General features: G+C 37.1%; 17 protein-coding genes, 2 long non-coding RNA genes and 1 other non-coding gene across 23 annotated transcripts; 10 read left to right on the forward strand and 10 right to left on the reverse strand.

The window, feature by feature from the left end:
• Positions 1-7,035: 7,035 nt before the first annotated feature.
• Positions 7,036-14,019, reverse strand: LOC145908437 (uncharacterized). Its single transcript, XM_082995717.1, has 8 exons — positions 13,505-14,019; positions 13,296-13,388; positions 12,609-12,690; positions 12,168-12,358; positions 11,740-11,800; positions 10,229-10,347; positions 9,855-9,966; positions 7,036-8,652 (listed from the first exon to the last, which is right to left on the reverse strand). Exons 1-8 carry the CDS (start codon positions 13,772-13,774, stop codon positions 8,519-8,521), a joined length of 1,062 nt encoding a protein of 353 aa, XP_082851843.1. The 5' UTR covers positions 13,775-14,019; the 3' UTR covers positions 7,036-8,518.
• A 2,521-nt stretch (positions 14,020-16,540) lies between these two features.
• LOC145909673 (alpha-(1,6)-fucosyltransferase-like) lies at positions 16,541-20,666 on the reverse strand. Its single transcript, XM_082997028.1, has 7 exons — positions 20,581-20,666; positions 20,346-20,433; positions 19,595-19,841; positions 18,964-19,147; positions 18,385-18,561; positions 17,578-17,731; positions 16,541-16,864 (listed from the first exon to the last, which is right to left on the reverse strand). Exons 1-7 carry the CDS (start codon positions 20,664-20,666, stop codon positions 16,541-16,543), a joined length of 1,260 nt encoding a protein of 419 aa, XP_082853154.1.
• A 2,162-nt stretch (positions 20,667-22,828) lies between these two features.
• LOC145909674 (alpha-(1,6)-fucosyltransferase-like) lies at positions 22,829-28,270 on the reverse strand. Its single transcript, XM_082997029.1, has 7 exons — positions 28,103-28,270; positions 27,865-27,952; positions 27,093-27,339; positions 25,164-25,419; positions 24,693-24,869; positions 23,893-24,046; positions 22,829-23,152 (listed from the first exon to the last, which is right to left on the reverse strand). The coding sequence occupies exons 1-7, from the start codon at positions 28,186-28,188 to the stop codon at positions 22,829-22,831; spliced, it is 1,332 nt and encodes a 443-aa protein (XP_082853155.1). The 5' UTR covers positions 28,189-28,270.
• Positions 28,271-30,133: 1,863 nt separating this feature from the next.
• Positions 30,134-35,137, reverse strand: LOC145909675 (alpha-(1,6)-fucosyltransferase-like). The gene is made up of 8 exons (XM_082997030.1): positions 35,069-35,137; positions 34,857-35,007; positions 34,618-34,705; positions 33,834-34,080; positions 32,824-33,079; positions 32,353-32,529; positions 31,526-31,679; positions 30,134-30,805 (listed from the first exon to the last, which is right to left on the reverse strand). Exons 2-8 carry the CDS (start codon positions 34,940-34,942, stop codon positions 30,482-30,484), a joined length of 1,332 nt encoding a protein of 443 aa, XP_082853156.1. The 5' UTR covers positions 34,943-35,007; positions 35,069-35,137; the 3' UTR covers positions 30,134-30,481.
• A 1,169-nt stretch (positions 35,138-36,306) lies between these two features.
• On the reverse strand, positions 36,307-42,212 carry LOC145908616 (alpha-(1,6)-fucosyltransferase-like). Its single transcript, XM_082995932.1, has 8 exons — positions 42,043-42,212; positions 41,858-41,892; positions 41,398-41,579; positions 40,640-40,886; positions 39,588-39,843; positions 39,081-39,257; positions 38,285-38,438; positions 36,307-37,560 (listed from the first exon to the last, which is right to left on the reverse strand). The coding sequence occupies exons 1-8, from the start codon at positions 42,126-42,128 to the stop codon at positions 37,237-37,239; spliced, it is 1,461 nt and encodes a 486-aa protein (XP_082852058.1). The 5' UTR covers positions 42,129-42,212; the 3' UTR covers positions 36,307-37,236.
• A 3,743-nt stretch (positions 42,213-45,955) lies between these two features.
• Positions 45,956-46,029, forward strand: Trnat-ggu (transfer RNA threonine (anticodon GGU)). The gene has a single exon. It is a non-coding gene; the product is annotated as a tRNA-Thr (tRNA).
• Positions 46,030-52,257: 6,228 nt separating this feature from the next.
• Positions 52,258-53,898, forward strand: LOC145909032 (uncharacterized). The gene is made up of 2 exons (XM_082996352.1): positions 52,258-52,746; positions 53,308-53,898. The coding sequence occupies exons 1-2, from the start codon at positions 52,258-52,260 to the stop codon at positions 53,896-53,898; spliced, it is 1,080 nt and encodes a 359-aa protein (XP_082852478.1).
• A 493-nt stretch (positions 53,899-54,391) lies between these two features.
• Positions 54,392-58,234, reverse strand: LOC145908624 (uncharacterized). Its single transcript, XM_082995941.1, has 10 exons — positions 58,000-58,234; positions 57,866-57,929; positions 57,640-57,797; positions 57,312-57,493; positions 56,608-56,758; positions 56,137-56,368; positions 55,644-55,807; positions 55,182-55,389; positions 54,840-54,912; positions 54,392-54,782 (listed from the first exon to the last, which is right to left on the reverse strand). The coding sequence occupies exons 1-10, from the start codon at positions 58,144-58,146 to the stop codon at positions 54,458-54,460; spliced, it is 1,704 nt and encodes a 567-aa protein (XP_082852067.1). The 5' UTR covers positions 58,147-58,234; the 3' UTR covers positions 54,392-54,457.
• A 794-nt stretch (positions 58,235-59,028) lies between these two features.
• LOC145908096 (FHF complex subunit HOOK interacting protein 2A-like) lies at positions 59,029-66,874 on the forward strand. Its single transcript, XM_082995279.1, has 14 exons — positions 59,029-59,268; positions 59,591-59,704; positions 60,157-60,293; positions 60,492-60,642; positions 60,901-61,127; positions 61,503-61,695; positions 61,876-62,079; positions 62,543-62,720; positions 63,214-63,339; positions 63,723-63,837; positions 64,005-64,144; positions 64,347-64,534; positions 65,446-65,575; positions 66,061-66,874. The coding sequence occupies exons 1-14, from the start codon at positions 59,122-59,124 to the stop codon at positions 66,228-66,230; spliced, it is 2,220 nt and encodes a 739-aa protein (XP_082851405.1). The 5' UTR covers positions 59,029-59,121; the 3' UTR covers positions 66,231-66,874.
• A 336-nt stretch (positions 66,875-67,210) lies between these two features.
• LOC145908652 (nuclear envelope integral membrane protein 1-like) lies at positions 67,211-70,573 on the reverse strand. 3 transcript variants are annotated; one of them, XM_082995972.1, is made up of 10 exons: positions 70,465-70,573; positions 70,304-70,401; positions 70,013-70,129; positions 69,675-69,816; positions 69,457-69,623; positions 69,080-69,212; positions 68,892-69,019; positions 68,632-68,741; positions 68,125-68,301; positions 67,211-67,616 (listed from the first exon to the last, which is right to left on the reverse strand). In XM_082995972.1, the coding sequence occupies exons 1-10, from the start codon at positions 70,541-70,543 to the stop codon at positions 67,445-67,447; spliced, it is 1,323 nt and encodes a 440-aa protein (XP_082852098.1). In that variant the 5' UTR covers positions 70,544-70,573; the 3' UTR covers positions 67,211-67,444. The 3 variants fall into 3 exon arrangements, with proteins under 3 accessions (XP_082852098.1, XP_082852097.1, XP_082852096.1); XM_082995971.1 differs by having other exon boundaries at positions 68,143-68,301; positions 69,457-69,816; XM_082995970.1 differs by having other exon boundaries at positions 69,457-69,816.
• A 10,092-nt stretch (positions 70,574-80,665) lies between these two features.
• Positions 80,666-83,438, reverse strand: LOC145908666 (uncharacterized). Its single transcript, XM_082995987.1, has 5 exons — positions 83,174-83,438; positions 82,729-82,892; positions 82,416-82,449; positions 82,180-82,356; positions 80,666-81,939 (listed from the first exon to the last, which is right to left on the reverse strand). Exons 1-5 carry the CDS (start codon positions 83,361-83,363, stop codon positions 81,803-81,805), a joined length of 702 nt encoding a protein of 233 aa, XP_082852113.1. The 5' UTR covers positions 83,364-83,438; the 3' UTR covers positions 80,666-81,802.
• Positions 83,439-86,703: 3,265 nt separating this feature from the next.
• On the forward strand, positions 86,704-92,729 carry LOC145908274 (uncharacterized). Of its 2 annotated transcripts, XM_082995518.1 has the most exons (12): positions 86,704-86,937; positions 87,324-87,377; positions 87,611-87,664; positions 87,942-87,995; positions 88,467-88,520; positions 89,139-89,192; positions 89,353-89,415; positions 89,756-89,865; positions 90,438-90,534; positions 90,900-90,999; positions 91,485-91,622; positions 92,115-92,729. In XM_082995518.1, the coding sequence occupies exons 1-12, from the start codon at positions 86,724-86,726 to the stop codon at positions 92,296-92,298; spliced, it is 1,176 nt and encodes a 391-aa protein (XP_082851644.1). In that variant the 5' UTR covers positions 86,704-86,723; the 3' UTR covers positions 92,299-92,729. The 2 variants fall into 2 exon arrangements, with proteins under 2 accessions (XP_082851644.1, XP_082851645.1); XM_082995519.1 differs by lacking the exon at positions 92,115-92,729 and having other exon boundaries at positions 91,146-91,606.
• A 579-nt stretch (positions 92,730-93,308) lies between these two features.
• LOC145909676 (protein unc-93 homolog A-like) lies at positions 93,309-97,346 on the forward strand. The gene is made up of 7 exons (XM_082997031.1): positions 93,309-93,490; positions 93,679-93,828; positions 93,929-94,110; positions 94,331-94,669; positions 94,924-95,088; positions 95,181-95,415; positions 96,081-97,346. Exons 1-7 carry the CDS (start codon positions 93,361-93,363, stop codon positions 96,338-96,340), a joined length of 1,461 nt encoding a protein of 486 aa, XP_082853157.1. The 5' UTR covers positions 93,309-93,360; the 3' UTR covers positions 96,341-97,346.
• Positions 97,347-100,724: 3,378 nt separating this feature from the next.
• Positions 100,725-102,140, forward strand: LOC145909678 (choline/ethanolamine transporter FLVCR2-like). Its single transcript, XM_082997032.1, has one exon. It carries the CDS (start codon positions 100,725-100,727, stop codon positions 102,138-102,140), a length of 1,416 nt encoding a protein of 471 aa, XP_082853158.1.
• A 916-nt stretch (positions 102,141-103,056) lies between these two features.
• LOC145909679 (uncharacterized) lies at positions 103,057-104,234 on the reverse strand. The gene is made up of 3 exons (XM_082997033.1): positions 104,217-104,234; positions 103,313-104,165; positions 103,057-103,112 (listed from the first exon to the last, which is right to left on the reverse strand). Exons 1-3 carry the CDS (start codon positions 104,232-104,234, stop codon positions 103,057-103,059), a joined length of 927 nt encoding a protein of 308 aa, XP_082853159.1.
• A 16,261-nt stretch (positions 104,235-120,495) lies between these two features.
• Positions 120,496-121,911, forward strand: LOC145909680 (choline/ethanolamine transporter flvcr2a-like). The gene has a single exon (XM_082997034.1). The coding sequence runs from the start codon at positions 120,496-120,498 to the stop codon at positions 121,909-121,911; it is 1,416 nt and encodes a 471-aa protein (XP_082853160.1).
• Positions 121,912-127,471: 5,560 nt separating this feature from the next.
• On the forward strand, positions 127,472-128,581 carry LOC145909681 (uncharacterized). The gene is made up of 3 exons (XM_082997037.1): positions 127,472-127,642; positions 127,803-128,273; positions 128,393-128,581. Exons 1-3 carry the CDS (start codon positions 127,472-127,474, stop codon positions 128,579-128,581), a joined length of 831 nt encoding a protein of 276 aa, XP_082853163.1.
• A 125-nt stretch (positions 128,582-128,706) lies between these two features.
• Positions 128,707-130,836, forward strand: LOC145909016 (uncharacterized). The gene is made up of 3 exons (XR_014403048.1): positions 128,707-128,884; positions 129,550-129,717; positions 129,785-130,836. It is a non-coding gene; the product is annotated as an uncharacterized LOC145909016 (long non-coding RNA).
• A 267-nt stretch (positions 130,837-131,103) lies between these two features.
• On the reverse strand, positions 131,104-131,986 carry LOC145908275 (uncharacterized). The gene is made up of 3 exons (XR_014402977.1): positions 131,924-131,986; positions 131,600-131,757; positions 131,104-131,197 (listed from the first exon to the last, which is right to left on the reverse strand). It is a non-coding gene; the product is annotated as an uncharacterized LOC145908275 (long non-coding RNA).
• Positions 131,987-134,192: 2,206 nt separating this feature from the next.
• Positions 134,193-135,608, forward strand: LOC145909682 (choline/ethanolamine transporter FLVCR2-like). The gene has a single exon (XM_082997038.1). It carries the CDS (start codon positions 134,193-134,195, stop codon positions 135,606-135,608), a length of 1,416 nt encoding a protein of 471 aa, XP_082853164.1.
• The last annotated feature ends 4,792 nt before the right edge of the window (positions 135,609-140,400 follow it).

A 140,400-nucleotide genomic window follows, 5' to 3' on the forward strand; every position in this document is an offset into this window, starting at 1 on the left:
TTTTTGATAGATTTATTGCAGCCACTCTGTGCAAAGCCAGTCCAGCCTTTTTGTTTTGAGAGGAGAGTTGGGCTTGGTTGTTACGACGCGGTCAACAACCCCTACAACACCCCAACTTTCCCTTATTGAACACAACCTTGAAATCCCAAAAACTAAATTACTCGACCTTCGAATCAAACCCTCACTGTCACTTTTGACACCCTTGAAATCTTTACACACCTATTTCACGACTGCCCATCCATCCAGCTCGTAATAACCCTGGTAAAAAACACCCTCAACGCACTTCTCCATAACTTTCTCAAACTCCCACAACCTAACTTTACTCTTCTCCCACATTTTTCTTTCCATTTAATATTATGTAAAATGTATTTTCCGTTTTTTGCCATCGTTTGTATGATTTCTGTTTCTATTGCTTTGTTTAAGTTTATGTGTGATATTCGTGGTGGCGGATTAGTTTTCTGAACAAAAAAAAAAGAAAAGAAACAGTGGCCATCTGTCTGCTGCTCACAGAATTCATATCATTGGCTCCACTTCGCTTGTATGCAAGATAAGCAAATCCTGCCAAAATTATCAAGAAGGAATTTTTTACAAATTTGCCCATCTGCTGCAAAACAGCAATTCGTCTTTATATTGCCGAATAATACCACATGTGTAGTAATAATGCCATGTGTTACGTAACAATGTCCCACGTGTTTGGTAACAATGCTTAATTTAAAAACAATCTGTTAAAATGGCGAACATGAAAGTTTTAGTTTTCTCGGTCAATTTTGCAAAAAGATTGACGATTACGTTTATTTAAAATTTTGTAAAGTCAACGCAAACTGTGATGCGATCGACGTGTTGGCCAACCCTGATATAAACCTTTACTTATCTTAGATTCACTCTTTTTGCCTCCCACTGGCCACTTCTTACCTCAACAACATCATTGTTACGTGGGAGTGTTCCGCAATCAATAATTCTCTTGAAATAATAAAGTAAAAACACTTCTAAACGCGTGTGGTTATGAAACTCTCTTATTTGACCCGACTTTATTATAAACTGTTTAAAATTACCCCAAACTACATCCACGCAACCCCCACTGATCCAAACACAAATAGCTGCTGGAGGAAATAATGTCGTTCGTACCAACACTTAAAATGGTTATTTTAAGTAAAGTCAAACCCTGATAACATGGTATATTGGTTGGTCAACACTAATACAACGAATGTAAGGAAAATATTTTTAAGTGCTTTCACCTCATGTAAGGACTGGTGAGGTTTTCAGAATAAGTGGAAAAGTTGGCCAGTTTCTCATCACTTCCGTCCCAGCAGTAAGGATAACCATCACAAAACCACGCAGCCCACACCTCCCTCCCATCATCGCAAGTGAACGCTGCACAAAACACATGAACGTAAATCGATTTAAAATCCATTCAAATCTGTAAAACTAACCAATGTATTAAATTAAATTAGAGTTTATGATTTGTAACAAAATACTTACTTTCGCCGCCTTTATACTGTGCTGAAGCAATTGTGATGAAGGAGAGCAGGATTCCAACCACCTTCAACCAATACCTGATAAAAACACAAAGAGTTTATATCTTGCAATGATATGTTTTCTAACTCAGGAAAATGACGTCATCATGTATTTTAGTGGAGTTTTACAAACTTTATGTCCAAGGAACACTGCAAGGTTATTTAAGTTAACTGTTAACCTCCAAAATTGTTTTAAAATGTCGTCACTTTTTTCTTTTTTGTCTTTTTTCTCAACCACCGGTTGCTCAAACGCTTCGAATAAATATTCGGTAGTTTTCGCAAAATCTCGACAGCTCACTAGACCATTTATATTTTTTGTAAAACAAAAGTTTAATTACCACACTATGGTTCAACCATACATCTGATATAAATACTTTAAACCACGCTTATAGTTTACTCCAGCCGATCCGTCGGGTTTCCAGAGCATACAAAGGCCCGGCAATTCCAGACAAATTGATTATTCACTTTGATTCACATGCTAGGCCGAGTTTAACCTAACTCAACAAACCATAGTCCCAGCCATGATCAGAATTTGCAGAGAAATAACAACATTAAATAGTTAAAAATGTCCGCGCTTGGTCTGACCAGGGAGAATATTTATTTTTATTATTATCGCGTAAAATGCGCCTATTTATGGTTATTCCGCGAAAAATGTGGCTATTTATTAACTTGGAGATAATTTAAATTGCTTACAAACCTTGCTCCCATTTTTGGTCTGTTGGAGCCTGCCCTGATCCGTCTTAAATCCACCCTCTGATCAACCAACGACTTCTACAAGGCCAACAACTTTATGAAATAATGTTTGTTGACATGGATTTATTCCAGCCAAACTACCCATATATACCTGTATAAGATTGAAAAGTTTGTTTGCAAACAAGCTGGTCTAAATCACAGCAAAATATCCAACTCTGCAACAAAAGTATTTGCAGACGTTTTATAAAAACGGAAATCAAAATGAGTATATTTATTTCACTGAAGAGAGAAGCCTAGTTTGTATTTAAGCAACCTTTCTACTTCCTATAGGTTTAAAACCGCACCCTATATGCGGCAATTTAAACATATCCACACATTGCCGCACTAATATATGGATTTTACGCATTCTTCCTTTATATTCTGACATTTAAAACTGACAGTTTCTAATCCACTGTCTTCCACACGTCTTAAATACATCCTGTGAAACAAACGTCATTGTGTGAAATTAAAAAATACTTTATGACAAACGTTGAAAAGGATTTCCTCGATTCATGCAGTCTACCATTGCTCTCGTTGATTTTATTTCGTTTGTTGCCAATGCAAACTATTTGACATCTATGTAGAATTCCTCCCGTTCCTGGAAAAAGAAAACGTGGATGTGTAAAATGAATATATTTATTACACTAAAACATCCCAACCGCTACAAACCTCACTCTTTATATGCTCCAGCGTCTTAATATTTAATATACCAAGACACAACAAGCATTAACTTAACGTGCGCGTACTTTATTATTCCACATGATGTTGCTCTTGTTCGGATTTAGACACTGTTGGCCAGGCTTTAACCCTTTGTCTGCCGGCCGTTTTTTTCGAATAATTAATCAACTAGATGTTTACTTGCCCTAATTTGCAACGACCAATAACTTTTTTCATAAAAACGATAGAAAAAAACTTAAAACACATGAATTGTTCAAAAATTCATACTCTATGCAATGCTTATGCTAGTTGGACAACATTTCTGCGACTTTGAGGTGATTTAACCTCGAAAGTTATTGCAGTCACAAAAAAAGGACAAAATTTACTGCTTTTATACAAATGACGATAACTCCCCAAATGTATAAAATAATAAATTAAAATAAGTTTTGTTCGAACCAGTGTGAACATAGTTACCATTGCGAACAAAAAAAGCGGGTTGCTGCATTAAAATCTGCCAACAATAGTGCTATTGTGAATACTATGGTCCAATGTCTACAATTCTTCCGAAGCTTTAGCACTAATTCTAGCTGACGATGGAAATGATAGTGATGCTTCTGGAAGCAATTTCGATCCTCAATCTGAAGCAGAATTTGATTCCACTGATGATGAGAAAGAACAGGTACAGGTGGACAAAGATAGTGGTTTGGCAATATTGTGTTTAGCCACTGATGGTGAAAAAAATGATAGGCCCACTACCAGTAAAATTGGCAGAGCCAGACCTTGCAAGAAAGCACCAGTAAAGCCTTGTGCTAAAAAAAGAAAGGTACAAGCTCAGGCTAAACCAAGCAGTTTTTCAGATAATCAATTCAATTGGATTTTAGAGCCTATTGCAAGTAGGATAGATAAAGATAAAGAAAAGTTTGCCGAGCAAGTTGGTTACAAGGCAATCAGGGACTTGTCATGTTCTCTGCCAATAACCATTTTGGAACTTTTTTTGACTCCTGATTTTTGGGAACTTCTTGTGACAGAGACCAACAGATATGCCACAGAAAGAATTGAAATATTAAGTAGAACAGGTAAACTAAAGCGTCAATCCAGGTGCCAGACATGGAAGCCAGTAACTCATGCAGAAATGAAAGTTTTTGCATGAGTTACTGGCTTCCATGTCTGGCACCTGGATTTTGCCACAAGCCAGATTATGCAGAGTACTGGAGGACAATTGGCCTAACAGCTACCTCTGAATTTACAAAATATATGTCTAGAAATAGATTTCAAAGTATCAAGTTTTTTCTTCATTTTGTTGACAACAAAAACATAAAAGAACGGGGAGAACCTGGGTATGACCGTCTTTTCAAAATTAGGCCAGTTATCGATGTCCTTGTGAAAGAAATTTAGTCAATATTATTCCCCTGGAAAAGAAATTTCATTGGATGAAATGACCATTGCATTCAAGGGCAGAAGTACACTGAAGCAGTACAATCCCAAAAAACCATCTAAGTGGGGGTATAAAGTATTTGTTGTTGCTGATGCAGTAACTGGTTATTGTATGCGCTGGAGCCTGTATATAGGTAAGACCGAGTGTCTTGATAATACTTTACCAAAAACACACATAATTGTTAAAAATCTAATGGCTCCTTTGCTTGGTAAGCACCACACTGTCTATATGGACAGCTTTTATTCTTCCCCTTTGTTATTTATGGATTTGGCTGAAAATTCCACTGGATCATGTGGAACAGTCTCTTTCAACCGCAAGAAGATGCCAGATGAATTGAAGTTGTCGAAGCTGTCTATGCGAAAGGGTGATGATCCTGTCTTTATGAGATCAGATAAGTTGTTGGCTTGTGCATGGCATGATACTAAACGTGTCACAGTGCTAAGTACAGTGCACAACTCGTCATGTGTAATAAAAAATATTCGATCAAAAACTGAAAGTGGATTTCGTGAAGTGAAAAAGCCATACTGCATAGACTGCTATAATAAATACATGGGTGGAGTGGATCTTTTGGACCAACGTGTGAAAACTTACCTCTTTCCACATCGATCAAGTAAGTGGTACAAAAGAATTTTTGATGCTTTGTTAGGTGTGTGTTTTGTCAATGCACACATAATCCACCAGTTGGTAAAACCAACATGTGACAGGATGTCACTGAAAAATTTTACACATAGTGTTGTATGTAGCCTTGTTGATTATAAAGTATCGCCAAAGTTTTGCCACTTACACAATTGCAACATTTGATAATAAAAGTTGACAAGCAACATGACTGCATTTTTTGTTCTAATAGAGTAACTAAATCAAGGAAGCTGACTATTTATCAGTGTGAACTGTGTAAAGCGTATTTGTGTGCCTTGCTTTAGGGAGTACCATCATTCTGTTCATGTGTAATTATTTTGTAATCATTTTTTTTAATTCTCTGTTTTTTTGTTATTTGTTGTTTTGGTTTTGGTTTTCATTGTCTGTGCATTTTTATGTGTTTATATGTACATGCAATGTTTTCTTGAAGCATTGCAAAAAAAAAAAAGTTTCAAAAATCTTTGTTTGTGTGACATTATGACGTCATTTGATGACGTATGCCAACATGAAGTACATCTTTGGAAAGAGGTAGCCCCAGACTACATTTTTCGTGCAGGCCATATGAAGCTATAGTGAACATATAGTTAGCCAGAACTAAAAAAATACGAGCCCAAGAAAATTTAAGATTTTTATTTGTATAAAAAAATTGGCAAAAAAAATGACAAATATCTCAAAATTTTTCAAAATGAAGGTATCCTTTTTATCATTCAGTTTAAAACTACAATCTATGACCAATCTACCAATGTAAAAATTTGAGCGAAAGGTCAAGTATAACGAAAGATATGCGCAATTGAGTTTGGTACCTCAGAAATGCATGTCCGGCCTATATTTAGGCCCATGGCAACCAAAGTTAATAAGGTACACACACGTTATCTAAGGTACGCGTACAATATGACGAATTATGACACCGATGGGCAAACCACCATAGTCGCTATCCATGCGAACAACTAGCGTGCGACGGTTGGTGGTTGTTTTTAAATTTGCAAATGCAACATGTTACAAAGTTACTTTTGAATGTCAACTGGCGCAAAAAAAGTCGCGTTGTATGATTGAAAACTGTGGAGCAACTGACGCAAAAGCGATTTTTCAAATCGCCTAAAAACACTGTTCAAAAGAAATCATGATGCGCCATGTATTTATTCGTGTAGCCCAAACAGGCAATTAAAGTCCATTAAGGTTTAATTAATGGTGCATTTCTGAAAAAAAAAACTTTTTGCAAAATGCATCTGGAATCGGTTACCATATATGTAATAAGTAATATTAAAAGGTTTATCGGAGCCTGCTGGTTAATTACATTCAATGCGCAGCCCAATATCAACTTTTACGTCGATGAGAATGCCTTCACTGGTTGTCCCACGTGCCAGAGAGAGAGAGAGATAATTTCAATTCCTTTGGGAGATGTATTTGTTCACGGTGGAAGAAAATTTGTGACCTTTCGATGACAGTAGTTATTTGTTCCAAAGTTAAAACGTCACAAAAACCCACAGGCGCATGCTTACTCGTAAATCTTTTAAAATTGAAAGCCTCGTTGCTGGTGATGTCTTACGTCACAATGCCAGGTTAAATAATGTAATTAAATAAAGCCGTATTACAGTTTGGGTGTTGCTTCTTGCTCAAAATTATTTCAAGAAAACTTTGGGATTTTGTAAAAGCTCTCGAATGCAAATAAATGTTTCATGATGTGCAATGATTGTATTTAGAAATGTTAGCCCAAACACACAACCCCTGGCCATTTCATTAACAGAAAAACGGCTTTATTTGTTTTCAAACCTACATAGGGAAATTCCCACAGGACTAATGATGACGTATAAGGATTTTCGGACGGTTAATAGTTGACCCAAAGATGATAAACTACTGTTTAAACAGGTATGTCCACCCATTTCAGCTATAAACCAGTCATTAAAATTAACGCACTTAGCGTTACATTGGAACTTTATGGGCCCATTGTCCAAATACCACAAACACTTCGTCCCAACATTTGCAGAGACTTCAACGACATCACGGTATTAAACGAAATAACATTTTTGAACGAAATTTATTCAAAAATAAGTCAGACCGCTTGCAGATGACAAGTGTGGAACACGCTGAAATGCAATAGGAACTATGACATGCGACAAAGGGGTCTTTATGACGTAACAAATGGCACACACCTCCGGTCTATGACATCACAGTGATGCAAGATACTAATTTGAATTATTCTGTGACAGAATTTCAATTACAATCGCAAGAATTACATTTTGTTTTTTGTTAGCAACGGGAGGTGTGCGCCATTTTAAAACATACACAAGAAGAAGGCTGAAGAATGCGGCACAAGAAACATGTAAACGCCACATTTGAGATGTCAGGAATTTATTTTGAGAATAGTACCTCCAAGATAATGGATAATATTGAGACAAAATTAATTCCAAAACTTCACTGTGATATTTTGTACCGGGTGAACAAGAGTTTATGGTAAATCTTTGTTGTAAAAAACAAAACATTTCAAAATAGTGCACAAAAAATAAGCAGAATCTTGTGTGAAAAGATTTTGAAGAAATCAACTTCCAAAATCAACTGATTGCTTGAACATATCATATCACAATACAAAATTTGCATCATAACTGTGTGCTTGTTTTAATTCACCTATTGTTTATATTAGTTTTTGATTTAAATGTACTGTTTATTGCAGCTGTTATCAAAAAGCAGGAATGATATTTCTGCCAATTTCAGGCATTATCAGAACACAGCGTGAAAGTGATTGTGATGTCACAGTGGCACAATATATACAGGGCGAAGTCTAAATGAAAATACTGAATGATTTAAAGTACGTGTCTTATTTTTTTTTTATGAACAAAATCAACTTGGACTGCAGATGATAATGGGGGAACTGCACTTGCACGAAACCGATATAGGGAATAATAAAACAGTGTTAATCAACTGGCAGTGAACGTAATTTCAAAATATTAAACCCAGAAAAATCTTTTGGCAGTGATGTAAATAATGGCAGTGAAAAGTTATAACATGATCAACAGCAAAATGATTGAATCCATATAAAAACACTTCAGCCGAGAAATTGGTTGTCATGGCAGTAAATCATGGAAAGCATCATCAACAAAAAGCCAATAACGGTTTAAAAAATCACGCAAGCAGCATAAAATTTAACTTGTAAAAAAGTGTCGTTAAAAATTAGTAAAATCACAAACAAAATTACTGCTCTAAATGTTGTATTATTAAGTTGTCAACAGTTTCATGGAAACATGTCACCATGGCTACATGGAAGATAAACTGTGTAATGCTTGCAGAGTTACATCAGATGTAACCCTTGCTAATTTTACAACATTTTCAAAGCAGCTGTGATGATTTTCAGGTGATTTTTAATCATTTGTAATAATTTGGCACTTTGTTGCGTAATGATTCATTTGGCACTACCCTATACAACAATCGACAAACTAAGTGAAAAACTATGAAACTCTATATAAAAAATAGACAAAGAACAGAGTTGACCACAGAGCACTTTGGTGCAGCCACGCAGCAGTTGCAGTCGATTACAGAACACTCACTCTTTTTATAGTTCGTCATGGCCTTGTTGGTTCCACTGAACGAGACCAAAAAATGAAACATCTTCTCTCATGTCGACAATCGTTTCGGGATAAGTTGCAACAATGTGCACTGTGTCATGAGCTCGAAGTTTCCTCACACCTGGAATTGAGTTGTACAAATAAGTTTGTCGAAGTTAATCGGAGGTCAATGTGACACAAATTTCTCAAAACTTTAAAGTTGTGTAAAATATTTCGGTCAGATTTTTTACTTCATTGCTTAACTTAGCAATTAAAGTAGATCCACCTTAAACTGACGAATTGAAAAAGTAACAACACATGCAGATTGCAGCCATGTTCACTATGTTTTACCATATTGAAAATGCATGTAATTAATGCCAATCCACATATACTTGTTAGTGTTTTTACACCAGGTAAATAACAAAGTCTAAAACGGAATATTTAAGTCATGGAAATATTTAACAATGGGCTAAAACAAGAAGTGTAGTGAAATCACAACATTTTTGTTGTAAGCAAGTGAAACAATGTTATTCCACTTTATCTCAGAATTAAGAAAGTAACTTATATTCTGTCAAAGAAAAGCTTTTGAAGCACAAAACGAACTTAACAGAGATTTATGGCACAACTGCCAGCATAGCACACCTAACAATTGGGACCGAGTCAAAATCAAACAAAACCGCATTTTTACGTCACGCAAATATTTGTTCTGCTGTTCCAGTCTTCAAGGCAAGGGTATGGTATGAATGGCACAATCCTAAGTTTGTGGCCCCTTTATTTGAGCACTTGGATTTTCAATATTCATGTCAAATGTCGTTCAGGGCACTTGAGGACAGCATGCTGTTCCTCATCTCTTAGTGGCCAAAAAGCTGACTTACCACATCAAATTTTATGATACAGACCATCAAAAGGGGAAACAACACAGACAAAACATTGTTAAACTAAGCAGCCACTAAAATTTTGTTTGTTTGTTGGCCAAGGTGGAACCGCATAAATTCATGATATTACTAAATCTGACAGAAATCTAAATGTTGTAACATTCAGAATAAAGATGGTAAATTGAAACATATTGAACCCTCTAGAGAATAAAGCGTTTTATTAAGGTTTGGGTGAAAGTCTTTCTTTTCCTCCGGGAATAATTGAAAACAATAACCTCGACATTACATGTATGCAAAGAACAAGTATGTGACTTTTTACCGTGTATCAATTGCGTTGAAGCAACTGCATAATGTTTCAACAGTAAATAAACTACCATAAGAATGTCCCAGCTTTAAAGTTAGCAGAAATTGGCCTAATTGTTACACAAGCTATGAATCCAATTTGATGTTATTGATTAAGGTTAATTACCTGCAGTAAAGCAAGTACTCTTTTCCTCCACTCTTTTGCATTTCAGGAAAGTTTTGCGATTAATTTTTACTTCATGGCTCAAAGAAGTCGTGGGAGATTGGTTCGTTAACAGCTACAAAATTTTGAAAGATTACAAAAAGATATCAATTTAATAAAAAAAACTTTTACGCATTAAACTGAACAAAAAACCATATGTCTAATGTTATATCGGCAAAATAAAAATATTATCGTAAATGACTAAAATAAATTTAAAATGTCCTAAATTTTTGCTGGCATTTTGGTCATTTGACAGAAATTTTTTAGTGAAAAAAAAACCCAGTTTCACACATGTTAAGAATGTTTCAGATTGTGTAAAACGGAACCAAATTCTGTACCTGACTATAGATGTAATATATTCCAGATTTCAGGACTTTTACTGTTCCATTGTGTTGGAAATATCTGAAGTCATTTACTGAGCTCCACGAAGTTCGACTCCAATGATTCAAAACTCCACCTTTTGAAAGAAATTGGACATTAAGACTAACGATAAGGTCAATCCACCATGTGAAAATGTATACTCTCCAAATACCACTTATTGCAAAAAACAAACAGTATCACAAACTTGCACAAATATTTATGCAAAATGGGTATTATCTAGTGTTGATAAAACAATAATTTGCCTCATTATTATAGGTTAACTGCAACATGGAATATCACAGGCTAGACTGGATATGTAACACAAGCCAAAAAAATTCTACATTGACCAGATTGCATTGCAATAATATGATTAATCATAATTCATAATGGCAACATTATCAAATATTAAATTTATTGGAATGCCTGTGAACATGGTAACATAGTATAAAGTAAAATTAAAAAAGAAACACTTTTATTCCACCAGAACTGGTCTCGTGGTAATTTAGTTTGGAAAGTGTAAAACGAACAGACTGGCTTAGGATGGACCAGACCCTGTTCCAGGAAAAGTTTATTTAAAGCCACTCAAACCACAGATTTAAATTGACTTTGCCGGTGGTTGTTGTCATTTTGTTTGGATTACACTGAGATTTGAGAATAATCGCCCCATTATGACACCAAATTATAGGTAATATTAAAAAGTCAAACCATCTTTTAATTAAATCCTTGTGAGAAAGTTCATGTGTTATGAGTAGATTTGAGAAAGGAATAAAACAAATGATTAAGCTGCAAGTATGGGCATCCTATATATTATTACTTAATTAATTTCAAAATGAAACATTTCATGCATTTTGATTTTGACAAAATCATTGGAAGCAAGATAGAAACAAGCGCTTTATTCAACATTGATTTTAATAACTTTTCTGTTGTAATCTTATAATCTTAACAGTGTTTTTGGTTTTTAAACTAGTTTCTTTGCTCACAAAAGCAAACATTTAGTTGGGATCTTTATTACAGTCTGTGTGATTCACAGAGCACATGTACAATGTTAATGATCAGTTTCCAAAATCTTGTTTATTAATATTCTTCCAATAATGCCATGCAACATATTTTCACTGACATTTCTACATTTACAAGCAAGCATCATTAAATACTGACTACAAAGTAACTAATGTCCACACCTAACCACAAAAAAATAATACTTTACCAACAATTTATACTAAAACAAAATGCAATGTGATACATGTAGGGGATTATATTTTAAAATTCATGCTAATTTTTTGGCATATGGTTCTTAACCAAAGGTAGGTGGAGAAAAAATCTTTAGGGTTAAATTCATAAAAATTTACTACATTTATAATAGGAGGTGCTGCAAATTGTTGGTCATTTCAAAGGGAAACCGACATGGAAAATGATTAAGAATCACTGGCCTTAGCATACGGTGACAATGAAGCCACACTTTGAAAAATATCCAACAATGGGATTCACTTACGTGTGTCTGACTGAACATTTGCAGAACCGTCGCCTTGCAAATGAATAAGAGACATCGAAACCTGACAAAGGTAATATAAATAGTTTAAATATTTGAACAGCGTGCATAAGCGCCATGACATAAAAAGTTTAGGGCAGGCAGGAAAGGTATACTTTGCTGCAGGAAGTGGTTGTAAGAAATTAAACACTTCTGAGCACATGTTATAGCGTTTTTTGACACAAAACATTCCAATTTTGTAGAACAATGGGAGGCGTTGTAGAATGTTACTTTATTCTTCGCTCATTCACAAAAAGCACATGGTACATATTGTTGCTTCATTTTCAATCAAAAATTAAGCTACTTTCCCAAAATGTTTACTTCTCAAAATTCTTTTGTCATAAAAAAAACACCTAAACAAACCTAAATTCCCCCAAAATAAACAAACTTACACTTTGCCCTGGTGGTCCAGCAACACCAGGTAGACCTGTCAAACCTTGAGGGCCGGGTGGTCCAGGCGGACCCTCGGGGCCAACCTGTCCTATTCCGGGTGGTCCGGAAGGGCCTGTTTCTCCCGGAGGACCCCTAGCACCTGGTGAACCATCTCTTCCGTCCCTACCATCTCGGCCATGTGTATGAAAGCCTAAAAAAAATCATCAACAAATTTTAATCTAAAAAAATAATAATGTAAGTTCTACGGAATGTTGTTCCATCAATTTTATTAAAACTCTATGATTTTTTTAGTAAAGAAAATTTACATACTTGCTACGTACGATTCAGTTGTTGTGCAAATAAAACACACACAATCACAAAACAACATAGTTTTTGGCTAAGTCGCTGGTTTAATAAAAAAGCAAAGCATTTTTTTCAACGGCAGTTTTATATAAAGTTACCGTCGTGAGGATGTCCATCATGTCTGCGTGGTCTGGTGAATTTTTCGTTCACGCTTGGTGTTCCAGCAAAAGGTTCTATTTCCTTCAAAACAAAAAAAACATTTTAAAAAAAAAAGGAAAAAAAATAAATGAATTCTGTTTAAATTCACCAAGAAGATGAGTACATCTAGAAAACTTGTGATTTAAATTACTGGGTTTATCACCTTGTTATACTGCAAATTACAATAGTGTTGCATATTAATACTTAGCATATTTTTTCTCTAGTAGCATTTCTTTCTGCAAGCTTTACAGGTGTGAAGGTTTATAAATTCAGGTGTGCAGCTTAAATAATACAACATGAACATACATATGTAGAATTGAACTTTGATATTTTTAAAATGATTTAGAGATGACAAAGAATAAACACTGTTGTGGAGTAATTAACTGTTTGCATCCAGTACAATACACTGTTATTTGTGTTGTTGTGACATCAATACTTTATTTATGCATATATATACCTTTTCTAACTTAATAATCTGTTCTTCTGGCAAAGATAAAACGTAACTAAAATAAAACGTAACCATTACCTTGAGGAAGCCTTGATGAATAACAGGCGAAACGTCGGTGAATAAAGTTACGTTTTATCTTTGCCAGAAGAACAGATTATTAAGTTACAATATGCCTGGCAGCAACAAAAACATTGTATACCTTTTCTGTTGGTTTTCCAACATATTTTTGTGCTAAAATATTGGAAAAAGAAGATTTGACAGTTTCTTTGCTCAAACAGGACTCCTGCAGTACCTACAAAAAATGCATAAGATAATTATTACATCTTTTTCGCACCCCCAAGAAAATTACAAAAGTAAACACTGAAGCTTTTAAGCAAAAGATGAAAACTTCTTGAAAAAAAAACTGACCTTAAACTCCGACTGAAGTTGTAATATTTCTTGTGAAAGATGGAAATACATCAAAGCACCAAAAACTACAACCATCAGACAGAAAATGATGGAAGCAGCAACAAAAACACATGACAATTTTTTGGTTATTTTCAGGCTGCTTCTACTTCTTGTTGTTGTGCTGCAGTAAGTTTTACACTTTTTTGTGCGAAGCTCACAGGCTGTGCATGGCTGCAACGCTTCAGAATCGCTCATATCAGAAATGTTGATAGTGTTGTTGTTCGACGCCATTTGACAAGTTGAATGTTTCGATTTAGAAAACCTGTCGGATTTGTGGTTAACTTCGGTGTCTTCAACTCTCAGCTGTTTTTTTCATTGTTTAAATCTCTCCAGCAAATCGACAACTTGGTTGTTACTTGTTAGGTTGAATATGGTAAACCAAGCTTTGAAACTATTGTAAGTTTTTAACAAAACAAGCAGAATCAGCACAGAAACGTGGTAGTTTCCTACTGTACAAAGTAAAACTAACAGGTACCCAAACTAACATGCAAAAAAACGTCTGTTAAAAATTCTTGAAAAAATGCTACATTCAATGATTATCTGTTTAAGTCCGTTTAAAAACAGCAATAAAACACTTGGATTGCAAAAAAGCGTGCTATAACCAACCACATAACGTCGCTGTCTTAGTTTAAGCGCTGGAGATTAAACTTAAACAAACACACCAAATCACTGCTCTGGATTCCAAAAGTACACCGAACTCGTCTCGGCAGTAACCTCTGCAAATAAATGCAGCAACACTAAATCAACGGGATATCAACCAAACAGCGAGTTCGGTTTTCGCGCGAGATGCGTTTCCTGTGATCACGTGTTCGATCAACTGGCGCGAGTTAATTGTTACGTCACGACCCTTGCAAGAAACTGGGCGCGAAAAAGGGGACAAGAAATATTTAGTCGGACATTGTTTGTTCCCCGGTCGTTGGGGCAACAATGAAACCAGTCAATGAGCAAAAAACCTTTTTTGCGTTTTCTTCACTTCGAGAGAAACTTTTTTGCAGGATTTGAGGTAAAATTGTAAACAACACTTTATCCAAAGCGTCAGAAAATCTAAATTTTTAAAAGGTCAAAAGAAAATCGTATTTCTTATACCTTTGGTTTAACTTCAAAATAAAAGTAGTTCCTTGCAATTATAAAACTGAAGCTTAAAAATTACCGCTATGTTTTTGTCCTAATATTTTTTTCTGGCAGTTTTCTTGTTGCGGATTACTTTGCCAGTAACTGAAGAACAAAGAAAGGCAAGATTGATAGCATCAAAACAAAGGCTGCCACGGCAACAATCTCTCACTTTTTTTTCGCTTTTTGGTAAAAACAAAATTCGCTTTTAGCAGGAAAATATACTAAGACTGTTTAAATGATTGGTTTTTGCTTTTGCAAAACTGGCGATGAACGTGGCATTTACTTGCAACACAAACTGTGAGCAATTAATCTTCAAAATAAAAGTTATTTCTAGAAAAATACCAGCCTACCACGAGCACGGATACGTCATTAATACCGCGATCAGTTAATATATCTCATTTAATTTCATTCAAACATTTATCTTCGGCTACGTCTAAGTTCGTGGTGGTTCTTCAACAAATGTATCCTAACTCGATAGCCTGATCAAGAGTTGAGTGTTTTGAAAACACGCTTGGACAACGAAAGTGGTGAAGTAGCGCCGTTCCATGCTTGCACGAATATGTTCCAAGGTCACATGTCCAACCGATTTTTTCTGGCTTGTGTTTAGCGTTTTTGTGGTTCAAATCCTCATATTACATACACTAGAAGTCATTTTTCAGCCACACGTTTTGACTACATGACCACACATCGCTCCTTGTAAAGTGATTTGATTTTGAGGCAATCTTATAAGCAATGAATATAACCTTTATTGGCATTTAAAGAACATTTTAAATTACCATTAACGCTCAGAATGCATCGCAATTGTCACTGAATAAATGCCACACACGAAAAAATTCTCCAGTTAAATTGGAACTCAATGTCCTTCACAATTTTTAAATTTTCCTTTTAACAATACAAATTATGTGAGCTGCATACAGATGGCCACTGTTTCGACCTGACAATGATTGTATATAGTTATCACAACGTGGAATTCTTTGCCTTTTCGTTTGGCCGTCAAGATCGTCCATATTCACACCAAGTTGCATTAATGAGACCAAACAGGTCAAAACAGTAGCCGTCTGTCTGCAGTTCACATAGTTTTCTGTAATGTTTGTATAAACCAATGCTCCACTGGATGATTTCTACTCAGTATAATATTATAATAATAATTTCTACTTAGAATAACAATAATTCCTCAGAATAATAACAAACATGTTAAAATTCTTCGTCACAATTTTATCCGAAATGTAGGTAAAAACGAAAAAAATATTTTTTGATTAATTTCTAGAACATATGTAATCAACGCTGAAAGTATAGGTAGAGTATGTCTATATGTAAACGCTTGATTTACAAAAGCAATGCTGTCAAAATTGAAATGTCAGAGATCATGCTTAGTACACAAAAGGCCCACTAAAATAATACGTCGCACACATGGACAAATTACATTGTATGACGGTCCGTTAAGTAGATATTACACAAAGTTTAGCATTCGCAACATAATTCAAACCAAATTTTTAAAATGACGCAAAATATCTTTGCTTCTTTTTGGTTTTGCGTTTGGAATTCAAACCTCGGCATCAAGAAGTTCGAGCATTTCGAAAACAGTGACGAATATATTCTGCTGTATGTTAAGCTTGCTGGAACCATTTTCGTGCAAAAAACATGAACATATGCTGTATGTTATATCGTGTACCACCAGGAGACCCCATGGTAGCACCAAGCATGTCCGGTAAAAAATATAAATGGACATTCGTGTTGAAAAGTCTTAACAGGTAAAAAGCAGCTACAAAAAGCGTTGGTTGTACATACGTAGCAATAACCTAAGCAGCAACAATACTTGATGATTTTCTAATGACGTCACAAACATTGCAATAATAGATTCTTGAATATTTGCAGTTAAAAATGTTAAATAACTCCGGAAAATCCCAAATATTCGACCGGAATCGCATACTCCCGCACTTTCGACATGGGGTAATTCCCGGTTTTTCTCGTCCTTGAATTGGTGCCGAAACATTTTTCATCGCAAATTCGCCGGGTTGGATCGATGTAAAGTAAATCGCCTACTCTCAGTTCGATGTCGTCACTTCCGGACGGTGGATCGTGATCTTCCGTCACTTCCTGGTTTCTTGGACGTTGGCCATAGTACATGTAGCCGTCGTCCATCGAATTAGCAGTGACGTCATCATAGTCTCTTTGAGCAATACTGAGAGTGTAGACCAGGCGTCCAACCTAAAACACAGATCATTTTACTTTTATTGCAATGCGAGGTTTACATAATCAGCAGTGCTTTTTCTACTTGCAAAGAATTTGTTCTTCTGGAAAATTAAACCTAGATTATTGTTTACCAACGTTCCGCCTGTTATTCAACTATTTCATGTTTTATAAGGGAAAGATTCTTTTACATATGTGGCGTTAGAAAAAGGTCGATTTCGGAAAGAAAATATTGAATGTTGATACTTTCACATAGGTCTACTATATTTCACATCCAAACTTATGAAAAATCGCCTTTACGATATTGAATGGAAGATATTTCCATCTTGTCGAATAAGATTTGCTGCCTTGTTTGGTGACATTATATAAAAAAAACAAATAAGTTCACAAATAAGACAGAGCATTGTTACATATTATTTGGCCGTTAGCATGGTATGGGGTAGAAAAGGCTTAAAATACATCTTGACTTGAGTGGCGCAAATCATGAACAACAAACTTTGAGGGATGAATATCAAAACAAGTTACGCCGTTGATTATTTTCAATATATTTTCAACTTCGATTCAAAACATGATTTCACAATTGACATAAAGTTCGTGACCACGTGGTTCCTTTCATTGCAAATCAAATCAATTATAACGGGAAATGCGAGGTGTCATAACTACATAACTCCAATCCAGAACCAGACAATGAGCATAAATCTGTGTAGGCAGTGGTAAAAGCGTTCTCTTACATTTGAGCTAAACGTGCAAACCAGATGATTTGAATCCGCAAGCAGTTTCATGTCTATCGTAATGCCGTGAAAACCGTTATAACGAACGCGGTTGCCTTTAACTGTTGCGGCTTGAGTGTGTTCTGCCACAGTCAGGAACTTGTAGTCCGGATATCTAGAGAAAGAACATTTGTTGAATTTAACAACCAAAAGCAGTATTTTCTTGCAAATCCTTGTTAAAATTTCGTCCTGGTGATTGGCCAGAGGTCAAGTGACGTTACAAGTAACTTGCTTGGGTGATGGAAAACGTCTCACCCACCATCCACTCATAATCCAACCACATCCCCGCTTGCAACGGAGCAAGAATGAATTTTCGAAAATGCGCACAAACTTTCAGGAAACCAGATATTTAAACGCCTTGATTTCACCAAATTAGACAGGGTAGTTGTAGAACATTTGCTGTCACAAAATTCGTGACTTGAAACAGCACAGTCTGGTGTTTTTAAATTGATTTGTCTCAAAAAGTAGCAAAATACAAGATTACGTGATTTTTGACTGATATCAACTGCAGTAATTATACAAGCAGCGATTTAAGTTACAGATACCGAAAGTTTAAACTTGCATTTTTGATTATTATTGAGGTAAAATGTAATGCAAATGGACGAAGCAATGCCTTTGCTTTCAACCTCAAGATTGCGCCACTTGAAAAGTTTTACTTTAAAATGAAAGTGATAAAATTTAAAAGAAATTAATATTTGAATTAAAATAGTTTGTCAATCTCAGTAATCAATTCAAAAATATTTTCTGGGATTTCAGTTTCATACTGACTTGCTTTTTGCCTCCTCCAAAACTTTTGGCGAATCTGTGGCCAAAAACACGCGCCTTGGCACTTCGCTGTGCATTTCGCTGTAGCGATCAAACCATGTGATCACGTGAGCCATATATTGTTCCAGACCAAATGATTTTGCTTCTTCATTAAGTTTGTCTCCTCTACGAACGTGAACACTGGAATGAAATACGTGAGCGTATGAGTGAAGAAAAAATAGTGAATACAGCCTATATTAAAATATGCAGAAATTATAGTATTGTTGAAATACATGCAATATTTGTAAGTGTTTCACAAGTAATAGTCAGCTGCAAGTGCATGTTACAAAATGGAGAATGAGTAAATTTTATCCCTTTTAAGGTTACGGTATTATGAACAATATACGGAAATAAGGACTATATTTGAAGGATTGCATTACTGCCTACAAGCAGTTTTCATATTTAACCATTTAACCAGGCCACGCCCGAAAGCCGCCTAAATACGAAAAAAATTAATTGAAATTTTTTTACCCAACGACTGGTTTTGTGAAGTCGATAGACTTCTTCAATCTCGCAATTTCTTCTACCAGCTAAGGTTTTAACCTCATGATGTAGGACAGGACTTGACCGATCCACCAGTAATGAGGAAATCGATGAACTTCTTGAACCACATTTTTCAACTCTGTCGGCATCGTGTAGGGAGCGTAGGAGGTAAAGGGGTCAAAAGCACCCCTGATATCAAGTCTGACCACCCTTATTTCGTGAGTGGTTTCATGAGTTCCATTACCTGAACGGAAACAATGCGGATTTTATTTTCCTCTATATTTTTCTGTTGTTACCAACGATTCGTCTGCCATCCAGCGAGACCCTAGAGCAGATGTCGGGAACCTATGGCTCGCGAGCCAGATGTGGCTCTTTAGATGACGACATCTGGCTCAAAGATGAATATAAGTTGGCATTTCTGAGCACGGTTATCAAGAACAAAAGTTTTTCTGTAATTTTCTATGGCGTAACAATCGTGTTAAGAAATGCCAGGCGTGTTTTTACGCTTATTCTTGGTGAGCGCAATAATGTAGTTTCAGGTCACTTGGTGGGGCAGTCGACCCCTAATCCAGTACTGTATTGTTGTGAAACTCACGGGAGATTGGCAGCATTGGTCGAAGAAAACCTGATGGGGATTTGTGGCCTGGATATTCTGGGTTCAAAACCAGGTGAGGTCAAAAACCAAACTCACCTTCGATGTGTGGAGAAGATTGAATTTCGTCATTGGTAATTTCGGGACAAGAATCGCTAATCGGAAGGTAGGTGGCGTCATGGAGCTCCTTCGAATACTCTGGTGTCGTCACACGAAACCTCAATGTTCGGTTCGTTCCGATCGCCAGAAACAAACAAATCCCGAGGTGGTGAAGTTGGCATGCGTTTCCTCCCCCGGCTCCAAGAGTACACAGAAGCTGACGGGCTTCAGAACACTTTTCTGGGTTCTGTGAGAATCAACAATATTTGTGGATGGAAATGTCCGCACTAGAATAAAACCACGAAACGGATTCGAATCCCCGGCAAGTCACCAGACCTCGTTAACTCGAATCCACTTAATCTGCAAACTTCAGACTCCGCTACAGAATTTTAAAATGAATTTGTTGAGAGAGTAAAAAAAAACATTTTTTTACGTAAGATCGAAGCGCAGAGAATGTGGCAATTGTTACGCAACGACGTGTGAATTTCTTCGTTAAATATACAGTTTATTTTAGTGGCTCTAAAATTTACATGCTTCGTGCTGCCCCAATACAGTAACGTCCAAGCCCCGTATCTCCCTGTTTATCAATAAATAGGAATTCTACTATCACGCAGTCAGTGCCGACGTCGTTCCTTTGTTCCCAAAATCATAAAGATAGAAAAAATGATTTTTTTCGAAAAAATAATTGCAAAAAACTCAAAAGAATGATGATGACCCATGTATACATGGTATTAAGATAATGTTTCTTTACCTGGAGTTTGTGAATTTGTTTCTGCACGATCTCTCTCAGTTGTGCCAACTTGCTTAAACTTTTTCCAAAGCTTGTGTTGGAATCAAGGCTGAAAAAAAACGCAAATTTAGTTTTTGATATTAAATATTTTTCCATGAGGTATAGCGGGTGTTCCGCAACGGACAAATGCAGTCATAACATTGTAAACGCAGTTTTTAACATGTGAACGAAATTAACGTGTTTAAATGAAACTGACCTTTGATAAAATCTTTCGAGAACCAGGACAGCAACAACAGCACTGATACAGCATATTGCAAATTTCCTTCGTCGTAAGATAGTCATTAAGCTTGAGCAGTGATTCCCAACCTACCAGCACTTGGAGGTAAAACAATTTCGACGCGTACCACCTAGTTGAATGTTACAAAGTAACCTAGGGGATGAAGTAACAAACATTTTAAAATCACTTACCATTTTTCAAATTTGAACTATATCCGTAAATTAGGGAAAGGTGCTCCCGTACCACTTGAAATGCCGTCGCGTACCAGGACTAGTGTTACGCGTACCACCGGTTGGGAAACACTGAGCTAGAGGTTACTATAGCAACATTTGCTGTGTACCAATACACGGGCGCATGCTGTTCTTATTCCTGAAAATGTATTGTAAATGCACATAAACCTCGGCAGACTAACGACTGCCAACCTTATTATGTGAAATATGTATACATAGCTGTTACACTGCTATTTTTGTTGCCAGGCATACTAATTAATCGGAATTGCTCTTCTCGCACTTAGTTTCTAAAGTGTTTATTTGAAACCAACGTTTCGTCTGCCATCCGGCGAGACTTATTCAGGGTTGATGCTTCACTGTTGACATAACCTTGAAGAAGTCTCGCCGGATGACAGACGAAACGTTGGTTTCAAATAAACACTTTAGAAACTAAGAGCCAGAAGAGCAATTCCTATTATATAGCTGTTACAGTTGGTTAAGTTTCAAAGGAGCGCGTGTATTTTTATTCCGGATTTCGTTTCTTTCCGGATTTCGATTGAAAGCATCAAAACAAAGGCTGCCACGGCAACAATCTCTCACTTTTTTTTCGCTTTTTGGTAAAAACAAAATTCGCTTTTAGCAGGAAAACATACTAAGACTGTTCAAATTATTGGTTTTTGCTTTTGCAAAACTGGCGATGAACGTGGCATTTACTTGCAACATAAACTGTGAGCAATTAATCTTACAAAATAAAAGTTATTTCTAGAAAAATACCAGCCTACCACGAGCACGGATACGTCATTAATACCGCGATCAGTTAATATATCTCATTTAATTTTATTCAAACATTTATCTTCGGCTACGTCTAAGATTGTGGTGGTTCTTCAACAAATGTAACTCGATAGCCTGATCAAGAGGTGAGTGTTTTGAAAACACGCTTGGACGACGATCTTTAAAGTGGTGAAGCAGCGCCATTCCATGCCTGCACGAATATGTTCCAAGGTCACATGCCCAACCGATTTTTTCTTGCTTGTGTTTAGCGTTTTTGTGGTACAAATCCTCATATTACATACACTAGAAGTCATTTTTCAGCCACACGTTTTGACTACATGACCACACATCGCACCTTGTAAAGTGTTTTGATTTTGAGGCAATAACCTTTATTGGCATATAAAGAATATTTTAAATTACCATTAACGCACAGAATGCATCACAATCGTCACTGAATAAATGCCACACACGAAAAAATTCTCCAGTTAAATTGGAACTCAATGTCCTTCACAATTTTTTTAAATTTTCCTTTCAACAATACAAATTATGTGAGCTGCATACAGATGGCCACTGTTTCGACCTGGCAGTGATTGTATATAGTTATCACAACGTGGAATTCTTTATTGCCTTGTCGTTTGGCAGTCCATATTAATTTCTTAATTTGTAGAACATGTGTTATCAACGCTGAAAGTATAGGTAGAGTAGGTCTGTATGTAAACGCTTGATTTACAAAAGCAATGCTGTCAAAATTGAAATGTCAGAGATCATGCTTAGTACACAAAAGGCCCACTAAAATCATACGTCGCACACAAGGACAAAGTACATTGTATGACGGTCCGTTAAGTAGATATTACACAAAGTTTGGCATTCGCAACATACTTCAAACTAAGTTTGCGTTTGGAATTCAAACCTCGGCATCAAGAAGTTCGAGCATTTCGAAAACAGTGACGAATATATTCTGCTGTATGTTAGGCTTGCTGGAACCATTTTCGTGCAAAAAACATGAACATATGCTGTATGTTATATCATGTACCACCAGGAGACCCCATGGTAGCACCAAGCTTGTCCGGTAAAAAATATAAATGGACATTCGTGTTGAAAAGTCCTAACAGGTAAAAAGCAGCTATAAAAAGCGTTGGTTGTACATAACGTAGCAATAACCTAAGCAGCAACAATACTTAATGATTTTTCTAATGACGTCACAAACATTGCAATAATAGATTCTTGAATATTTGCAGGTAAAAATGTTAAATAACTCCGGAAAATCCCAAGTATTCGACCGGAATCGCATACTCCCGCACTTTCGACATGGGGTAATTCCCGGTTTTTCTTGTCCTTGAATTGGTGCCGAAACATTTTTCATCGCAAATTCGCCGGGTTGGATCAATGTAAAGTAAATCGCCTACTCTCAGTTCGATGTCGTCACTTCCGGACGGTGGATCGTGATCTTCCGTCACTTCCTGGTTTCTTGGAAGTTGGCCGTAGTACATGTAGCCGTCGTCCATCGAATTAGCAGTGACGTCATCATAGTCTCTTTGAGCAATACTGAGAGTGTAGACCAGGCGTCCAACCTAAAACACAGATCATTTTACTTTTATCGAAATGCGAGTTTTACATAATCAGCGCTTTTTCTACTTGAAAAGAATCTGTTCTTCTGGAAAATTAAACCTAGATTTTTGTTTACCGCCGTTCCGCCTGTTATTCAACTATTTCATGTTTTATAAGGGAAAGATACTTTTACATATGTGGCGTTAGAAAAAGGTCGATTTCGGAAAGAAAATATTGAATGTTGATACTTTCACATAAGTCTACCATATTTCACATCCAAAATTGTGGCCTTTACGATATTGAATGGAAGATATTTCCATCTTGTCGAATAAGATTTGCTGCCATGTTTGGTGACATTATATATAAAAAAAACAAATAAGTTCACAAATAAGACAAAGCATTGTTACATATTATTTGGCCGTTGGCATGGTATGGGGTAGCAAGGCTTAAATGTACATCTTAACTTGAATGGCGCAAATCATGAACAACAAACTTTGAGGGATGAATATCAAAGTAAGTTACGCCGTTGATTATTTTCAATATATTTTCAACTTATCAAAACTCAAAACATGATTTCACAATTGACATAAAGTTCGTGACCACGTGGTTCCTTTCATTGCAAATCAAATCAATTATAACGGGAAATGCGAGGTGTCATAACTACATAACTCCAATTCAATACCAGACCATGAGCATAAATCTGTGTAGGCAGTGGTAGAAGATTAGCGTAGGCAGTGGTAATAGTTTAAAAGCGTTCTCTTACATTTGAGCTAAAGGTGCAAACCAAATGATTGGAATCCGCAAGCAGTTTCATGTCTATCGTAATGCCGTGAAAACCGTTATAACGAACGCGGTTGCCTTTAACCGTTGCGGCTTGAGTGTGTTCTGCCACAGTCAGGAACTTGTAGTCTGGATATCTAGAGAAAGAACATTTGTTGAATTTAACAACCAAAAGCAGTATTTTCTTGCAAATCCTTATTAAAATTTCGTCCTTGTGATTGGCCAGAGGTCAAGTGACGTTACAAGTAACTTGCTTGGGTGATGGAAACGTTTCACCCACCAATAATCCAACCACATCCCCGCTTGCAACGGAGCAAGAATGACTTTTCGAAAATGCGCACAAACTTTCAGGAAACCAGATATTTAAACGCCTTGATTTCACCAAATTGGACAGGGTAGTTGTAGAACAATTGCTGTCACAAAATTCGTGACTTGAAACAGCACAGTCTGGTGTTTTTAAATTCATTTGTTTCAAAAAATAGCAAAATACAAGATTACGTGATTTTTGACTGATATCAACTGCAGTAATTAAACAAGCAGCGATTTGAGTTACAGATACCGAAAGTTTAAACTTGCATTGTTGATTATTATGAAGGTAAAATGTAATGCAAATGGACGAAGCAATGCCTTTGCTTTCAACCTCAAGATTGCGCCACTTAAAAAGTTTTACTTTAAAATGGAAGAGCTACAATTTCAATAAAACCCTAATATTTGAAATAAAAAGTTTGTCAACCTGAGTGATCAATTAAAAAATATTTTCTGGGATTTCAGTTTCATACTGACTTGCTTTTTGCCTCCTCCAAAACTTTTGGCGAATCTGTGGCCAAAAACACGCGCCTTGGCACTTCGCTGTGCATTTCGCTGTAGCGATCAAACCATGTGATCACGTGAGCCATATATTGTTCCAGACCAAATGATTTTGCTTCTTCATTAAGTTTGTCCCCTCTACGAACGTGAACACTGGAAGGAAATACGTGAGCGTATGAATAGTGAATACAGCCCATATTAAAATATGCAGAAATTACAGTAATGTTGAAATAAATGCGATATTTGTAAGTGTTTCACAATTAATAGTCAGCTGCAAGTGCATGTTACAAAATGGAGAATGAGTAAATTTTGTCCCCTTTAAGGTTACGGTATTATGAACAGTATACGGAAATAAGGACTATGTTTGAAAGATTGCATTTCTGCCTACAAGCAGTTTCAAGCAGGCCACGCCCGAAAAACGAAAAAAATTAATTGAAATTTTTTTACCCAACGACTGGTTTTGTGAAGTCGATAGCCTTCTTCAATCTCGCAATTTCTTCTACCAGCTCAGGTTTTAACCTCATGATGTAGGACAGGACTTGACCAATCCACCAGTAATGAGGGAATCGATGAACTTCTTGAACCACATTTTTCAACTCTGTCGGCATCGTGTAGGGGGCGTAGGAGGTAAAAGGATCAAAAGCACCCCTGATATCAAGTCGAACCACCCTTATTTCGTGAGTGGTTTCATGAGTTCCGTTACCTGAACGGAAACAATGCGGATTTTATTTTCTTCTATATTTTTCTGTTGTTGCCAACGATTCGTGTCGGGAACCAATGGCTCGCGAGCCAGATATAGCTTTTTAGATGACGACATCTGGCTCACAGATAAATATAAGTTGGCATTTCTGAGCACGGTTATCAAGAATAAAAGTTTTTCTGTAATTTTCAATGACGTAACAATCGTGTTAAGAAATGCCAGGCGTTATTTTGGTCGCTTGAACTTTCATTGTTTACCGGTTATTTCGGTTTTTCTTTGCTTCGCTTGAATGTTTTTAACTTTGATACAATTTCGTTGTATTTCAAAACCTCATTGCTTTTCTTACAATTTTGCAAAAATTAGTTTGTTACAAAATGAGGGTAAATTTGTTCTTCAAAAGCTGAAAAAATTTGGTAAACAAGGCACAAGTCTTAGGATTACTAAGAAATCCAGGCAACTTAATTTGGGTAAAAGAAAAGACGAACGTTTTTTTACATCGAAAGTTAATTTTTTCATACGCTTAAAGTGCATGTGACACGGCCATGACAACTTTGCGTAAAACTAAAGGTACATCTACAACAAACATATATCTAAAGTTTCACGGTTCTACGTCAACCAGAAAATGTAGAAAACTGCACGAAAAGTAACGGCGACCAAAAATCGTAAACCTTTTGCGCTGAGGAGAAAAGGACATCACATAGGCGCTTGCGTCGAAAAAATGCATTGTTTAGATAGGAGAAGGCGCCTTTTTTTGCAGATATCGAAGAGTTTCAAACATTGGAGAATCCACAGATTACGTAACCGTAAAGGTCAGGACAGGGTTTTGCATCACACAAAAATTTGTCATTGTGACGTCACGAATCAAAGGCTTATTTGTCACTAATTAGCGGAAGACCATAGGGTATAGCAGAAACGACATAACTGTGAGTGGACAAAACGACAATGCTAAACTAACGGTTTGTCTCTGTCGTGTTTTCAAAAGTTCATGTATCACGTTAGCGATCATAAATGCTGTAACAACAAGAACACCCTGTCCCAGTAACTGTTTTATTATTACACAACTAAATAAGACATAATAGGTCGAACAGCGGCCATCTGTCTTCAGCTTAAATTAACATCGAAATCCGTTTATTGCACTTGTTCACTTTTTGTCCCCTGTTTAATGCAATATTATGCTTAAACCAGTTTTACAATGTTTTCCATTCCTACGCATAAGGCTTGCTGCCAGCACTCGCGCTCGACCGAAGCGCCTTCTATGACGTCACGCAACAATATCTCGCTTTCGCACGATTTCGTTCGCAGCGGCAAAAGTGCGAATTTGATCAGCTGTATCTCAGAAACCAGTTGTCGTATCAAGCTACTTTTTTCGCCAAAAATGTTCTAAAGTTATAAACATCTCTTAGTTTGATTATTAACATGTTTGAATTACACGTGTCATATGCACTTTAAGTTCGAAAAATATATCGTCGTTGTTTTTTCGTGTTTTTACGCTTATTCTTGGTGAGCGCAATAATGTAGTTTCAGGCCACTTGGTGGGGCAGTCGACCCATAATCCAGTACTGTATTGTTGTGAAACTCACGGGAGATTGGCAGCATTGGTCGAAGAAAACCTGATGGGGATTTGTGGCCTGGATATTCTGGGTTCAAATCCAGGTGAGGTCAAAAACCAAACTCACCTTCGATGTGTGGAGAAGATTGAATTTCGTCATTAGTAATTTCGGGACAAGAATCGCTAATCGGAAGGTAGGTGGCGTCATGGAGCTCTTTCGAATACTCTGGTGTCGTCACACGAAACCTCAATGTTCGGTTCGTTCCGATCGCCAGAAACAAACAAATCCCGAGGTGGTGAAGTTGGCATGCGTTTCCTCCTCCAGCTCCAAGAGTGCACAGAAGCTGACGAGCCTCAGAACACTTTTCTGGGTTCTGTGAGAATCAACAATGTTTGTGGATGAAAATATCCGCACTAGAATAAAACCACAAAACGGTTTCGAATCCCTGGCAAGTCACCAGACCACGTTAATTTGAGTCCACTTAATCTGCAAACTTCAGACTCCGCCACAGAATTTTAAAATGAATTTGCTGAGAGAGTAAAAAAAAAGGTAAACCAACATTTGTTGACGTAAAGATCGAAGCGCAAAGAATGTGGCAATTGTTACGCAACGACGTGTGAATTTCTTCGTTAAATATACAGTTTATTTCAGTGGTTCTAAAATTTACATTCGTGCTGCCCCCCAATACAGTAACGTCCAAGCCCCGTATCTCCCTGTTTATCTATAAATAGGAATTCTACTATCACGCAATCAGTGCCGACGTCGTTCCTTTATCAACTGAATGTTCCCAAAATCATAAAGATAGAAAAAATGATTTTTTTCGAAAAAATAATTGCAAAAAACTCAAAAGAATGATGATGACCCATGTATACATGGTATTAAGATAATGTTTCTTTACCTGGAGTTTGTGAATTTGTTTCTGCACGATCTCTCTCAGTTGTGCCAACTTGCTTAAACTTTTTCCAAAGCTTGTGTTGGAAACAAGGCTGAAAAAAAAAAACGCAAATTTAGTTTTTGATATTAAATATTTTTCCATGAGGTATAGCGGGTGTTCCGCAACGGACAAATGCAGTCATAACATTGTAAACGCAGTTTTTAACATGTGAACGAAATTAACGTGTTTATATGAAACTGACCTTTGATAAAATCTTTCGAGAACCAGGACAGCAACAACAGCACTGATACAGCATATTGCAAATTTCCTTCGTCGTAAGATAGTCATTGAGCTAGAGCAGTGATTCCCAACCTACCAACACTTGGAGGTAAAACAATTTCGACGCGTACCACCTAGTTGAATGTTACAAAGTAACCTAGGGGATGAAGTAACAAACATTTTAAAATCACTTACCATTTTTCAAATTTGAACTATATCCGTAAATTAGGGAAAGGTGCTCCCGTACCACCTGAAATGCCGTCGCGTTCCAGGACTAGTGTTACGCGTACCACCGGTTGGGAAACGCTGAGCTAGAGGTTACTATAGCAACATTTGCTGTGTACCAATACACGGGCGCATGCTGTTCTTATTCCTGAAAATGTATTGTAAATGCACATAAACCTCGGCATACTAACGACTGCCAACCTTATTATGTGAAATATGTATACATAGCTGTTACACTGCTATTTTTGTTGCCAGGCATACTAATTAATCGGAATTGCTCTTCTCGCACTTAGTTTCTAATGTGTTTATTTGAAACCAACGTTTCGTCTGCCATCCGGCGAGACTTATTCAGGGTTGATGCTTCACTGTTGACATAACCTTGAAGAAGTCTCGCCGGATGGCAGACGAAACGTTGGTTTCAAATAAACACTTTAGAAACTAAGAGCCAGAAGAGCAATTCCTATTATATAGCTGTTACAGTTGGTTAAGTTTCAAAGGAGCGCGTGTATTTTTATTCCGGATTTCGTTTCTTTCCGGATTTCGATTGAAAGCATCAAAACAAAGGCTGCCACGGCAACAATCTCTCACTTTTTTTTCGCTTTTTGGTAAAAACAAAATTCGCTTTTAGCAGGAAAACATACTAAGACTGTTCAAATTGTTGGTTTTTGCTTTTGCAAAACTGCCGATGAACGTGGCATTTACTTGCAACATAAACTGTGAGCAATTAATCTTACAAAATAAAAGTTATTTCTAGAAAAATACCAGCCTACCACGAGCACGGATACGTCATTAATACCGCGATCAGTTAATATATCTCATTTAATTTTATTCAAACATTTATCTTCGGCTACGTCTAAGTTCGTGGTGGTTCTTCAACAAATGTAACTCGATAGCCTGATCAAGAGTTGAGTGTTTTGAAAACACGCTTGGACGACGATCTTTAGATTGGTGAAGCAACGTCGTTCTATTACTGCACTACTATGTTCCAAGGTCACATGTCCAACCGATTTTTTCTGGCTTGTGTTTAGCGTTTTTGTGGTTCAAATCCTCACAATACATACAAGAAGTCATTTTTCAGCCACACGTTTTGACTACATGACCACAAATCGCACCTTGTAAAGTGATTTGAATTTGAGGCAATCTTATAAGCAATGAATATAACCTTTATTGGCATTTAAACAATATTTTAAGTTACCATTGACGCACAGAATGCATCACATTTGTCACTGAATAAATGCCACACACGAAAAATTTCTCCAGTTAAATTGGAACTCAATGTCCTTCACAATTTTTAAATCAAAACAGTAGCCGTCTGTCTGCAGTTCACATAGTTCTGTGTAATGTTTGTATAAACCAGTGCTCCACTGGATGATTTCTACTCAGTATAATAATATAATAATAATTTCTACATAGAATAACAATAATTTCTCAGAATAATAACAAACATGTTAAAATTCTTCGTCACAATTTCATCTAAAATGTAGGTGTAAACGAAAAAAAAGTTTTGATTAATTTCTAGAACTCATGTAATCAACGCTGAAAGTATAGGTAGAGTAGGTCTGTATGTAAACGCTTGATTTACAAAAGCAATACTGTCAAAATGGAAATGTCAGAGATCATGCTTAGTACACAAAAGGCCCACTAAAATCATACGTCGCACACATGGACAAATTACATTGTATGACGGTCCGTTAAGTAGATATTACACAAAGTTTGGCATTCGCAACATAATTCAAACTAAGTTTTTAAAAATGACGCAAAATATCTTTGCTCTTTTTTGGTTTTGCGTTTGGAATTCAAACCTCGGCATCAAGAAGTTCGAGCATTTCGAAAACAGTGACGAATATATTCTGCTGTATGTTAGGCTTGCTGGAACCATTTTCGTGCAAAAAACATGAACATATGCTGTATGTTATATCGTGTACCACCAGGAGACCCCATGGTAGCACCAAGCTTGTCCGGTAAAAAATATAAATGGACATTCGTGTTGAAAAGTCCTAACAGGTAAAAAGCAGCTACAAAAAGCGTTGGTTGTACATACGTAGCAATAACCTAAGCAGCAACAATACTTGATGATTTTCTAATGAAGTCACAAACATTGCAATAATGGATTCTTGAATATTTGCAGGTAAAAATGTTAAATAACTCCGGAAAATCCCAAATATTCGACCGGAATCGCATACTCCCGCACTTTCGACATGGGGTAATTCCCGGTTTTTCTCGTCCTTGAATTGGTGCCGAAACATTTTTCATCGCAAATTCGCCGGGTTGGATCGATGTAAAGTAAATCGCCTACTCTCAGTTCGATGTCGTCACTTCCGGACGGTGGATCGTGATCTTCCGTCACTTCCTGGTTTCTTGAATGTTGGCCATAGTACATGTAGCCATCGTCCATCGAACTGGCAGTGACGTCATCATAGTCTCTTTGAGCAATACTGAGAGTGAAGACCAGGCGTCCAACCTAAAACACAGATCATTTTACTTTTATTGCAATGCGAGGTTTACATAATCAGCGCTTTTTCTACTTGCAAAGAATTTGTTCTTCTGGAAAATTAAACCTAGATTATTGTTTACCAACGTTCCGCCTGTTATTCAACTATTTCATGTTTTATAAGGGAAAGATACTTTTACATATGTGGCGTTAGAAAAAGGTCGATTTCGGAAAGAAAATATTGAATGTTGATACTTTCACATAGGTCTACTATATTTCACATCCAAACTTATGAAAAATCGCCTTAACGATATTGAATGGAAGATATTTCCATCTTGTCGAATAAGATTTGCTGCCATGTTTGGTGACATTATATAAAAAAAAAAAAAATAAGTTCACAAATAAGGCAAAGCATTGTTACATATTATTTGGCCGTTAGCATGGTATGGGGTAGCAAGGCTTAAATGTACATCTTAACTTGAGTGGCGCAAATCATGAACAACAAACTTTGAGGGATGAATATCAAAGTAAGTTACGCCGTTGATTATTTTCAATGTATTTTCAACTTCGATTCAAAACATGATTTCACTATTGACATAAAGTTCGTGACCACGTGGTTCCTTTCATTGCAAATCAAATCAATTATAACGGGTAATGCGAGGAGTCATAACTACATAACTCCAATTCAATACCAGACAATGAGCATAAATCTGCGTAGGCAGTGGTAATAGTTTAAAATCGTTCTCTTACATTTGAGCTAAAGGTGCAAACCAGATGATTTGAATCCGCAAGCAGTTTCATGTCTATCGTAATGCCGTGAAAACCGTTATAACGAACGCGGTTGCCTTTAACTGTTGCGGCTTGAGTGTGTTCTGCCACAGTCAGGAACTTGTAGTCCGGATATCTAGAGAAAGAACATTTGTTGAATTTAACAACCAAAAGCAGTATTTTCTTGCAAATCCTTATTAAAATTTCGTCCTTGTGATTGGCCAGAGGTCAAGTGGCGTGACAAGTAACTTGCTTGGGTGATGGACGTCTCACCCACCATCCACCCATACTCCAACCACACCCCCGCTTGCAACGGATCAAGAATGAAAAAAAAAAAAGCGCACAAACTTTTTGTGCACTTTTCGAAAAAGCGCACAAACTTTCAGGAAACCAGATATTTAAACGCCTTGATTTCATCAAATTAGACAGGGTAGTTGTAGAACAATTGCTGTCAGAAAATTCGTGACTTGAAACAGCACAGTCTGGTGTTTTTAAATTGATTTGTCTCAAAAAATAGCAAAATACAAGATTTTGGACTGATATCAACTGCAGTAATCAAACAAGCAGCGATTTGAGTTACAGATACCGAAAGTTTAAACTTGCATTTTTGATTATTATTAAGGTAAAATGTAATGCAAATGGACGAAGCAATGCCTTTGCTTTCAACCTCAAGATTGCGCCACTTGAAAAGTTTTACTTTAAAATGAAAGTGATAAAATTTAAAAGAAATTAATATTTGAATTAAAATAGTTTGTCAATCTCAGTAATCAATTCAAAAATATTTTCTGGTATTTCAGTTTCATACTGACTTGCTTTTTGCCTCCTCCAAAACTTTTGGCGAATCTGTGGCCAAAAACACGCGCCTTGGCACTTCGCTGTGCATTTCGCTGTAGCGATCAAACCATGTGATCACGTGAGCCATATATTGTTCCAGACCAAATGATTTTGCTTCTTCATTAAGTTTGTCCCCTCTACGAACGTGAACACTGGAAGGAAATACGTGAGCGTATGAATAGTGAATACAGCCCATATTAAAATATGCAGAAATTACAGTAATGTTGAAATAAATGCGATATTTGTAAGTGTTTCACAATTAATAGTCAGCTGCAAGTGCATGTTACAAAATGGAGAATGAGTAAATTTTGTCCCTTTTAAGGTTACGGTATTATGAACAGTATACGGAAATAAGGACTATGTTTGAAAGATTGCATTTCTGCCTACAAGCAGTTTCAAGCAGGCCACGCCCGAAAAACGAAAAAAATTAATTGAAATTTTTTTACCCAACGACTGGCTTTGTGAAGTCGATAGACGTCTTCAATCTCGCAATTTCTTCTACCAGCTCAGGTTTTAACCTCATGATGTAGGACAGGACTTGACCAATCCACCAGTAATGAGGAAATCGATGAACTTCTTGAACCACATTTTTCAACTCTGTCGGCATCGTGTAGGGAGCGTAGGAGGTAAAAGGATCAAAAGCACCCCTGATATCAAGTCTGACCACCCTTATTTCGTGAGTGGTTTCATGAGTTCCGTTACCTGAACGTAAACAATGCGGATTTTATTTTCTTCTATATTTTTTTGTTGTTGCCAACGATTCGTGTCGGGAACCAATGGTTCGCGAGCCAGATATAGCTTTTTAGATGACGACATCTGGCTCACAGATAAATATAAGTTGGCATTTCTGAGCACGGTTATCAAGAATAAAAGTTTTTCTGTAATTTTCAATGACGTAACAATCGTGTTCAGAAATGCCAAGCGTTATTTTGGTCGCTTGAACTTTCATTGTTTACCGGTTATTTCGGTTTTTCTTTGCTTTGCTTGTATGTTTTTTACGTTGATACAATTTCGTTCAGGTATGTATTTCAACACCTCATTGCTTTTCTTACAATTTTGCAAAAATTAGTATGTTACAAAATGAGAGCAAATTTGTTCTTCAAAGGCTGAAAAAATTTGGTGAACAAGGCACAAGTCTTAGGTTCACTAAGAAATCCAGGCAACTTAATTTGGGTTAAAGAAAAGACGAACGTTTTTTTACATCGAAAGTTAATTTTTTCAGACGCTTAAGTTCGAAAAATATATCGTCGTTGTTTTTTCGTGTTTTTCGCTTATTTTTGGTGAGCGCAATAATGTAGTTTGAGGCCACTTGGTGGGGCAGTCGACCCCTAAGACAGTACTGTATTGTTGTGAAACTCACGGGAGATTGGCAGCATTGGTCGAAGAAAACCTGATGGGGATTTGTGGCCTGGATATTCCGGGTTCAAATCCAGGTGAGGTCAAAAACCAAACTCACCTTCGATGTGTGGAGAAGATTGAATTTCGTCATTGGTAATTTCGGGACAAGAATCGCTAATCGGAAGGTAGGTGGCGTCATGGAGCTCCTTCGAATACTCTGGTGACGTCACACGAAACCTCAATGTTCGGTTCGTTCCGATCGCCAGAAACAAACAAATCCCGAGGTGGTGAAGTTGGCATGCGTTTCCTCCCCCGGCTCCAAGAGTGCACAGAAGCTGACGAGCCTCAGAACACTTTTCTGGGTTCTGTGATAATCGACAACATTTATGGATGAAAATATCCAAACTAGAATAAAAACCACGAAACGGATTCGAGACCCCGGCTAGACACCAGACCTCGTTAATTCGAATCCACTTAATCTGCAAACTTCAGACTCCGCCACAGAACTTTAAAATGAATTTGTTAACTGTAAACCAACATTTTGTGAACGGTAAACCAACATTTGTTGACGTAAAGATTGAAGCGCAAAGAATGTGGCAATTGTTACGCAACGACGTGTGAATTTCTTCGTTAAATATACAGTTTATTTCAGTGGTTCTGAAATTTATATGCTTCGTGCTGCCCCCCAATACAGTAACGTCCAAGCCCCGTATCTCCCTGTTTATCCATAAATAGGAATTCTACTATCACGCAATCAGTGCCGACGTCGTTCCTTTATCAACTGAATGTTCCCAAAATCATAAAGATAGAAAAAATGATTTTTTTCGAAAAAATAATTGCAAAAAACTCAAAAGAATGATGATGACCCATGTATACATGGTATTAAGATAATGTTTCTTTACCTGGAGTTTGTGAATTTGTTTCTGCACGATCTCTCTCAGTTGTGCCAACTTGCTTAAACTTTTTCCAAAGCTTGTGTTGGAAACAGGGCTGAAAAAAAATAAACGCAAATTTAGTTTTTGATATTAAATAATTTTCCATGAGGTATAGCGGGTGTTCCGCAACGGACAAATGCAGTCATAACATTGTAAACGCAGTTTTTAACATGTGAACGAAATTAACGTGTTTATATGAAACTGACCTTTGATAAAATCTTTCGAGAACCAGGACAGCAACAACAGCACTGATACAGCATATTGCAAATTTCCTTCGTCGTAAGATAGTCATTAAGCTAGAGCAGTGATTCCCAACCTACCAACACTTGGAGGTAAAACAATTTCGACGCGTACCACCTAGTTGAATGTTACAAAGTAACCTAGGGGATGAAGTAACAAACATTTCAAAAACACTTACCATTTTTCAAATTTGAACTATATCCGTAAATTAGGGAAAGGTGCTCCCGTACCACCTGAAATGCCGTCGCGTACCAGGACTAGTGTTACGCGTACCACCGGTTGGGAAACGCTGAGCTAGAGGTTACTATAGCAACATTTGCTGTGTACCAATACACGGGCGCATGCTGTTCTTATACCTGAAAATGTATTGTAAATGCACATAAACCTCGGCAGACTAACGACTGCCAACCTTATTATGTGAAATATGTATACATAGCTGTTACACTGCTATTTTTGTTGCCAGGCATACTAATTAATCGGAATTGCTCTTCTCGCACTTAGTTTCTAAAGTGTTTATTTGAAGCCAACGTTTCGTCTGCCATCCGGCGAGACTTATTCAGGGTTGAAGCTTCACTGTTGACATAACCTTGAAGAAGTCTCGCCGGATGACAGACGAAACGTTGGTTTCAAATAAACACTTTAGAAACTAAGAGCCAGAAGAGCAATTCCTATTATATAGCTGTTACAGTTGGTTAAGTTTCAAAGGAGCGCGTGTATTTTTATTCCGGATTTCGTTTCTTTCCGGATTTCGATTGATAGCATCAAAACAAAGGCTGCCACGGCAACAATCTCTCACTTTTTTTTCGCTTTTTAGTAAAAACAAAATTCGCTTTTAGCAGGAAAACATACTAAGACTGTTCAAATTATTGGTTTTTGCTTTTGCAAAACTGGCGATGAACGTGGCATTTACTTGCAACATAAACTGTGAGCAATTAATCTTACAAAATAAAAGTTATTTCTAGAAAAATACCAGCCTACCACGAGCACGGATACGTCATTAATACCGCGATCAGTTAATATATCTCATTTAATTTTATTCAAACATTTATCTTCGGCTACGTCTAAGTTCGTGGTGGTTCTTCAACAAATGTAACTCGATAGCCTGATCAAGAGTTGAGTGTTTTGAAAACACGCTTGGACGACGATCTTTAGATTGGTGAAGCAACGTCGTTCTATTACTGCACTACTATGTTCCAAGGTCACATGTCCAACCGATTTTTTCTGGCTTGTGTTTAGCGTTTTTGTGGTTCAAATCCTCACAATACATACAAGAAGTCATTTTTCAGCCACACGTTTTGACTACATGACCACAAATCGCACCTTGTAAAGTGATTTGAATTTGAGGCAATCTTATAAGCAATGAATACAACCTTTATTGGCATTTAAATAATATTTTAAGTTACCATTAACGCACAGAATGCATCACATTTGTCACTGAATAAATGCCACACACGAAAAATTTCTCCAGTTAAATTGGAACTCAATGTCCTTCACAATTTTTAAATCAAAACAGTAGCCGTCTGTCTGCGGTTCACATAGTTCTGTGTAATGTTTGTATAAACCAGTGCTCCACTGGATGATTTCTACTCAGTATAATAATATAATAATAATTTCTACATAGAATAATAATAATTTCTCAGAATAATAACAAACATTTTAAAATTCTTCGTCACAATTTCATCTAAAATGTAGGTGTAAACGAAAAAAAAGTTTTGATTAATTTCTAGAACTCATGTAATCAACGCTGAAAGTATAGGTAGAGTATGTCTATATGTAAACGCTTGATTTACAAAAGCAATACTGTCAAAATGGAAATGTCAGAGATCATGCTTAGTACACAAAAGGCCCACTAAAATCATACGTCGCACACATGGACAAATTACATTGTATGACGGTCCGTTAAGTAGATATTACACAAAGTTTGGCATTCGCAACATACTTCAAACTAAGTTTTTAAAAATGACGCAAAATATCTTTGCTCTTTTTTGGTTTTGCGTTTGGAATTCAAACCTCGGCATCAAAAAGTTCGAGCATTTCGAAAACAGTGACGAATATATTCTGCTGTATGTTAGGCTTGCTGGAACCATTTTCGTGCAAAAAACATGAACACATGCTGTATGTTATATCGTGTACCACCAGGAGACCCCATGGTAGCACCAAGCTTGTCCGGTAAAAAATATAAATGGACATTCGTGTTGAAAAGTCCTAACAGGTAAAAAGCAGCTACAAAAAGCGTTGGTTGTACATACGTAGCAATAACCCAAGCAGCAACAATACTTAATGATTTTTCTAGTGAAGTCACAAACATTGCAATAATAGATTCTTGAGTATTTGCAGGTAAAAATGTTAAATAACTCCGGAAAATCCCAAATATTCGACCGGAATCGCATACTCCCGCACTTTCGACATGGGGTAATTCCCGGTTTTTCTCGTCCTTGAATTGGTGCCGAAACATTTTTCATCGCAAATTCGCCGGGTTGGATCGATGTAAAGTAAATCGCCTACTCTCAGTTCGATGTCGTCACTTCCGGACGGTGGATCGTGATCTTCCGTCACTTCCTGGTTTCTTGGACGTTGGCCATAGTACATGTAGCCGTCGTCCAACGAACTGGCAGTGACGACATCATAGTCTCTTTGAGCAATACTGAGAGTGTAGACCAGGCGTCCAACCTAAAACACAGATCATTTTACTTTTATTGCAATGCGAGGTTTACATAATCAGCAGTGCTTTTTCTACTTGCAAAGAATTTGTTCTTCTGGAAAATTAAACCTAGATTATTGTTTACCAACGTTTCGCCTGTTATTCAACTATTTCATGTTTTATAAGGGAAAGATAGTTTTACATATGTGGCGTTAGAAAAAGGTCGATTTCGGAAGGAAAATATTGAATGTTGATACTTTCACATAGGTCTACTATATTTCACATCCAAACTTATGAAAAATCGCCTTTACGATATTGAATGGAAGATATTTCCATCTTGTCGAATAAGATTTGCTGCCATGTTTGGTGACATTATATAAAAAAAAAAAAAAATAAGTTCACAAATAAGACAAAGCATTCTTACATATTATTTGGCCGTTAGCATGGTATGGGGTAGCAAGGCTTAAATATACATCTTAACTTGAGTGGCGCAAATCATGAACAACAAACTTTGAGGGATGAATATCAAAGTAAGTTGCGCCGTTGATTATTTTCAATATATTTTCAACTTCGACTCAAAACATGATTTCACTATTGACATAAAGTTCGTGACCACGTGGTTCCTTTCATTGCAAATCATATCAATTATAACGGGTAATGCGAGGAGTCATAACTACATAACTCCAATTCAATACCAGACAATGAGCATAAATCTGCGTAGGCAGTGGTAATAGTTTCAAAGCGTTCTCTTACATTTGAGCTAAAGGTGCAAACCAGATGATTTGAATCCGCAAGCAGTTTCATGTCTATCGTAATGCCGTGAAAACCGTTATAACGAACGCGGTTGCCTTTAACCGTTGCGGCTTGAGTGTGTTCTGCCACAGTCAGGAACTTGTAGTCCGGATATCTAGAGAAAGAACATTTGTTGAATTTAACAACCAAAAGCAGTATTTTCTTGCAAATCCTTATTAAAATTTCGTCCTTGTGATTGGCCAGAGGTCAAGTGGCGTGACAAGTAACTTGCTTGGGTGATGGACGTCTCACCCACCATCCACCCATACTCCAACCACATCCCCGCTTGCAACGGATCAAGAATGACTTTTCGAAAAAGCGCACAAACTTTCAGGAAACCAGATATTTAAACGCCTTGATTTCACCAAATTAGACAGGGTAGTTGTAGAACAATTGCTGTCACAAAATTAGTGACTTGAAACAGCACAGTCTGGTGTTTTTAAATTGATTTGTCTCAAAAAATAGCAAAATACAAGATTTTGGACTGATATCAACTGCAGTAATCAAACAAGCAACGATTTGAGTTACAGATACCGAAAGTTTAAAGTTGCATTGTTGATTATTATGAAGGTAAAATGTAATGCAAATGGACGAAGCAATGCCTTTGCTTTCAACCTCAAGATTGCGCCACTTGAAAGGTTTTACTTTAAAATGAAAGTGATAAAATTTAAAAGAAATTAATATTTGAATTAAAATAGTTTGTCAATCTCAGTAATCAATTCAAAAATATTTTCTGGGATTTCAGTTTCATACTGACTTGCTTTTTGCCTCCTCCAAAACTTTTGGCGAATCTGTAGCCAAAAACACGCGCCTTGGCACTTCGCTGTGCATTTCGCTGTAGCGATCAAACCATGTGATCACGTGAGCCATATATTGTTCAAGACCAAATGATTTTGCTTCTTCATTAAGTTTGTCCCCTCTACGAACGTGAACACTGGAATGAAATACGTGAGAGCATGAGTGAAGAAAAAATAGTGATTACAGCCTATTTTAAAATGTGTAGAAATTATAGTAATGTTGAAATACATGCAATATTTGTAAGTGTTTCACAATTAATAGTCAGCTGCAAGTGCATGTTACAAAATGGAGAATGAGTAAATTTTGTCCCTTTTAAGGTTACGGTATTATGAACAATATACGGAAATAAGGACTATATTTGAAGGATTGCATTTCTGCCTACAAGGAGTTTTCATATTTAACCATTTAACCAGGCCACGCCCGAAAGCCGCCTAAAAACGAAAAAAATTAATTGAAATTTTTTTACCCAACGACTGGTTTTGTGAAGTCGATAGACTTCTTCAATCTCGCAATTTCTTCTACCAGCTCAGGTTTTAACCTCATGATGTAGGACAGGACTTGACCGATCCACCAGTAATGAGGAAATCGATGAACTTCTTGAACCACATTTTTCAACTCTGTCGGCATCGTGTAGGGAGCGTAGGAGGTAAAGGGGTCAAAAGCACCCCTGATATCAAGTCTGACCACCCTTATTTCGTGAGTGGTTTCATGAGTTCCGTTACCTGAACGGAAACAATGCGGATTTTATTTTGGAGAAAACTGTTCTTTTATTTATCTGTTGTTGACAACGATTCGTCTGCCATCCAGCGAGACCGTATAGAGCGGGGGTCTGGAACCTTTGGCTCGCGAGCCAGATGTGGCTCTTTAGATGACGACATCTGGCTCACAGATAAATATGAGTTGGCATTTCTGAGCACGGTTATCAAGAATAAAAGTTTTTCTGTAATTTTCAATGGCGTAACAATCGTGTTCAGAAATGCCAAGCGTTATTTTGGTCGCTTGAACTTTCATTGTTTACCGGTTATTTCGGTTTTTCTTTGCTTTGCTTGTATGTTTTTTACTTTGATACAATTTCGTTCGGGTATGTATTTCAACACCTCATTGCTTTTCTTACAATTTTGCAAAAATTAGTATGTTACAAAATGAGAGCAAATTTGTTCTTCAAAGGCTGAAAAAATTTGGTGAACAAGGCACAAGTCTTAGGTTCACTAAGAAATCCAGGCAACTTAATTTGGGTTAAAGAAAAGACGAACGTTTTTTTACATCGAAAGTTAATTTTTTCAGACGCTTAAGTTCGAAAAATATATCGTCGTTGTTTTTTCGTGTTTTTCGCTTATTTTTGGTGAGCGCAATAATGTAGTTTGAGGCCACTTGGTGGGGCAGTCGACCCCTAAGACAGTACTGTATTGTTGTGAAACTCACGGGAGATTGGCAGCATTGGTCGAAGAAAACCTGATGGGGATTTGTGGCCTGGATATTCTGGGTTCAAATCCAGGTGAGGTCAAAAACCAAACTCACCTTCGATGTGTGGAGAAGATTGAATTTCGTCATTGGTAATTTCGGGACAAGAATCGCTAATCGGAAGGTAGGTGGCGTCATGGAGCTCCTTCGAATACTCTGGTGTCGTCACACGAAACCTCAATGTTCGGTTCGTTCCGATCGCCAGAAACAAACAAATCCCGAGGTGGTGAAGTTGGCATGCGTTTCCTCCCCCGGCTCCAAGAGTGCACAGAAGCTGACGAGCCTCAGAACACTTTTCTGGGTTCTGTGATAATCGACAACATTTATGGATGAAAATATCCAAACTAGAATAAAAACCACGAAACGGATTCGAGACCCCGGCTAGACACCAGACCTCGTTAATTCGAATCCACTTAATCTGCAAACTTCAGACTCCGCCACAGAATTTTAAAATGAATTTGTTAACGGTAAACCAACATTTTTTTACGTAAGATCGAAGCGCAAAGAATGTGGCAATTGTTACGCAACGACGTGTGAATTTCTTCGTTAAATATACAGTTTATTTCAGTGGTTCTAAAACTTACATTCGTGTTGCCCCCCAATACAGTAACGTCCAAGCCCCGTATCTCCCTGTTTATCCATAAAAAGGAATTTTACTGTCACGCAATCAGTGCCGACGTCGTTCGTTTATCAACTGAATGTTCCCAAAATCATAAAGATAGAAAAAATGATTTTTTTCGAAAAAATAATTGCAAAAAACACAAAAGAATGATGATGACCCATGTATACATGGTATTAAGATAATGTTTCTTTACCTGGAGTTTGTGAATTTGTTTCTGCACGATCTCTCTCAGTTGTGCCAACTTGCTTAAAGTTTTCTCTTTTTCTGTTGTTGTCTTTTCTACTTCCTTTACCGTTACGTTGGTAACATTACTTGGGGTGTGTGCTGACGTGTTGGCATGTGATTGGTTAAGCGCAATGCGCTTTGGGAAAGCATCTGGAATAATATAAAACAGTGTTACAGCAGCTGAATACAAGGTAATCCGGTGGACAAAATATGCAAATTCGTAAAGAAAGGGGGATTTAAATAATGCATAAACACTGTTGTTTAACAGAGAAAAGGCCAACAATTCGGAGCGCGAAGCGAAAGATAACGCTTCCAGGTGAGGTTCGAACTTGCGCTCTTAAGACTTCCTGGCCTGTGCTCCAAAAACCGAGTAAAAAGTCCGTTCAAAATAGAAATACTGTTCGATTTTTTTTTTCTAAAAAACTTACTTTTACTTTTTCCAAAGCTTGTGTTGGAAACAGGGCTAAAAAAAAAAAACGCAAATTTAGTTTTTGCTATTAAATATTTTTCCATGAGGCATAGCGGGTGTTCCGCAACGGACAAGTACAGTCATAACATTGTAAACGCAGTTTTTAACATGTGGACGAAATTAACGTGTTTATATGAAACTGACCTTTGATAAAAGCTTTCGAGAACCAGGACAGCAACAACAGCACTGATACAGCATATTGCAAATATCCTTCGTGGGAAGATAGTCATTAAGCTAGAGCAGTGATTCCCAACCTACCAACACTTGGAGGTAAAACAATTTCGACGCGTACCACCTAGTTGAATGTTACAAAGTAACCTAGGGGATGAAGTAACAAACATTTTGAGATCGCTTACCATTTTTAAAATTTGAACTATATCCGTAAATTACGGAAAGGTGCTCGCGTACCACCTGAAATGCCGTCGCGTACCACGACTAGTGGTACGCGTACCACCGGTTGGGAAACACTGAGCTAGGTTACTATAGCAATGTTGTTTACCAATACAAGGGCGCATGCTGTTCTTATACCTGAAAATGTATTGTAAATGCACATAAACCTCGTCAGACTAACGACTGCCAACCCTACATAGCCGTTACAGGTGGTTAAGTTTAAAGGAGCGCGTGTACTTTAGTTACGGATTTCGTTTCGTTGTTCAATGCCCACTTTCCGATAAACGTTCTGGCCCGAACAAGTTGCCTTACGTTGCTTATGTGTGAATACCAATTTCCTGTGTGTTTGATATTACATATCAAGTGACCCGGTGTAACAAAAATTAGTCATTCAGGCTTGTCAATATTTGTTTTGGCGTTTTGAAAAGTTATAATACAGGTCAGATCCTATACGACAGTACGCTTTGGCAAATGTCTGACTATAAGCAGTGTATAATAAGCAAAACCCACACAAATGCAAGTAACCAAATCGGGCACATAATAAACACGTTTTAATACGTTCGCACCATTTGAAACCACTATATTTTCCAAATTGAATATGTACAGTACGCAGAATGTTTTCATAATCCACCTAACGGGAGGAGTAATTGGTGACCTATTTTGTATTGAAAACTTTTGATTGACTTCACTGTTACAAAAGCACTCGCAATACAACCAAGTCTTTATATGCATTTCAACTTTAAATTACCACAACATTGATAGAAGAATTTAACAATGTTCCAATGTTTTAAATTGTTGACAAATTGTGGTTCTGACTTTGTTGCTGTATTTGCTTACTGGACACAGCCTACAATCAACTGTTATGCACTGGTGATGAACGCAGTATATGTTTCGAAACGTTTACATTACCATAATACTAAATAGCAATTTGTAGGCGCTTATTAGTTTCAAAGTCTACGCAATTAGTATAGCATATACGGTGCATGATCAAAAACCTGTCTGAGTTTTTAGTTTGCTTGGAATCCGTTTCATGTGATACACCGAATAATGTTTACCAAAAATTATTGCCAGATAGTATTACAAGAATACAACAATATCTTTGAATCTCTTTTTCCTAAAATACAGCACACAGAAAAACAGACAATAAAAACTAAAACTAATCAATCTATCTTGCATTAGCATGCAGTTAGTGCTGAACAACAGTCTGGCGCAGACACAGCAGTTGCGACTGAATACCAGTCGACGTAACAAGTCAGATATGACGGAAGCCTACGCAGCTGTGGCAACGCCAAACACCCCAGCCAAATTGGATTGCATCATTTTTCTTTTTGTTGATAAGCAATGTGGAGCCAATAATATGAACACCAGCTGCACTGATGAGACCTTTTAGGTCGAAACAGTGGCCATCTGTCTGCAGCTTATAAACAATTTTCTTTTTGTTAATAAGAGTTTTGTCAGTTATTTTTCAACCCTTTTTCCTGACAATGCGAGCCAGCATTTGCATATTTTTATCGCTTGTTGGTATTCGCCGGCCACACTATAGCACCTTATAAAATAACTTTTGTGTATTCGCAAGGATTTTATCATTACAAACCTAAAGTTGGACGAAAGTTCGTGTGTTTGCGTCACTGGTAGCCAGCTACCGCTTTGTTGCAACATTTTAAAGCGTGTGGTGTGCCTTGAGCAAGCCCTGTTCACCTACATGTCACAGTGTAAATTGCTTCCTTCAACCTTATTCAACATGCCTTGTCATGCTTGGGTGCGCAGCTTGCTGTACAACAAAAAAATAGTTTTGGAACTAAACCTACGGTTTTGTAAATCTTCAAGACAAACAATATAGTCAATGTAGCTGTTGTGAAAATCATTTCTAAACCTGTCAATCGCATTTACAATCATTCTCAACCCACAATTTGTGATAAAATTAATACTTATGTGGTCTATATTGTTTGCACTGTTTAGTAATATCCTCAAGATGGACTGAGTTCTGACATATTTACGCAGCGTGCTATGTTTTATTTCATGTCGTTGGTAACCCTGCCTTTACGTAACGAGACAATGGGCACGTCATTTAACGGCGTGGATACAAAAGTAAAAAGGGGTTACAAAAGATCAAGTTTCAGGGAAGTAGTTAAAGGCGGTACAAATAGAAACGTGCTTCTTGCAACATAGTGCTTGTTGACTATAACAACCTTTACTGGTGTAAGTACCTTGCATATACATAGCAACCTCAAAAAGAATGTAGCAAGTATTTATAGTACCGTGAATTAAACCACCAAATGTTTACTTTTGCAATTAGCCCAGCAATTGTTAACGCACGAGATCATGTGACTTGCTTGTACAATGACTTCCTGCTGGGGTAGACAATGGCGTCCCGCGACACGTGGTAACTCCAACGAATAAGAGACGATTATTGGTTATGAAATCGACTGTGTGTTGAAATATGACAATCGCACAATAAGACAACAGAATTTCGCCCATTTACATACTTACTGCGTTGGGTAACCATGAAATTGCTGCGGGTTTACAAACCAGCACAGTTCGACACGTCTTCTGGTAAATGCGTGATTAAGCTTGCAATATTGCTACCTTACATACAGTGATCTTACGCTATCGTGTGTGTAAGAGCGTGCTATAACTGCATTTTTCTTAACAACCAACACACCCTGTCCAAGGACAAACCCCACAGTAAACAATCGTGGTGTAACAAACATTCTATAGACACAACTAGCCTTGACAAGTCCGTTCTCAGACAGGACGTTTCTACATGGATCGTTGTTCTTGCTTTTTACGCTGGTCTGCATTTTCGCCGTCAATGTAAAATTTCTAAATAAATCACATGCACACTGGTTCTGGTGCCCTCCAATCTAGCCCTCCATTGCACTCTACCAGCGACACCAATTTTCTATTTTGATAATAAAATGTTATGAAACTATCAGAAGTTTCAAATTAAAGTCATCTGAATTATCAACAATATTGAAAAATTAATTTTGCCTGCACGGGCATCCTCAGTTTCTCAAGAAAAGAAAAACGCGACCATGTTTGGGCCTTCAAATAGGTATGTCAGCGTTTCCCAAACATTTCTGTATGCGGAACCCTTTCTGCACGAGAAAGGTTTTTAAAGTTAACTGGAAACGCCAAAAAAGTAACGTCCATCAAACATAAACGTGTTTTAAGTTGTATCGGTGTTATTATTATCACAGTTTGGATATATTCTCATGTACCTGTTGCCTAGAAGCAGAATGTCGCAACGGGCATACTCAAACAGTTTTTGCATGGAATATGTCTTAGAATCCTTCACTTTTTATGGAATCCACTTGGGAATCGCTGCTTTATATGCAATGCTGATGCTCCGTAATGAAACGCGTTGACGTATTTCTGTTTTATCATACACCAATCTCTTGAGAGCATAAGGTTCACAGGCTTCGCAGCCAAGGCATTGCAGCCAAGCTGGATCAGCCACTTTTCCCGACAAGTTGGAGTGATCGCCAAATATAAAGGGCCTGCGCAGTGGGGCGATCCTGCCTTGATGCTATGCGAAAGCGTGGTATTACTTCTGCGTTGTCTGATTATGGTGGTAGAGATCCTCTACGTTGTGAAGGTCGTCTGGCAAGTTGTGCGCTTGAGCACCAGTGTACCTTGACCACAATATACCCCGTGAAACCACTGAGCTCCTGTAGCTCAGTTGGTAGAGCGTTGGGCCTGGTTAGCCCAGGGTCGTGAGTTCAAACCTCACCGGGAGCTTGATTTTTCAGATCTCGCTCCGACTTGTCGGGAAAAGTGGCTGATCCAGCTTGGCTGCAATGCCTTGGCTGCGAAGCCTGTGAACCTTATGATCATAATATTAGAGCTGTGATCGCCAAATATAAAGGGCCTGCGCAGTGGGGCGATCCTGCCTTGATGCTATGCGAAAGCGTGGTATTACTTCTGCGTTGTCTCTTGAGAGCATTGTTATTCTATCAAGTCTGTCTGCGGTTTTAACACATACAGCATTCACACAATATCATTGTGACAGCCATTTGTTCTACTAAATCCGGGTAAATTCAGAAACAAACAAATAAAAATGATTCCTTGGAAGCAATAAAACCCGATGCAAACAAAAAGCAAATACCCATTGTAGCAGTCGGAAACTACTTGTGTATTATATCCCACTTCCACGAGCTTGTCTTGCGTTTCTGGGTACAACAGCCCAATATTAAGCAGCATTCTTTCAGCTGTCCCGAAAATAGTCTGCACACCAGCTGTTACCTAAGGCCCCGAACATAAATATTTAAACAGTCGGTCGATATATAGTTTGTAGAAACCACGCATGTTTCCTGACTTGGAACTTCGACGGACCGAAGGCTGCAGGCGAAGTTCATCGTAACTTGTTAAATACGTGTTACCCGTTCGCACTTCATTCTGCCTCATAACCGACTGATGGTAGAAGTTATTCGCTCAGTCACTAACATGCTTTGAACAATCGATGGATATAGTTGAACACAGTGTAGTTTTACCCGCAATAATTCAAAAAAACATCATTTCTTGTCTTTAATATGAAGACCAAACTATATTTGGCTCACAGCAACACTTATGCCTTTTACACGTATGTTTTTGACACCAAGCAATATTCAAAAGTATTCTGATATTTAAGTCTTTGTCGGTTATGAAGTTGACCGGAGATCCGATATCTCATATGTCCGACTGTTCTGTGAATAAACATTTCTGTTCGAACACAAAAGACACAAGTTTCAAAAAATCACAACCGGCGCGGCTTAATAGACCTATCAGGACACACAACCAGGTTAGCATACTCGATCCACATGTAATTCTGCATAATATAGGTGTGAACATAGCAACCACCTGGTAATTTTTTTGTTATATATTTGAATTGAACTACTGCACTAAATTATAACGTTAATATTTACACAAATCCCTATGTTACACAGGCTTATTACATGTGGGTCAAGTATGCCGACCAACCTCCATTGTAAGGCTGTGGGCTTCTACCAAACGTACAGCGACTGTAAGTTGTTTAAATTTATCGTTTTAAGGCTATTTTACAAGTCTAAAATCTACCGCTGTTGCTGACAGAACATTTACGGTTTTGTAGATGTTGAAACAGCGTTAGATCCATACTAAATAAGATATGATTGCTCGTTTTTAGTGCCGACCTAAAGTTTTAGACATATTTTGCCGAATAGGGACTTTCATTCAATTTTATGGCGCACATGATGGCAAGTATTGCTTTTAACACAGAATAAACATACACAATTTCTTCCATACTAACATCAAACCTTACTCTTGATCTGTTAGAAACACAATAACCGCAAGACATGAACAGATGCCCAGCAGCACGCATATCCCGCTAGTTCTACACAAATGCCAATCAATCACAGATGAGGCCTGGTTCCTGCATTTAAAACGTCAATCTGTCAACTGCCTAAATGCGTTTCATCGCGATTAAACCGGATAACCTTCAAGGTATGGGTGCCTGCTGTATTGTTTTATTTTGAATTCTACCCGACTTATAACATATAGGTCAGGATGTAATTTATGTTAGTTTCGTCAAATGTCAAAAGTATTCGATTCGCAAAAATATTTGACAAAACAAATTAAGATTTACTGCATGCTTTTAGTTATTCTCATTATTCAGGGTCCCCAACCATCGGGCCCTGGGGGCATTTATATAACCGTGTGCAGCTAAAAAATGGCTGCATACATAATCCACTCACCAATAACTTTGCCTATATTCTTGTATTGACACAGTAAGCCCGTTTACATGGACAGTTGAAGCGACTTTGAATCCGCTTCGCTCAATCGCTCCTCCCGTTTTTTTCGCAAGAGGAGCGACGGAGCGCTCTATCTGTTCGAAGGAGGTCAATTCGCTTATCTTTCAATCCACTTGGAGCACAGAAGAATGCGAAGGGTGGTTTTAGGTGTGCATTTTTTTAAGTTTGTCACATTGCATTAGATAAATAATAAACATTAAAAGATAAGTGCTTGACATACGTTTTGAAGTAGTTTGAGATGTAGACCGTCCACATTGCAAAATGTAATGGATTCCAGCACACTTAATCTTAGTTTATTTCTTATTTTTCTTCGATTCCATTGCAAACGGAATATGCAGTTTAAGAGAATTTCGCGTATTTTTAGATATTTGTTTATTTTACCACGTCAATACAAATTACCAAACCTCACATGTAAACACATGCATATCATGGATTGGATTGGGATGTTCCAATTCGTCTCACTTCCGACCAATCCGATTCGCTTACGGTCGCATATTTAAACAGGCTTAATGTTATGAAACATTAACGTGCTCTTAATAGAGAAAATGTCAAAAATACTACAGGAATTGTGCAGGTGCTAATATTCAATAACTTTATGCTTCAAGTGTCGAATAGTTGGGGATTTGAAACGAACCGAAAGCGAACTTGTCGTGTACCTTTAAAATTGATAATTTTGTTTTTCTGGTCGCGATAGCAAGTGTAATTACGCCGTAAACCTGTGCAATAAACTGGCGACAGCTTTGAACCGTAGGCGGTTATCGAGAAGCTGTCGGTAGTAGGTGGAGGTATTTACATATTAAAAACAATCTGAGCATACACAAGAAAACATCAAAACGGAAGGCAAAAACATTTGCGATCCAATCGCAGAGAATGAAAACTAAGGCATGTAAGCAAGTGCCCCTGGCAGAAATTTGATTGGTTGATGAGGTGATTTTGCCGCAAAGCCTAAACACACCGCGTACCTTTAGAGCAGCATTCAGTACTCATTCGACCAACGTGTGAGTATTTACATTAAATATAGAATGGTTTCAGACTTCGTTCCCTCGTTATCCACAACCATTGTCAACGCAAACGTCCTGAAGATTTTAAAACCCGTGAGTTTTGTTCCAAAGATAGATCGGTTTTAGGTTTGGTTCCAATTTCCTTCGTTGTTTAGAGGATGGTGAATTGTTAGCGGAAAAGAAAATAATTTGGGGCACGAAACAGTCAGCTTAAATGCGAATCCATGTGGAGGAAATTAAATGGGGTGGAGAAGATCTATCAATACATAAAGTCGATTCGACTCAATGACATCGTAGCCAAACTAAATCAAAGCGACATTTTCCTGACAAGTCGAAGCAAGATATTGAAATCAAGTTCCAATGAGGAACGAACTCGATTTATCCTGGCCAAATATCATGATCAGCTTTTCCTGTTGGGCGCTTGACCTAGAAGGTTTTTGCATTTTTAAACATTACAGTGCAAGGGCGAACTCTAGTGTTTAAATTCGAAGGAATAAATTCATGTTTTTACTAACGGTTTCTACAGCGACATTTCCAGCAGGGAAAATTATTTTTGTTCGTTTTTGCTCTCTTATTTCTGGTTTTCTTGTTGCTTTCTGGACCTGCGCCTCGTAACCTTACTCGATTACGTTCACTTTCTACAGATGTCGGCGGCAATTCATCCAACATACCGTTATTTACTGCATTTTGTTTTTGTTTTATATTTATTTCTGGTTAAACATGAAAACTCTGCGACGGTTTTTGAAGGTTCATGTTAAAAGTGTGGTGAAAGCTTAGAAACAAAGACGGTTTGCCTGCAGGCCCGACAATGGGTAATATATAAATTGCATACAAAATATATATCAACGACAAACAAACTTTAACCCCGCATTTACACCTTCTTCTATTCACCCATGAAAAAATGCTGAGTCCCCCTTGTGCTATTAGCTGAAGCAATGCAAAACCAATCAACGTAATCCTGCAACGTTTGTGGGGTTGGCCAATTAACTTCATCACCTTTAAGTTGGACCTTTATCGCTATAACGCCGATATATCGATTCCCGAACGACAGGCGGTGTTAGAATCGTCGCACATCGATTTCTTTTATTTCTGTGGCTGTTTATTGGAAAACCAGAACTGCGCAATTGTTCGTCTTTCATATTTTCCCCATTATTTTGTTGTGTACGGAGTCTCGAAGGTGCTTCAGATCCCAGTATCGGATCACTGTTGTAAACATATATGGGCATTCAATTACCAACTGATACAAAATATTATAAAATAATAATAAAAAATGCTTTGACAGGACACGGCAGGATTGCTTCATTGCAAATGCCCTCAATTTGAAGATCTCAGCTATCGTATATCATTCACTATAGGTTAACTGGCATCGCACAAGGGATATTGCAGGCAAGTTGGACAAAAACCATTACTGATTCATCAATATCGACGAACTTAAAATAACAAATCCACACAAGCTAAACATTTTTTGTGCTTCTCGTAAACGTGATTGTCAGATGGAAAAAAATGAACAAGAACCCATGTTTTTTCCGTCTTCTGCCACGAAGATCAATCAGCAGCAATTTTGTTGATTGACGAAACAAGCCTTTGAATTTGCCGCCTTCGCAAGGCAGAGCGAATAGATTCCAATTCCAAGCAAGCTTTGTCTTAATCCAGAGTCGCCTGGCAACATGCAAGACGTAATCCTACGTCACAGAAGACAGGTGCGTCAGCTGCAATCGTTAAAAGTGTCTTGAGTGAAATTCACGTGCCTCGGAGTGTTTATTTGAGCGTGTGAAATACAGGTTTTAGTGCAGCAGGATTACATTTGTCCAACAACAAATAAAGTGTTACTTTTCCATTGAGCTGCATGTATAAGCAATAGGTCTGAGCTGTTGGGTGTCTTTGGGGCCTCCTGTGCGTTAATTCCCTTTTCTTATTCCGAAGTAAAAATTGCAAGAAGCAGTTTTGTTATTTTGAAAGAATCTCTTGCTTCGAGTCAAAACCGAAATTCGTGACGTCACTTATTTACGTCATCTTGTAAGCACAACGTCATGCAGTGATAAAGAAACTGATCACGACTTCGTTGGCGAACTTAAACGTGCGACTAAAAGGCTTCACTACACTTGTAAGTATGTTAAGGCGGTTTGTCAACGTCACAGCCTATTTTAAATTGCCCCCCACCCTCAGAACGGGTATCGATTTAGGAATATAAAGAAAGCTTGTCGAATGTGGCGGCCTCAATGTACCAGGTGTACACAGGCATGCAAAAAAGGCAATTATTTTCTAACGCCTAATTGTCACACTGAGTATCATGAGCGCGTGCTGCTAATACTCTTTATTACTTGAAGGAGTTTTATTGTAAGGGAAGCACTTAGAAGGACAGACGCATTCCTCAGCATAGGTGCCATAGGATATTTGGGTATAAGATGAGACTTTAAGTTGTGCGAACTTTTTTCATGGCATAAATTTAATCTTTCGCTATTGTTTCATGAAAGTTGCATAAAATAGAAATAACACAAAAAAACGCTTGACTTTGCATTCGACGCCAAGAAAGGCATTTTTTTGCAATAAAATAATTGTACCGCGCATGAAATGTGATATAGACAGTCTTACCAGATACTAATTTGATTTTACTTATTTCTAAAACTTGTGTTTAATTTCCCCTAAGTAGCGTCTTACAAAATCCAAATGTGGTTATTTTAGGAAACCTGCTTATTTTGGACTGAGTTTTCGCCTACAAGCGTGCTTATTTGTTAATAAAATACAGATGATTGGTTGTGGTCAGAACGATTTCAAATCGACCACCTTAAAAAAAATGTCAACTATCCTGATCAAAAAAATAGTGAAATCCTCAAAATCGGATGACAGAGTTCTGATACAAATCCAATATTTTGGCATCAGAAAGCAGCTTGCTTATTTATTAATTCTGGTTCTAAAGTGAGACTGTTAAGTCTGTGCTTTTGTGCTGTTTTGCGTAGCTAAATTTTTAGATACGGTTTTTATAGGTTATATATGACAACAACGTGGCTTTGTACAATGTCTTACGAAGCATTATTTCCATAGTTAGACTTTTTTGGAGTTTTGGCTCTGGAGAAAACAAAAAATTATTACACCCGAACATGCTTTAGGTAAATATAAGTAACACAGACTAACCACTCAATATTTTAATTGCAGATTGAGTTTTGTTTTGATTTTGATTAAATTTTCACAAGTAAAGAAAAATGCTTCCGTCGGTCAAAATCGCAATTTTAGGCGACACTGGGACTGGAAAAACCTCATTTCTTCGTCGGTTCAAAACCAATGAATTCGATGAATTATCGTTAGACGATTGGCGAAATGCCAACGTTCAAGAAATCGTAGCCCGTAACAGGGTGACGAATTCCGTGGGCGCGTGTTTGAGTCGCACGAACCCTAAACACTTCCCAAATTTACCGACCGATTATTGGCACAAACGTAAATGCCCATCTACCCTATGTACAGTTTACATGGCAAGAGGGAAAACTAAGGATTCTTTACCGCAGTCGGAAATGGTGGATATTCGATTCCTCGATGCTCCTTCTTTTCCCCGCTTCCCTCAGAACTCCCTGCAGGAGTGGGACGAGGAGGGTGCAGTGGGGATCAGATCCGCTGACGTGTTTATCATCCTTTATGACGTCACAAAGCGAGAAACCTTCCGTTACGCGAAAACGATGAAAGAAGGGATTTTGTCGGTATGTTAGTGCTGACCTGACGTAGAATGTTAAGGTTATATTTTGTTAGTCTGATAATAGCTTTTAACAAACCAACGCACAAGAACTTGTAAAATGCCAATATTTTAAGTCATTTGCAACGCATATTCAGTAGTTTTGTTACGAAACGATGAGTATTATACGACAATGCACATTCCTTTTCGTATCATCGGCTACCGAGACCTCAAAAAAGCGCCAGGGTTACACCATCCAAAACATGTCAAGACATATTTGCGCGACACAATTTGACGCATTTTTCGTTTACCAATGTCACAAAACCCCAGTTCGCAAGAAAACCTTCATTAATTTTCTACTTAGAATACGTACTTGTAATTTGATCATATTAAGACGATAAATTTTACAATCAGTCAACTGAACGGAGTGAGACTGTTTTTAGAAAGCAATATCAAAATTAAAATCATATAAACTTCACAATTAACAAACTTATAGCACTTATGAACAATAACATATTTAACTTTGAAAACAAGGAAAAATTCATACATCCAAAGTTACCAACATTAACAAAAATATACCTGTTTTTAGTCGATCTGTCCGAACTCCTCAAACAACAGACGATCTGCGCTGAGTCGAGTCCTCAAATCTTCCACGCGCAATAGCTCCCTCAGGTGGGCAAGTTCGAGCGAACGAAGTCAACGCACGGGGTCGGGGTCGATCTCGCGTAGGATTCGCGAATGTTTTGACCGTCTGGGATCACGTGACAGTGACGTGCGGAGAGTAAGTGTCCAATCGGGTCTCGTCGGCGTCATTCCATCAATTTTTCTGCATTCCGTGGTTCCAATGGTGGAAGATCAAGATGAGTTTGCGTCGACTCATAAGAGAAAAAATCCTCCAATAATCATGATCGTTGCCAATAAATGCGATTTGCTTCCTTCCTCGTGTGGGAAATGTGCATCCATGGATCTCTGTCGCCTCCGTGCGAACAATCAAGTTGATCCCGTGAATCACGAGGTGGCGCAATTGGTTCGGAAAACGTGGAAATGTCTCTTCGTGGAATGTTCGGTAAAGAGTGGATGGAATGTGATGAATTTGATCAAAGAATCGTTGGAAAGTTGGTTGGAAGCCAAAGAACAAACTCACAGAAAGTCGCTCAGGAAATCGAGACAATCAAAATAACTCGGACAAGAACAAATTTGTGAAGCTTCGGGTTAAAATATCTGAAACATTGAAGCTTTTCTTTTTGTTTTGATTCTCAGCATTGATATCAAATATGTTCTTTTTTACAATGCTTTTGGTTAACAATACAAATGCTTTATGGACCTTAGTACTCATTCTTACTTGATTCGTGGTTGTTTTGTATCCTTTAGGTGCTTGGACTTTAAACTAAGAAGTTGACTGAATTTTTCACATTTAACTAAAACAGCAGCTGCCGTTGGATTCTTACCGGAACATTCCGCTTACTTTCAACTTAACTTGCGGCACAGAAAAGTGGGAAACACAAATTACTCATTTGTTTACAAAGTTTCATAGATTTAAAATTTTGTAATTTACTTTTGATTTACGTGAAAATTTTTGTAAACCTAAACAGGAAAACTTCAAAAACTGCATTAAAATATTAAATCAGAAGAAAATACAAAGTTGTTGCAACAAATTATATTTGGCTTGGGTTCAAAAAGCAAACTCACGAATTATTTTTAAATATTTGGAGCAAAACTATAGACGGGATTAAAAAATTCTACTTAATAAAGAAAATATCTTCAAGCAATTCCGAGTCCTCCGGATCAAACGTTGACCTGTGCATGACGTCACTCGTCCCTGATACGCGCATCGCGGTCGTGACGTCACGCGAGAGTGACGTAATAGCCTCAGTGTCATCGACTAACTGACTGAGGTCGCTTAAATTGTTCATGGTACTGTTGTGTGGACGACGAGGCGAGGAGGCAACTACGTCAATTACGTCATCAGATAGTGACGTGGTGAATGCGTGACGTGGGCGGTTGGTGAGAGAAAGGGAAGATTTGTAGGTTGTGTTGGGGTTGGACTTGCTCATCGAAGTGTATCTGGAAAATATGGTGGTTTACAATTTCATGACTTGTCGTTCCAACAACAATCTACACCTGGTTGAAGGTTCGGATTTTCTGTCGTGGAAATAACTCGACGTCTCATCTCCGTCGGTTTCTCCAAACAAACCTGCGAGTATTTCAATAACAAGGAATATCTTCTACCAATTTAACAAACGAAATATATTGGTCTTATATGGATGCCAACATATGTTTACTTTGGAAATACATGTTTTCGTGAATGTGGCAAACCTAACAGACTAAATGTACCTCAATAACGTTTTGGCGAACTACACAAAGTTATACAAGTTATTCACGCTTACACTACCTTTTCGTATATGAACGATATTTGACTATGTTGCAACTGCTACTTTTTAAACCTATTAGTTTTATACAAACCAATCGACTCTCCGGTTGGTCGAGGCTTGGTCATGTGACGCATGGAATTAGCCAATCCCTGGCCGCGTATCGGCTCCGTGTCGTAATCATGTCCGATATTGAGGTCATACGAGAGATCACGTGAGCTTGGGAACTCCCCATCGACGGAAGGAAATTTTCCTTTGTAGCGGAAATGTTTCATTCTGTCCATGTAATGTGCATGGCGGTCCTGTGGATAAAACCAAGTGTTTATATGAATAAAACACACATATAACAGTTAAAAATCATTTAAAGAGGTAGGATTCGAATACAAAAAATACAGTTTTGTAACAAGAACCACATAACTGTTATTGCATCGTCAAGAAATTTTGTGGAACTTTTTAAGATGTTGCACAGGCAGCAAAATTCCACCACTGTATTTAAATCCTATAATTTGATCATTAAAATATACAACATTTTTTGTGACAGATTGAAATATCCTGCCTTTAGCTCCCTATGTCTTCTTCGTAATTGTTCTTCTTGTTCAGCCAGAAGTTTCTGAAGGTGGAATTGCTCTTCCTCCAGCTCTTCCTTTTGTCTGAGAAGTTCATCACGGCGACCGGTTGGACTCATCGAGCGTAAACGATTTCCAAAATCAAACGCCAATTCTATGATAATATGAATGTTGTTGCTCAAAACAGAAATAACCACAAGGTTATGAAGATTTTCATGTTTTAATAAAAATTAGTCAAACACACCCACAATCATATTCAATGCATTTTTTGTAACTTTTACTAATTTACATTTGTTCTCTATTTTTGATAAAAAAATGTTTGACGATAAAATTATTGTGTTAATTTTGTTCTAATTAGGCAAATTTCTGGATAAACCGAATCTTGATCAACTGTAAGAGTAATTCTGTATTATCTCTAGTGTTAAGTTAAATAAACAAGTGTTAAGTTAAAATTGTAAAATGTTTGATTTTATTACTTTATACCTCGTGCTTGCTCATCCGTATCTGTTGTTACCGACGACTGATCATCATGTCTCATATTTTTCAAAAATTCACGAGCAAAATCATCATTTCTATTCTGATAAGCTCTTGAAATACGAGCGCCCTCATTCAATATGTTGGTTGGTTTCACTTGATCCATGGTTTGAACGGCAGCAACTTTGTATTTTTGCTGATAGTTTTTGGAGCTCGGTGATCTGGAGTTGTTAGAAGGATCCTAAGAACAATAAGTAACCTTCAACAAGAGCTTTCAAAACAATTCATGTTTATAAAATATATTAAGTGAGCTACATACTCGGCTACTGTTTTGACCTCTGACATTTTATCAGTGGTGATTATATGACGATCTTTTCACACAAAACATTGAGAAAATGGAACTCACTTAATAAATATTATAGCTGTTACGCAGCCTGCAAATGTCAAGAAATGAATTATTTTTAATACTGGACATCTTACCACTGTTTGACAATAACTTTCTCCCAAACCATTGTCATGAAGGGGAACACTTTCAGTTTCATCATCCAGTTCGCGAATAGTTATGTCCCGATGATTGACTGAATCACTTGGAGAAGTATTTTTCACATTAATATGTTGTCCTTCTGCATTTCTGAAAGATTTGATTGAAAACGTTTAAAAAAACTCTGTCAACTTTCGCACAAGACAAATATATTTCACTAAAAAAGCATTCTGAGTGTCTGTGGTCAATAACATAGGGTAAAAATCATTGCAACCATAGGGCCTGACAGGGGAGTGAAGTCAACAGAAATGATTACAAAACCACTGATAATAGCGGTATATAAAATTTGTGCAATCATTTAAAAGGATATGCTTTTAATATGAACCGTTATTTCTTTGATCTAAAGCAGTGCCTTGAAAAATACATATAATCTAAACTTCCTTTTTTTGATCAAATATGGATTAATATCATTGCACAATGTGATAAACATTTTAAGCACAACCAAAAAATGTTGTCCTTTGTCAAATAGGGTCATCATCCTGACATAATTAATCCCACAAAAACAGACAAATCATCATTTTAATCAACCGCAACAAGAAGTTCTCTATTTTGGTCTATTACAAGGAAATAGTTATGTTGAAATGACCTTAAGAAAACAATTCAAAATAACTGTAAGAATGCAATTAGAAAACAAACAACTTACGTTGGTGTTACAGCTTTTTCTGCTTTTGTAAGCAATTTATTAATATCATTACTGACTTCCTTCTGTTGTTCACTGAGTTTGCTCTGATAGAAAGCAAGAAGTTTCTGACAATCTTGGTATTGGGCCACCATCATTTTTTGCTCCTTTTCAATTCTGATTTTCTCAGCTTTAATTTGTTTTAGCTGAAATTCAAATTTATTTCTTAATTTCACTCAGCACATTTTTTTTATAAAACCATTTTTTACTGACTAAGCCCACTGGCATAATTTTTGCTAATTTCCTAATTAATTTTTTGTTTTGTGAACAAATTCTGCTGAAAATTTTTTACCTGATGTGAAAATATCTTCTTTGCTTCTCCTAATTGCTGTTGTGTTGCTTCTTTTTCCTCACTGGTTTTGGAAAGTTCTCGAATTAAGTTTGCGACCCTTTCTTTGTCTTCAGCACAAAGGTCTTTTAAAGAGGCCCGGTGGCCTTTGGTGGAAATTCCTTCAAAATGTTACAATTTTAGATTTTATGATAAAGTCCAACCACGTACATAAACAATTTGTAATCACTTTTTGAATCTTTAAGTTTTTGATCAGCAGATTTTGAAGTCATGAACTTTTTCTGTGGGGATGCCTGCACAAAAATTAACTTATAGTGATCACAATATATAAAATAGAGAATACCAATTCGCAATTTCAGTTACCGGTTTAGGGCCTTTCTTGGAATTTTTAACATCCGACGAGGGCATATTTTTGTTCCGTGTGAGACGCTCCGAAACTCCAGGAACAAATGAAACTAGTTCTTCGTTTTCTTCACCACAAGACCAAAATATCTCAACGCCTTTTGACATGGCGCAATCAAACAACAAATTATGTGAGGTTATCCGTTTTTTTTATTACGAAATAACCGACTCCTGACTTATTGCGAATCTTTAAAAATACCCGCGACTTTAAAGAGAAACGACCGTGACGAAAACAAACATTTCCTTAGACATGCTTGGATAAACATAGTTTATTTAAATTTAAAGTAAATTTTTTTTTTTTAATTTAAAAATAATTGTAAAAAATCACTTAAGGAATTATAAATAACACTAATATTAACAGAATATTTACAAAAGTAAACAAAATACTTACACGTTTTGCAAAGAACAAATTTCCTTCCAAAAGCGAGAAATTTTTCGACAGATTTAAATTTATTATATCAAAAATCACAATTAGTTTCCTCTACAGTTTTTTTTCTCTTTTGTAAGTTAAGTTTTATTGTTGTGTTTCTATTGCGTGACCTCAATTAAAACTGAAAATTACTTTTGTGACGTATTGTGAGGGCTAATGTTGACGTTTGTACTCGTGAAGTTGTTCGCAGCTGGACGTGGTTTTTTAAGCAATCAGTTAATTTAGCTTCAAGTTCTTTTCCAAGTTTCAGTTATTTTTTCTTTGCCATAAACTATTGTTGGATTATTTACTGTAAAGCTGCGCTGCGTTTATCAAAAATAATGTTGATGTTGTGTGTTAAATATAGACTGATTGATACCTTGTATTGTGGAAAAATATATTTTAGGTGGGCCTATCGCTTATATATGCTACACCTCCCAATTTGGAAGCAGAACAATATTGTTATCGTTTCATTAAAACCGCGTTACTCCGCAATCTGTATATTAGATCTATGTTATAACAGTTATATAGTTATGGTCATAATTACTCTATTACAATTTAATGTTCCTATTTGTAGCTGACAGCTTTATTGTAAGATTGTAATGTTGTGAATATGATTATGATAAAAGGATAACGCTAACATTTCTAGCAAGTCCTGGGCCAGTACTCAGTACATGAGCAAGATGTTCAACAAATTCACGACAATTCTACAGCAGGCTGTGGAGGCACTTGCACCTGATGCCCCACTGCACGAAGATTTTGTTTACCACTGGAAATCCGTCACCAATTTCTACATAGAAAATACTGACGACAAAACGCCTGTGAGTTACACAAATGCTGTTTTAAGCAGAAATGTTCAGTTCTAAATTGTTGCCAATGTACAAAGAACTACAGCATGAAGAAATGTTTTAATCCTGCATTTTAATTACTAGGTCACAAAACATGTCAAGCTAAATTGGGAAAAACACTTTAAAACTGCTTAATATTGCTGTAAAGCTGTATTATGTTTGGACATGTTTTTTCCATTAGCAGTTTTCTGAACAATCATTACTTATTTTTATCATTTACATTTGTGGATATCAATTTTAAACATCGAGAAATATTCCATTCAAAGTAAATAACATTATATTTGTCTTCCTGTAGGTAACGGATAGCAACATCCCATCACATCTGAAACAAATGTTGCATATTTTAACCCAAGAAGAAAATGAAAGAGATCCTGGTGACACAGGACCTTGTATGGAATATCTTCTACAGGTGTCGAATAATTTACAATTAAAGTTTTATTAAAGGGCACTTCTGGAGAAAAACCTTTTTGTACTTATGATGTTGTCGGTGTTCATATAATATTTAATTGTGTTCTACACCTAAGTATTAAGATATATTTTTACATTATTCTTTTTTGTTTGTGTTGTAATTTATAGTTCATAATAAGATTATTTGAGTTGATTTTCTTCATGGCATTTTGTCTTTTTTACCACAAAATAATTTGAATTAATTCTTATGGTGGCCACAGAAAGCCGTCATACAGTTGACCACATATCCTGCTTTCAAGGAAGTTTAATTTGAATTAGGATTTAACTTGGCAAAAACAGTTAACTCAAAAAACTTTCAATAAACAACATCATCTGTAAAACCACAAGCATTTTTTTGTTTATTATATTTCCTTACTATGTCAAACCCTTAAATATAAATGTGATGTTTGTCAGCATAAAATCCTGGAGACACTGCATACTCTGGGCAGAGCTGATTGTCCACCTGGGATGAAACAACAGGTTCTTGTTTTTTTCAAGAATCTGCTTGGGAAAATTAAACAACCTCTTTTGCCACATATAAATGTGCACAGGTATATTTTGTCTTTATGTCTTCCTTTCATATCATCTGTGTTGTCTTTAAATTTATATATTGCCAATAAACATGTATCTATTCTATATGTTGATTGATGTAAATATGACCTTGAAAACTTGATGGTCATGAACATGTTTTGTTGGGTGATGCATGTGTCGTCGTGACTTCTGAGACCTTGTATTGTTAATATTTCCAGACCAGTTTCACGTTTGGTGCAAGTTTGTGGGGAGGTACAAGCTGCTCCAACCGAGGTTGAAGAAATATCATTTCTATGTACCGTTTGTGCAAGACTTAAACGAGAACCGCATCTTATCAACTTTTTCCTCGGAAATGAACAAACTAAGAAGGTTTGCTGCTTTCCAATTTGTTAAGTGTGTTACAAATTTTCTTTAACTAATGAAACAATGTTTATATATGAAAAGTAATGAAAAAATACCACTAATATTGTTCCTAATTTATAAATTAGTTTCTGTTTCTGTATTAATAGCACCAACGTAAAACGTTCTGTTCAATATAAACATGAAGTCAAGTAAAAAAGAAAAAGTTTGTTTCAGTGTCTGCTATATATTATTTGTGCAATTTATCGAAAAGAAACATTTTGTTAGATAAACTCAAGCAATGCCAAAGAGCCTGAAACATCGCCTGCGACGTCATCAAAAAAGCAGGAAAGTTACGATTTAGTGGATTCTTTGCTTAACCTATCTCGGTCTGAAGACGGCCGAGTTGCAGTAAAAGCTTGTGAAGGATTATTGTTACTTGTATCAACTCCCCATGAATCAGCTGCACGCGCGACAGTTCAAGACACAGCTCTGTGTCCTCTTCTTAATACAAGGTGAAAATGAGTCATATGTTTGTTTGTGTAACGTACAAAGGTGATTTGGCTGCTCAAGTAAACTACTCGAAACAGAACGAGAGGTAACTATATTTTTGAGGTATTGAGTTTTGATAAATGTTGTGCCATTGTGATTTCAATTAAAATCAAGAAGCAAAAAGTGATAGTGACGATTCAGAATTGTGGGCGAAATATATATATCAGAATATAACTTGTTCTGTTAAGCAAATATTCCTTTTTTCTGCGAAAAGCTTTCAATACTTGCTGTGCTGTACAGAGTGTAATTTTTTTGTCCATTTTTATTATTTTTTGTTAGTTTTTATGTTTTTATCTGATTCAATACCAAGTAAAAAAACGCCCAAAATTATTTAATAGATTGACGAATCTTTTTACATCGCTTCCAACGTCCCTGGATCCAACCGACATCGACTGTGTCACCGTTAAATGGGGTCTCGACTCCCACAGTTACTCAAACAACGATGTCCGAAACTTTTCTGGCAAGCGAGCCCTGGTTTCATTTCTTTCATGGTTCGACTACTGTGACCAGTTGGTGATGGAAGCATTTAAGGTGACTTAGAATTTGTACGTTTCTGGGTTTCTAAAACGGAGAGGTTTAATGTAAGGGTATATGCCTAAAGAGAAAAAATGGGTAACAAAGGCCAAGAACTTATATGCTTTATGTCACCCGACCACCATTGAGATTGAGAACACTGGTGTTTATATACTAAGTTCAGCACTTGCGTTACAGGACTGTGGAGAATATATTGCTCAGTCCATCGCAGAAAACTTTTTTGGGAAAACCTTGCTGGCTCCTTTAATTCAAGCAGATGAACGAGCTTCATTAACAACAACAGCTGTACTGGCAAAACTTTTTTCCATGGTGCGGTCCAAAGCTTTGCTGAGAAAAATGATGAATTTTGTTGTAAGCGGAAATTCCACCCAACATAATGAGGTCTTTTGAATTTTAATTCCATCTTTTAATAGAATTTTACCATTTGATTATTAGTTTATGACATAAAATTTAAATTTTTTTTTTGATTTTGATTCTATTTAATTGTTAGTTTGCAACAAAAAAATAAACTTTACCATTTTGATTTCATCATTTAATAGAACTTTCCTGTTTGATTATTAATTTGTAACAAAAGTTTAAATTTTAACATTTTGTTGCCATGTTTTAAGCAACTGATTGTACGTTTTAGGATCTTTAAGATTTGATTTTTATAAACTAATTATCTTTATTTAAAAACAAAGTGCAACAATAAGTCATGGCTAAAAAATTAAAAACTTTCATAATAATCTTAATTTATGAACAAATTTATGGAAACCTGTATCTCCATGGTCAACATCTTGGCTTTCACATGAGACAAATTCACAAAAAGCATTTCTCATGTTAAAATGACCCTGTTTCGTGGCAGAACTCAAGTCCTCTGCTTTTGGCGAGAATTTTAGATCGCTGCGATCACTTCGTCGATGAAATATCAATTGTAACTTTGCACTTGTTTGAAGTAATGTTGTTTAAACCTGACTCAATTGCAATTGATTCACTCATTCTTGATTACTTGAAAGATCGTGGATATCATGCAAAAAACCCAGGTGGGTAAATCATATTTGTAGATTCTAAGATTTTGTGTTAACGCAATAACACCATATAAATGCAAAAAGAGTCATAATATTCATTGAGAGCTGCAGATGAAAATTTGTGTGCCTTCTAGTGTAAAACCTATTGCAGTGCCACAGTCAACAGCTGCACTGATGAGACCTTACAGGTTGAAACAGTGTGTGTACACCCTGTCTGCAGCTCTCAAACAATTAAAAATACAATTTTTGGTGTTTGGGCTGAGTTCTATCATGAATAATGTGCTTTGCACTTATCTTTCTGGTAAACATCATGTGATTTGTCTTTAATTGTCTATAATACATATTTTATCTGCAAGTTTTAATAAATGTAAGTGTTTACTAAAATTTCATGAAGTATTCTGACAAAATGCTTAATTAAATAACCAATATGTTGTGTTGTTTTGCACTTCATTTCGCCATGAACACAAACAACATGCACAACACCAATAATTATAATAAACCATGACAGGGAACGTTGTTATTCAATCAACGGAGGAATTAGAGTGGGAATTAGAACCTGGACTCGATTCGCCGGACTCTCATTCCCCTCCACCTGGATCCAACATGCAACGAGCTTCTTCCAACAGCGATCTTGGTAAGTTCTACATCCCCGTACTGTTGGATAAACTGTGCAACAAACACCCGGGTAAAAACCAACATTTGTAAATAGGATTTTTTAATAAGTTGCATTTTTTTCTATACAAAGTTTTTCAAAACAACAAATAGACAGTTCATATAATGTTCATTCATAAAATTCATCAGTTCTCGCAACTTATTGTTGTATTTGTGATCATTGTTTTAACCTCACATAGAAATGTTGCTTGCAATATCTTGCGTAATCAACAGTACTGGGAGATCAAATTGGTTTCAGGCAGCAAAATATTCCACTTGATTTAGAAATATATTAATACAATTTAAAATAGATTTCACATAGTAAATTTATTTTTGATTAAATAAAAAAATCATGTTTTCACATAGATGGAGTGGGTGAAGTCCCCAATGCGAAAATGGTTATTCAGCGTTCAGTCAACAGATTTTTGTCAGTTTTACCCGACACAGCAAAATCAACCCAAGTGAATGACGACGAATCCGGGTAAGATTCTTGAAAACTAATATTTGTAAAATCTTGGAATGCTAAAAATTTTGTTATTCTGGACTTTTTAATTTAGCAATCGTCACCCGAACGGATTTAAAAAATTCTTTAAAATGTTTTTTTTCATTAATTACAAAACTTAAAAAAAAATTTTGAAATGTTTTAAGGTATGACGGATACTTACGTGAGGCTCATCGGACGTACAAAGATATTAGTGCAACATGTCGTGAATTTGATTGGCCGAAAATACAAGACAATAAATTGCCTCCAGCTGACCGCTGCCATCCAGTGGTCACATATGAAGAAGGTGAAGATCTATTTGTTCACATGAACACAAGTCTTAACACAATTAGGGAACCTGTTTTATCAGAACACATTATTATTTTAAAGTGTAAATGAAAATTTGATCAAAACGTTAGTTTGTGTGTTCTGGCAGCTTGAGTGTTTGCAAAAATCTAAAATGTAACATAACTATTAAAAAGGTTCAATCAAAGTGTTACTTTCAACAGGTCCATTTCTCACGATGCTGTTTAACAAATTGTCGAGGGTTCTTTCCCAACCTTACGCGGTTAACCTGATTGTGACATCACTAGCATCGCGATTGTGTCTCATTCCCCATCCGATGATACAAGAACTTTTTGCCAATCCACTAACTCCCCTCAGACCGAAAGCTCGCTCAACTTATTCTGTCATACAGGTAAGTAACACATACGACTTACACTTAAATATTTACATGGTTGTAGAAAATTAAGTTTTTAAAGGGTTTTTCGTTCTTTAGAGCAGTGGTTCTTAACCCCAGGGAAATGATAAGGTTGTAGGTGGGTAACTAGTCGGCACTGAAATACACAAAAGTATTTGCAGAAAAAATGTTATGTTCTGTACAATTGCATGCATTTTATCACACGATGCGGTAAAAGTTTTAAAATTTCAATGCAAGTGGGAAATAACGATTCCATTTAAACTGAAAGTGGGAAATAAGAGAAAGGTTAAAAACCACTCACCTAAACATAAAGGTTTTCTTTTGAATTGTAGGTGTTTTATGTTCTGTTATACTTGCATTGATATACACAAATTTTATGTCGATTTATAAATTTAACAAAAAAGTTAATGTTATAATTTGTTTGTTTCGCATGAAATCTTTTTAGTTGCGTTGTAATTTTTAAATTTTAAGTGTTGTAATTTCTTTTATTCCTCCTTTAAATTTTACTTTTTTTTTAGTGTTAAATTACTAAGTTCTTTGCCATACATAAGATGTTTTCAGTTGTTGTTTAATAAACATATTTCTCTGCTTTTTTTTTGTGATACTAATGTTGTCTGTAAATATGCATTGGCGCAATGTATTCCAACAAACTAATGGGGAAAAATTAACATTTAGTTTGTTTCACTTTCTGCACTCTACTCAGTTTCAGTCTCACATGCATAACTTGTATAATTGCAAGTGCACTATTTTTGACCGACTGACAACACAAAAACTTTATTTTTGCCAGCTTTTTTATAATCATGCAAAGTCTTCAAAAAAATAACCAAAAACGCAGCTAAAACTCTGTATTATTCACTTGACTCGACAAGTTGTATTTTTTCTTGTTCAAAATTTTTTACTTTTTACAGGGTGTCGTGGAGCAAATCACTCACAGAATGGGTCATGTGACCAACTTTAAGAACAGATTATTGTTGGCTCGACGGAAACTCGCTGCCGGTGGTGGATTCAACGAAGAAGATTCTCCCGCGCATAAAACAAGTAAATAAATTGAAAAGTTTGTCGCACAAGAGGTTTTAAATTCGCTGTGAGGTCAGTTTCTTTAAGCTGAAAAAACATTTTGATCCAAAAGTTCATTTTTGCCTTGGATTGCTGCTTTACACATATACAATGTATAAATAAAATGTGTGCTTTTTTACAAGCAGTTTGCTCGAAATGGTTGGACTTGCGGGCATATTTTCCTCACTTTAATAAAACGGATTGTTGGTGATCTTGTGTGTTGCTAAAAACAGTTGTATATAAATTATTATTCGCCTTTGATTTGAAAATACTTTTTATATACTGATATTTTGCTTTCCCGACCAACTATTTATAGTGTTATCATGATAATATTATTGTTTTAATCAACATGGAGCAAATAACATGAATTATATGAGCTACATACAGAAAGTTGGTCAATACAATGTCCACCTGTCTGCAGCTCATACTATGAGCAACAGTTTAAGTCAATAATCCCATATTTTTAGATTCGAAGATGAAGAACTCACTGAATGCAGGTCCTGGCGCCGTTGCTAATAGCAACAGTGACGACCACCGAACTTTCCTGGAGGGTGCAATTGTCTTGGAGGAATTCTGTAAAGAACTGGCCGCCATAGCTTTTGTGAAGCATCATGCTTCAGCCATACACGGTTTATGATGAAGAGCCAAAAAACACATTTTATTGTTTTTAAGACACAGCGAGTAGTGGTCGCGTACTCGTTTTACCTTTTTTGAACTTTGCTTTTTGAATACCGATGATATGCGAGCTATAAGGCTTGACTGAATCAGGCAATCGTGCAATTGATTGAAAACAGCTTGAGTTTCAATTTATAACTTCCCAAGCAAAACTGCTACTTCCCTTTGTACTGCCTGTGAAAAGTTTTTGTGTTTTGCAACAGGAAGCCAGAACTAAAATTGTGTTAGGATTTAGTTGGTGAAAGTGAACAACTTTTCATCAAATGGCAATTTCTCTTCTAACTAGTCGTATGGAATTGATGTGTCCTTAGTTTTGGTGAATATTATTGATGTGGATTTTACCATCGCCCGTCTTTTGTACAGTTTCAACATTGGGGAACTATTCTTCCTAAGTTAACTTAATGCAATTAAACGTTCATGATTTCAATTCCATGTCAGGTTTTAACAATGACGTTGCAAGCCAAGTAGAATTTCTATGTCATTTCAAGATGCCGAATAAAAACACCATGACTGTAAAAACCTCAATTTAGTATCAGTTTCCCAACTCATTTGGCTACGTGTTTCCTGTCAGATTATTTTACCTCGATGGAACACCATCTCAGTAATGGAAAGTTTTATAAACTTCCTAACTGAAAGTATATTGAAAGATATATAGGTGCCTAGTTTTCATTTTTCCAGGGCGGGTATATTATGACATCATAATAGGTTACTATGACAGAATCATCTAAAAACTGTGTTGAATTTTAATGCAAGAGGCGTATTAGCCAATAAAAAAATTCCTGGTCAATTTAACTGCAAATTATTTTGTGGTAAGTGCTGTCATCAGCTCTGCCAACTGAAATTATTCAAATAACAAAGTATGCTTTTATTTTAGCTTTTCGCTGTTGGAAAGAAATGAAAATCTGCTTTTGAAAAACTTATGTCACAGACAAATGAATCAGGGAAAAAGAAAATCACAGTTTGAAACGAAACAAGTAAAACACCTAGTTTAATATCATTTCAGTTACTCCAAAAAGAATTGGGTCACAGCAAAATGCTGAGTTACCAGCACTGAGGTTTATGCGTCAAAATATAGAGAAGCTTTTTTGTATAAAAAATAGTATTTATCGTCATGGTGTCAATTTTTTGAAATCCTTATTAACAGGAAATTATTTTGGAGATCCACAAATTTTATTTTTAATCACTATCTTCGCTCATGTATTCTTCTTTCATTAAACTCATGGTAGGCAGTGAATTTCCATGGGGATCAGATTCATTCTCGCTGTCAGTCATCTGTTGCATATCCTCTTCATACATGCTCACTTCCTGGTCTTGCACATGGGGATCCCCCTCCACAAACTGGGCAAATCTGAACAAATCAAATTTTCTGTGCAACCAGGAATTAAATTTTTTCACTGATGTGTGGATGCGGTCGCTGTAAGACTGGTTCAGTTAATTGTGGCAAAATCTAGTCTTTAACCAGGCATCGTCCTAAAACCAGTTACGTTAACTCATTAAGGTAGAAATTGTTAAGATTTTTTTTATATATATTTGCGGAATTGTTGCCTGTAAAGGCGAAATAGATTTCTTAATCAACTACTTGACCTCAACATGAAACATTTTGTTTCAAACAATTCAATTACAGTCAAAGCATTGAGTTATAGAAGTGCTATTCTTGCCAAACCTCCAACACGTTTGATTTTAGATCACAGAAAAAATCTAGGTGTAAACCTTGACCATTTTTAGTTTTTTTATGGCACTGAGGTTATCCCAGGCAAGTAACCAATTAATCAGGTTTTCTTGGATACAAAAAAAAACTCACAATAACACATTTTGATCACCACCTAGTGGTGTAAGATGTTGAATTAATTTATAACCTGCCAGGTGACTCCAACCTCGAGAGAGTTTTCCATGGAGAACAATGGGGGCTGTTACAAAACCCCCGAAGTTCTTCAAGCGCTCTTTTCGTCTCTCTTTCGCCCTCCAATAAATATTCCTCCTCAGTGAGGAGTCGACGAGGTTTAGAATCAGCAAATTTACCCAAAACAATTCTCCTACATAAATGTTGTTTATTTACATTTCCATGTTCAATCCATGATTAGGCATAAATAAGATGGATGAAAGTTTATGTTATTAAAATCTCCTGGTAGCTTTATGGCCAACAAAGACATAGTAGCAGATACTTTCAACAATTTAGTAATAAATCCTAAGTCGTTTGTTTTACGAAGTTTTTCAATTACCGAATACATTCACTAAACCTGCTAATTCAAATTTAACTGAAATTTATCACAGAAATAAGGTTTTTATGGTGTTTTTTATCAATTTAATTGAACTTAAGCCACATTGGACGTAACCGACCACAATATTTCAACTTGCCCACTTACAATATTGGATTTTGTTTTAACGTTCTGGTGATCTCATGCACTTTACCAACTGTACTGAGATTTTCCAAGAGTTTTTGAGTGGAAACGCCAAATATTATTGCAAGCGAAACCTATAAAAACTTTATTATTTTAATATCAAACAGTTTTGTTTCTTTGTTTGCTAAATAGGACTACTTTAATTTAGTGTGTATATTGTTTATCCACTAGTATTTTTTTTTGCGGAAAACGTTTAATTCAAAAAAATACAAATAACTTCTTACTTTTGGCAGTTGCGTTCCGTTATAAATTAAAATTACTGAAATAATTTGAATCGTCCACTGAATAATGTTGTGAGTCCTCGGATCCTGCGCCGGTCCAAGACGATAACAAACAGCAAAACTTCCAAAACCTAACAAGCAGGAAATGTATTAAAGTAATTTAACCTTGGATGAGAAAATGTGAAACCAACCAGCAAGAAAGAGATAGGCAGCAACTACATAATAATGCTGCAACAAAATTTCCGTCAAATTTTTCCAAATGTGTGAAATAATCCAAGCACATATTGACCAGCCACCAAGTAACACAGTGTAAGTAGCTTGTTTCTGCAATATACAAAGAAATGTTTTTGACAAGTTAAATTGCTATTCAAAAGTAACCAATATTAAACAACATTTGTTCATCAAAACTACTTTGAAATGAGAATGTTTAAAACACTTTTAACTGCTCAAAATATTTTTGTGCACAACTATTTAATCCACAACATACATTTCTTCTTTAATTTTGAGCATTGATGTAAAGAATAATTAAGCACACAATATTCTGAAATAAATAATGCAAGAAACTTGCCTTTGGAAGAAGTCGGCTCAAAATAAAAACCAGCACAAGCATCGAAGCCAAAACTCCAACTCCAACCCCGGTTGAATAATAAAACATGACAGACTTTGACAATCGTCCGGAAAGATAAAATAAAATCAAACCCAAAGTAAGGCATGAACAACAAGCAATGTCGAATCCTATGACGGATTTTTTAAAAAAAAGTTGCAGATTTTGTTTGTGAATCTTACTTTTAATGTAGGTTTGAATTGTCATGACTTGTTCAATGTGTGAAGGTTCCACAACGATCACAGTGTCTTTGAATGGAGATGTGCAGTGAGTTTTTATAACTTTTTCACGACTTTTGGGCGAGAAAATCCTCTGGAAAACAACCTAAATCAACATGCTCAATTAAAAAAAATTATGTTAATGACAGAGGTGGTTATCTCAACTTTATTAGGATGAAGATATAGAAAAATATATCTTAGGATAACAACAAATGTAAAAGTTAACAGAGTGTTTTTTTTCCAAAGAAAAATTAACTATGTCACAAAAATGTTGCTCTTTTCAATAATATTATGTTACTTACAAAAGCTATTTTATACCAGTTGTCAGTTTCCACAAAATCCTCAGTACGCTGAGTTTTAATGTTGAGATTGAAATCCCCATCTAAAGAGCTCACTTGGATAAGATTGCAACCCAACATCTAAAAATAGCACATAAATAACAAAGAAAATAAAGTAGTACAAAAACAGCCATATAAGCTACATTTTTCTAATAAAAAAGCCAATAATTTGGGCATTGGTGCGTGCGAACTAACATTCACAAGGGCAACCTAATTAACACACTGGCAAACATTCAAACCATAAAAACTGCATACATAGCCGATGTTTCCTATTGCCGGCAGAACAAATCGTTTACTCGTGTTGAAATTTCTTTCATCAAATGATTTCAAAGCAACAAAATCTTCATATTTTTCTGCAGAGGAAAAATATAAATTTTCAACACAACTTCCACAAGCAAAAAGTAAATTATTCTTACCTTCTGCCAAACAGAAACTCAATAAAGGTACAAATGCGATCCAAATTAGCAATACTTCGTTAATATCAACCTTTAACATTTTGAGGCAAAGAGTTGCAGCAAAAAAACTTAAAACATGTGAGTTTTTGTCACAACAACGTTTCAACCAATCAAATGCCAGGAAACTTGTCATGCATGACAGAAGCGACGATGCAAAATAAATATAACACAACAATAATTAACATGAAATATGCACAAAATCATGCACAAAGAAGCAAAACATCAATTGATGAAAATTTTTGACAAGTTTCTCCTCAATTCACACATAATGCATATCTCAGTAATAGCATAATATGTCTTGTGGCGACAGGTCCAAAACTTCGTTGGTTAAATCAATTACCTCGGGTCCAGCGTAACGAAATCTGACAAAAAAATCATTATTCATTTCTAAAATAAAGTATGTTCGTTTTTTTGCGTTTAATTTGGTTTGCATCATACTTGCGCAAGACCAACTATGCTGAGGCTGGTGCACCCCCTGTCAATACTCCAGTATCGCTCATACTGTCGAATTGATTGCAACATTCTGAGAAGAGGTGGGGTTGGTACAGCTCACACTACTTGCTCGCGAGCTTGGGTATCACCCGGGAAATTGGTCTTGTGATGAAAATATATAAGAAGCAAACATGTCAGTTGGTAGATTCAGTTACTGAAATTTTTCTTCTGCGATACTTGGTTAATTGCATTGAAGAAACGTGATTCAAGTTAAGTTTTGAAAAGAACAGCTGCGCTTATTGTAGACTATATTACAAGATGGAGTTCGAAACAAGTATGCTTGCGTGCATTTAAGGTTTATATCTGAATGTTTAAACGTAATGTTGTTGTATTTTTTTACAGTTTTTACCCAAAATATGACAACTCTTGCAACGTGTTTGAAAACACATACATTGGAAGGTGGAGTGGAAAGCTTGGACCCAACTTTCCTCATCATTATTGCACTTTTTGTTTATATCTGCTTTCCCAAGTTTGTGAAAAGTTGAACGAAAACTTTGCTGTAAAGTTTCACAATTACGTGCACATTTCCATAGAAGTTAGTTTGCATGAAAAAGGTGTAACCAAGGTCATAAGAAAAAACAAATTCGGTGGTTCTTGCGAAGTTTTTCCATATTTGATGTTTTATTGCTCAAATTTCTTATGAAATGTTGCTTTGCGAACTTGTACAAAACATGTGGAATTGTTCAACCTCTTTACCGTCAACATAATAAGATTGACATTGCATCATAACTTTATTTGTTTTCATGCAAAATATCTTGTTTATCATCACTACTTATTGCACTTAACCCTGTTTTAGATCTGCGATTTACATGAATTGACTTTTTAACGAGCTGCTGTTTTGCAATAAAGACTAAACCCAAGTACATGTTTCAATAGACATACTTAATGCGTCATTAGTTTGGTCAGCAATACAAATGTGTGAGCAGTTGTTTTCCCTGTGACGTAGGTGATACGATGGATGTGCGTCATATTTCGCATTGAGAGAACAGTTAAAAGAACGGGGAAACACCGAAATAGAAACAGTTTTTTCAACCTTGATAGAGTAGTAACGTATATTCACGTTATTTCAACAAAAAGGGCAATTGCTGGGCTGTGTCAATGTGGTAGACAGCACACTTTACCGTTTTTGTCGTTCAAGATTAGAAAATTTGATTTATACGAATTATTGTAAAAAAAGTAGTTGCACAGAAGCAACGAATATGATTTTTGCACTGTGGCGGTAGCAATTTAACAGGCCCACATAGTCTGTAACCCAAACTATTTGATGCATGACTAGTACAATATAAAGGTCCGCGCGAGGGCCTGGGGGCGGTTATCCGCATTGACTCTTGGCGCCATGAATATCATTGTTTGGTTTGGGATTTCTTCATAACTTGCCGATCTCCAGAATGGTCTTGTACGATGCATGGTGTTTGTGTAAATAAAACATACCATCAACCTGCATAGATGCTGTCTTTTCCTGTAGGCTTAACAGTTATTTACATAAGTTTGACGTCACACAGTTGTGCGACTGCATGACCTTCTTAAATCAATCGTAATTTGCAAACCATTATGACGTCGGAACCAAACGTGCTCGAGGTGAAACCTCAGTGTAAGAATTCATGACGAAAACAATCAATAAACATAAAGTGTTCCAATTAAGTTTGCTGGGGAACATGTATAATTCCAGTATAAATGCTGAAACTCAACTACATGTTGTTAGTTGCGCAATACATCCATAGCATTTGATATGTTTGTGGACGTACAGTATGAAACCTGGGGAATTCCCAAGGAATTAAAATACCCATGTGACCCCGTCCCACAAAATCTAGAATTTTGTCTAAACATGTGAAAGTTGTTCAATCTTCAACTTTAAGTAGGTCACAAATTGAAATGATATTGAAACTATTTACTTTGTCACCAACGGCAGGAAAATATCCCAAACGTGAGTTTTTTGCAACAACGTTTCAACCAATCAAATGCCAGGAAACTCGTCACGCATGACAGATTCGCCAATGCGAAACAAATACACCACGATAATTAACATAAAAAAATGCGCAAAAATGTTCTTCGAAAACAACACAAATTGTTGGTAAATTTTGTTTTTGCAACAGAATATCACGAAATAAGCATCTCAACTTTAACAAGTCTGAAGTTGCTGCTGATTGAAATCACGTTTCATGTTGGTTGATTCATTTTACTCTCGCTCTGCATCACCTATAGTTCGGCCAATGTGGTGAAAAATATTCCAAATTACCACAGAAAATAAAATGTGCTACGGTTTTATTTGTTTCAGGATAACGTTTTTTTTATGGTTGGCACCATTCTTGCGCAAGACCAACCATGCAGGGTCTCAATTAGTCATACACAATATCCCCGCTGTCAATACTCCGGTATCACTCACGTTGTTAAATGGATTGCAACATTCTGAGAAGAGGTGGGGTTGGTACAGCTCACACTACTTGCTCGCGAGCTTGGGTATCACCCGGGAAATTGGTCTTGTGATGAAAATATATAAGAAGCAAACATGTCAGCTGGTAGGTTCAGTTACTTGAAGTTTTTCTTAATTACCTGATACCTGGTTGCATTGTAGAAACGTGATTCAAGTTAAGTTTTGAAAAGAACAGCTGCACTTATTGTAGACTATATTACAAGATGGAGTTCGAAACAAGTACGCTTGCGTGCATTTAGGATTTATATCTGAAAGTTTGGATAATATTTGTTGCATTTTTTTACAGTTTTTACCCAAAATATGACAGTTCTTGCAAAGTGTTTGAAAACACATACATTGGAAGGTGGAGTGGAAAGTTTGGACCTAACTTTCCTCATCATTATTGCACTTTTTGTTTATATCTGCTTTCCCAAGTTTGTGAAAAGTTGAACGAAAACTGGTTGTGAAGTTTCACAATTACGTGCACATTTAAACAGTAAATAGTTTGCATAAAAAAGGTGTAAACAAGGTCAAAAGGAAAAAGAAATTAGGTGGTTCTTGTGAAGTTTTTGTTAACTTGTAAAAACATTGTTCAACCTCTTTTTATCGTTAACATAATAATATTGACATTGCATCATAAATCTATGTTTATTTTCATGCAAAATATGTTGTTTATCACTACTTATTGCACTTAACCTTGTTTTAGATCTGCGATTTACATGAATTAATTTAATAACGAACTGCTGTTTTGCAATAAAGACTAAACCCAAGTACATGTTTCAATAGACCTATGTAATGCGTTATTAGTTTAGTCAGCAATACAAATGTGTGAGCAGTTGTTTTCCCAGTGACGTAGGTGATATTTACGGATGTGCGTCATATTTCGCATTGAGAGAAGAGTTAAAAGAACGGGGAAACACCGAAAAAGAAACAGATTTTCACCCTTGATTGAGTAGTAACATATAGTCACGTTGTTTCAACTAAAAGGACAATTGCTGGGCTGTGTCAATGTGGTAGACAGCACACTTTACCGATTTTGTCGTTCAAGATTAGAAAATTTTATTTGTAAGAATTATTGTCAAAAAAGTAGTTGCACAGAAGCAAAGAATATGATTTTTGCACTGTGGCTGTAGCAATTTAACAGGACCACATAGTCTGTGACCCAAAAATGCTTTATGCATGACTAGTACATCATAAAGGTCCGCGCGAGGGCCTGGGGACGGTTATCCGCGTTGACTCTTGGCGCCGTGAATATCATTGTTTGCTTTGGGATTTCTTCATAACTTGCCGCCTACAATTTTATGTGATCTCCAGAATGGTCTTGTACGATGCATGGTGTTTGTGTAAATAAAACATACCATCAGTCTGCATAGATGCTGTCTTTTGCTGTAGGCTTAACAGTTATTTACATAAGTTTGACGTCACAAAGTTGTGGGACTGCATGACCTTCTTAAATCAATCGTAATTTGCAAACAATTATGACGTGGGAACCAGACGAGCTCGAGGTAAAACCTCAGTGTAAGAATTCATGACGAAAACAATCTATAAACATTAAGTGTTCCAATTAAGTTTGCTGGGGAACATGTGTAATTCCAGTATAAATGCTGAAACTCAACTACATGTTGTTAGTTGCGCAATACATCCATAGCATTTCATGTGTTTGTGGACGTACAGTATGAAACCTGGGGAATTCCCAAGGGATTAAAACAACTATGTGACCCCGTCCCACAAAATCTAAATTTTTTGTCCAAACATATGAAAGTTGTTCACTCTTCAACTTTAAGTAGGTCACAAATTGAAATGATATTGAAACTATTTACTTTGTCACCAACGGCAGGAAAATATCCCATGCGTGAGTTTTTTGCAACAACGTTTCAACTAATCAAATGCCAGGAAACTCGTCACGCATGACAGATTCGCCAATGCGAAACAAATACACCACGATAATTAACATAAAAAAATGCGCAAAAATGTTCTTCGAAAACAACACAAATTGTTGGTAAATTTTGTTTTTGCAACAGAATATCACGAAATAAGCATCTCAACTTTAACAAGTCTGCAGTTGCTGCTGGTTGAAATCACGTTTCATGTTGGTTGATTCATTTTACTCTCGCTCTGCATCACCTATAGTTCGGCCAATGTGGTGAAAAATATTCCAAATTACCATAGCAAATAAAATGTGCTACGGTTTTATTTGTTTCAGGATAACGTTTTTTTATGGTTGGCACCATTCTTGCGCAAGACCAACCATGCAGGGTCTCAATTAGTCATACACAATATCCCCGCTGTCAATACTCTGGTATCACTCATGTTGTTAAATGGATTGCAACATTCTGAGAAGAGGTGGGGTTGGTACAGCTCACACTACTTGCTCGCGAGCTTGGGTATCACCCGGGAAATTGGTCTTGTGATGAAAATATATAAGAAGCAAACATGTCAGCTGGTAGATTCAGTTACTTGAAGTTTTTCTTAATTACCTGATACCTGGTTGCATTGTAGAAACGTGATTCAAGTTAAGTTTTGAAGACAACAGCTGCACTTATTGTAGATTATATTACAATATGAACTTCGAAACAAGTATGCTTGCGTGCATTTAAGATTTATATCTGAAAGTTTGGATAATATTTGTTGCATTTTTTTACAGTTTTTACCCAAAATATGACAGTTCTTGCAAAGTGTTTGAAAACACATACATTGGAAGGTGGAGTGGAAAGTTTGGACCTAACTTTCCTCATCATTATTGCACTTTTTGTTTATATCTGCTTTCCCAAGTTTGTGAAAAGTTGAACGAAAACTGGTTGTGAAGTTTCACAGTTACGTGCACATTTAAACAGTAAATAGTTTGCATGAAAATAGTGTAAACAAGGTCAAAAGGAAAAACATTCAAGATGGTTCTTGTAAGGTTTTTCCATATTTGATGTTTTATTGCTCAAATTTCACATCAAGTGTTGCTTTGTGAACTTGTACAAAACATGTGGAATTGTTCAACCTCTTTTTATCGTTAACATCATAATATTGTCATTGCATCATAAATCTATGTTTATTTTCATGCAAAATATGTTGTTTATCATTACTTATTGCACTTAACCTTGTTTTAAATCTGCGATTTACATAAAATTATTTAATAATGAACTACTGTTTTGCAATAAAGACTAAACCCAAGTACATGTTTCAATAGACCTATGTAATGCGTTATTCGTTTAGTCAGCAATACAAATGTGTAAGCAGTTGTTTCCCGAGTGACGTAGGTGATAAGACGGATGTGCGTCATATTTCGTATTGAGAGAACAGTTGAAAGAACGGGGAAACACCGAAATAGAAACAGTTTTTTCACCCTTGATAGAGTAGTAACGTATAGTCACGTTGTTTTAACTAAAAGGACAATTGCTGGGCTGTGTCAATGTGATAGACAGCACACTTTACCGTTTTTGTCGTTCAAGATTAGAAAATTTTATTTACACGAATTATTGTCAAAAAAGTAGTTGCACAGATGCAACGAATATGATTTTTGCACTGTGACGGTATCAATTTAACAGGACCACATAATCTGTAACCTAAAACTACTTTATACATGACTGGCACAATATAAAGGTCCGCGCGAGGGCCTGGGGGCGGTTATGCGCGTTGACTCTTGGCGCCATGAATATCATTGTTTGCCTTGGGATTTCTTCACAACTTGCCGCCAACAATTTTATGTGATCTCCAGAATGGTCTTGTACGATGCATGGTGTTTGTGTAAATAAAACATACCATCAGCCTGCATAGATGCTGTCTTTTCCTGTAGGCTTAACAGTTATTTACATAAGTTTGACGTCACACAGTTGTGCGACTGCATGACCTTTTTCAATCAATCGTAATTTGCAAACAATTATGACGTCGGAACCAGACGTGCTCAAGGTAAAACCTCAGTGTAAGAATTCATGACGAAAACAATCAATAAACATTAAGTGTTCCAATTGAGTTTGCTGGGGAACATGTATAATTCCAGTATAAATGCTGAAACTTATCTACATGTTGTTAGTTGCGCAATACATCCATAGCATTTCATATGTTTATGGACGTACAGTATGAAACCTTGGGAATTTCCAAAAGAATTAAAACAACCATGTGACCCCGTTCCACAAAATCTAGATTTTTTGTCCAAACATATGAAAGTTGTTCACTCTTCAACTTTAAGTTGGTCACAAATTGAAATGATATTGAAACTATTTACTTTGACACCAACGGCAGGAAAATATCCCAAACGTGAGTTTTTTGCAACAACGTTTCAACCAATCAAATGCCAGGAAACTCGTCACGCATGACAGATTCGCCAATGCGAAGCAAATACACCACGATAATTAACAAAAAAAGGCGCACAAAAATCTTCTTCAAAAACAAAACAAATTATTGGTAAATATTTATTTTTGCAACAGATTCAGTATCGTAACTTCAACAAGACTATAGTTGCTGCTGGTTAAAATCACGTTTCATGTTGGTTGATTCATTTTATTCTCGCTCTGCATGAAGTATAGTTCGGCCAATGTGGTGGAAATACTGGAAATTCTCACTTAATATAAAAGTGTTACGGTTTTATTTATTTCACAATTCTTGCGCAAGACCAACAAAGCAGAGGCTCAACCCATAGTCATACATAATGTCCCCGCTGTCAATACTCCGGTATCAGTAACCCTGTTTACATGGCCAAGTCGACTTGAGCATCAAGTCGACTCGTGACCGGGTCACGTGATTTTCAAATTCGACGCGCGAAAACGACGAATTTACATGGGGCTTTTAAGTCAGCTTAAGTTAAGCTGTCTCGGGCTGACAGGCTGTAAATTCAGACTCTGTACTAAATAAATTATCAATATTTCTAACCTAGGCATGCAGAGAAAAGTTATTGGCAGTTAGTTTACGTAAATGCTTGCTGCAAATTGGTCCTTGATTATGTGAGTTTACTTTTCCAGATATAATAGATGATTTAACTAGAAAGCCTGCTGCAACCCATATTTTTTTAATTTCTGATTAAACTAAAAGGCTGCATTTTCCTGGAATGTGTTCACAACAACAACATGGTAAGAGTATTCAAGTGAAAATTTCATGTTTAGTAGTATTAATTATCTCTGTCCTTCTTCACAGGATCCTTTTCAGAAGCTGTCTAATCCCGTAATCCCATGTACAATTGAGTGTCAGAAAAGACTGAATGGAATGTTTCATACCAGCCCAATGTTAATTAATTTGAAACAAATATACAGAAGATGTGATAGTTACATAATATAAACTTGTGTCAAACAGAAAAGGTTTACATAAGCCTGCTTTTGTATTTTATGGTTGATTGTTGTTCACATAATCCTTGCATAAATAAGATGCAGTAGCCTAAATATGAATAAACAACCAGTTTGCATATTATAGCACATCCAGCAGCAAATGAAAACAGTTAACACAAGTGCATTCTTCTTTCGAACAAGTGTCAGCATTCCTGCAATGCATTTGTTTCCTTCAGGTCTCCAAAATGCAACTTAGGTCCTCAAAACGAATGTTGCTTTTTTGGATCTTGATACAATTCATTTAACACTTGCGCAGTATTTATCAAAATTAACTCGAGTAAGCACATCCTTCGCGCCCCTGCAGCATAGAGCATACTCACGTAGTTGTACTAGAACTAGTTTATCACTTTTAAGGTTTATTGTAAACAGCAAACCCTCAACGCACAACCTCGTAAACAAATTACCTAATCCTAACTTCTTCGCGGCACTTGTCGCAACTGGGTTTAAGCTGACTTAATCGCTTAAGCTGTCCCGTAAACCACTCTCCGCGTTAGATCGAAGTCCGAGACGGCTTAAGACGCTTGCCTTTTTCTCTTCGCCGAAAACGAGAGAGTCGGATCGGCGAGTCAGCTTCGAAGCCGTCTTAAACCGTCATGTAAACGGGGTTACTCATGCAGTCAAATTGAGTGCAGCATTCTGAGAAGAGGTGGGGTTGGTACAGCTCACACTACTTGCTCGCGAGCTTGGGTATCACCCGGGAAATTGGTCTTGTGATGAAAATATATAAGAAGCAAACATGTCAGTTGGTAGATTCAGTTACTTGAAGGGTTTCTTAATTACCTGTTACCTGGTTGCATTGAAGAAACGTGATTCAAGTTAAGTTTTGAAGAGAACAGCTGCACTTTTTGTAGACTATATTACAAGATGGACTTCGAAACAAGTATGCTTGCGTGCATTTAAGGTTTATGTCTGAAAGTTTGAACATATTATTTGTTGTATTTTTTTACAGTTTTTGCACAAAATATGACAGCTCTTGCAAAGTGTTTGAAAACACATACATTGGAAGGTGGAGTGGAAAGTTTGGACCCAACTTTCCTCATCATTATTGCACTTTTTGTTTATATCTGCTTTCCCAAGTTTGTGAAAAGTTGAACGAAAACTTTGCTGTAAAGTTTCACAATTGCGTGCACATTTCCACAGAAGATATATTTTGCATGAAAAGGTGTAACCAAGGTCAAAAGGAAAAACAATTTAGGTGGTTCTTGTGAAGTTTTTCCATATTTGATGTTTTATTGCTCAAATTTCTTATGAAATGTTGCTTTGCGAACTTGTACAAAACACATGGAATTGTTCAACCTCTTTTTATCGTTTACATAATAAGATTGTCATTGCATTATAACCTTATATTTATTTTCATGCAAAATATCTTGTTTATCATCACTACTTATTGCACTTAACCTTGTTTTAAATCTGCGATTTACATGAATTGATTTTTTAACGAGCTGCTGTTTTTCAATAAAGACCAAACCCAAGTGAATGTTCCAATAGACAAACGAAGTGCGTTATTAGTTTAGTCAGCAATACAAATGTGTGGGCAGTTGTTTTCCCAGTGACGTAGGAGATAGTTCCGGATGTGCGTCATATTTCGCATTGAGACAATGGTTAAAAGAACGGGTAAATACCGACGGGAAAACAGTTTCTGCAACCGTGCTTGGGTCACGTCGTTTTCACCAAAAGGACAAATGAATATTCTGCACGTATTTTCTCATTATAGTTTTATAGCAAAGAACAGGGATACCCTCCTGATGGAACCACATGTTCTGCGGTACATAAAATACCTTATGTCATACCAGCAGTCGATGTATAGAGATTTTGCAAATAAACCTTGTCATCTGTTTGAACAGATGCCGTCTGTCAATAGGTCTAACAGCTCTTTACACATGTTTGACGTCACAATATTATGCAACTATGAAGTCATATAGCACAGGAATCTTGCAAACAAACGAGTGATATCTCAGTGTAATGCGCAATTTATGACGTAACAATAAATGTACACTTTGTGTTTCACATAATTTTGCTGCCAAACAGGTGTATTGAGTATAACTGTGGAAAAAACGTTTGGACGTATGAACCAAACACGACTATATATTTCTGGTTACAAAATATTTCCATAGCGTTGCGTACATTCGTGGGTACACGGTTTGGAAACCGGGGAATCCCCAGTAACTTACATAATGTTAATTGAGTCCCAGTGTATGTTGGCCTACAGCCAATCGATGGAAAGTGACATTGTGCCTAAAAAAAACACGACAATTTGTATTTTTTCGTAGAATGGGTAATTTTCAAAAAACTCCCCTCTTTAATTTTCTGTTAAGCCAGGGCTTCCTATACTAGGGGTTGCGAATTTTACGGGTCGTAAAAAGATTAACAATATATCACACAATAAATCCAACATTTAACTATGCACAGTACGCCACGTCACAAACTACGCTTCGACAACTGATGCATTGACGCAAGGGGTTACTTGTGACGTATGCATTTTCTATTCGCACAAATTTTCTTGCTTGAGTTGGAGTTAACATAAATAAACACACAAGACTCGATTAAGTCATTTAAGTCATTCGATTTCTTTTTTAACCGTAAACATTTCGAAACAAAAGCTAATAATAATTGCATTGGTGACAACCTGTGTCTTTTTGGTGAAAGTACCCGCTAGTCTACAACACTTAAAACCAAAAAAAATGTGTTTGATGAATACGTTTTGCGGCGGTTGAATTAAAAAAAAAAACAGCCAAAAATAGTTGCTGCAGTGTTGTCTCATGATTTAATTTCTTTTGTTCAAGGAATTCCTAACGCGCTTGGTGTTTGCACGGCAATATACTGCGTATATGCCAGTAGTGATGATATTTAAGGTTCATTGGCATCAAAGTCAACGCACAAAAAATGTACAAAACAATTACGACGTTACACAGTGATGTATAATCTGGTTTGTAAATCTTTTTTTGCTTTACATTGATCAGAAACAACCTCAAGGCAACATTTTTTGTCCCGAAACCCGAACTTATTCTCGCTTCAAACATAATCTACAAGGGAAGCGCTAACTTTTGAACGCAAGACGCAATGCATTATTATCCTGCAACGATAATCTGGCCTAAGCACTAGTGGTGACGTCAACCATTGAAACAGTGTAGTTTCCGTCGTCGCCAGTGATTGGTTCCATTGTTGTTTCTTGTGGGTGGATGTTAGTAGTTGTGTGGTCGGGAAGCACCGTGGCTTGCGTTGTATATTCTGCGCACAAACAACTTTTCAATTTGGGACATGAATTGCTGCCTTTTTAGCCATTTTCGTTGACAGTTTAAATTGTTAACTCTACACAAAACCCTCAACAAAGCCACTTAACAACGGTAATATTTAACTCAGGTCAGGGTTTGAGAACACAATTGTCGTAAGTTAATCGGTACATGACGAGGGTGTGTGGTTTATATACAAAAATAAGGTCATCGAAATGTTTCGAACCGCACAAATCACCTTCGCCTGAACAATTTCCCATTGAGCCAATCCACTCTCCTGCCTTGCACGTGAGGTTCCAAGACATTGTGTCATCATTAAGACAATTATATTTCACTTGTTCGTTTTCTTTGAACTTGGAACCAAACGGAGTAAAGTTCCCACTCATCACCGGGGTAGGTTGTGGGCAAAACGTGTCTGAAACGTTTCGTTACATTATGAATAATGAATATTGCGTTGCTGTTTAGGGAAAGTACCTTTGTTTCCTGTCGCGAGCGCCTCATCGCTGGCCTGTCACAGAAGGGGAAACGTTAAATTTTAGCTCGAAAATACACCCACGATCAATATAAACTCTCGAAAACAAGTCCCAAATTTTCCGTTGCCGTTTTCCAGACGACAACAAATTCAGGGCGCGAACCGAAAACTTGTAAAACAATAGTTGGAATTTGCCTAAATTGGACAGCCTCGCGCTGGCACAGAAGTTACACCAGCAAGGTTTCGCTTCGGAAATGAGTCGCAAAAGCATTAAACCAGAAAGTTACATCAAAATATATAGAAAGTAAAACTTACTGATGTATTTTGTACGAATACGAACACATAGACTGTGGCAAAACCGATATAAAGGCAAATTGCCAACGAGATGCATATAACGAAACACCAATAGCAACCACCCCTCTTTTCCTTGTCGTCATCGTTGATGACGTAGCTCCTTGCATTAGTAGGCAGGGTTTTCACTGAATATGTGAAAAAAACAAATACACGATAAACCCACTGAATATCGATAAAAGTATGCGTGGTATGAGTTCATAGTGGAGTAATCTTTGACTAAGGCGTTCTAACTCAACCTATTGAACCGCGTTGACTCTATTATTAAAGCATCTTTATCAAAACAACACATTAATACAACATGCACTTTACCTACTATAAAGATCACTCGGTGTGAATATATTCTACAAATAAAGTTGAGTCTTAAACCAAGTATTTAATGTTTATTTCATTTAAATGTGAACCAAACCTTTAGCGGGTACAACTTCAACTGGGACATCACCCAAACCCTCAGCGCCGTCAACATTATCCATTTCATCCCAATCCTCGTCAACAGATTTCACCGACACCACGTCTCGCTCTTCCATTGCAACACAATCATAATCGTTCCTTGGACCGACTTCTGTCTTGAAAGGTGGAACATCGTCGTACGCATTCATTGTCAACTCTTTGTTTTATCAATAATAAGCCGTCAACAGGCTAGCAGCACCACAGTCTACTGTCAGAAGAGTAATTTCCGCGCTTGGATTGAAACCGAGCGCAGAGGTGTGATTCATCTTAAGTGCAGGCGTTGTGTTGTCATCGGGCTATTAGGAAAATATGAGTAAGACCTTCGCCCATTCATTGTGTTTCGGGGGAATTCGTGACGAACGAACAACTAATCAACTGAAAGTGTGCATGGTCTAAGTGCACTGCTATTTAAACCGACTTGAAACATAGGCTTTACATCGTTATTCCTGATACTAATTGCAACATGTGCATTTTTACGTGTACAGATGTAACTGCATTCTGGACCGAAAATCGGAAACAAATATTTAGGGACATACAAAGTTCGATTAACTCAAAAAATAACGAACTTGTCATAGAAAATGTAGATGTAACTATATACAACTTACTTAGCTACACAAAGCGTGAAAAAGGCAATTGACGGGCAAAGTCCTCGAGTTGACCCCATACCTCAGGAAGTTGATTTCCTTGTGTCGTTTAGTACCGAAGGTCAGAAAAGTTTTCCAACAACAATGCGCTCCTTGTGCCGCAGCGTTATGGAAGTAAATAGAATGAGTTCATCACTATACGTTACCAATATTGCCAGATGCCTTTCGCAAAACGTTCGTTTTTTTGCTATTTAAAACTGGGTTTTTTAAATTGTTGTAACCCCCCCAAAAAGAATTTGCATTTAGGTTGGTTTGGCACATGCAGCATTCGATTCATGGAAAAAAATGAACAGTAAAATGCATTTTAGTTTTGTGATGAGACAGGCTAAGTGACTCTACGATGCGTGTGTACACATGTTTGTTCCTTTGTAGTCAGCAACAATTTGTGAACAAAAATTCTACACATTAATGAACTTAGCGCCGTTAAATATGTTTAAAGTATCAACAAAATCAACAAAAGACAGGCGTAACTTCACTTTAGATGTGAAACATCATTTGCATTATTGTTGTGTTTATATCTTCGCATCATAAACATATATTGACGCTATGACGTTTCATTACAGACTGTGTGGTTGCAAGAGGTTTTGGATATTGCAAGAGGCTAAGTGACTCTACGATGCGTGTGTGCATTATAGGCCTTACTAAGCGAATGCTATGGCGTTTATATGCTTAACACTTCCCAACAATTAAAAAAAACGCCAAGTATGTCGAAGAATTAAAAAGTATTATTTTACGTAGGAATATTGGCAGTTTACCAAGGTCACGGAAGTCAGTCTCTGCTTTCGATATCTGTAAAGAAAACCTTTTGTTAATATACATTCGTGAATCCTAGCCCCTAAACCCAGGTAGTCCAAACCGGCATTGGCTGCTAACGCAGCTGCTGCTTTTAGACTGTTCGGTTAATAAACCCAACACAACTTACAGCTAGCATTGCACAAATAACACTTACAAAAATTTAATTCAAACTTGGTCGTAACCACGGTTACAAAAAAACGCACGTGCCTTTTTCCTGTTTCGAAGGACCGTGCATTAAAGTAACAATCGCTTGTTTAATTAACTGAATTACACAAACATCGATATTGCTTTAATTATTTGGCTTTCGTGCAAATGATAAAAAGTGTTACACCTTAGCAGGTATGCGTGCTATTTCTTTTATCCATCGCGTGCCAAACATTTGTGTGACCATTTTTAGGGGTGATGTCATAAAACCTGTAACCAATGGTGCCCTTGTGTTGTGTTTGCGGTTCTTTGCGTGTACAAAATATTTTATCTCTTATAGGAATTTTTTTGCCACAAGTTTCAATCGACCACCTTACATGACTAGTTGTATTTTGACAAGCCGTGTTTATCTGCTGCCCTTATCGGTTGACATGCGTAAGACGCTGTGTCAACATCTGGTAGTTTGCGGTTTTCAGCTCTGATTCTTTGGCAAATTAGAATGTTTGAGTAACTTAAGGGTGTCTTTGTACCAACTATAGTTTGTGTCGTCGCCATTGTTTTTTTGTTTGTTCGGGTTAGAGTGTTGTCAAAAATTCAACGTTTTTCAGTTGAGATGAAAATTGTGTTGCAGCCGAGTGTCTTTAAATGTTATACAGTTGATTATGAAAAGTATTCTACAGGACTTGATTAAAGATAAGTTTTGCTCATAATGTGTTGAAGTTGGAATGAAGGTTGAATCAAATTTAAGTAGATATGACAGTAGAATGTTGCGATCAGTTGTTCGTCTGCAAACCTCCTTTACAAGGGGGTATGTTTGTTCCTTTGTAGTCAGCAACAATTTGTGAACAAAAATTCTACACATTATTGAACTTAGCGCTGTTAATTATGTTTAAAGTTTCAACAAAATCAACATAAGACAGGCTTAACTTCACTTCAGATGTGAAACATCATTTGCATTATTGTTGTGTTTATATCTTCGCATCATAAACATATATTGACTCTATGACGTTTCATTACTGACTGTGGCAATGAGGTTTTGGAGTGATTTGGATGATTTGCTGGTCTAACATCGTCAACCCAACATCAGGTCAGTCTGTGTGACCCGGGGACCAAGTCTTGAACCGGTCTGTGTTCTGACAACAGAAGTTTGATCTGTTAACTTTGGAAAGTGTCGCAATACATAGGGCGTCACGAATGCACATCAATTTGTCGCAATACACACGTACAGGAGACATTTGCTGCAATTACGTGACAAACGAAACTAAGAAGTTGCGCACGTTAAAAGACGTAACTGAAACGAGTAAAGACGTCATGAAGTCTGGGTGTAAATGTTAAAGGACAGAAACCATTATGCCCTCCCTTATACCAAAAAGTGGTTTATAACAAATCATGTGACATTTAAGGTTAGTTTACGACCCGTAGCAAATACTGGAAAAAGTTTCGTCCTCAATTAGGCCACGTCCATTCACAACCAGCATTACTATTGCGTTTGAGTTACTGACTGTGGTTGCAAGTAGTTTTGGCGGTACCCAGATTTTTCACTGTCTTGCATCACCGTCAACCCAACATCAAGTCAGTCTGTGTGGACACCGCAAGTTTACATCTGTTATTTGTGGAAAGTGTCGCAACACAAAGGGCGTCACAAATGCTTATGAAAGTGTCGCAATACACCCCGCACAGGAGACATTTGCTGCAATTCCGTGACAAACGAAACTAAGAAGTTGCGCACGTTAAAAGACGTAACTGAAACGAGTAAAGACGTCATAAAGTCTGGGCCTAAATATAAAAGGACAGAAAGCACATTTGAAAGACCAAATTGAAAGCAGATATTTTGAAGATATGCTGGATTTTCTACAGTTTAAACTGACGTGATTCCAATTCTCGTGGGTTGTATTTGCAGATTTATGCAATAGAGTTTGAGTAAAAATGGGAAAATTGTTTTTGTTCGGAGTTTTATTGATCGGCCATCTTGTCATAACTCATCAACAACAACAACAAACATGCAAAGTTGTTTCCATTTGTGAAGAACAGAGACAACAACAACAACAAACATGCAGAGTTGTTTCCATTTGCGACGTACAACAACAAGGATCAGAGATAGAAGATTCTGGAAAGGAGGATTTAATCAGACTCGTAACCGGTGAGATTTTTCTGATAAGTTTATTGTGTTGAAATATAACATGGGATATTCCTGTGGTGGCATTTTTAAATGTGGGATATTCGACCACGCGAAAAACGATCTGTGTCGCAATTTATTGTAAGGCAGGATGACTATGATGGGATCCAGACCTTGGACAACGTACTGATTAACAGATTGTAAAACATGGCGCTGGTCGGACGCAGATAAACGGCATAAAAGCCGCACGCCACACAAGACAATATTTGCGCAGTGAAATGCGACCCCAATCTTCTATTAAGTAATTATTAAAACGAGATACGAACATAACAACTTCCATCAACCGCTCCATTTACTTCTTGACTTTGTCATAAAATCAAATCAATGTAAACTTTCCGATTTATTCACAGAGCTGTCGAATCGATTGGATCAACTGAAAGGACATTTAAGTCGTACTTCCAACAGTTAAGTTTTGTTTACCTGAAGTGGATTCATTTTAAACGTATACGACCGTTTGCTAACTGGTAGAGCTCTTTCGTTTAAACTTGAAACGTTGTGTCTAAATTTATGAGTGGTTGAACTGCGGAGTGAGCAGAGTTATTCACCTGACAATTTAGTTCATGCACATTTATCTACAAATATTGCAATGATGGTGAACATTTTAACCTGTTTATGAAAGAGCTAATTTGCTTTACAGCTTTGACGAAGAAAGTGGATCAAATGCAGAATGAGCAGAGTCACTCATCTTACAGTTAAGTTCATGTATTCCATTGGAAGTTCACCAGTTTAACAAAACCCCGCTGATATTACCATAAAATTTACTAATTTAGCATAACCCTGCTGATATTACCAAGCAGCCCCAAGCCGCCATACCGTTTTAAAAAAAGTTAGCGGTGGTTCAACAACCCTGCTTACATGGTCGGTAGATAATTGATTCTAACGCAAACAGCTGTACAACTCCCCTCTATGGCAAACTTTGTCACAAAATCATATCATGCATTAAAGTAAACTCATCAATTTACTCACAGAGTTGTCAAACAGAGTGGATCAACTGCAACGTCATCTTACTCTCACGTCCAACAGTTCAGTTTTGTTGATTTTCATTTCAATCTTTCATATTTTGCAAGTCTACAAATGCTAAAAAACTTTCCTCGGGACTCTTGTAATGGACTCCCTTCTGCCACTAGTGGTGTAGATAAGGACCAATCATGTGACGATTATATTTACGGCAAATTTACGACCTGTAGCGAATAGTGGAAAAACGTTTCGTCCCCAATTAAGCCATGTCCACTCACAACTTGCACGCATTGTAATATTACCACAAGTCGCACGAAAAGGCTCGTGGCCTAAGCAGCAAATGCCCAAGCAGTAATAAAATATTTATAATTTCCGAAATATCCCTTACCTGGGTTCAAATTTCACTGAAGTTAAATTAAACATTCATGTTGGATAAAATATATTGGGAACAAAGTAAACCTTGGATTATTAACAGTATTGCAATTATTGTTAAAAGTTTTTACCTTGTTTATAAAAACGCAATGTTTTGTTTTCAGCTTTGACGAATAAAGTGGATCAACTGCAAAGTGACCAGAATCATACGTTTAACAGTTTAGTTCATATTTTTCTATCCAATACCCACCCACTTATGAAACCCTTACAGTATTTGCAATTAAGCCACCGACGTTTCACAAAATGTTTTCGCCTCCACGCTTACGATTTTAAAAATGCTGTAAAAATTCGGTTTTGTAACACAAACCTTCAGATGCATTCCGAAGACCTTATTAGTATCGTTTGTGTTGCAACGATACTTGAGATAAGTTACTAACATAAATATGACAGTAAGGTGTTTGAGAACCTTTTTTGCGTGTGTCATGAGCTGAATGCCGCCAAAACACCACGTAGTCGTAGGTGATATCGAAAAGAGAGACAAGGAAAAAAGGCACCAACTCCGCTTCGGCATAGTCTGCCGACATCTCGCTCCAGAAGCGGATACGGGGAAGATGGTCATCTCATACAAAAAAACACAGTCTACCGACCTAGCACAAATATTGTAGAAATGTTATTGTAAATATACCGACTAATTTCTTTGAATTGTTACACGCATCTCATCCACAAAATATTGCGAATCACTTTTCCATCAAGTACCAACAACTACCCTGCTGGGCGAACTTTATCATAAAATCACCATATGATTAAAGCAACATCATCGAATATTTTATTTACAGAGTTGTCGAATAGAATGGATCAACTGCAAGGTCAACTCAACCTTACTTCTAACAGTTAAGTATTGTTTAAGCATAACCACTAACAGTTGAATATCCCCAAACCCAAAACTGATGGATTTTGAACATGAGACCTGACTGATACAATTCATCCGTTAAAAAGCAATGACTTGTACTTGTTTTGATTTCATTTAAAAAACATAAATTCGTTGTTTAGAATATTCGGTTTTGAAGAGCGAAGTGGATCAAGTGCAGCGTGAGCTGAATCATACATCTAACAGTTAAGTTAATGCAATTCTTTTTAATTCCCATAATATCAAAGGTTTCACTGTGTCACATTTAACAAGTTCGAGACCGTTTTTTTATCTCAGATTTTATCTTTGTGTCATTAGCATAAACACAAGTCTGAAAAATTTGTTCGTCGCAACACCTTTTCATCATTCGCAACCCGACAAAGAATGATTTAAGTCCGAAAGTTATTGTCCCCAAACGAAATCCCAAAACACGAGCTTTCACATGCTTGGCTTGTGGAAGCAAAAAATCCGCAGATAGAAAGTCAAACAAATTCGCTGACCGTGTTTTTACGACCATTTACAACTTACCAATTTTGTTTTTTACAGGGGTTGAAAATCTTCCCGAATTTGTACATTCAGAATCTTGCAAAACGTCCGATGTCGAAGGTCGCCAACTTCTCGGATCTGATGAAGTTTTCTGCGAGGATGGGTGGCAGGTATTTAGTTTGACATTGTGGTAAATATCCTGCGCTGCACCAACACTATCCACACAAGTTTATTTGCCCAACGTTAATTGTAGTTTCCACTTTATAAATGTTAATTTAAATTCTCTACATTTTTATTTGTGCTATTTTTGGAGTTGTCTATACGGCAACCAAAACGCTAACAAAACAATTTGCCATGTTCCGTCACGCTCGATTGCTTACACCTTTTTACATGACGTGGCCAAATTGGACACTTACACTTTTGAGCTTGGTTGGAGACAGCATAAACATAACCTCATCTCAACCTTTTTTTTTCTCGTGTTTATTGTTATGAAATAGGCCGTAGGAAAAAGTTATATATTTCCCACTATAAGGGGATGGGTTTCTCTGGTGGTAATTTACTTTCTTGTTTTCTGCAAACAGTCATAAAATGGTTCAATGTTGTGGAGTCGTTAGTTTTATGAAATTTAAACTGCGAAAAATATTACACCGATTTCGAAACTCGACTTTTGGCGCGCTTTGCATTGGTATAGTTTAGTATGCACATAAACATTGTAAAAATAATACGTTATGATCAATACCAGGTGTTTCAGCGTCGTTATGATGGATCTGTGAGTTTCGATAGAGATTGGGTGAATTACAAGAACGGGTTTGGAAATCTATCAACAGAATTTTGGATGGGTTTGTATTCCAACAAAAATTCTCAACCAATCTTCTAACAAGTTTATACACAAGTTAATGCCTTTAAATTAGGTTCAAGGTTGTGCAAATTTTGAGGAATGCTCTATTTCTCATTTCCATAGTTTAAAAACAAAGTCAGACTTGTCACATTGTTGAAAAGATTTTTGAATTGGTTTACACAATTAGTTTTACAAAACATGTTAATTTAAAAACGTTTTTGAAACGTGCGTACCCAGTTACTTTTGGACACTCTTTGCAACATCTTTACTAAACCCAGGATTTCATACCAGTATCGATTGCTATGATAATGATTCCATTGCCCTTAGTCATTTAACAATATTGTAACAACAAACAAATTTTATCAGGTTTAGAGAAACTGCATCAAATCACCAGTGCGTCCTCTAGATGTCGCCTTCGTGTTGATCTTCGGGATTTTTCCGGTGATGAAGGTTTTGCCGAGTACAGGTAAGAAAATGATTTTAACAGTTTTTAGCTTACTTAAGTCAATGGCATAGAATATTTACACAGTTAAACACACAGTAGTTTGAGCGGCACATTGCATAAATATGTGCAAAAAAATTACACACAGTAAATTTAAATTATTAAACAAGGAACAAAACGACGTAACAATGTGGCCGCAGAAATCTTTCTTTGGACCCTGATTCCGGCACCTCATCAGATGCGTTTCTAGGGTGTGAACGTTTGAGTCCAAACTGTTGACAATGGGTGTCAGCAACCCAGTGGAATACAACATTACAAGAAGAAGTTTTCGTTAGGAAAAAGCAACGATTTTAAAACAACTAAATCATAAACCTGTCAAGTTATGAAGTTGCAAGATAGAACTTTAAATGGAATATGGAACGCCTCGATGGCGCAGTTACTAAGCAAATATAAAATAACAAATTATCCGTTGGTGTTTACTTGAACTACTTGAAATATTTTGTTTTTAGGAATTTTAGCATTGGCGATGAAGGAAGTTCATACAGAATCTCAATATCCGGTTATTCAGGGAATATAGGAGATTCTATGGTCGGGACATCCAATTTGAACGGGATGAGATTTACAACTCGTGACAGGGACAATGACATGTAAGTAATAAGCATACGAAGTGTTCTGTTATAATTTATTTGCAAACAAAGCAAAACGAGATGATTTTGGATTTTTTTCCCGTAAAAAAAACAAACATATATATTATTGCCTCGACTTTGCTTATCTTATGATTATTGTGACACGGGGCCTGACGGCACTATTGGCTGATCATTGCTTGGCCATTGTGTTTCCACCTTGTTTTCTCCGTTTGCACCAAGTTTGGTGCCCAACGGATGACGGTGATTGTATAGTAACCACAAAGTGGAAGTCTTTTTTAGCCGTTTGGTCAGGAAAGTCGTCTGATAGTCACACCAGCTGCACTGACGAGGCCTTATAGGTTGAAACAGTGTCTGCAGTCTGCAGCTTACACAATTGCAAAAATCGGTTGCTCCTAAACAAGGTTTTTAGCTTGGTATACAGAAGTCTAAATTGACCGAATTTAAATAAGTTGTAACACAATGCTGTTGACAAACGACCTATTATAATTTCAGGTATGACATGAATTGTGCTGTGTGCTGTGGTGGAGCATGGTGGCATCACAGCTGTGGAAATGCCCGCCTCAATGGTCCCTGGACGAGAATTTCCAGGGATTTCAACCACATAAGTTGGGTGGATTGGAAACGATGGAGTAGAATTCGAATCAAGGAGTCTAAAATGAAAGTGAAATGCGATTAAATGTTGAGGAAGTTTCAAGTGACAAAAACTAACCTTGTATTGTAAATTACCATGGCAACGTTGTGTAATTTATGATTTATCGGCAAATATTAAAAACTGCACTTTTTTTGTAAAAAAAATTGAATAGATAAATAACACGAAAAATAATTATAATATAAAATGACTGGGGACGACTGGGGATACCTCGTACAGCAAGTTTAAACAGACGTTGGATGTGCATCTGGAAGAAGCTCCCTTTGTTATTGGAGCTTGTTGTATGATGCACAATCTTTCTGAGGAAGCTCAAACCCCAGTCCCACTTGATGTGGGAAATCAGGAAAGTGTTGGGTCATCAGCTCAGCGAGACCCACCTATTGGCAACCATGTCCGTGATACAATTGCTGATTATATTTTTGAGCATGTTTGATTCGCCCTTATTTGAAATTTACTTTGACTACACCAACAATAAAGATATAACCTGAATATTAAAAAGATTTGGTTGTATTTTTACAAACACCCAACACAAGTTAATATCTCTAGCAAATGGAAATGTGCAAAATGTCTGTCAAATACATATTTATTGAGCCGTACAATTGGCTTACATTAAAACAAGCACCGCTACAATATTGCACGCAGAAATAGCGGGAAATCAAATACCTCCAACAGGGTGGCTTGGTTCACCGATCCGGTTAAGGTTATTGTGTTTTTCATCCGCAAATGAAAATATTTACTTTGTTGAGTCGTTTTCCAAGGTTCTTTGCATCGCTCGACAAAGTTCTGCACATTGCTGTTGCTGATAAGTTACTAAACTTGCTGGTTGCCATGGACTTCAACATTTATAAATGAAAGTCCATTATATTTAATCAAAATGTTCTTGTATACAAAGTTTGTATATATACAAACATATAAGCATATACTACAATCCGCATGAAATTTGGTTTGTTTTATAACCAAGTCGTTGAAATTACCTGTCATATTCCAATAGAAATGTTTATAATTTATTTATAATTTATCTACATACACAGGGTTCCCCGAAAACACAGTAATTTAGTTATAAGTATATTGGTCTATACAAGGAAGCAAATGTACCGGCAGGAGAAGAGAAATGTTAAGTTCAGGTTTGCATTGTTTACGGTTGCCGTTGGTCTGACAATGGGGTCGTATACGTCAGTGATCGCTCTGCAGTCAAGCGTGAACATCGTCAACGGCGTTGGTAAATAAGACAGTGTTTAATGTTCATTGCGGATTTAAAAGCAAACCGTACCAAATACTTGCCTTGGTAGAAAAAACACTATATGCATTTAATGTGTAAAATCTATCCAACCATAAACAGTAACATGCTATATGTCATGTACATGTATTTCACATTTAGCTGAATGTGTTTTGTTACTTTTGTTTTAGGGGCGACATCGACCACGGCTGCTTATTTCACCGCAACAATATTCGTCATCACAGGCACCCCGGTGGTATTCCAGCTCTGTAGCGTTAAACGCGCGCTAATATCCGGTTACTGCATGCACTTTCTCTACATCTGCTCCAACTACTACCCAAGTACATGCATTGATATTTAGTTAATATTTCAAGCAAATCAAATGATCTTTATTTTTTGGTAAACAATATTTAATCATCGCTCCAACATGAATAAATTCAGATGTCTACATGTTGACCACCAGCGGAATACTTGTGGGAATTGCTGGAGCTTTAACTTGGCCTTCGCTCGTGATATATTGCGTTCATTTCGGAAAAAGTTACGCCAGGTTTGGAAAAAAGGAATGCGACTTCTACAACACTCGGTTCCTTGGCCAGTGTTCATGCATGGTCTATGTGTCATCGGTAATATTGTTGTATAGGGAGAATACTTGTTGTTTAGGGAGAATACTTTTTGTTTTGGGAGAATACTTGTTGTTTAGGGAGAATACTTGTTGTTTAGGGAGAATACTTGTTGTTTAGGGAGAATACTTGTTGTTTAGGGAGAATACTTGTTGTTTAGGGAGAATACTTAGGGAGTTTTAACTCAATGAAAATATTTTTGTTTCTGTAAACAATTTTGCAGCTAACCAGCAACCTTGTGTGCTATTCTATACTCTATGTTGGGGGATTCACCCAAGTTTCCACTTTAAACTCAACGAACCCGAACACAACATCACAGCAACGAGATTATTCGATTTGCGGAGCCAACGATTGTGAAGACCCGAATGTGACGCAACAAAATCTGGTGCAGTACGTTCCCTCTCAAACCCCACTTTACATCATGTTCGGAGTTTTAATGGGACTGGTTTTAATCGCTGCAACCATTCAGGGTTGTTTTGTAGAAAGTGCCGAATTGCGAGAAGATGACGAAGGCAATGACCAAATCAAGAACGCGTCTCTGGTTATTTTCAACAATGAATCTGTACATTGTGATATGACAAAACCTTTGGAAATATCCCTTGAGACACGAAAAACGCCCAACATTCAACTTGAAATTCCCTGTCCTGAACCGCTTTAAAGGCAATCTGATGATGAGGCTGTTCCAGAAAAAATTAAAGTAAATTAAACAAATAAAATGCTGATGTAACATTGTGTCAACATCGTAAAAAATTTTTATGCAAAATTGTTATTTAAAAAACTTTTCTTCCGACAAAAATTCTCATGTGATATTTTAAGGTGTTTGGAATTGTTCTGTATTCTCTAAGAGGCGCATTTTGCCACATGCTGAAAATCAAACAACTTCTTATAATTCCCACATCATTTTGTCATGGTTTAGTGCAGTCGTTTGTGTATTTGGAAATGCCGAGAGCCTTTACATCATGTATTCTGGGTGTTGATCAGGTAATGTTCATCACTATTCATTAGGTTGACCACAAAATCCTGAAACTTTTACATTTATAAATTTGCAGCTTTACCACTTACTTTACTTCCAGGTGCCTCTTTGTATGGTAACTTGTGGTGCCACTGAGGCTTTTGCCGCACTGAATGTTGGCAAAATTTCGGATAAATTCGGAAGACAGTTACCACTTTTCTTATGTACACTGCTGGACGTGGGAACATTTTTATTCATCCTATTTTGGAGTTCCTTTGAATCCAACAAGTGGATTGTCTATTGCTTGTTTGGGTTGATTGGTACTACATGTGGAATTCGATCCGTTATAAGTGCAGGTAACCTGTTGTGTTATTGTATGACTATCTGATGTACTTATTATAGGTCTTAGGTGCAACATAATTGGAGCATTACAATTGTTTGAGAAGGAATGCCAAAGCTGATAACTTAGCATTGGGGTAATGCAAATGCAAACGTTTCAAACGCAAATATTGCACTAATGAATGTTTGTAACGTTTAAGCTTGCCTAGCTGCAATGTTAGCAGGCAAGTTACTGCGTTTGACATTTCATTTTTAAAACATATTTTGTGTCGTCTGCAAATAATTTGTATCATATTGACATTACCTCAATGAAAATCATTGGCATCGTAGCCATGCTGGACCAGCCACTTTCCCCGACAAGACCTGGCTAGCCCAGGGTCGTGAGTTCAAACCTCACCGGGAGCTTGATTTTTCAGATCTTGCTCTGACATGTTGGAAAATATAGGGGACCCAGCTTGGCTGCGATGCCAGTGAACCTTATGATCGAAACACGGGAGATGAGATAAAGGGCCTGTGCAGTAGAGCAATCCTGCCTTGTAACACTTTTGAGTTGTTATTTCAAAAAAGCAACGAATTTTGCCATTTAATTTGTCGTGGAAAATATAATAAGTGAGGAGCCAAAACCATAGCCGCCAATCGTTTTTATTTTTTGTTTTGTTTCCATCGCATAACTTCTTTACAGCTGCCCACGCTGCTTTCTTTCCTGAAAGTCAAAAGACAGCTATGGTGGTTTGGTCTTTTTGGTTTCTTGGTGGTTATGCGTTTCAATCTGGTTGGAGTACTCCAGTGTGCGTGAGGTACAAGATATACTTTCATCTCGTTCTGTTGGTGATTAGCATGGCATCTTTTAGTAAGTTTACTGTGTTAATTGCTTTCGGCTCTCATTTTGTTATCGATTATTGTATATTGTTTGTCAGGTGTAGCAGAGTTCAAACAGCGTGAAGTGATAAAACGTTTTCAAAAATGTAACCTTTCTATGAAGCGTGAGTCTTAAATTGTAAGCCGCACTATCGGTTTTAAAATGAAAGTATTGCTGAGTGTATTTCGTCGAAGATAAACCGTTGTATAAACTAATATATGTGAAACTCCTGGAAACCGGAAAACAAATCAATGATTTGAGAAAAAGTCGAAGAATATCCTGAAAACAAACATTTTTTTTTATCTTTTAAAATGCAACTAATTGCGTTACATATAACCTGCCTGTCATTGATGATAATGCGGTTTTAAACCGCTTCGAAATTCCATCTAAACGATTAGGTCTATTTTGTTGCAGTTTAACCTGAAATAGGAAAAATGAATGCATTGTGATTTGTTAGCGCTTGTTTGACACAAAAACATCCTATGATAATGAACAAACCTTATGTTGTGGCGGCGTATACATCGTCGTGGTTCATCCCCGAAAACAAACCAAGCAATGCTCAAGGTTTTTCATTTAAACTAACAGCTGATAGTAAAGAAATAGTAGTTACGCATATGAGGTATTGATGCGGAGGTCTATCATATCTAATTGATTTATGTAATTCCGTACAAAAGGTCAAATGATTCGTCACAATTATCACCACAACAACCCAAGTTACTGAACGTCCCTGCTTTTAGTGCATGTTGCCTAACTGCACTGTATTTTTTCATTCCATTGCATAGTCATTTTGCCCTACAACTTTTTGAAGACGACTGTTGTTAATTCCGAAGCTTTAGTATAAGTGATAAACGCTTCTCCTATTGTGCCCTGTAAGAAAAACGGCACTTGCTCAGTGATATTGCATCGCTAAAAATAGCTCAATATATGAATTAATAAAAGCGAGTAAATGAAAGTAGGTTTCACGGACGAACACTACAATCGTACATTTTAGGCAAATACAAACGCATCTACTGGGACCTATTTTGCAAGAATGTATATTTAACATAAGATATTCTGTGTGTATATCTTTAATTTATTATGTGATGGAAAGGCGCAGTAACATATTACCAAAGGCATAATTTCGCCTGGATGGTGCAGATAATACTTAAAAATGTTTGGGTTGAAAATGTTTCTCAAATTTTACTTGTGTATTATTGTTGTTGAAGTTGTTTTAACCGTTTCTAATGGAATGCAAATATAAGGAATGCTTCTTTATTTTTGTGGCAAACATGCAGAAAAATGCGTAAGCTCAAAATAAAGCTATCATGTGAATGTTGAAAAAGGGGCAAATTAGCACACAGCACGGTGAATAAAAACAACAAGGACATCCTTACTGGTATTCGGGGTGAAGGACGACAGAATCCACAGCCACTGACACTTCTCCTGGGGATCCAGTCCGTTTACGGCGACCGGCGATGACCCAGAAATTACTTTGAATATATAGACCTATTGACCGTAATTATCACCTATGTGTGTGTGTGTATGCAAAACGTGAATTAAAGTAGATTTTAAAAGGGTATCCATTGTCACTGTGGATTTGTTGTGGGTAAACGTTATTTCGAATATGTTCGTACGTGCTTCATTTTCATTCTTTCGGGTGAGCCAGGATATTTTGTTTTATGTTACTTTTATCTACTTTCAGCAGACCATGCAGGATTATATCGAGATACTTTAGGTGTATATATGCGTATACGAATGAAGCGTCAATGGTCTTGTTCAAATACCACATCTTAGAAAGAATGGCAGCTTTGTGACATGTTATTGTACTCAAAACGAGGTATAGTGTTTGACAAAACTGTCTTTGAGCCTCATTCCTGGGGTGACCAAAAACAAAAAGGGGAGGTTACCGGAAACCTACTAGCTTGAATCATCAAAACAATGAGCTGCTGTGACAATCCATCTTTCGCTAATAATCAAATCTCCGCAGAAAGGAATCCCGAACGGATAGACAAAAAGTGCAATCTGCCAAGGCCAGCTACTCGGCACCGCTTCATTGCCACCCACTCTCCTGTGGTTCTAAATTTTATGTAATATTTTACGCGGAAAATCATTACACTAGTAATGACAATAGTAAAGTTATAATTCAGCCTTGGCCAGAATATTTTCCGATATGTAAAATAATCGTTTTTGTTCCGTGGCTGGACAATCAACTAAAATTGTAGGTTCCACTATAGTGACTTACCCTAGTAAACTGTGGCGCTATGGCAGGTTTTCCACACTCAGATTAGGTGGAAGTTTTATGCGCTGAAACAACAAGAAAAACTCCAGACGTTACCTGATTCTACAAACCACTTTCGTTGTATTTGGCATCCAAAATGTCTATAGCATTGATATAAAAGCAAAGATTTGTAAACAATACTATATGTAGAAAAAAGCCAGTTTGATGCACGCTCTCGTTCTTACCACATTCTATTTCATCGCTGTTATCACAATCGTTGTTTAATTGCTTCCGGAATGCAAGAACCATTCCAACAAGTGTATTCGTTTGATGCACGATCTGAAAACCACAAAAAAATCATTGAAATTAAAGCTGCTAGTAGCTCACGGGCTTTTCATAATCAGTTCTGTTTTAATTGATAGTTTGCGATTACAATTATGTGCTAAACCGTATATCTTAAGATGGTCGTTTTTGAAAGAAAAACTACTTCAGGGCTTCTTTGGTTGCGAGGTAAAATGGTTGTTACCGATAGTGTGCCATGTTACATGAAATCCTCTCTTGTTATGTCCATCGTGGTTGGTTGTCACAAATGTTATTGTAACCACGCTACTAAGAGCAGCGAAGCTACACAAAATCGCCCTGCGCCAAACTGAAAATAAATGAACAAAAGTCAGACCTAAGAGAGATTGCCCGGTGATAAGGTTGATTTCAAAACGTACCGATTCTTGGCCGTCCCAAATTTCCAAGTAATCTTCGGAGAATGGAGCAGTTGAGTACAAGTCGAAATCTTGAAACTCAACAACGATGACGTACTGGTGTTTCGCAATTCCGTTCTATTCCACGAGACACGATGCAATGCTAATTCTGCAACCTAAACCGGCAAGAAAGCATTGCGTCTTTAGGTATTATTATTCCTATTGTTGCTACAGAACCGGAATATTGGTATTGGACAATGCGGGTCGTAGCCATTTGTGACGATTTCTGGGTTGCCGGCAGTTGCATTTGTAACAACCCTACTACAGAACGTATATATTCGTTAAAGATTTGTCACCATCAGGCATTTACATGCAAAAGTAGGTGCAAAAATGACAAAACTCATTACCCAGTAGGAATGCGTTTTCGACAAATGTTGAGTTGATTTATTCTGACACAGAATCGATTGCAACCGCGATTAACTTCTTTACGACGAAGTTGCAATCACATTGTACCATACAGAAAGTGGCTCACACGACACTTATAATTGCTGTGCACACAAGTCAGAGAACATTGGCGAGCACCGGTAAGCCATTAATTCCATGACAGGAATTTCGTTTCAGCACATAAACCTTGACATTGCCAGGCGCCAACCACAATCCAGATGCAATAAATTCTTCAAAATTACCACAGATGATCAAAGGCTTAATTCCAATGCATCACCTATTGCCAGGCGGTACTGCGGATGCTTATTCATCATTGGATTGCCCGTTATGGCGCACGATCAAAGGTAAATATAGCACCAATGCTTGCAACTTTCCAAAAGTCACAGTATTAAACTTAACTGGTGAAGACATGCTTACGACAACTTGGAAGATATAATTTATTCAATAGTTGTGTTTTTGTTGCTGGGTGCGTGCTGGGTGTTTTTATTACATCAATAAGTTGAAGGTATTAATTTTGTAGAACCACCGCATAAAAAAATCATCAAAACGTTAACAAAGCTGAACCGAATGGAAATCGACAGTCAATACAATCCTGTAAAGCAAATATTTCAAACGACTTCCTTTGAAAGCGAAAACAAATCAGCAACGCGTGCAGTTCCTATCATTTATCGTGTTGATGCTATTGCAGCTTTTATTTGCGCTATTGATTTCATTCTGCTACAAATGTTGTGTCGTTGTAACGGTTGCCCTCTCGCATTGTATGACACGGACCTATGGTTTGTGTGCGTGAGTAAGTGAGCAGCCATATTTGCATTCGTGTGGCTTACATGGTTGAGATTTTATATCCTGCTTATTTCGCAGAGGTTTTCGTCGTAAAATTCATCAGCTTGGTAATAATGTTCATCGTCATCAAAGTGGTTGATTTTTTCGGCAGGTAGTACAAGGAACGACAAATATCTACGCTGTATTTTTAACAAAAAAAAAAGAAAGCTAACCGTTTAAAGAGGTCGAAACTATGTATTAAGGGTTAGTGTTTATGCACAAATGTACAAAGCAGTTCGACGAAATATATCGATTTTTCAGATTTAAACACGATTGCTTGTAAATTAGTGTTGTAAATGACAAAGAAAAATGGCAGAAGACAAACCTGTGTACAGTGGAGACCGATGTAATGTCCACGACGACAAACCAACTTACGAAATCAAGACTTATAAAAGAAGAATTCTTGTTGCTTTTCTTATGTTTGTAATTATTGGTATTCGTGGATTCAATCAGTCGCTGTTTGGATCTGCCAACGACGTTTTGGCCAAGTTCTACAAAGTACAACCGTGGCAAATAGACTGGCTGACAATCACGCAAGCAGTAATGTTTATATCTGCGACAGCTCCTGTATCTTTTCTTGTTACGCGAATCGGATTTAAAACAGCAACTTTAACGACCACTGGATTTTTGTTTCTTGGATTTGCTCTGGACGGCATATCCTTTTGGATACCTTCCGGATTTCCACTTGCTATAGTTGGACAAGCTTCAGAGGGCTTTAGTACGGTCGCCACGACATCTATGCAAACTGCAACGGCCTCCATTTGGTTTCCAGCTAACGAAATGGCGAATGTAAATGCGTTTCTAACAGTAAGCCGAGCGGTCGGGGAAGCAGGTGGTGCGGTAACCTTGTCAAACGTCTTAATTATTACGGATAGCATTACTGACATGCGATTAAAACTGACGTATGTATTTTGGACGATTTCTGGAATTCTGGCTGTAGTGTTTACAATTACACTTGTTTTCGTCAAAGACAAGCCCGATTTGCCTCCTAGTATTGCACAGGCCAAAGCGGAAATTTGGCAAGCTCGCGAGAGAGCAAAGTATGCGTCGGTAAAGGATGACCTGCGACAGTTTGGAACAACCTTAAAGAAACTTTTTACCGATCGACACTTTTTGACCATTTGGGCTTCTATAGGAATTGTGAATCCGGTCTTACGTAACTACACGATTCTACTCTCGTCAGTTCTTCACAAACAGTTCCCTAACGAAAAAAACCTTAACTCAGCAGCTGGTTTTGTGTTGATGGGTTCCTGGTTAATGTTCGTTGTCGCTGGCTTCATTACAGGGCCGATCATTACAAAAACAAAACGGTACAGAGCTATAGCGATAATATCTTTAATGTTGGTTTCAGCGTCCACTTTATTAACGTTGATCGGCATTTTGTCTAATTCATTGTTTACAGTTTATGCTGGCGTGGTCCTTTTGGGTTTCTTTATAGGAGCTGCTGCAGTTGTGTGTTTGCAGTTAGTGATGGAGGTAACCTATCCTCTGCCAACATTGCAAGTCACCATGCTTATCATGACAGGCGTGGGCATTATGCGCATGTCTTATCCCATTGTAGGAAGAGCTTTGCTGGAGAAATATGGGGCGGCTGCATCTCTGGCCTTTCCCTTTGTCATGACCGTGATTGCAACTCTGCTTATGATTATGCAGAAGTTGCCATTTCGTCGTCTTGAGGCTGAAACTTCGGAAACATCTAAACTTCTGTCAGAATATGAAAATTAGTTGAAAAAGATTCATTGACGTTTGATTCATTAGATGTCACTTTATGGTGTTACTATGATTTTTGGATTTTGGCAACTGCACCGATAGTCTTAGCAATACAACCTTTTGCGCAACCTTCAACCATCAACAGCTTACCGGAATAAATGTGATCTTTCCATTGATTTACTCTTCGGACACCTTCGGAAGTAATCAATTCATTTAGAAGCGAAACATCGACAATTGATTTAGCGGTTGGTCAAAGGCAATTCCATGCTTGCAGGTTCTAACACGGAAATATGCACACGTTTTTATTTATCATTGATCAAACTTTTATTGCATTATCCGTTTGTCTTCACATCGTAAATAGTCCTCCGTTCAATTGGTCACATAACAATTTATGTACATGATTCTGAATCCGTCTTAAAGAGGGCAAACCAGGACTGAATAAAAATTCTTGCACATTAAAATATTGTAAGCCAAATTGTTTTGAAACGATCTTCTCGACGCATGTGGTTGCTATTGTTCGTTTCCACGCTGCATGTTTTCTGTTTACGATATCACAATTGTATTTTGTCATATTGTCGACATAGTCGCATGTGTTTAGGATTATTTCCACAACAAAATCTCAATTGAGCATTAGTCTGGACTGAAATTAGCAAATAAAATGGAATTTACTTTCCTGTATAATTTTATCTTCAATCTAAACGAATTTATTAATTACAGTCATTTCTGATATGTCTGCCCTACCCTACTGCAAGGAAGTGCTACGGATACTTATTCATCCTTGTATTTTTTAACAAAACAAATAAAAAATATAACGTGAGAAATGATAACATGAATCAAGTGTTCGTTTTATAAAGAAACTCGACGAAATATTTCGATCTTTTAGGTTTAAACACGACTATTTGTTAAATACAAGCCGCTAGTGCATTTGTTTTCATTCTTTCCGCTCTGAGATGATCGCATGAAATCTGTTTGGAATTTCTCGCAAACCTACATATGTGTCTCAGGATAAGCATAATTAGTTTGACAACTATACTGCTATTTTTGCTGCCAGGCATACTTATTAATCAGAATTGTTCTTCTGGCACTCAAGTTTCTAGTGTTTATTTGAAACCGACGTTTCGTCTGCCATCCGGCGAGACTTCCTCAGGGTTATGTTAGCAATATTGCATCAAGCGCATAATAGACACATTGCTCCTTGTCATTAACACAATGGTTGTTCTTGTGAATGTGGAGCGTCTCCAGGAACAGACGTTTTGTGTGGTCCTCCTCCATCTCTAGGACTCGGACCTCGTCGAAGTTAACTCGGTGGCCGAGTGTGGCAGCGTGTTTTGCCAGTGCTGTCCTCTGGCTGTTCTTCGCTGCAACGTCGCGGCGATGCTCTTTTAACCGCGTCTGCAACGCTCCTCCGGTTTCACCGATGTATGCTCCACCGCAGTCCTTACATGGAATGTAATACACAACGCCTTTGGGTTGGGCCGTACCCTTCTCGATAGGGTGTGACACCATCTTGCCCAGTGTTCTGTGTGGCTTCGTGTAGACCGCAATACCATAGTCCAACATCATACGCCTTAGCGTGTCAGTTAAAACAGGAATATATGGCAAAACGATCTTACCGGTAGTTGGCGCTGTTTCGTGTGGCTTGACCGCGGGCTTTCTTCTGAACATCCATGACGGATACAGATTTTTCCGCAGTGCATTCTTGATAAACTTCACCTCTTTGTCACGATCTTCTTCTCTGGAAACCAGAGCATCGGCTCTATCCATCAGTGACCGCACTACCGCTGTCTTGTGCTGTATCGGATGTGCCGACTTGAACGACAGGTACCGATTGGTGTGCGTCGGCTTGCGATACACACGAGTGCTGATCAAACCTTTCTCATCACGGATAACCTCTGTATCTAAAAATGGTAGTGTGCCACCACTTTCCTTTTCTAAAGTGAATTTGATGGAATCTTCCACATGGTTAATGTGGTTGAGGAACAACTGGCAAAACACGCTGCCACACTCGGTCACCGAGTTAACTTCGACGAGGTCCGAGTCCTAGAGATGGAGGAGGACCACACAAAACGTCTGTTCCTGGAGACGCTCCACATTCACAAGAACAACCATTGTGTTAATGACAAGGAGCAATGTGTGTATTTTCCAGCTGTTTACAACAACTTGTTGTAAGTGTTACGCCCCGCTACACACCTGGTCACGTGTTGATACAAGCGGTGCCAGTGTTATCCAGTTCCCTTTTTCTTGTGTTTTCTTGCGTTTTTCTTGCGATTTTTGTGTTTATGCGCTTGATGCAATATTGCTAACATAACCCTGAGAAAGTCTCGCCGGATGGCAGACGAAACGTCGGTTTCAAATAAACACTAGAAACTTGAGTGCCAGAAGAACAATTCTGATTAATAGTTTGACAACATTCAATATTCGTTTCAAAATCGACCTTTTTCCAACGCCACTTGTTGTGCGTGACACAGGTGGAAACTTCACATTTGCGAAATACCAATATAAATAACCTTTTGTCAAACGCATTTATTGTAAAGAAAACATGTTTCGTTAAAAGCATCCTCAGTTCTAAAATAAAACGGAAAACAAAAACAAAATGCTGAAAAATAAATGCTAACAACTGGCCGAACAAATGGGCTGCTGGTGGTAACCTCCAAGACACACTTGAGTAGCCATGTCTGGTGACCTACTTGCGTGGTGTAGCGCCGAGGCCGCAAGCATGTGTTGCATGTAGATAAAAACGTTGGGCATATCACGTGGTCGCAGGTAGTACCATTTTTTTATATTAATTCGTGCGTTTAAACTTTTTTCATTTATTTTCACAAATGTCCAAATGCTCCATAGGGGGTTGTTCCAGAAACACGACAGAGTAGCATATAACTAAACCATTGTGTTGTATGTTGTGGTGGAGTTTAGTCGCATCATAACTGTGGAATTGCTCGCCTCAGTGGTCCCCGGACAAGAATTTCAGTAAATTTCAACCACATAAGTTGGGTGGATTGGAAACGATGGAGTAGAATTCGAATCAAGGAGTCTAAAATGAAAGTGAAATGCGATTAAATGTTGAGGAAGTTTTAAGTGACAAAAACTAACCTTGTATTGTAAATTACCATGGCAACGTTGTGTAAATTAGGATTCATCGACAAATATTAAAAAACTGCACTTTTTTTGTAAAAAAATTGAATAGATAAATAACACGAAAAATAATTATAATATAAAAAAACTTGATACACAAATTTTAATATTTTTTTTTATGATAAACAATGTGGAGCCAATAATATGAATTGTGTATAAGCTGCAGACAGATGGCCACTGTTTCGACCTAAAAGGTCTCATCAGTACAGCTGGTGTGACCATCAGACAACTTTGCTGACCAAACGGCCAAGATTTTTTTTATGTTTAGAGCGAACAGTGCACAAGTACATGCTTGTTGTTGTTTATTTCATGTATTGGCAACCACCAATTTTTTTGAAACAACAGTGTATAATAAAGATGCCATATTTTGACGATTGTTTGTATTGTCACAATTGGTCTGTATATTTCATTTTGCCACCCCTTGTATTTCATGTTGTTGTAGTAATATCGCATATTACCGTGTTGTTTATATAGGCATTGACCAGTCTGGCTGATGATTTCTGGCGACAGAGTAGTTATTGTCAATTTGATGCCGGTTTTTGTTAATGTTACAGTGTTTAAAACAGGAAATCTAATTAAGATAAAATATAAGGTATTATAGCAGGTTTACAAAATTAATGTTTAACACCACGTGTAATACAAGAACATATTGTAGTGAGTGTCTGAAGGATTACCTCCCTCCATCGGGTGTAAACAGTGACGTAACCGACTTCAAAGCGGGTCAACGCGAGACAAAAATAAAACAGTCTTTGATGGCTTCAGCATGGTTAATATGGACTTGTTGAGTATTTTCTCTTGCAAGTCTGTTTTTTTATGTCTGTTTTTTTCTCACAACGCCCGGAACCGTTGCCCAAACACGTGACAGACTGTTTTAATTTGCGATGCGTTTGTCAGTCGCTATCAGCCTACTCTTGCATTCCATTCCGGATGAATCGATTCTACACTGTTCCGAAACACTTCTGTTTCTGAGACTCGCAAGGTTTTGCCGACTTTAGGATATTTCCTAAAAGTCTTATCAACCCTTGAACCATCCAAGAAGTCAAAAGTAAAAACCAAGTGTTTGAAATAAAGATTAGGAAGAATTAGAACAGCGTTTGAAAAGTGTTTGTGTGTATAATTGCTTGTTTATATATATATTCCTTTACAGTACATTGTGATTTTCAAGTGATATTTACTATAAACATGCATATAGCCTGAATTCGAGTGTTTGTCAGCAGAAGGTATAACTACAAAACAGTCTAAAACTTTAGTTTGTTTTTCAAACAATTGTTTATTTTGGAAATCGAACTTTGGTTCGGACCGAAACCGATTCTTCGGCACTTTCGCCCAATCATTTGTGACGTCACGCGAACCCTATGTTACGGTCCGGAACACTTTTTATTTCTTGAAACGAAATTTCGTTTCCAAGTGTTTGGAGCATAATTTGACAATTTCGTTCCGGAACCAGTTTTTGTTTTATGCATCTTTTTACCACAAGGTGCTGCTATAGGACCGCTCGAAAAATTTAATTGCACGTGTAGATGAAATTACTAAAAACTGCTTTGCCAACTTAGAAATAGAAGCGATATGGTAGATTTAAAATTGAAAAAACGTTCGATGACATTAACTTTTTATATGAATTATTTGATATTTTAGTCGTTAAATCGCTGTAGGAAAAATTAAATCGTTCATAAAAGAGCTTTGTAGTCGATTTTCTGTTGTTAGCGATGTAAAACAAAGCACAACACTCACGTGGTGCCAAAGTATCGTGTAAAGTAAACCAAGTTGAAATTTTAAATACAAATATGTAACATGTTATTTATAGTAACGGTCGTTTTATAATTGTGTATAAAAACACAATTTAAATAAATATACAACCAAGAAATAACAAACGCCTCATGCTAAAATAAAACATACACTACATGATTTTCTCAAAACATATTAATAGCATTGATCGAAAATGTTGCGGATTATATTGGAATTTTCCGCTTTAAAAATTACCATGATATCGACAGTGATAAACAGCATCAAAATTCGGGACACACAAAAGTGCAAAAAGGCGTGTGGTCGTCTTATCCGAACTAACAACTCCCAAAGGAGCGGCGTCATCAGAGAACTTCAAAAAGCGAAGAGAGAAAAGTCCGTATCTCAATTCCCAAGATAGGCGCCTCCCACAACGAAATTTTACTGCTCACACACAAATCTGATGTCTTAAGATCGTTTAAATATTGCTCCCGAATTTTATTAGGAACATAGATAAACTGCTCATACGGCAAGCATCAAACATAGCAATTAACAAGTGAAAACATGTTTAAAACGTGTCATTCGCCAAACAGTTTAAAAGAACGCCTTTAAATATATCAAAAAAACGAATAGTCGAATACGGTTCAATGGGACCGTCTACAACATACCTAGAGCATTTAACAGCTATATTTATTTCGTTTGGCCATATTATTTCAAAACAAAGACAAGTAAATACCTGTCAAAGACAAGCTTAAACCGCGCCGTCGGATCGCCAAAACAGTTTTAAGAACGCCTTTTCGTATGACAACAAAAAACTAAAGCATATAGTTAAATAAAGTTTAGAGGTATCTCCTTCTACATGACTGTAGTATTCAACTGTCAAATTTTAATTCGCTTGGATGTAAAACAGAGATTTGGCAGGCGAATACCTCTCAAAGACAAGTATAAACCGCGCCGCAAGGGCGAAATTAACTAAATTTGACAGTAGTCTGCCTGTGTTTTAAACAATTTTAAATCAAGCGACTTGAAATTTTGCACACAAATATTAGATGTCAGTACAAAACGAGAAATGAAAACTAATTGGCGTATGTCCTTCAGAATTTTATTGCTTGCCGAAAACGCATGTTTGAAAGTATGGTGGCTAAGGTTCGGCGGTTTTAACTAAATTTGACAGTTGTCCGCCTGTGATTTCAACATTTTTCTATCAAGCGACTTGAAGTTTTGCACACAAATATTAGATGCCACTACAAAACGAGCAATGAAAACCAAATTGGACAATGTCCTTTAGTTTCATATTGCTGCGCGAAAACGCATGTTACAAACAATGGTCGCTAAGGTCGTGCGGAATTAACAAAATTTGAGAATTCCCGCCGGCAATATACACAATTTTCAATCAAGCGACCTGAAATTTTGCACACAAATACTAGGTGCCTCTACAAAACGAGAAATGAAAACTAAATTGGCGTCTGTCCTTTAGAATTTTATTGCTTGCCGAAAACGCATGTTTGAAACTATAGTGGCTAATGTTCGGCGGATTAACTAAATTTGACAGTTGTCGGCCTGTGATTTCAACATTTTTCTATCAAGCGACTTGAAGATTTGCACACAAATATTAGATGCCAGAACAAAGCGAAAAATGAAAGCTAAATTGGCGTCTGTCCTTTAGAATTTTATTGCTTGCCGAAAACGCATGTTTCAAACAATGGTGGCTAAGGTTCGGCGCTTTTAACTAAATTTGACAGTTGTCTGCCTGTGATTTCAACATTTTTATATCAAGCGACTTGAAATTTTGCACACAAATATTAGATGCCAGTACAAAACGAGCAATGAAAACTAAATTGGCGTCTGTCCTTTAGTTTCTTATTGCTGCGCAAAAACGCATGTTACAAACAATGGTCGCCAAGGTCGTGCGGAATTAACTAATTTTGAGAATTCCCGCCGGCAATACAAACAATTTTCAATCAAGCGACCTGAAATTTTGCACACAAATACTAGGTGCCTCTACAAAACGAGAAATGAAAACTAAATTGGCGTCTGTTCTTTAGAATTTTATTGCTTGCCGAAAACGCATGTTCCAAACTATGGTGGCTAAGGTTCGGCGATTTTAAATAAATTTGACAGTTGTCCGCCTGTGATTTCAACATTTTTATATCAAGCGACTTGAAGTTTTGCACACAAATATTAGATGTCACTACAAAACGAGCAATGAAAACTAAATTGGCGTATGTCCTTTAGTTTCTTATTGCTGCGCGAAAACGCATGTTACAAACATTGGTCGCTAAGGTTCGGCGGTTTTGACTGAATTTGAGAGTTGTCCGCCTGTGATTTCAACATTTTTATATCAAGCGACTTCAATTTTCGCTCACAAATATTAGATGCCACTACAAAACGAGCAATGAAAACTAAATTGACGTGTGTCCTTTAGTTTCTTATTGCTGCGCGAAAACGCATGTTACAAACAATGGTCGCTAAGGTTCGGCGGTTTTGACTAAATTTGACAGTTGTCCGCCTGTGATTTCAACATTTTTATATCAAGTGACTTGAAATTTTGCTCACAAATATTAGATGCCACTACAAAACGAGCAATGAAAACTAAATTGACGTGTGTCCTTTAGTTTCTTATTGCTGCGCGAAAACGCATGTCACTAACAATGGTCGCTAAGGTTCGGCGGTTTTGACTAAATTTGACAGTTGTCCGCCTGTGATTTCAACATTTTTATATCAAGCGACTTGAATTTTTGCTCACAAATATTAGATGCCACTACAAAACGAGCAAAGAAAACTAAATTGACGTGTGTCCTTTAGTTTCTTATTGCTGCGCGAAAACGCATATCACTAACAATGGTCGCTAAGGTTCGGCGGTTTTGACTAAATTTGACAGTTGTCCGCCTGTGATTTCAACATTTTTATATCAAGCGTCTTGAATTTTTGCTCACAAATATTAGATGCCACTACAAAACGAGCAATGAAAACTAAATTGACGTGTGTCCTTTAGTTTCTTATTGCTGCGCGAAAACGCATGTCACTAACAATGGTCGCTAAGGTTCGGCGGATTTGACTAAATTTGACAGTTGTCCGCCTGTGATTTCAACATTTTTACATCAAGCGACTTCAATTTTTGCTCACAAATATTAGATGCCACTACAAAACGAGCAATGAAAACTAAATTGACGTGTGTCCTTTAGTTTCTTATTGCTGCGCGAAAACGCATGTTACAAACAATATTCGCTAAGGTTCGGCGGTTTTGACTAAATTTGACAGTTGTCCGCCTGAGATTTCAACATTTTTATATCAAGCGACTTGAATTTTTGCTCACAAATGTTAGATGCCACTACAAAACGAGCAATGAAAACTAAATTGACGTGTGTCCTTTAGTTTCTTATTGCTGCGCGAAAACGCATGTCACTTACAATGGTCGCTAAGGTTCGGCGGTTTTGACTAAATTTGACAATTGTCCGCCTGTGATTTCAACATTTTTATATCAAGCGACTTGAAATTTTGCACACAAATATTAGATGCCACTACAAAACGAGCAATGAAAATTAAATTGACGTATGTCCTTTAGTTTCTTATTGCTGCGCGAAAACGCATGTTACAAACAATGGTCGCTAAGGTTCGGCGGTTTTGACTAAATTTGACAGTTGTCCGCCTGTGATTTCAACATTTTTATATCAAGCGACTTGAAATTTTGCACACAAATATTAGATGCCACTACAAAACGAGCAATGAAAATTAAATTGACGTATGTCCTTTAGTTTCTTATTGCTGCGCGAAAACGCATGTTACAAACAATGGTCGCTAAGGTCGTGCGGAATCAACTAATTTTAAGAATTCCCGCCGGCAATATAAACAATTTTCAATCAAGCGACCTGAAATTTTGCACACAAATACTAGGTGCCTCTACAAAACGAGAAATGAAAACTAAATTGGCGTCTGTTCTTTAGAATTTTATTGCTGGCCGAAAACGCATGTTTCAAACTATGGTGGCTAAGGTTCGGCGATTTTAACTAAATTTGACAGTTGTCCGCCTGTGATTTCAACATTTTTATATCAAGCGACTTGAAGTTTTGCACACAAATATTAGATGTCACTACAAAACGAGCAATGAAAACTAAATTGGCGTATGTCCTTTAGTTTCTTATTGCTGCGCGAAAACGCATGTTACAAACAATGGTCGCTAAGGTTCGGCGGTTTTGACTAAATTTGACAGTTGTCCGCCTGTGATTTCAACATTTTTATATCAAGCGACTTCAATTTTTGCTCACAAATATTAGATGCCACTACAAAACGAGCATTGAAAACTAAATGGACGTATGTCCTTTAGTTTCTTATTGCTGCGCGAAAACGCATGTTACAAACAATGGTCGCTAAGGTTCGGCGGATTAACTAAATTTGACAGTTGTCCGCCTGTGATTTCAACATTTTTATATCAAGCGACTTGAAGTTTTGCACACAAATATTAGATGTCACTACAAAACGAGCAATGAAAACTAAATTGGCGTATGTCCTTTAGTTTCTTATTGCTGCGCGAAAACTCATGTTACAAACAATGGTCGCTAAGGTTCGGCGGTTTTGACTAAATTTGACAGTTGTCCTCCTGTGATTTCAACATTTTTATATCAAGCGACTTCAATTTTTGCTCACAAATATTACATGCCACTACAAAACGAGCATTGAAAACTAAATTGACGTATGTCCTTTAGTTTCTTATTGCTGCGCGAAAACGCATGTTACAAACAATGGTCGCTAAGGTTCGGCGGATTAACTAAATTTGACAGTTGTCCGCCTGTGATTTCAACATTTTTATATCAAGCGACTTGAAATTTTGCTCACAAATATTAGATGCCACTACAAAACGAGCAATTAAAACTAAATTAACGTGTGTCCTTTAGTTTCTTATTGCTGCGCGAAAACGTATGTTTGAAACTATGGTCGCTAAGGTTCGGCGGTTTTGACTAAATTTGACAGTTGTCCGCCTGTGATTTCAACATTTTTATATCAAGCGACTTGAAATTTTGCTCACAAATATTAGATGCCACTACAAAACGAGAAATAAAAACTAAATGGACGTATGTCCTTTAGTTTCTTATTGCTGTGCGAAAACGCATGTTACAAACAATGGTCGCTAAGGTTCGGCGGTTTTGACTAAATTTGACAGTTGTCCGCCTGTGATTTCAACATTTTTATATCAAGCGACTTGAAATTTTGCACACAAATATTAGATGCCACTACAAAACGAGCAATGAAAATTAAATTGACGTATGTCCTTTAGTTTCTTATTGCTGCGCGAAAACGCATGTTACAAACAATGGTCGCTAAGGTCGTGCGGAATCAACTAATTTTGAGAATTCCCGCCGGCAATATAAACAATTTTCAATCAAGCGACCTGAAATTTTGCACACAAATACTAGGTGCCTCTACAAAACGAGAAATGAAAACTAAATTGGCGTCTGTTCTTTAGAATTTTATTACTGGCCGAAAACGCATGTTTGAAACTATGGTCGCTAAGGTTCGGCGATTTTAACTAAATTTGACAGTTGTCCGCCTGTGATTTCAACATTTTTATATCAAGCGACTTGAAGTTTTGCTCACAAATATTAGATGTCACTACAAAACGAGCAATGAAAACTAAATTGACGTGTGTCCTTAATTTCTTATTGCTGCGCGAAAACGCATGTCACTAACAATGGTCGCTAAGGTTCGGCGGTTTTGACTAAATTTGACAGTTGTCCGCCTGTGATTTCAACATTTTTATATCAAGCGACTTGCAATTTTGCTCACAAATATTAGATGCCACTACAAAACGAGCAATGAAAACTAAATTGACGTGTGTCCTTTAGTTTCTTATTGCTGCGCGAAAACGCATGTCACTAACAATGGTCGCTAAGGTTCGGCGGTTTTGACTAAATTTGACAGTTGTCCGCCTGTGATTTCAACATTTTTATATCAAGCGTCTTGAATTTTTGCTCACAAATATTAGATGCCACTACAAAACGAGCAATGAAAATTAAATTGACGTATGTCCTTTAGTTTCTTATTGCTGCGCGAAAACGCATGTTACAAACAATGGTCGCTAAGGTTCGGCGGTTTTGACTAAATTTGACAGTTGTCCGCCTGTGATTTCAACATTTTTATATCAAGCGACTTGAAATTTTGCACACAAATATTTGATGCCACTACAAAACGAGCAATGAAAATTAAATTGACGTATGTCCTTTAGTTTCTTATTGCTGCGCGAAAACGCATGTTACAAACAATGGTCGCTAAGGTCGTGCGGAATCAACTAATTTTGAGAATTCCCGCCGGCAATATAAACAATTTTCAATCAAACGACCTGAAATTTTGCACACAAATACTAGGTGCCTCTACAAAACGAGAAATGAAAACTAAATTGGCGTCTGTTCTTTAGAATTTTATTACTGGCCGAAAACGCATGTTTGAAACTATGGTCGCTAAGGTTCGGCGATTTTAACTAAATTTGACAGTTGTCCGCCTGTGATTTCAACATTTTTATATCAAGCGACTTGAAGTTTTGCTCACAAATATTAGATGTCACTACAAAACGAGCAATGAAAACTAAATTGACGTGTGTCCTTTAGTTTCTTATTGCTGCGCGAAAACGCATGTCACTAACAATGGTCGCTAAGGTTCGGCGGTTTTGACTAAATTTGACAGTTGTCCGCCTGTGATTTCAACATTTTTATATCAAGCGACTTGAAATTTTGCTCACAAATATTAGATGCCACTACAAAACGAGCAATGAAAACTAAATTGACGTGTGTCCTTTAGTTTCTTATTGCTGCGCGAAAACGCATGTCACTAACAATGGTCGCTAAGGTTCGTCGGTTTTGACTAAATTTGACAGTTGTCCGCCTGTGATTTCAACATTTTTATATCAAGCGTCTTGAATTTTTGCTCACAAATATTAGATGCCACTACAAAACGAGCAATGAAAACTAAATTGACGTGTGTCCTTTAGTTTCTTATTGCTGCGCGAAAACGCATGTCACTAACAATGGTCGCTAAGGTTCGGCGGATTTGACTAAATTTGACAGTTGTCCGCCTGTGATTTCAACATTTTTACATCAAGCGACTTCAATTTTTGCTCACAAATATTAGATGCCACTACAAAACGAGCAATGAAAACTAAATTGACGTGTGTCCTTTAGTTTCTTATTGCTGCGCGAAAACGCATGTTACAAACAATGGTCGCTAAGGTTCGGCGGTTTTGACTAAATTTGACAGTTGTCCGCCTGAGATTTCAACATTTTTATATCAAGCGACTTGAATTTTTGCTCACAAATGTTAGATGCCACTACAAAACGAGGAATGAAAACTAAATTGACGTGTGTCCTTTAGTTTCTTATTGCTGCGCGAAAACGCATGTCACTTACAATGGTCGCTAAGGTTCGGCGGTTTTGACTAAATTTGACAATTGTCCGCCTGTGATTTCAACATTTTTATATCAAGCGACTTGAAATTTTGCACACAAATATTAGATGCCACTACAAAACGAGCAATGAAAATTAAATTGACGTATGTCCTTTAGTTTCTTATTGCTGCGCGAAAACGCATGTTACAAACAATGGTCGCTAAGGTTCGGCGGTTTTGACTAAATTTGACAGTTGTCCGCCTGTGATTTCAACATTTTTATATCAAGCGACTTGAAATTCTGCACACAAATATTAGATGCCACTACAAAACGAGCAATGATAATTAAATTGACGTATGTCCTTTAGTTTCTTATTGCTGCGCGAAAACGCATGTTACAAACAATGGTCGCTAAGGTCGTGCGGAATCAACTAATTTTGAGAATTCCCGCCGGCAATATAAACAATTTTCAATCAAGCGACCTAAAATTTTGCACACAAATACTAGGTGCCTCTACAAAACGAGAAATGAAAACTAAATTGGCGTCTGTTCTTTACAATTTTATTGCTTGCCGAAAACGCATGTTTCAAACTATGGTGGCTAAGGTTCGGCGATTTTAACTAAATTTGACAGTTGTCCGCCTGTGATTTCAACATTTTTATATCAAGCGACTTCAATTTTTGCTCACACATATTAGATGCCACTACAAAACGAGCAATGATAACTAAATTGGCGTATGTCCTTTAGTTTCTTATTGCTGCGCGAAAACGCATGTTACAAACAATGGTCGCTAAGGTTCGGCGGTTTTGACTGAATTTGACAGTTGTCCGCCTGTGATTTCAACATTTTTATATCAAGCGACTTCAATTTTTGCTCACAAATATTAGATGCCACTACAAAACGAGAAATGAAAACTAAATTGGCGTCTGTCCTTTAGAATTTTATTGCTTGCTGAAAACGCACGTTTGAAACTATGGTGGCTAAGGTTCGGCGGATTAACTAAATTTGACAGTTGTCCGCCTGTGATTTCAACATTTCTATATCAAGCCACTTCAATTTTTGCTCACAAATATTAGATGCCACTACAAAACGAGCAATGAAACTAAATGGACGTATGTCCTTTAGTTTCTTATTGCTGCGCGAAAACGCATGTTACAAACAATGGTCGCTAAGGTTCGGCGGTTTTGACTAAATTTGACAGTTGTCCGCCTGTGATTTCAACATTTTTATATCAAGCGATTTGAAATTTTGCACACAAATATTAGATGCCACTACAAAACGAGAAATGAAAACTAAATTGGCGTTTGTCCTTTAGAATTTTATTGCTGCGCGAAAAAGCATTTTACAAACAATGGTCGCTAAGGTTCGGCGGATGAAACTAAATTTGACAGTTGTCCGCCTGTGATTTCAACATTTTTATATCAAGCGACTTGAATTTTTGCTCACAAATATTAGATGCCACTACAAAACGAGATATGAAAACTAAATTGGCGTTTGTCCCTTAGAATTTTATTGCTGCGCGAAAACGCATGTTACAAACAATGGTCGCTAAGGTCGTGCGGAATTAACTAATTTTGAGAATTCCCGCCGGCAATAGAAACAATTTTCAATCAAGCGACCTGAAGTTTTGCACACAAATACTAGGTGTCTCTACAAAACGAGAAATGAAAACTAAATTGGCGTCTGTCCTTTAGAATTTTATTGCTTGCCGAAAACGCACGTTTGAAACTATGGTGGCTAAGGTTCGGCGGATTAACTAAATTTGACAGTTGTCCGCCTGTGATTTCCAAATTTTTTTTTCAAGCGACTAGAAATTTTGCACACAAATATTAGATGCCTCTACACTGCAAAACGAGTAATGAAAACCAAATTAGACTATGTCCTCTAGTTTCTTGTTGCTGCGCGAAAACGCATGTTACAAACAATGGTCGCTAAGGTCGTGCTGAATTAACTAGCAAAAAGCAAAAAAAATTCCTTCCAGCATCGAAAATTCTGTTCCAGTAACGAAAATTCTGTTCCCGTAACGAAAATTCCGTTCTGGTAACGAAAATTCCGTTACCGTAACGAAGATTCCGTTCTGGTAACGAAAATTCCGTTCCCGTAACGAAAATTCTGTTCCAGTAACGAAAATTCTGTTCCAGTAACAAAAATTCCGTTCCCGTAACGCAAATTCCGTTCCAGGATCAAAAAGTCACATTTTTGAACGACATTTAGGTCGCATATCAACAATTTTCTTGAAGGAATGACAATTGTGTCCATGGATCGAAAAAGTACCTTCGACGGAAATGTAATTAATACCTCATAGTACGATAATTTTGTTCCAAAAACGAAATTTCTGTTCCAGTAACAAAAATTCTGTTCCAGTAACGAAAATTTTGTTCCCGTAACAAAAATTCCGTTCCCGTAACGAAAATTCTGTTCCAGTAACGAAAATTCCGTTCCCGTAACTAAAATTCTGTTCCAGTAACGAAAATTCTGTTCCAGTAACGAAAATTCTGTTACCGTAACGAAAATTCCGTTCTGGTAACGAAAATTCCGTTCCCGTAACGAAAATTCTGTTCCAGTAACGAAAATTCTGTTCCAGTAACAAAAATTCCGTTCCCGTAACGAAAATTCCGTTCCAGGATCAAAAAGTCACATTTTTGAACGACATTTAGGTCGCATATCAACAATTTTCTTGGAAGAATGACAATTGTTTCCTTGGATCGAAAAAGTACCTTTAACGGGAATGTAATTATTCCTCATAGTACGATAATTATGTTCCAAAAACGAAATTTCCCGTAACTAAAATTTCGGTTCCAGGAACGAAAATTTTGTTCCCGTAACGAAAATTCCGTTCCCGCAACGAAAATTCTGTTCCAGTAACGAAAATTTTGTTCCCGTAACGAAAATTCCGTTCCCGCAACGAAAATTCTGTTCCAGTAACGAAAATTCCGTTCCCGTAACGAAATTCCGTTCCTGTAACGAAAATTCTGTTCCAAGATCAAAAAGTCACTTTTTTGAACGACATTTAGGTCGCGTATCAATAATTTTCTTGAAAGAACGACAATTGTGTCCATGGATCGAAAAAGTACCTTCGACGGAAATGTAATTATTCCTCATAGTACGATAATTATGCTCCAAAAACGAAATTTCTGTTCCAGTAACAAAAATTCTGTTCCAGTAACGAAAATTCTGTTCCCGTAACGAAACTTTTGTTCCCGTAACGAAAATTCCGTTCCAGTAACGAAAATTCTGTTCCAGTAACAAAAATTCTGTTCCAGTAACGAAAATTCTGTTCCCGTAACGAAAATTCCGTTCCCGTATCGAAAATTCCGTTCCAGTAACGAAAATTCCGTTCCCGTAACTAAAATTCTGTTCCAGTAACAAAAATTCTGTTCCAGTAACGAAAATTCTGTTCCAGTAACGAAAATTTCGTTGCCGTAACTAAAATTCTGTTCCAGTAACGAAAATTCTGTTCCCGTAACGAAAATTCCGTTCCCGTAACGAAAATTCTGTTCCAGTAACGAAAATTCCGTTCCAGTAAATAAAATTCTGTTCCAGTAACGAAAATTCCGTTCCAGTAACTAAAATTCTGTTCCTGTAACGAAAATTCCGTTCCAGTAACGAAAATTCTGCTCCCGTAACGAAAATTCCGTTTCCGCAACTAAAATTCTGTTCCAGTAACAAAAATTCTGTTTCAGTAACAAAAATTCTGTTCCAGTAACGAAAATTCTGTTCCCGTAACGAAAATTCCGTTTCCGCAACTAAAATTCTGTTCCAGTAACAAAAATTCTGTTTCAGTAACAAAAATTCTGTTCCAGTAACAAAAATTCTGTTCCCGTAACGAAAATTCCGTTCCCGTAACGAAAATTCCGTTCCCGTAACTAAAATTCCGTTTCCGTAACTAAAATTCTGTTCCAGTAACAAAAATTCTGTTTCAGTAACGAAAATTCTGTTCCAGTAACGAAAATTCTGTTCCCGTAACGAAAATTCCGTTCCAGTAACGAAATTCCGTTCCCGTAACTAAAATTCTGTTTCAGTCACTAAAATTCTGTTCCAGTAACGAAAATTCTGTTCCCGTAACGAAAATTCCGTTACCGTAACGAAAATTCTGTTCCAGTAACGAAAATTCTGTTCCCGTAACGAAAATTCCGTTACCGTAATTAAAATTCTGTTCCAGTAACGAAAATTCTGTTCCGGGAACGAAAATTATGTTCAGGGAACGAAAATTATGTTCCATGCATATTTTCATCTTCCCGTAAGTGTTTACGTTTGAAAACGTATATTCATAATAAAATCAACCTTATACTCGTGAGCAAAACCACGTTTTCTTCTTCTCTTTGTCGACATCTAGTGGTGATTTTTGGCTTGGTCGATTTTCGGAACACAATTTTTAGTGCGATATTACCCAAATTGTGATTTTGGAAACACAATTCAAAAACCAAAATATGTTCCTGTAACGAAATTTTGCGTAAAAATAATGTTCCCGAAACGGTTTTTCTCATTTGGGAACGAAATTTCGTTTCTCGAAACGGTTTTGTAACGAAATTTCGGAACAAAGGCAAAAAATGTATTATGACTTTACCCGGTGATAAGGTTGATTTCAAAACGTACCGATTCTTGGCCGTCCCAAATTTCCAAGTAATCTTCGGAGAATGGAGCAGTTAAGTACAAGTCGGAATCTTGAAACACAACAACGATGACGTACTGGTGTTTCGCAATTCCGTTCTATTCCACGAGACACGATGCAATGCTAATTCTGCAACGTAAACAGGCAAGAAAGCATTGCGTCTTAAGGCATTATTGTTGCTACAAAACCGGAATGTTGGTATTGGACAATGCGGGTCGTAGCCATTTGTGACGATTTCTGGGTTGCCGGCAGTTGCATTTGTAACAACCCTACTACAGAACGTATATATTCGTTAAAGATTTGTCACCATCAGGCATTTACATGCAAAAGTAGGTGCAAAAATGACAAAACTCATTACCCAGTAGGAATGCGTTTTCGACAAATGTTGAGTTGATTTCTTCTGACACAGAATCGATTGCAACCGTGATTAACATCTTTACGACAAAGTTGCAATCACATTGTACCATACAGAAAGTGGCTCACACGACACTTATAATTGCTGTGCACACAAGTCAGAGAACATTGGCGAGCACCGGTAAGCCATTCATTCCATAACAGGAATTTCGTTTCAGCACATAAACCTTGACATTGCCTGGCGCCAACCACAATCTAGATGCAATAAATTCTTCAAAATTACCACAGATGATCAAAGGCTTGATCCCAATGTATCACCTATTGCCAGGCGGTACTACGGATGCTTATTCATCATTGGATTGGCCGTTATGGCGCACGATCAAAGGTAAATATAGCACCAATGCTTGCAACTTTCCAAAAGTCACAGTATTAAACTTAACTGGTGAAGACATGCTTACGACAACTTGGAAGATATAATTTATTCAATAGTTGTGTTTTTGTTGCTGGGTGCGTGCTGGGTGTTTTTATTACATCAATAAGTTGAAGGTATTAATTTTGTAGAACCACCGCATAAAAAAATCATCAAAACGTTAACAAAGCTGAACCGAATGGAAATCGACAGTCAATACAATCCTGTAAAGCAAATATTTCAAACGACTTCCTTTGAAAGCGAAAACAAATCAGCAACGCGTGCAGTTCCTATCATTTATCGTGTTGAAGCTATTGCAGCTTTTATTTGCGCTATTGATTTCATTCTGCTACAAATGTTGTGTCGTTGTAACGGTTGCCCTCTCGCATTGTATGACACGGACCTATGGTTTGTGTGCGTGAGTCAGTGAGCAGCCATATTTGCATTTGTGTGGCTTACATGGTTGAGATTTTATATCCTGCTTATTTCGCAGAGGTTTTCGTCATAAAATTCATCAGCTTGGTAATAATGTTCATCTTCATCAAAGTGGTTGATTTTTTCGGCAGGTAGTACAAGGAACGACAAATATCTACGCTGTATTTTTAACAAAAAATAACCAAAAATTAACCGTATAAAGATGTTTAAACTTGTACTATGACTTAAGGGTTCGTGTGTATGTACAAATGTATAAAGCATTTCGACGAAATGTATCGAATTTTCAGATTTAAACACGATTGCTTGTAAATTAGTGTTGTAAATGACAAAGAAAAATGGCAGAAGACAAACCTGTGTACAGTGGAGACCGATGTAATGTCCACGAAGACAAACCAACTTATGAAATCAAGACTTATAAAAGGAGATTTCTTGTTGCTTTTCTTATGTTTGTAATTATTGGTATTCGTGGATTTAACCAGTCGCTGTTTGGATCAGCCAACGACGTTTTGGCCAAGTTCTACAAAGTACAACCATGGCAAATAGACTGGCTGACAATCACGCAAGCTGTAATGTTTGTATCTGCGACGGCTCCTGTATCTTTTCTTGTTGCGCGAATTGGATTTAAAACAGCAACTTTAACGACCACTGGATTTTTGTTTCTTGGATTTGCTCTGGACGGCATATCCATTTGGATTCCTTCCGGATTTCCACTTGCTATAGTTGGACAAGCTTCAGAGGGCTTTAGTACGGTCGCCACAACATCTATGCAAACTGCAACGGCCTCTATTTGGTTTCCAGCTAACGAAATGGCGAATGTAAATGCGTTTCTAACAGTAAGCCGAGCGGTCGGGGAAGCAGGTGGTGCGGTAACCTTGTCAAACGTCTTGATTATTACGGATAGCATTAATGAAATGCGATTAAAACTGACGTATGTATTTTGGACAACTTCTGGAATTCTGGCAGTTACGTTTACAATGACACTTGTTTTTGTCAAAGACAAACCCGATTTGCCTCCTAACATTGCACAGGCCAAAGCGGAAATTTGGCAAGCTCGCGAAAGAGCAAAGTATGCGTCGGTAAAGGATGACCTGCGACAGTTTGGAACAACTTTAAAGAAACTTTTTACCGATCGACACTTTTTGACCATTTGGGCTTCTATTGGAATTGTGAATCCGGTCTTACGAAACTACACGATTCTACTCTCGTCAGTTCTGCACAAACAGTTCCCTAACGAAAAAAACCTCAACTCAGCAGCTGGTTTTGTGTTGATGGGTTCCTGGTTAATGTTCGTTGTAGCTGGATTCATTACAGGGCCGATCATTACAAAAACAAAACGCTACAGAGCTATAGCGATAATATCTTTAATGTTGGTTTCAGCGTCCACTTTATTAACGTTGATCGGCATTTTGTCTAATTCATTGTTTACAGTTTATGCTGGCGTGGTCCTTTTGGGTTTCTTTATAGGAGCTGCTGCAGTTGTGTGTTTGCAGTTAGTGATGGAGGTAACCTATCCTCTGCCAACATTGCAAGTCACCATGCTTATCATGACAGGCGTGGGCATTATGCGCATGTCTTATCCCATTGTAGGAAGAGCTTTGCTGGAGAAATATGGGGCGGCTGCATCTCTGGCCTTTCCCTTTCTCATGACCGTAATTGCAACTCTGCTTATGATTATGCAGAAGTTGCCTTTTCGTCGTCTTGAGGCTGAAACTTCGGAAACATCTAAACTTCTGTCAGAATATGAAAATTAGTTGAAAAAGATTCATTAACGTTTGATTCATTAGATGTCACTTTATGGTGTTACTATGATTTTTGGATTTTGGCAACTGCACCGATAGTCTTAGCAATACAACCTTTTGCGCAACCTACAACCATCAAGGGCTTACCGGAATAAATGTGATCTTTCCATTGATTTACTCTTCGGACACCTTCGGAAGTAATCAATTCATTTAGAAGTGAAAAAGCGACAATTGATTTATTGGTTGGTCAAAGGCAATTCCATGCCTGCAGGTTCTGACCACGGAAATATGCATACACGTTTTTATTTATCATTGATCAAACTTTTATTGCATTATCCGTTTGTCTTCACATCTTACATAATCCTCCGTTCAATTGGTCACATAACAATTTATGTACATAATTCTGAATCCGTCTTAAAGAGGGCAAACCAGGACCGAATAAAAATTCTTGCACATTAAAATATTATAAGCCAAATTGTTTTAAAACGATCTTCTCGATGCATGTGGTTGCTATTGTTCGTTTCCACGCTGCATGTTTTCTGTTTACGCCATCACAATTGTATTGTGACATATTGTCAACATAGTCGCATGTGTTTAGGATTATTTCCACAACAAAATCTCAATTGAGCATTAGTCAGGACTGAAATTAGCAAATAAAATGGAATTTACTTTCCTGTATAATGTTGTCTTCAACCTAAACGAATTTATTAATCACAGTCATTTCTGATATGTCTGCCCTACCCTACTGCTAGGAAGTGTTACGGATACTTATTCATCGTATTTTTTTAACAAAACAAATAAAAAAAGAATGACGTGAGAAATGATAACATGAATCAAGTGTTCGATTTATAAAGCAATTCGACGAAATATTTCGATCTTTTAGGTTTAAACACGATTGCTTGTTAAATACAAGCCCTTGGTGAATTTGTTTTCATTCTTTCCGCTCTGAGATGATGGCATGAAATATGTTGTGAATTTCTCGCATAACTACATATGTGTCTCAGGATAGGCATAATTAGTTTGACTACATTCAATATTCCCTCCAAAATCGACCTTTTTCCAACGCCACTTGTTGTGCGTGACACAGGTGGAAACCTCACATTTGCGAAATGCCAATATAAATAACTTTGTGTCAAACGCAGTTTATTGTAAAGAAAACATGTTTCGCTAAAAATAAGCATCCTCAGATCCAAAATAAAACGGAAAACAAAAACAAAATTCTGAAAAATAAATGCTAAAACTGGCCGAACAAATAGACTACTGGTGGTAACCTCCAAGACACTCTGAGTAGCAATGTCTGGTGGCCTACTTGCGAGCTGTAGCGCCGCAGCCGCAAACATGCGTTGCATGTAGATAAAAACGTTGGGCATATCACGTGATACCATTTTTTACCATTTTTTGTATATTAATTCGTGCGTTTAAACGTTTTTTATTTATTTTCACAAATGTCCAAATGCTCCATAGGGGGGTTGTTCCAGAAACACGACAGAGTAGCATATAACTAAATCATTGTGTTGTGGTGGAGTTTGGTCGCATCATAACTGTGGAATTGCCCGCCTCAATGGTCCCTGGACAATAATTTCTTTGAATTTCAACCACATAAGTTGGGTGGATTGGAAACGATGGAGTAGAATTCGAATCAAGGAGTCTAAAATGAAAGTGAAATGCGAATAAATGTTGAGGAAGTTTTAAGTGACAAAGACTAACATTGTATTGTAAATTACCATGGCAACGTTGTGTAATTTATGATTTATCGGCAAATATTAAAAAATGCAGTCTTTTGTCAAAAAAATTGAATAGATAAATAACACGAAAAATAATTATAATATAAAAAACTTGATACACAAATCGTAACGATTTTGTTATGTTTAGAACGAACAGTGCACAAGTGCATGCTTGTAGTTGTTTATATTATGTATTGACTAGCACCAATTTTTTTGAAACAACAGTGTATAATAGATGTCATATTTTAACGATTGTTTGTATTGTCACAATTGGTCTGTATATTTCATTTTGCCACCCCTTGTATTTCATGTTGTTGTAGTAATGTCGCATATTACCGTTTCCGTGTTGTTCATATAGGCATGGATTAGTTTTTCCTAAAAGTCTTATCAACCTTTGAACCATCCAAGAAGTTAAAAGTAAAAACCAAGTGGATGAAACAAAGATTGGGAAGAATTAGAACAGATTTTGAAAAGTGTTTTTGTGTACAATTGCTTGTTTATATATATATATGCCTTTACAGTACATTGTGATTTTGAAGTAATAATTACTATAAACATGCATAGAGCCTAAATGCGAGTGTTTGTCAGCAGAAGCTAAAGCAAAAATATAGGGGAGACCGGGGATAGCTCGGACGGTTTTTGGAAAATTGCTCATATTATTTTAAAATTATAAACCACGTTCTTAAATTTTATTTTGTTGTAACTAGTAAAGCATTGCTCAAAAAACAAAAGGTTTTTCGTTCGTTTTAGCTCAATAAAAATGCCCATTCAGCACATTTTTTAAACAGGTCTCAAATGGGGATATCTCGGACAGCAAGTTTAAACAGACGTTGGATGTGCATCTGGAAGAAGCTCCCTTTGTTATTGGAGCTTGTTGTATGATGCACAATCTTTCTGAGGAAGCTCAAACCCCAGTCCCACTTCATGTGGGAAATCAGGAAAGTGTTGGGTCATCAGCTCAGCGAGACCCACCTATTGGCAACCATGTCCGTGATACAATTGCTGATTATATTTTTGAGCATGTTTGATTCGCCCTTATTTGAAATTTACTTTGATTACACCCACAATAAAGATATAACCTGAATATTAAAAAGATTTGGTTGTATTTTTACAAACACCCAACACAAGTTAATATCTCTAGCAAATGGAAATGTGCAAAATGTCTGTCAAATACATATTTATTGACCCGTACAATTGGCTTACATTAAAACAAGCACCGCTACAATATTGCACCCAGAAATAGCGGGAAATCAAATACCTCCAACAGGGTGGCTTGGTTCACCGATCCGGTTAAGGTTATTGTGTTTTTCATCCGCAAATGAAAATATTTACTTTGTTGAGTCGTTTTCCGAGGTTCTTTGCATCAAGTTAATTTACTTTGTAACAGAATTGAGCAAAACATTCATTTGTTGTTGATGATTCTTATTAGCCTGGGTCATAAGTTGAATTAAGCTGTCTGTTTGATCTTGTTGCCTTGTTTGAGCTGCTCTTCTTCTCATGGTTCTCCTAGATCTTCCTGTTGCAAGTATGTTAGTTCCAACTGAAGTGTTTGTTTTTGCCAAATAGCACTGAACACATCTGTGATGTTCCTTGAGGAGTCCAAGCTGGATGGCTCAGTTTCATCATTTTGTGTGTTGGTAGGTTGGGTGAGGTCTTGTGGAGAACATGGTTGGTCATTTTGTGTGGTGTTTGTGTGGGAGTATTCTTGCGAAATGTGTGGTTCATCAAGTTGTGTAGTGTTTTGTTGGAACTCATTTTGTGATATTGTTGGTTCATTGTATTCCATAAAAGATAGACCAAGTACAGGCCATGCGGAAGCGAAGTAATTCCCAACATGAGGTGTTTATTTTATAAAACTAATTTCTACTAGGGCAAGTATTTGGTACGGTTTGCTTTTAAATCCGCAGTCAACATTAAACACTGTCTTATTTACCAACGCCATTGACGATGTTCACGCTTGACTGCAGAGCGAGCACTGACGTATACGACCCCATTGTCAGACCAACGGCAACCGTAAACAATGCAAACCTGAACTTAACATTTCTCTTCTCCTGCCGGTACATTTACTTCCTTGTATAGACCAATATACTTATAACTAAATTACTGTGTTTTCGGGGAACCCTGTATGTAGATAAACTGTTAATAAGTTTTGGCCGCGCTTGGTAACGTGATTTAATAGGTTCAACAGCAGATACGTTGCAGAGCATTTCCAATTTAGGTAAATATCCATCATAGTTATGTTTACTTAAAACTAAAAATCACGCTTTGTGTCACCTGATTAATTATTTTGAAATAAAAAATAGTTTTTAGGTGTTTCATACAAAAATAATATACAGAATGGTATTTTCCTGTTGCAGATCAGGTTTACGCTGACGATTGCCGCTATTTAATACAAACTTTGAATCTGTGACTTTGAGAAAATGATTTGGGTAATTTCTATACAAACAACACGGCAATAATCTGTTTCAAAAATGCTTCCCTTTATCACTGCCAACCACTATTAAGACCCACAAAGCGCGACAAAATGTTACATTATGCGCGGAGCCTTATTTGATAAAAAATTATTCATGTTCCCTTATGCGATTATACAGCTTTGTCGGCAATATTTCCAACGCAAGTGAACTGCGAAAAAGTTGCCTTGAAAGGCGTCACGGGATATTGTGCTTGGATGCATTTGAGCTAAACTTGGATTTGAAAAGCAAGTTTTACTGGGGTGTAACAGTAAGGTTGGCGGGAATCAGTTTCTAGTTAGAGATGTAAGAAGGCAGGTTATACAAGCATTAAAAATCAAATCTTACTTTGTTACGAAAGTCAACTTTTAAAATACATCGCTAGGATGAAAATTGCGATATTTTCCAGATGAACACTTTTTAAAGGCGTTTCCAGTTCGCCAAATGAATGTTGTGAGAGAAATTGCGTGCGTGGGCGCAAATGGATTGTTTGACGTAAAGCAGATAAACCTTCCCAGAGAAGTTCGAGCTTCGCAATTTTTATGTTGTTTAAAAATATTTTTCAAATAAGCTTCTGGACAGTTCGTTAATTAACGAAGGCTAAGTAGCCTCGAGGCTAATCTAAATTCTATAGAATATATATATTCTAGACTGTATTCACATGAATACTTTTATGAAGACATCATAAGTCTTATTATGACGTTCAACATGTTGATTTGACGTGTGCCGCCGTGTTTTGAAACCTTGTGCGTGACGCGGGTTCAAAAAGGTTGAGGAAGCTCTGTTCTACTCCAATGCTCTGCAACGTATAGCTCTTAAACTTGTTAAATCACATTACCAAGCGCGGCCAAAACTTTTACGCTCGACAAAGGTCTGCACATTGCTGTTGCTGATAAGTTACTAAACTTGCTGGTTGCCATGGACTTCAACATTTATAGATGAAAGTCCATTATATATAATCAAAATGTTCTTGTATACAAAGTTTGTATATATACAAACATGTAAGCATATACTACAATCCACATGAAATTTGGTTTGTTTTACAACCAAGTCGTTGAAATTACCTGTCATATTCCAATAGAAATGTTTATAATTTATTTATAATTTATCTACATACACAGGGTTCCCCGAAAACAGTAATTTAGTTATAAGTATATTGGTCTATACAAGGAAGCAAATGTACCGGCAGGAGAAGAGAAATGTTAAGTTCAGGTTTGCATTGTTTACGGTTGCCGTTGGTCTGACAATGGGGTCGTATATGTCAGTGCTCGCTCTGCAGTCAAGCGTGAACATCGTCAACGGCATTGGTAAATAAGACAGTGTTTAATGTTGACTGCGGATTTAAAAGCAAACCGTAACAAATACTTGCCTTGGTAGAACAAACACTATATGCATTTAATGACCACCAGCGGAATACTTGTGGGAATTGCTGGAGCTTTAACTTGGCCTTCGCTCGTGATATATTGCGTTCATTTCGGAAAAAGTTACGCCAGGTTTGGAAAAAAGGAATGTGACTTCTACAACACTCGGTTCCTTGGCCAGTGTTCATGCATGGTCTATGTGTCATCGGTAATATTGTTGTACAGGGAGAATACTTGTTGTTTAGGGAGAATACTTGTTGTTTAGGGAGAATACTTGTTGTTTAGGGAGAATACTTGTTGTTTAGGGAGAATACTTGGGGAGTTTTAACTCAATGAAAATATTTTTGTTTCTATAAACAATTTTGCAGCTAATCAGCAATCTTGTGTGCTATTCTGTACTCTATGTTGGGGGATTCACCCAAGTTTCCACTTTAAACTCAACGAACCCGAACACATCACAGCAACGAGATTATTCGATTTGCGGAGCCAACGATTGTCAAGACCCGAATGTGACGCAACAAAATCTGGTGCAGTACGTTCCCCCTCAAACCCCACTTTACATCATGTTCGGAGTTTTAATGGGACTGGTTTTAATCGCTGCAACCATTCAGGGTTGTTTTGTAGAAAGTGCCGAATTGCGAGAAGATGACGAAGGCAATGACCAAATCAAGAACGCGTCTCTGGTTATTTTCAACAATGAATCTGTACATTGTGAGATGCCAAAACCTTTGGAAATATCCCTTGAGACACGAAAAACGCCCAACATTCAACTTGAAATTCCCTGTCCTGAACCGCTTAAAAGGCAATCTGATGATGAGGCTGTTCCAGAAAAAATTAAAGTAAATTAAACAAATAAAATGCTGATGTAACATTGTGTCAACATCGTAAAAAATTTTTATGCAAAATTGTTATTTAAAAAACTTTTCTTCCGACAAAAATTCTCATGTAATATTTTAAGGTGTTTGGAATTGTTCTGTATTCTCTAAGAAGCGCATTTTGCCACATGCTGAAAATCAAACAACTTCTTATAATTCCCACATCATTTTGTCATGGTTTAGTGCAGTCGTTTATATATTTGGAAATGCCGAGAGCCTTTACATCATGTATTCTGGGTGTTGATCAGGTAATGTTCATCACTATTCATTAAGTTGACCACAAAATCCTGAAACTTTTACATTTATAAGTTTGCAGCTTTACCACTTACTTTAATTCCAGGTGCCTCTTTGTATGGTAACTTGTGGTGCTACTGAGGCTTTTGCCGCACTGAATGTTGGCAAAATTTCGGATAAATTCGGAAGGCAGTTACCACTTTTCTTATGTACACTGCTGGACGTGGGAACATTTTTATTCATCCTATTTTGGAGTTCCTTTGAATCCAACAAGTGGATTGTCTATTGCTTGTTTGGGCTGATTGGTACTACATGTGGAATTCGATCCGTTATAAGTGCAGGTAGTCTGTTGTGTTATTATATGACTATCTGATGTACTTATTATAGGTCTTAGGTGCAACATAATTGGAGCATTACAATTGTTTGAGAAGGAATGCCAAAGCTGATAACTTAGCATTGGGGTAATGCAAACGCAAACGTTTCAAACGCAAATATTGCACTAATGAATGTTTGTAACGTTTAAGCTTGCCTAGCTGCAATGTTAGCAGGCAAGTTACTGCGTTTGACATTTCATTTTAAAAAAATATTTTGTGTCGTCTGCAAATAATTTGTATTATATTGACATTACCTTAATGGAGATCATTGGCATCGTAGCCATGCTGGACCAGCCACTTTCCCCGACAAGACCTGGCTAGCCCAGGGTCGTGAGTTCAAACCTCACCGGGAGCTTGATTTTTCAGATCTTGCTCTGACATGTTGGAAAATATAGGGGACCCAGCTTGGCTGCGATGCCAGTGAACCTTATGATCGAAACACGAGAGATGAGATAAAGGGCCTGTGCAGTAGAGCAATCCTGCCTTGTAACACTTTTGAGTTGTTATTTCAAAAAAGCAACGAATTTTGCCATTTAATTTGTCGTGGAAAATATAATAAGTGAGGAGCCAAAACCATAGCCGCCATTCGTTTTTATTTTTTGTTTTGTTTCCATCGCATAACTTCTTTACAGCTGCCCACGCTGCGTTCTTTCCTGAAAGTCAAAATACAGCTATGGTGGTTTGGTCTTTTTGGTTTCTTGGTGGTTATGCGTTTCAATCTGGTTGGAGTACTGCAGTGTGCGTGAGGTACAAGATATACTTTCATCTCGTTCTGTTGGTGATCAGCATGGCATCTTTTAGTAAGTTTACTGTGTTAATTGCTTTCGGCTCTCATTTTGTTATCGATTATTGTATGTTGTTTGTCAGGTGTGGCAGAGTTCAAACAGCGTGAAGTGATAAAACGTTTTCAAAAATGTAACCTTTCTATGAAGCGTGAGTCTTAAAGTGTAAGCCGCACTATCGGTTTTAAAATGAAAGTCTTGCTGAGTGTATTTCGTCGAAGATAAACCGTTGTATAAACTAATACATGTGAAACTCCTGGAAACCGGAAAACAAATCAATGATTTGAGAAAAAGTCGAAGAATATCCTGAAAACAAACATTTTTTTTTATCTTTTAAAATGCAACTAATTGCGTTACATATAACCTGCCTGTCATTGATGATAATGCTGTTTTAAACCGCTTCGAAATTCCATCTAAACGATTAGGTCTATTTTTGTTGCAGTTTAACCTGAAATAGGAAAAATGAATGCATTGTGATTTGTTATCGCTTGTTTGACACAAAAACATCCTATGATAATGAACAAACCTTATGTTGTGGCGGCGTATACATCGTCGTGGTTAATCCCCGAAAACAAACCAAGCAATGCTCAAGGTTTTTCATTTAAACTAACAGCTGATAGTTAAGAAATAGTAGTTACGCATGTGAGGTATTGATGCGGAGGTCTATCATATCTAATCGATTTATGTAATTCCGCACAAAAGGTCACATGATTCGTCACAATTGTCACCACAACAACCCAAGTTAAAGAAATTCCCTGCTTTTAGTGTATGTTGCCTAACTGCACTGTATTTTTTTCATTCTATTGCAGAGTCATTTTACCCTACAGCTTTTTGAAGACGACTGTTGTTAATTCCGAAGCTTTAGTATAAGTGATAAACGCTTCTCCTATTGTGCCCTGTAAGAAAAACGGCACTTGCTCAGTGATATTGCATCGCTAAAAATAGCTCAATATATGAATTAATAAAAGCGAGTAAATGAAAGTAGGTTTCACGGACGAACACTACAGTCGTACATTTTAGGCAAATACAAACGCATCTACTGGGACCTATTTTGCAAGAATGTATATTTAACATAAGATATTCTGTGTGTATATCTTTAATTTATTATGTGATGGAAAGGCGCAGTAACATATTACCAAAGGCATAATTTCGCCTGGATGGTGCAGATAATACTTAAAAATGTTTGGGTTGAAAATGTTTCTCAAATTTTACTTGTGTATTATTGTTGTTGAAGTTGTTTTAACCGTTTCTAATGGAATGCAAATATAAGGGATGTTTCTTTATTTTTGTGGCAAATATGCAGAAAAATGCGTAAGCTCAAAATAAATCTACCATGTGAATGTTGAAAAAGGGGCAAATTAGCACACAGCACGGTGAATAAAAACAACAAGGACACCCTTACTGGTATTCGGGGTGAAGGACGACAGAATCCACAGCCACTGACACTTCTCCTGGGGATCCAGTCCGTTTACGGCGACCGGCGATGACCCAGTAATTACTTTAAATATATAGACCTATTGACCGTAATTATCACCTATGTGTGTGTGTGTATGCAAAACGTGAATAAAAGTAGATTTTAAAAGGGTATCCATTGTCACTGTGGATTTGTTGTGGGTAAACGTTATTTAGAATATGTCTAAAGACCCAGGATATTTTGATTTATGTTACTTTTATCTACTTTCAGCAGACCATGCAGGATTATATCGAGATACTTTAGGTGTATATATACGTATACGAATGAAGCGTCATTGGTCTTGTTCAAATACCACATCTTAGAAAGAATGGCAGCTTTGTGACATGTTATTGTACTCAAAACGAGGTATAGTGTTTGACAAAACTGTCTTTGAGCCTCATTCCTGGGGTGACCAAAAACAAAAAGGGGAGGTTACCGGAAACCTACTAGCTTGAATCATCAACACAATGAGCTGCTGTGACAATCCATCTTTCGCTAATAATCAAATCTCCGCAGAAAGGAATCCCTGACGGATAGACAGATAGTGCAATCTGCCACGGCCAGCTACCCGGCATCGCTTCATTGCCACCCACTCTCCTGTGGTTCTAAATTTTACGTAATATTTTACGCGGAAAATCATTGCACTAATAATGACAATAGTAAAGTTTCATTTCAGACTTGGCCAGAATATTTTCCGATATGTAAAATAATAGTTTTTTTTCCGTGGCTGGACAATCAACTAAAATTGTAGGTTCCACTATAGTGACTTACCCTAGTAAACTGTGGCGCTATGGCAGGTTTTCCACACTCAGATGAGGTGGAAGTTTTATGCGCTGAAACAACAAGAAAAACTGCAGACCTTACCTGATTCTACAAACCACTTTCGTTGTATTTGGCATCCAAAATTTCTATAGCATTGATATAAAAGCAAAGATTTGTAAACAATTCTATACGTAGAAAAAAGCAGTTTGATGCACGCTCTCGTTCTTGCCACATTCTATTTCATCGCTGTTATCACAATCGTTTTTCAATTGCTTCCGGAATGCAAGAACCATTCCAACAAGTGTATTCGTTTGATGCACGATCTGAAAACCACAAAAAAATCATTGAAATTAAAGCTGCTAGTAGCTCACGGGCTTTTCATAATCAGTTCTGTTTTAATTGATAGTTTGCGATTACAATTATGTGCTAAACCGTATATCTTAAGATGGTCGTTTTTGAAAGAAAAACTACTTCAGGGCTTCTTTGGTTGCGAGGTAAAATGGTTGTTACCGATAGTGTGCCATGTTACATGAAATCCTCTCTTGTTATGTCCATCGTGGTTGGTTGTCAAAAATATTATTGTAACCACGCTACTAAGAGCAGCGAAGCTACTCGGATACCGACATCCACAAAATCGCCCTGCGCCAAACTGAAAATAAATGAACAAAAGTCAGACCTCAGAGAGATTACCCGGTGATAAGGTTGATTTCAAAACGTACCGATTCTTGGCCGTCCCAAATTTCCAAGTAATCTTCGGAGCATGGAGCAGTTAAGTACAAGTCAAAATCTTGAAACTCAACAACGATGACGTACTGGTGTTTCGCAATTCCGTTCTATTCCACGAGACACGATGCAATGCTAATTCTGCAACCTAAACCGGCAAGAAAGCATTGCGTCTTTAGGTATTATTATTCCTATTGTTGCTACAGAACCGGAATATTGGTATTGGACAATGCGGGTCGTAGCCATTTGTGACGATTTCTGGGTTGCCGGCAGTTGCGTTTGTAACAACCCTACTACAGAACGTATATATTCGTTAAAGATTTGTCACCATCAGGCATTTACATGCAAAAGTAGGTGCAAAAATGACAAAACTCATTACCCAGTAGGAATGCGTTTTCGACAAATGTTGAGTTGATTTATTCTGACACAGAATCGATTGCAACCGTGATTAACTTCTTTACGACGAAGTTGCAATCACATTGTACCATACAGAAAGTGGCTCACACGACACTTATAATTGCTGTGCACACAAGTCAGAGAACATTGGCGAGCACCGGTAAGCCATTAATTCCATGACAGGAATTTCGTTTCAGCACATAAACCTTGACATTGCCAGGCGCCAACCACAATCCAGATGCAATAAATTCTTCAAAATTACCACAGATGATCAAAGGCTTAATTCCAATGCATCACCTATTGCCAGGCGGTACTGCGGATGCTTATTCATCATTGGATTGCCCGTTATGGCGCACGATCAAAGGTAAATATAGCACCAATGCTTGCAACTTTCCAAAAGTCACAGTATTAAACTTAACTGGTGAAGACATGCTTACGACAACTTGGAAGATATAATTTATTCAATAGTTGTGTTTTTGTTGCTGGGTGCGTGCTGGGTGTTTTTATTACATCAATAAGTTGAAGGTATTAATTTTGTAGAACCACCGCATAAAAAAATCATCAAAACGTTAACCAAGCTGAACCGAATGGAAATCGACAGTCAATACAATCCTGTAAAGCAAATATTTCAAACGACTTCCTTTGAAAGCGAAAACAAATCAGCAACGCGTGCAGTTCCTATCATTTATCGTGTTAAAGCTATTGCAGCTTTTATTTGCGCTATTGATTTCATTCTGCTACAAATGTTGTGTCGTTGTAACGGTTGCCCTCTCGCATTGTATGACACGGACCTATGGTTTGTGTGCGTGAGTAAGTGAGCAGCCATATTTGCATTCGTGTGGCTTACATGGTTGAGATTTTATATCCTGCTTATTTCGCAGAGGTTTTCGTCGTAAAATTCATCAGCTTGGTAATAATGTTCATCGTCATCAAAGTGGTTGATTTTTTCGGCAGGTAGTACAAGGAACGACAAATATCTACGCTGTATTTTTAACAAAAAATAAACAAAAATTAACCGTATAAAGATGTTTAAACTTGTACTATGACTTAAGGGTTCGTGTGTATGTACAAATGTATAAAGCATTTCGACAAAATGTATCGAATTTTCAGATTTAAACACGGTTGCTTGTAAATTAGTGTTGTAAATGACAAAGAAAAAATGGCAGAAGACAAACCAGTGTACAGTGGAGACCGATGTAATGTCCACGACGACAAACCAACTTATGAAATCAAGACTTATAAAAGGAGATTTCTTGTTGCTTTTCTTATGTTTGTAATTATTGGTATTCGTGGATTCAATCAGTCGCTGTTTGGATCAGCCAACGACGTTTTGGCCAAGTTCTACAAAGTACAACCATGGCAAATAGACTGGCTGACAATCACGCAAGCAGTAATGTTTATATCTGCGACAGCTCCTGTATCTTTTCTTGTTACGCGAATCGGATTTAAAACAGCAACTTTAACGACCACTGGATTTTTGTTTCTTGGATTTGCTCTTGACGGCATATCCATTTGGATACCTTCCGGATTTCCACTTGCTATAGTTGGACAAGCTTCAGAGGGCTTAAGTACGGTCGCCACGACATCTATGCAAACTGCAACGGCCTCCATTTGGTTTCCAGCTAACGAAATGGCGAATGTAAATGCGTTTCTAACAGTAAGCCGAGCGGTCGGGGAAGCAGGTGGTGCGGTAACCTTGTCAAACGTCTTGATTATTACGGATAGCATTAATGACATGCGAATAAAAGTGACGTATGTATTTTGGACGATTTCTGGAATTCTGGCTGTAGTGTTTACAATTACACTTGTTTTCGTCAAAGACAAGCCCGATTTGCCTCCTAGCATTGCACAGGCCAAAGCGGAAATTTGGCAAGCTCGCGAAAGAGCAAAGTATGCGTCGGTAAAGGATGACCTGCGACAGTTTGGAACAACCTTAAAGAAACTTTTTACCGATCGACACTTTTTGACCATTTGGGCTTCTATAGGAATTGTGAATCCGGTCTTACGAAACTACACGATTCTACTCTCGTCAGTGCTGCACAAACAGTTCCCAAACGAAAAAAACCTCAACTCAGCAGCTGGTTTTGTGTTGATGGGTTCCTGGTTAATGTTCGTTGTAGCTGGATTCATTACAGGGCCGATCATTACAAAAACAAAACGGTACAGAGCTATAGCGGTAATATCTTTAATGTTGGTTTCAGCGTCCACTTTATTAACGTTGATCGGCATTTTGTCTAATTCATTGTTTACAGTTTATGCTGGCGTGATCCTTTTGGGTTTCTTTATAGGAGCTGCTGCAGTTGTGTGTTTGCAGTTAGTGATGGAGGTAACCTATCCTCTGCCAACATTGCAAGTCACCATGCTTATCATGACAGGCGTGGGCATTATGCGCATGTCTTATCCCATTGTAGGAAGAGCTTTGCTGGAGAAATATGGGGCGGCTGCATCTCTGGCCTTTCCCTTTGTCATGACCGTGATTGCAACTCTGCTTATGATTATGCAGAAGTTGCCATTTCGTCGTCTTGAGGCTGAAACTTCGGAAACATCTAAACTTCTGTCAGAATATGAAAATTAGTTGAAAAAGATTCATTGACGTTTGATTCATTAGATGTCACTTTATGGTGTTACTATGATTTTTGGATTTTGGCAACTGCACCGATTGTCTTAGCAATACAACCTTTTGCGCAACCTTCAACCATCAACAGCTTACCGGAATAAATGTGATCTTTCCATTGATTTACTCTTCGGACACCTTCGGAAGTAATCAATTCATTTAGAAGCGAAACATCGACAATTGATTTAGCGGTTGGTCAAAGGCAATTCCATGCCTCCAGGTTCTAACACGGAAATATGCACACGTTTTTATTTATCATTGATCAAACTTTTATTGCATTATCCGTTTGTCTTCACATCGTAAATAGTCCTCCGTTCAATTGGTCACATAACAATTTATGTACATGATTCTGAATCCGTCTTAAAGAGGGCAAACCAGGACTGAATAAAAATTCTTGCACATTAAAATATTGTAAGCCAAATTGTTTTGAAACGATCTTCTCGACGCATGTGGTTGCTATTGTTCGTTTCCACGCTGCATGTTTTCTGTTTACGATATCACAATTGTATTGTGTCATAATGTCGACATAGTCGCATGTGTTAAGGATTATTTCCACAACAAAATCTCAATTGAGCATTAGGCTGGACTGAAATTAGCAAATAAAATTGAATTTACTTGTATAATTTTGTTTTCAATCTGAACGAATTTATTAATCACAGTCATTTCTGATATGTCTGCCCTACCCTACTGCTAGGAAGTGCTACGGATACTTATTCATCCTTGTATTTTTTTACCAAAAAAAGAAAAAAAGAATGACGTTGGAAATGATGACATGAATCAAGTGTTCGATTTATAAAGAAACTCGAAGAAATATTTCGATATTTTAGGCTTAATCACGATTGCTTGTTAAATACAAGCCGTTGGTGAATTTGTTTTCATTCTTTCCGCTCTGAGATGATGGCATGAAATATGTTGCGAATTTCACGCAAAACTACATATGTGTCTCAGGATAAGCATAATTAGTTTGACAACATTCAATATTCCTTCCAAAATCGACCTTTTTCCAACGCCACTTGTGCGTGACACAGGTGGAAACTTCACATTTGCGAAATAACAATATAAATAACCTTGAGTCAAACGCATTTATTGTTAAGAATACATGTTTCGCTAAAAATCGCATCTTCATTTCTAAAATAAAACGGAAAACAGAAACAAAATGCTGAAAAATAAATGTTAAAAAAAGCTAAACGTACGGTGGCCCGTAAGGGCAACGCACGAAAAGTTTAAATCGGTAAATATGTTTTAAAATAGGCATATGTATTGCAATCGGAGTTTCAATATTCACCGATCAGGATTTCAATATTCGCCGATCGGAGTTTCAATATTCGCTGATCGGAATTTCAATATTCACCGATCAGGATTTCAATGTTCGCCGATCGGAGTTTCAATATTCACCGATCGGAGTTTCAATATTCGCCGATCGGAATTTCAAAATTCGCCGAACGGAGTTTCAATATTCTCCGATCAGGATTTCAATATTCACCGATCGGAGTTTCAATATTCACCGATCGGAATTTCAATATTCGCCGATCGGAATTTCAATATTCGCTGATCGGAATTTCAATATTCTCCGATCAGGATTTCAATATTCACCGATCGGAGTTTCAATATTCACCGATCGGAGTTCCAATATTCGCCGATCGGAATTTCAAAATTCGCTGATCGGAATTTCAATATTCTCCGATCAGGATTTCAATATTCTCCGTTCAGGATTTCAATATTCACCGATCGGAGTTTCAATATTCGCCGATCGGAAATTCAATATTCGCTGATCGGAATTTCAATATTCTCCGATCAGGATTTCAATATTCACCGATCGGAGTTTCAATATTCACCGATCGGAGTTCCAATATTCGCCGATCGGAATTTCAAAATTCGCCGAACGGAGTTTCAATATTCGCCGATCGGAATTTCAATATTTGCCGATCGGAGTTTCAATATTCGCCGATCGGAATTTCAATATTCGCCGATCGGACTTTTTGCATTTTCTTTTGGTGAGTATTTGCGCATAAACACACATGCTTTGAAACTACTGTCATTTCGGCGAAATGATTTTTTTTCCACAAAATATATTTCACGCACGAGAGAACACAACTTCAAAGGATTTATCAAAAAAAACAGTCGAGTAAATACACAAATTAAAACGAAATGACCATCCAAAAACACCAAGTGCAACTTTAGCACTCATCCGTTGTCAATTCTGAATATTCATTTTTTCACATAGGGATAAGAAAGCAATACTTGCAAATTTAGATGCGAACATGCACGAAGCAAGTAGTGGTGTAGTCGTTTGATACAGGCGAACATTAGAAACCTTTCCGAGCCGTAGGATTTTTTTCAATTTTGTTCATAGCTTATATGTAAAAATCTAAACAGTTTTCAAGTTTCCCAGCGATATAACCTTTACCGCCAGCACTGAGTTGTGTATGAAACAAACCAATGAACGTGATTGATTTTGCAACACCTATTGTTTCATTATCATAAAAAATCAGTTATTGATGACAGAGGTTTACGCAGGTTTATTCCCATCGTTGAAACTGTGTCCCCCAAAGAAAAATATTTTTTCCGACCATAAATTGATATTTTTTATTCGTTGTGTTCACTCGTGTGTGAAATATATTTCGTTGAAAAAAAATCATTTCGCCGAAATGACAGTACTTTGTAAGCATGTGTGTTTATGCGCAAATATTCACCAATAGAAATTATAAAAAGTCCGATCGGCGAATATTAAAAGTCCGATCGGCGAATACTAAAACTCCGATCGCAATACATATGTCGTGTTTAAAATATATTTACCGATTTAAACTTTTTCGTGCGTTGCCCTTACGGGCCACCGTATAAACCATTGTGTTGTGGTGGAGTTTAGTCGCATCATAACTGTGGAATTGCCCGCCTCAATGGTCCCCGGAGATGAATTTCTGTGAATTTCAACCACATAAGTTGGGTGGATTGGAAACGATAGAATGCGAATCAAAGAGTCCAAAATGAAAGTGAAATGCGAATAAATGTTGAGGAAGTTTCAAGTGACAAAAACTAACCTTGTATTGTAAATAACCATGTTTATATTATGTATTGGCAACCACCAATTTTTTTGAAATAACAGTGTATAATAAAAATGCCATATTTTGACGATTGTTTGTATTGTCACAATTGGTTTGTATATTTCATTTTGCCACCCCTTGTATTTCATGTTGTTGTAGTAATGTCGCATATTACTGTTTCCATGCCTAACGTGTTTTTTTATATAGACATTAATTATTCAGATCTGACTGATGAGAGCAATTAAGTTAATTTGATGCAGGTTTTTTGTTAATGTTACAGTGTTTAAAACAGGAAGTCTAACTGAGATAAAATATAAGGTATTATAGCAGGTTTACAATATTAATGCTTAACGCCACGTGTACAAGAACATATTGTAGTGAGTGTCTGAAGGATTACCTCCCTCCAACGGGTGTAAACAGTGACGTAACCGACTTCAGAGCGGGTCAAAGCGAAACAGACAAAGATAAAACAGTTTTTGATGGCTTCAGCATGGTTAATATGGACTTGTTCAGTGTTTTTTCTTGCAAGTCAGGACGTTGTGATCGTCATTATGTTTGTCACCTATTGGTTGTCCAGTTTATTCGATTTTTTTCTTCCAGCGCCTGGCGTCATTTCCCAACCACGTGACAGACCGTTTTAATTTGCGATGCGTTTGCCAGATGCTGTTAGTCTGCTCTTGTATTCTTTTCCGGTCGAATTGATTCTATACTGTTTTGAAATACTTCTGTTTATGAAACTCGCAAGGTTTATCTCGATGGTCGTGGTTTTAATAATGAATTTTCCCTGTCTGTATACGTTCAATATAAATACATGTAAAATTGTGATTAGTAAATAAAAACTGGATCAAAAAACCAAAGGCCCCTGGCAGGCTGTCGATCGCACACCGTATCGATAATAATGTATTAAAATCCCAACACAGCGATCTTTAGACAGCTCAGATCAATTTATTGAGAGAAAAATATATTTCGCCTAAAACGGCATCATCAGTTTCTCCATTAACCAAAACTAATATATTTTTCTCTCAATAAATCGATCTGAGCTGTCTAAAGATCGCTGTGTTGGGATTTTAATACATGTAAAATTTACTGGTTTTTGTTGCATCAGAAGCTGCTGAAACAATATTACTGTCCAACGTTTTAAATAAAGTTAATAGGAATGAAAGAATCATGAACCTGTGCTTAAATCAAGCTACCGAAGGTTATCGATCGACAACCGTTTGATCTGAAACCTTTAGCTGTTTGTTTGGACACAACAGATGGCTGCCTCAGATATTTGTTCTCAATTGAATGTACCAGAACAACGTACCTTTGGGGAACGTTTCCTCTAGTAAAGATATTTACTTAGGTCACAACAGATGGTTGCGTTTAATATTTGTCAGGTTGATAATCTTGTTCAAACAAAGTTTTATTTTCAATTTTACCCACGGGTCGATGCCAATATTTTACAACATATCACCTTCTGTAAAGTGTAAGATCAATTAACCCTTCATGTTGTGAGCGTCTTAATAATCTGTCCAAAATGAGTGAGGTTCACTTTAGCCACAACCGTGTCAGGCAAGCCCACTTAAATAGACCTACATATCACAAGCAAACATTACTTCATTAAAGATCTCGACGCATGGTGAAACAGTAAATTCCCAAATGTTTGCATGGACCATGCGATGGTACAGTGACATATGCTATACGTGGTCCTATCACAATTATTGACACAT

Source organism: Ascidia mentula, chromosome 7, assembly GCF_947561715.1.
Source record: "Ascidia mentula chromosome 7, kaAscMent1.1, whole genome shotgun sequence".
Lineage (NCBI taxonomy): Eukaryota > Metazoa > Chordata > Ascidiacea > Phlebobranchia > Ascidiidae > Ascidia > Ascidia mentula.

Excerpts from the sequence above, each read along its gene's own strand:
- LOC145908652 (XM_082995970.1), bottom strand. The coding sequence starts at position 70,543 with ATGTTAAAGGTTGATATTAACGAAGTATTGCTAATTTGGATCGCATTT. Across the intron at positions 70,402-70,464 it reads GAGTTTCTGTTTGGCAGAAG|AAAAATATGAAGATTTTGTT; the intron begins GTAAGAATAATT and ends TTTCCTCTGCAG. Across the intron at positions 69,817-70,012 it reads ACTGGTATAAAATAGCTTTT|GTTGTTTTCCAGAGGATTTT; the intron begins GTAAGTAACATA and ends ATGTTGATTTAG.
- LOC145909675 (XM_082997030.1), bottom strand. The coding sequence starts at position 34,942 with ATGACTATCTTACGACGAAGGAAATTTGCAATATGCTGTATCAGTGCT. Across the intron at positions 32,530-32,823 it reads TTCACAAAGCCAGTCGTTGG|TGTTCACGTTCGTAGAGGGG; the intron begins GTAAAAAAATTT and ends ATTTCCTTCCAG. Across the intron at positions 30,806-31,525 it reads TTTGCACCTTTAGCTCAAAT|GTTGGACGCCTGGTCTTCAC; the intron begins GTAAGAGAACGA and ends TCTGTGTTTTAG.
- LOC145908624 (XM_082995941.1), bottom strand. The coding sequence starts at position 58,146 with ATGTCAAAAGGCGTTGAGATATTTTGGTCTTGTGGTGAAGAAAACGAA. Across the intron at positions 56,369-56,607 it reads AAAGTTATTGTCAAACAGTG|GATCCTTCTAACAACTCCAG; the intron begins GTAAGATGTCCA and ends TATTGTTCTTAG. Across the intron at positions 54,913-55,181 it reads ACCAACCGGAGAGTCGATTG|GTTTGTTTGGAGAAACCGAC; the intron begins GTTTGTATAAAA and ends AAATACTCGCAG.
- LOC145909681 (XM_082997037.1), top strand. The coding sequence starts at position 127,472 with ATGACCACCAGCGGAATACTTGTGGGAATTGCTGGAGCTTTAACTTGG. Across the intron at positions 127,643-127,802 it reads GCATGGTCTATGTGTCATCG|CTAATCAGCAATCTTGTGTG; the intron begins GTAATATTGTTG and ends ACAATTTTGCAG. Across the intron at positions 128,274-128,392 it reads CTGTTCCAGAAAAAATTAAA|GTGTTTGGAATTGTTCTGTA; the intron begins GTAAATTAAACA and ends TAATATTTTAAG.
- LOC145909032 (XM_082996352.1), top strand. The coding sequence starts at position 52,258 with ATGCTTCCGTCGGTCAAAATCGCAATTTTAGGCGACACTGGGACTGGA. Across the intron at positions 52,747-53,307 it reads TGAAAGAAGGGATTTTGTCG|TCGATCTGTCCGAACTCCTC; the intron begins GTATGTTAGTGC and ends ACCTGTTTTTAG.
- LOC145908616 (XM_082995932.1), bottom strand. The coding sequence starts at position 42,128 with ATGACTATCTTCCCACGAAGGATATTTGCAATATGCTGTATCAGTGCT. Across the intron at positions 41,580-41,857 it reads AAGCTTTGGAAAAAGTAAAA|ATGCTTTCCCAAAGCGCATT; the intron begins GTAAGTTTTTTA and ends ATATTATTCCAG. Across the intron at positions 38,439-39,080 it reads TTGGAGGAGGCAAAAAGCAA|ATATCCGGACTACAAGTTCC; the intron begins GTCAGTATGAAA and ends TTCTTTCTCTAG.
- LOC145909680 (XM_082997034.1), top strand. The coding sequence starts at position 120,496 with ATGGCAGAAGACAAACCTGTGTACAGTGGAGACCGATGTAATGTCCAC.
- LOC145909676 (XM_082997031.1), top strand. The coding sequence starts at position 93,361 with ATGTACCGGCAGGAGAAGAGAAATGTTAAGTTCAGGTTTGCATTGTTT. Across the intron at positions 93,491-93,678 it reads GAACATCGTCAACGGCGTTG|GGGCGACATCGACCACGGCT; the intron begins GTAAATAAGACA and ends CTTTTGTTTTAG. Across the intron at positions 94,111-94,330 it reads GCATGGTCTATGTGTCATCG|CTAACCAGCAACCTTGTGTG; the intron begins GTAATATTGTTG and ends ACAATTTTGCAG.
- LOC145909679 (XM_082997033.1), bottom strand. Across the intron at positions 103,113-103,312 it reads TGTTAATGACAAGGAGCAAT|GTTTGCGAGAAATTCCAAAC; the intron begins GTGTCTATTATG and ends ACACATATGTAG.
- LOC145908437 (XM_082995717.1), bottom strand. The coding sequence starts at position 13,774 with ATGGCGTCGAACAACAACACTATCAACATTTCTGATATGAGCGATTCT. Across the intron at positions 13,389-13,504 it reads AACTTCAGTCGGAGTTTAAG|GTACTGCAGGAGTCCTGTTT; the intron begins GTCAGTTTTTTT and ends CATTTTTTGTAG. Across the intron at positions 8,653-9,854 it reads GAGTACTTGCTTTACTGCAG|GTGTGAGGAAACTTCGAGCT; the intron begins GTAATTAACCTT and ends ACTCAATTCCAG.
- LOC145908666 (XM_082995987.1), bottom strand. The coding sequence starts at position 83,363 with ATGAATGCGTACGACGATGTTCCACCTTTCAAGACAGAAGTCGGTCCA. Across the intron at positions 82,893-83,173 it reads TGAAGTTGTACCCGCTAAAG|TGAAAACCCTGCCTACTAAT; the intron begins GTTTGGTTCACA and ends TCACATATTCAG. Across the intron at positions 81,940-82,179 it reads GGGAAATTGTTCAGGCGAAG|AATATACAACGCAAGCCACG; the intron begins GTGATTTGTGCG and ends GTTTGTGCGCAG.
- LOC145909682 (XM_082997038.1), top strand. The coding sequence starts at position 134,193 with ATGGCAGAAGACAAACCAGTGTACAGTGGAGACCGATGTAATGTCCAC.
- LOC145908096 (XM_082995279.1), top strand. The coding sequence starts at position 59,122 with ATGAGCAAGATGTTCAACAAATTCACGACAATTCTACAGCAGGCTGTG. Across the intron at positions 61,696-61,875 it reads TGGTGATGGAAGCATTTAAG|GACTGTGGAGAATATATTGC; the intron begins GTGACTTAGAAT and ends CTTGCGTTACAG. Across the intron at positions 62,721-63,213 it reads ATATCATGCAAAAAACCCAG|GGAACGTTGTTATTCAATCA; the intron begins GTGGGTAAATCA and ends AAACCATGACAG.
- LOC145909678 (XM_082997032.1), top strand. The coding sequence starts at position 100,725 with ATGGCAGAAGACAAACCTGTGTACAGTGGAGACCGATGTAATGTCCAC.
- LOC145909674 (XM_082997029.1), bottom strand. The coding sequence starts at position 28,188 with ATGACTATCTTACGACGAAGGAAATTTGCAATATGCTGTATCAGTGCT. Across the intron at positions 27,340-27,864 it reads AACAAATTCACAAACTCCAG|AACCCAGAAAAGTGTTCTGA; the intron begins GTAAAGAAACAT and ends TGATTCTCACAG. Across the intron at positions 24,870-25,163 it reads TTCACAAAACCAGTCGTTGG|TGTTCACGTTCGTAGAGGGG; the intron begins GTAAAAAAATTT and ends ATTTCCTTCCAG.
- LOC145908274 (XM_082995518.1), top strand. The coding sequence starts at position 86,724 with ATGGGAAAATTGTTTTTGTTCGGAGTTTTATTGATCGGCCATCTTGTC. Across the intron at positions 87,378-87,610 it reads TTTAAGTCGTACTTCCAACA|CTTTGACGAAGAAAGTGGAT; the intron begins GTTAAGTTTTGT and ends TTTGCTTTACAG. Across the intron at positions 89,866-90,437 it reads TCTGCGAGGATGGGTGGCAG|GTGTTTCAGCGTCGTTATGA; the intron begins GTATTTAGTTTG and ends GATCAATACCAG.
- LOC145909673 (XM_082997028.1), bottom strand. The coding sequence starts at position 20,666 with ATGACTATCTTACGACGAAGGAAATTTGCAATATGCTGTATCAGTGCT. Across the intron at positions 19,148-19,594 it reads ATCTTCTCCACACATCGAAG|GTAATGGAACTCATGAAACC; the intron begins GTGAGTTTGGTT and ends GTTTCCGTTCAG. Across the intron at positions 17,732-18,384 it reads TTGGAGGAGGCAAAAAGCAA|ATATCCGGACTACAAGTTCC; the intron begins GTCAGTATGAAA and ends TTCTTTCTCTAG.